This window comes from Theropithecus gelada, chromosome 2 (assembly GCF_003255815.1).
Source record: "Theropithecus gelada isolate Dixy chromosome 2, Tgel_1.0, whole genome shotgun sequence".
Taxonomy (NCBI): domain Eukaryota; kingdom Metazoa; phylum Chordata; class Mammalia; order Primates; family Cercopithecidae; genus Theropithecus; species Theropithecus gelada.
In genome coordinates this window covers 111,589,644-111,733,822 of record NC_037669.1, presented here as the reverse complement: position 1 = coordinate 111,733,822, position 144,179 = coordinate 111,589,644, and the positions used below count along the sequence as shown (strand labels likewise).

The window sequence follows — 144,179 nt, the reverse complement described above, 5'->3', positions numbered from 1 at the left end:
CTGTTTTTCTACATATTAGCAATGAATATATGGACACAAATTAGAAATATAAAATCATTTACAACTACCTAAAAAATGAAATACAAATACTCCTTGACTTATAGTGGGGTTACCTCCTGATAAACCTATGATAAGTCAAAAATATCATAAAGCAAAAATGCATTCAATGCTGGCAACACAGCAGACAGTCCCTTATTTACAATATTTCAACTTATGATTTTTCCACTTTACAATAGCGCAAAAGCAATAACGTATTCACTAGGAATAGTAATCCCATCATAAGCTGCAAGAAGCTCCTCAATTTATGATGGGGTTAAGTCTTGATAAACCCATCATAAAGCCCAAAAATCATAAGTAGAAGCATCGTAAGTCAGGAACCATCCATACTGATGTTTATATAAACCTAATAAGTTATGTACAGGACTTGTATGCAACAAACTACAAAATGCCAATAACAGAAACCAAATAACCTAAATAAACAGAAAGACATTTTATATATCTATGTTACCTGCTGACCACTAAAGCCATTTGAGTTTGCCACTCTTTAGATGTATATGTCTGTTAACTTCCGCTGTATAACAAACTGCCTCAAAACTTAATGGTTTAAAATAACAGCTGGGTGTGGTGGCTCATGCCTGTAATCCCAACACTTTAGGACGTCAAAGCAAGTGGATCACCTAAGGTCAGGAGTTTGAGACCAGCCTGGCCAACATGGCAAAACTATCTCTACTAAAAATACAAAAATTTACCAGGTGTGGTGGTGTGCACCTGTAATCACAGCTACTCGGGAGGCTGAGGCAGGAGAATTACTTGAACCCGGGAGGCGGAAATTGCAGTGAGCCAAGATTGTGCCACTGCACTCCAGCCTGGGCGACAAGAGCGAAACTCCATCTCAAAAAATAACAAATAAAAAATAAAATAAAATAAAATAATGAAGATTTATTATTGCTCATATTGTGGGTGGCTGGACACCTCTGGTATGGGCCATTCAAGATGACTTTCTTTACGTATCTGAGGCCTCAGCTGGGAAGGCTGGGATAGCTAGAACAGTGGGAGCCTTTCTCCACGTGGTCTCTCATCTTCCAAGAAACTAGCCCAGGGGTTTTCACGTGGTAATTAATGAAAGGGTTTTCAGCAGCAAGAGAGGCCAAATCTCAATGCACAGAAATTTTTGAGCCTCCGCTTACTTACATTATGTTTGATAAAGTACCATTGGATAATAACAAGTCACATGACCGTCCCCAGAGTCAAAAAGTGAAGACATAGGCTTTACCTCTTTCTGTGAGGAACTGCAAAGTCACTTGGCAAATGGCATGCATACAGGAATACAATAAATTTATTTCTTTTTATGCAGGTTTCTGCAATGTACTATGGTTTATTTTACCATTTTCCTGTCATGTTCTAATGTACATCCTTGTATGTAAATCTTTGTACATCTCTGATTACTTTTCTTTATGAAAAGCTCCTGGTTTCATAAGTGAGGCAAAGGATTAATATATCTTGATTAAAATTCCAAATTTTATTCCAGAAAGGCTGTGCTAATTTACTTAAGATATACAGCAGTGCACATTTATCCAATATTTTCATCAGTATTAGACATTATTAATTTTTGTTTGAGACAGGTTCTCACTCTGTCACCCAGGCTGGAGTGCAGTGGTGTGATCACAGCTCACTGCAGCCTCAACCTCCCAGGCTTAGGCGAGCCTCATCTCAGCCTCCCCTAGTAGCTGAGATCACAGGCACACCTCCCAACTTCTGGCTAATACTTTTTATTATTTTTGTAGAGATGTGGTCTTCCTATGTTGCCCAGGTTTTCTTAAAAAATTTATTGCCAATATGAAAGATTTTTAAATGTTAACTTGTTGTTTTGGTTTATTTTTTCATTTTTTTATTACTGTTGAAGGCAAATATTTTTATAGGATTATTAGTATTTGTATTTCCTTTTTATGAATTATCTGTTTATATTCTTTCCTCACTTTTCCACTGTAATATTTGTTTTCTAATTTACTTATTAAAATCCCGCATATGTAAAAGAGGTTAATTTTGGTTTGTCATGTATCCTATGGCTACTATTATTAATAGTATGTTTTAAAACCTGTTTGAAGCAATCTGGGGAGGGTTTCAAGATGGGCAGGCCTATGTAAACCTACCCCAAAGTCCAAGGAGGCTGAAAGGCCAAAGAAAAGAGACTGATGTATCTAGTTCCTTAGAAAGAAACATTTAATAAGGACTTGCTAATAGAAGCTATGTCTGTGTCTCAGGTGGTAGTGAGACAAGATGGAGGATCCTTACACCATTATCCATCAGACCCAGGGCTTCTACACCATAGAGAAAGGGTGGTTCAGAAGGAATGTGTAAGACAGCTGAAGTACGATAACACCAAGGTTGCTTGACCTAAAGGCAGGATTTACAGTAAGTAAGTGCTGTTACACAAGGAACAATAGATAAACTGGAAATCTGAGAGGCCTTCCCAGAACAGGGGTTAGTCAGAAGCGAACATGGTGGATTCCCAAGAACTCCCAAGATGGGATTGCTTTGTCCTCTACTGGGAGTACAGAAACTTTTCATTTTCATGTAGTTCACCCAATTTTTCTTTTTTCTCTGAAGTAAGATATTGAGCATATTTTATTCAAGTTTTTATTGCTTAATATTTTTACATTTATCTCTCCAATATACTAAGAATTTATTTGATTTATAGCAAGAACTAAAATCTAATTTTCCCCTTGTTTAACAAGTTGCTCAAGCACAACTTACAAAACAATGCAGCCTTTCTCTAGTGATTTGGATGCTACTTCTATCATACGTGAAATTCTTTTACTGTTTTGTCTGCTTCCAGGCTTTCTATTCTATTCTACTGGTCTGACACTTACTAATTATTTTAGTTTTAAAATATGTATTAATACATAGCTGTAAGACACCTTCCATCCCCTCCACTCATCATTACTGTTCTTTATCAACATTTTCATGACTATTCTTATTTATCCACTTTTCATGTGAAATTCAGAATAATTTTGTCAAAACTCCCTCTAACATTTCCATCAAAACGTCATTAAATCTATAAATTAATTTTCCTGTCACTAGACATGGTATGTCTCTTTCATTTATTTGTTTCTTACTATCTCAAAATTTTGCAATTCCTTCAGATCATATTTTTATTATTTATTGGTTTGGGGACAGGTTTGTGCTCTATCACCCAAACCGGAGTATAGTGGTGCAATCAGGGCTCACTGCCGTCTCAACCTCCTGGGCTCAAGCAATCCTTTCACCTCAACCTCCTGAGTAGCTGGGATTAGAGGCTCATGCCTCCACACCCAGCTATTTTTTTTTTTTTTCTTTTGTAGCTATGGCTCTCAGTGTGTTGCCTAGACTGGCCTTAAACTCCTTGGCTCAAGCAATCCTGCTGCCTCGGCCTCCCAAAGTGCTGGTGTTACAGGCATGAACCATCATGCCCAGCAATTTTCTTGTTGGTGAGTCTGACAAGTGGTTTATTGATTTTGTTTATCTTTTCTAAACACCAATTTGTCATTCTGTTGCTTCCTTTTATTTTTTTAGTCTCTATTTCATTTTGTTCTGCTCTGATTTTTATTATTCCTTTCCTTCTACTAATTTGAGGTTTGGTTTGTTCTTGCTTTTCTAGTTCCTTGAGGTGCATTATTAGATTATTTATCTGAAATCTTTCTACCTCTTTGATGCAGATGTTTATTGCTATAAAATTTCTTCTTAGCATTGATTTTGCTGTATCCCATAGGTTTTGGTAAGTTGTGTTCCAAATTTCATTTAAGATTTTATTAATCTCCTCCTTGTTATTTTCCTTGACCCAGTGTCACTCAGGAATATATTGTTAATTTCCATGTATTTGTATAGTTTCCAACATTCCTCTTGTTGTTGCTTTCTAGTTTTATTCCATTGTAGTCTGAGAAGATATTTGATATGATTTTGATTTTTATAAATTGTTGAGTTTGCTTTGTGTCCTAACATCTTTCCTATCCTGGAGGATGTTCCATGTGGTGATGAGGAGAATTCTGCAGCTGTTGGATGCAATGTTCTGTAAATGTGTGTTACATCCATTTGATCTAAAGTGCAATGTAAGTCCAATATTTCTTTGTTAATTTTCTGTCTAGATGATTTGTATAATAATCACAGTGTGGGGCTGAAGTCCCCAACAATTATTGTATTGAAGTCTATCTCTTCCTTTAAATCTAATAATATTTGCTTTATGTATCTAGGTTCTCCAGTGTTGAGTGCATATATTTTTTTTCATAGCAACCTTTTAAACAATGCATGCATGTCTACAATTTTATTCTCTTGCTGAATTGATCCCTTTGTCATCATGTAATTACCTTCTTTCTCTTTTGCTGTCTTTTACACAACGTCTATTTTTATCTAATATATATATATCTAGCTACTCCTGTTTGCTTTGGGTATTTATTTGCATGGAATACTTTTTTCAATCCCTTTATTTTCAGTCTGTATGTGTCTTTACAGGTGAAATGAGTTTCTTATAAGCAGCATATAGTGGGGTCATGTTTTTATATTCATGTATCCAGTCTATATCTTTTAAATGGAAAGTTTAATCTGTTTATGTTCAAGGTTATTATGTGAAAGTTTATTTCTATCATTTTATTAAATGACAGATAATGCAAAACAATATCTCTGATTGTTTTGCATATCCTTTTTTCCTGTTTTTCTCTCTTATTGTTTATCATTATGGTTTGGTGGTTTTCCCATAGTGTTAACATTTGTGTTGTTTCCCTTCCTTATTTGTGTATTTTCTCTACCCATGATTTTTATAATGTCAGATGTTTTCATGATGGTAAATAATGTTCCTTTACTTCCAGGTATAGAACTCTCTTCAGCATTTCTTGTAGGGCCAGACTAGTGGTGATGAATTCTCTTGGCTTTTGTTTGTCTGGGAAAGACTTTCTTTCTCCTTCATTTATGAAAGGTAATTTTGTTGGATATAATATCGTTGGCTGGCAATCTCTTTTCTTTCAGCACTTTGGATATATCAGATGGTGTGTGCATGTTGGTGCCAGCTGTCATGGTAGTGGCAGGGTATATAGGCCCAACCTCAGGCCCCCAGGAGGAGAACTCGGTTCCAACAGTGGTGAAATAAGGCAGGCAATCCCCAGGTCCCTAGACTGCATGCTGTGGCATGGGGGAAGGGGCAGGCAAAGCTGGGATGGGTGGGTTTGTCTTCCTTGCTTTCAAAATTTCCCATCACTTTTCTGCCGAATTCCAGTGTTCTCTTTTGAATTACCCATCTGAAATGTAATTATCTACTCACTAGTTTGGTTCTCCTTATTGCTCAATGCATATTTCTTTCTTTTCTTTTTATTTCTCAATGCATATTTCTGAATGAGTTGAGGAATCTGAGTGGTCACCACCAGCCTGAGGACTCCGGGAAATCTAAACTTTATTACTTATAATAATACTTCAGTTGATAAGCATATGAAATGTTTAAAGAATATCACAAACCAATGTATCAGCAAATGAATACGTATGAATTAGATGAAAATGAACAGAAATAAAGAATGCTAAGGATACAGGTAAAAATATTACAAAAACTTAGCCATCACCACATGCTAAAACTCTCTCAGAGTTAACTAAATTAACATACTGGAAACAAGCAAATTAAGATGCAATAAAGTTTAAATGTATGCCAGCATATAATTAGAAATTAGGGGAGAGAAAAAGCTACTCTATAATATGTTTGATTGCCAGGCTCAGGGAAAATATAGTAAGCACTTATTAAGTATCAGGCAGTATTGGGGAATTTCCTATCAGTTATTGCAGTGGCTAACCATATAACACTCTGAGGTAGTTATGACACAGGTTCTGCTGATGAGGAACCAAAAGTTCTGAGAGTTTAACTTACTCAGGATAACACAGTCTGTAACTGGAGGGCCTGAGGTTTAACTTGGGTCTAATGCCAACATCTACACACTTTCCACTACACCATTGACCTTTCAGATCCTTTAAGGAATAAGAAAAGGTATTTGGAGAAAAATAATAATCATAAAAGTGAAATTCAACCTTCGAAGAATTTAACAGATAAAAATATAGCTTAGCAATTTCCCTTAGAGTTAACATTCTATAAACTTGAAACTCCATACCCTTCCCTCACAGTGGCTTCTCTCTCAGGTTCAAGATTTACCACCTCAAAAATGAATAAATCTCATTTAAAGTACCAAAACTTTGGAGGTTTCTCATTTTAATAATTCCAGCAATAAGTTCATTTAAGCACTAAAAGAACACATTATTTTAATTTTCTTTACTTTCAAAACAAAATATTCTCTCTAACCAGTGTGGGTCCCCCTACATCAAGGTTACTTGTTGTTTGTTCAAAATGCAGATCTCTGAACTCCAGCCCAGGTTTACTTAAACCAAATCACTTAGGGTGAGGCTAAAAATTTCCTGTTGTGAGCAGGCACCCAAGGATCCTAATGCACACTGAATTTTGAGAACTACAACCTCAATCTCAAGAATTCATGAAGCCCAAAGAGCACTCTCAGTGTCTTCAGAACTTATCTTTTATTCTACATTCTTATTTTATCTTTTGTAACATCAAATGAGTTAAATCAAATGACAAATGCCTAAATACATAGTCCAGTGTCTGACTCCTAGAAGATATTGAAAGAACAAAAAAGTAGCCATATCTAAATCTCCTTGCTATTGAAAGGCTTCTAGAGATAATTGCCACAACTGAAGAGCTTTTAGTTTTGTTCCATAATAAAAGGATTATCTAGTAATACTATGGCAAACAATTTTTTGGCAAAACCAAATACAAAAAACAGCCACAACTGGGAAGTTAAAAAACGCAATTTTCCCTTCCAACATTTTCTTTTCTTTTTCAGTTTTACATTTTCTTTTTATTATTATACTTTAAGTTCTGGGATATATGTGCAGAACGTGCAGGTTTGTTACATAGGTATACACGTGCCATGGTGGTTTGCTGCACCCATCAACGCATCATCTACATTAGGTATTTCTCCTAATGCTACCTCTCCCTTAGCCCCCCACCCCCTGACAGGCCCTGGTGTGTGATGTTGCCCTCCCTGTGTCCATGTGTTCTCATTGTTCAACTCCCACTTAGGAGTGAGAACATGCAGTATTTGGTTTTCTGTTGCTGTGTTAGTTTGCTGACAATGATGGTTTCCAGCTTCATCCATGTCCCTGCAAAGGACATGAACTCATCCTTTTTATGGCTGCATAGTATTCCATGGTGTAAATGTGCCACATTTTCTTTATCCAGTCTATCATTGAGGACATTTGGGTTGGTTCCAAGTCTTTGCTATTGTGAACAGTGCTGCAATAAACATAGGTGTGCATGTGTCCTTATAGTAGGAATGACTTATAATCCTTTGGGTACATACCTAGCAATAGGATTGCTGGGTCAAATGGTATTTCTGGTTCTGGATCCTTGAGGAATCACCCCTCTGTCTTCCACAATGGTTGAACTAATTTACATCCCCACCAACAGTGTAAAAACATTCCCATTTCACCACATCTTCGCCAGCATCTGTTGCTTCCTGACTTTTTAATAATCACCATTCTAACTGGTCTGAGACGCTATCTCATTGTGGTTTTGATTTGCATTTCTCTGATGACCAGTGATGATGAGCTTTTTTTCATATGTTTGTTGGCTACATAAATGTCTTCTTTTGAGAAGTGTCTGTTCATATCCTTTGCCCACTTTTTGGTGGGGTTGTTTTTTCTTGTAAATTTGTTTAAGTTCTTTGTAGATTCTGGATATTAGCCCTTTGTCAGATGGATAGATTGCAAAAATTTTCTCCCATTCTGTAGGTTGCCTGTTCACTCTGATGACAGTTTCTTTTGCAGTGAAGAAGCTCTTTAGCTTAATCGGATCCCATTTGTCACTTTTGGCTTTTGTTGCCATTGCTTTTGGTGTTTTAGTCATGAAGTCTTTGCCCATGCCTATGTCCTGAATGGTATTGCCTAGGTTTTCTTCTAGGGTTTTAATGGTTTTAGGCCTTATATTTAAGTCTGTAATCCATCTTGAGTTAATTTTTGTATAAGGTATAAGGAAGGAGTCCAGTTTCAGTTTTCTGCCTATGGCTAGCCAGTTTTCCCAACACCACTTATTAAATAGGGAATCCTTTCCCCATTGCTTGTTTTTGTCAGATTTGTCAAAGATCGGATGGTTGTAGATGTGTGGTGTTATTTCTGAGGCCTCTGTTCTGTTCCATTGGTCTATTATCTCTGTTATGGTACCAGTACCATGCTGTTTTGGTTACTGTAGGCTTGTAATATAGTTTGAAGTCAGGTAGCATGATGCCTCCAGATTTGTTCTTTTTGCTTAGGATTGTCTTGGCTATATGGGCTCTTTTTTGGTTCTATATGAAATGTAAAGTAGTTTTTTCTAATTCTGTGAAGAAAGTCAATGGTAGCTTGATGGGGATAGCATTGAATCTATAAATTACTTTGGGCAGTATGGCCATTTTCATGATATTTATTCTTCCTATCCATAACCATGGAATGTTTTTCCATTTCTTTGTGAACTCTCTCATTTTCTTGAGCATTGGTTTGTAGTTCTCCTTGAAGAGGTCCTTCACAGCCCTTGTAAGTTTTGTTCCTAGGTATTTTATTCTCTTTATAGCAATTGTGAATGGGAGTTCACTCACGATTTGGCTCTCTGTCTATTATTGGTGTAAAGGAATGCTTGTGATTTTTGCACCTTGATTTTGTATCCTGAAACTTTGCTGAAGTTGCTTATCAGCTTAAGGAGATGATGAGGTTTTCTAAATACACAATCATGTCATCTGCAAACAGAGACAATTTGACTTCCTCTCTTCCTATTTGAATAAACTTTATTTCTTTCTCTTGCCTGACTGCCCTGGCCAGAACTTCCAGTACTATGATGAATAGGAGTGGTGAGAGAGGGCATCCTTGTCTTGTGCCATTTTTCAAAGGGAATGCTTCCAGCTTTTGCACATTCAGTATGATATTTGCTATGGGTTTGTCATAAATAGCTCATCATTTTGAGATATGTTCCCTCAATACTAGTTTATTGAGAGTTTTTAGCATAAAGGGGTGCTGAATGCATCTATTGAGATAGTCATGTGGTTTTTGTCATTGGTTCTGTTTATATGATGGATTACGCTTATTGACTTGTGTATATTGAACCAGCCTTGCATCCCAGGGATGAAGCCAACTTGATCGTGGTGGTTAGGCTTTTTGATGTGCTGCTGGATTTGGTTTGCCAGTATTTTATTGAGGATTTTTGCATCAGTGTTCATCAGGGATATTGACATGAAATTTTCTTTCTTGTTGTTGTTGTTGTGTTTCTGCCAGGTCTTGGAATCAGGATGATCCTGGCCTCATAAAATGAGTTAGGGAGGAGTCTCTCTTTTTCTATTGTTTAGAATAGTTTCAGAAGGAATGGTATCAGCTCCTCTTTGTACCTCTGGTAGAATTCAGCTGTGAATCCAAAAATCTAGAAGAAATGGATAAATTCCTGAACACATACACCCTCCCAAGACTAAACCAGGAAGAAGTCAAATCTCTGAATAGACCAATAACAGGTTCTGAAATTGAATCAGCAATTAATAGCCTACCAACCAAAAAAGCCCAGGACCAGACAGAATCCAACATTTTCTTTTCCATTACTCACACACATATGCATACACACTTTTAGTTTGTCTGTTTGTTTACTTCAATTTTGTTTCCTGATTATAGTTTTTAAATATAATAAGTTTGCATATTATATCCTTGAATTAGACACACCATCCTTCCATCCCTCCATAGATCTATATTGTTGCCTATGTTGAGGTAAATCTGTTGTGAGTCTGTCATGGTGGGATGGTTATGAGATTATAAAAGCTGCAGATATCTGGATTAAATTACTTTTGTCAGACCCAGACAAAACAGGGCCAAGAAGGCCAAGAAGGGAGGCTCATACTTACATGTCTAAGATAAGAACTGTTCCCAAAGACTTTCTAAAAAACTTTCATGTCCTTCATGCCTCTTTTCTTTTGGTATAGTTTATCACTAGATATTCTTTAGAACTGCAATAATTCATATAAGATGTTCTTGAAAGAGCTTTTGCCTAGTAATGGCATCTCCACAAATGAACTGACAGCAACTCTAGCTTTGAACCTCTAGATCCAATGAACTCAGTTTCTAAGCAGCTTATGTAAATCTATTTGTCTGCATATAAATCTCCCTTTTTCCTTCCCTCACTGAATGCACTAGTGGCTTGCCATTTCACACATTCCAAAGCATAATCCTCATTTCTATGCCAGAGTAAAGCCAACATATTTAGAGATAATTTTCTCTAGTGTCTTTTTTTAGGTTGACAAGATGATAAAAAGATTTCCACATACATCAATGATATGAAGTTTCTTCAATGGTAGAGAATATAAAAATTTCAAAGATAGTTACACAAAGCAGGTGTAGGGGAGCCAAAAACGACTTCCCTCTACCCTTCTAGGTTCTTTGGCTGGGTTACAAATTAAATTAATGTGAGGCAGATTAATAGGAGAAAACATGTATTACATACATATGCATGGGAATTCCACAAAGTATGAGACTCCAAGAAAGCTTACACAGTGCCTGAAATAAAGAAAAGAGGCCAGGCGCAGTGGCTCAAGCCTGTAATCCCAGCACTTTGGGAGGCTGAGACGGGCGGATCACGAGGTCAGGAGATCGAGACCATCCTGGCTAACACGGTGAAACCCCGTCTCTACTAAACAAAATACAAAAAACTAGCCGGGCGAGGTGGTGGGCGCCTGTAGTCCCAGCTACTCGGGAGGCTGAGGCAGGAGAATGGCGTAAACCCGGGAGGCGGAGCTTACAGTGAGCTGAGATCCGGCCACAGCCCTCCAGCCTGGGTGACAGAGCGAGACTCCATCTCAAAAAAAAAAAAAGAAAAGAAAAGAATAGGCACTGGGGCTTCTGAAGTGGTGGTGATACATACTATGTGACAATGAGGGGAGGAATTGTATGGTGAATAAGGTTGTTTTGTTATGCAGATAAAAAGTCTCTCAGGTAATAAAAGGTGTCTCTGAGTAAAACTGCCTTTGCAAAAATTACAACAGTGAGAGACATCTGACAAAGCTAACTCCACCTTGCTTCTGACTTCACAAGCTATCTTTGCTTATTCCTGGGCATAGGCCAAGCTAACTACAGTAAGGGTTTAGTTTATAGTTTAACTTTAAAACAAAAGCCACCAAGGCTTGGGGTTTGTACCCTCTGAACCAATGGCCAGAGCTGTACTTTGGTCCTTTTTAGCTATGGCTGGAGCTGGAGCAGCTGGGACACAGGACACCAAGTCCCAAGGCTGTGCAGAGCAGCAGGACCCTGGGCCTCACTTACAAAACCAGTTTTCCCTCCTAGGCCTCCAGGCCTGTGGTAGGAGGGGCTGCCACAAAGATCTCTGAAATGCCCTGGAGACATTTCCCCATTGTCTTGGCAATTAACATTTAGTTTCTCATTACTTATGCAAACTTCTGCAGCCAGCTTGAATTCCACCCCAGAAAACGGTTTTTCTCTTCTACCATGGTCAGGATGCAAATTTTCCAAGCTTTTACATTCTGTCATCTCTTGAACGCCTTGCTGCTTAGAAATTTCTTCTTCCAGATACCCTAAATCATCTCTTTCAAGTTCAAAGTTCCACAGATCTCTAGGACAGGGGCAAAATGCCACCAGTCTCTTTACTAAAGCCTTTTGCCTTAGGAAAGTTCCAAACTTTTCCACATCTTCCTGTCTTCTTCTAAGTCCTCCAAACTGTTCCAATCTCTGTCTGTTACCCAGTTCCAAAGCCACTTCCATATTTTTAAGTATCTTTATAGCCGTGCCCAAACTCCTGGTACCAATATACAGTGTTAGTCTGTTCTCACACTGCTATAAAGAACTGCGTGAGACTGAGTAATTTATAAAGAAAAGAGGTTTAATTGACTCACAATTCTGCATGACTGGGGAGGCCTCAGAAAACTTACAGTCATGGCAGAAGGTAAAGGAGAAGCAAGTACCTTCTTTACAAGGCAGCAGAAAGAGAGAGAGAGCAGGGGAAACCTCCACTTATAAAACCATCAGATCTTATGAGAACTCACTCACTGTCACAAGAATAGCATGGAGGAAACCACCCCCATGATTTAATCACCTTCCACCAGGTCCCTCCCTCGACACATGGGGATTATAGCTCAAGATGAGATTTGGGTAGGGACACAGAGCCAAACCATATGAAAGAGCTGTGGAAAAACAAGACCAAGACCAATTTACCCTTTGTACTTCATATTCTCACTGGGAAAATTTAAATTGGGTCATTGCTTCCTATAACCATATCGGCTGGCTTTGTCTCCTGCTTCATTAAGAAAATTTAGACCAACAGACAGAAATCATCTCAGTTTTATTTTCCCTACTTATGTATTTTCTACATTAGCTTCCTTTAACAAACCTGCACATTCTGTACATGTATCAGAACTTAAAGTATAATAATTATTAAAAAAAGAAGTGGTAAGTCATAGTGATCAGAAGCATAGACTCCAAACAAAATCACACATCTACCTGACTACCCACCAGCTGTGTGATCTTGGGCAAATTACTCAACCTCTCTGTACCTCACTTTTCTAATACGTGAAATGAGGGTAACAATAATAATACATACCTCATAGGATCCTTGTGAGAAAGAAAGGTTAACATTTACTAAATATTTTGAAAGCACCCAGGATAATGCCTGGCACATAATAGGTATAGGTCAGTGTTTGATATCATTATTCTAATCTCAGAAAATGAAGAATTCCTTTCTGTAGGTAAGCTCCTACACTTGCACCCCGATGCCATTACCATCATCTCCAACAAGAGCTGGCTCTATCAGTGTCTTTTGCTCTAACTGCAACCTCTCACTCTCTTCTAGTTCCCCCTCTTTACCTTTAAAGGTGTGCAGGTGTGGAAGAATTAGGGAAGGGCTCACAGAGGAAGGTCAACTAAAACTATTCCCAGACGAAACTGAGGGTCAGGCTGCTTTTTCTCATGGCCCAATAACGAGATGCAGATGAACTGGGAAAGGAGGGAGTTTATTTCTGTAACTGAGCACAGGAAGAAGGCCTGGAAAATATCACCAGACCAACTCAAACTTACAAAGTTTTCCAGAGCTTATGTGCCTTCTAAGCTATATGTCTACTTGTAAGTGTGCGTTCATCTAAAGACATAAGTGATTAACTTCTTCTAATCTGTAACTAAGATCTGAGTCCTGAAGACCTTCCTCTGGAGCCTTAGTAAATTTACTTAATCTAAATGGGTCCAGGTACTGGGGTGATTACCCTTATCTTGTATCCTGCTAAATCATGGAGGTTTGGGAAGTTCCTTCAGACCCCAATACACTTGGCTGTGGAGGCCTGGGGAGTTTCTTCAGACCCCCAGTAAAACTTGTTTAATTCTACATGGGTCCTGTTAAGAACTCATTTGTTATCTTGTCAGGCCTCAAGGCCCAGGAAAAGCCTGGCCAAAACTCTTGGTGGGCTTTTGTTCCATTCCAGCCTTCGTATAGGGTGCTGGCTCTTTCAGCTTTTAATATTTAACTTCAGCATTCGGTCAGTGCTGAAACAGTTGTTATGGAGGCCTGTCTGTTCAGTCTTTAGGGAGGCCCGGCCTGCCACAAAACCAGCCTTGAAGACTGAATAGGATTTTGCTTGATAGAAAAAGAGGTAGCCTGGAATCAGTGGGTAGCTGAGGGGACGGGATTTCAGGCAAGAGAAATAGCTTTGATATTGCGTGGAGTATTTGAGGAGTTGCTAGCAAATAGCTTTGATATTGCATGGAGTATTTGAGGAGTTGCTCAGGGTAATAGTTGCACAGAAGACCCGGGACTAGTTCCTAAAGGTGAGTCTCTAAGGTAGGTCACAACCTCAAATGCCTATAGGGTCGTGAAGGTAAACTGACTGAGTCAAGTAAGCAGGTTAAGAAAACAGGGAAGGGATGGGTTCCCACCTAAAAACAAAGGCTTTCAACAGGGGCTTACCTGCAGAAAGCTTATTTTAGGAAGTGTTCCCAAGAAATGAGAGTGAGGGACTGAAAAGAGCAAAAAGGAGAAGGGGAGAAAGCCAGTCCAAGGGTGAATGTGGATCAGGTTACTGCTGTGGAAAACTGAAGCTCTATTCCAAGGGGTACTCTGAGAAACTATGTAGGATATACCTTGCAAACATCCATCTGAGACACAAGAGTGGGGAGTATTTATTTATCAACTGTTATCAACTGACTCTTCATCCTTATTGCCCAGGGGTAACCCTATAGGGTATTAGTTTCTCACACTTCCCAGGTTGCATGTGCATCAGAAAGGCTGGTGAATTCCTACATGCAACCTACCCTGAAGTAGCAGGGGAAGCTCTAGGGGAAAAAGCAATATTTACAAAGGGAAACAGCAGCTCAATTAAGAAAGTAGTCCTAGGGGAGTCCAATACAGGGAGGACTGTTGCAAAGTGGAAGAGAGCTCATGCCCCTTCCAAAGAGTGTAGCCACAACTTCTTTCACCTGACCTATACAGAATGTTGGCCAAGATGACCAGAAACCCAAATTTATTTATTAAATACCTTGACCTTAATCTCTTGGTAATAAATTCTAATTTTACTAAAACACTTTAGGGTTAGGCAAAACATATCTGCCAGCCAAATTCAGACCTAGGCTCCTGGTTTGTGACCTCTGCCAATAGAATTTAAAGTTTAGGCAATGAGAAACCCATAGAAGTTTTTAAGCAAAACAACGTCATGACCGGATTTTACTTGGAAATACTCCCCCTTTTCGAGTTTGTCCACTTTCAAATGCTTTGCTCTTATTCTTTAGCCCATCGGTCCATGAAATCCAAAGGTGGCAATCACATGCACTAGGACAGTTATGAGGCAGCAGACAAATCTCTCTTCAAATCCAGCATAGCCAGTTTTCCTAACTGGTAGTGACTTTGCAAAGTCCTTGAGCCCAAAGATGAATTTCCTGTTTTCCTCCTCAATTACCAAGTGATAAAATGATGATCACACGCAAAGAAACATTAAGCTCTCATTCTCTTTCCGTGGTCCACTAAGAAAGACTTGGTAGGAGGGCATATTGAAGAAATGCATAATGGCATTAGACAACAGTCATTCCGAGAGTGTCCATCTGCCGAACAGAATGGATATTTCCTGCGGCTCTTTCTAATAGCTTGAACCCAGTGGCTGGATGCTGTCCTGCCAGCTCTCTGAGAGAATTCTCTGAACCAAATTCATCAGTCCTCCTGCAGTGGTAGAGGAAGGAAAGGGAGAAGGAACAGCATCTCACTCAGCAAATAAAAATCCCTCAGGCTACTGACTAAAGAAGCCACTAGCACTAGAAGAAAAGGAATCCAAGTGCAAAAATAAGGCGCATTCCTCACCCCCAGGAAAGGCCTCATCCTTACAATGTTATCCATCTAAAGCAGGAGATACATAGATGTTACTGCCTGCCTTTTAGAAATATAATTCTGATATAGCAGTCAACTCTTCAACTTTGGTAATTTGTTTCAGTCCTCTGCAGTGTGTTTTTAAGCTGTATCCTGAGTAAATAAATTCATAGCTAGGATAACAAATGGAAGAGTTTAGCAAATCTGGGAGAGAGGTGAGAAAATACAGTTACATAAGAAGCACTATAATTAATATTAAAAGCGTAGAGTTTAAAATTCTTCTCCAACAAAACAAAAAAATTACATATGTAGAAATACATAGAAAAAGATTTGAAAGGATACACATTATGTCAATAATGCTATTTACCTCTGGGAAGGGGAAAGCAGGATTAGGGAAATAGGGAGTTAAAAGAGGCTTTTCCCTTTCAAAAGTGTTTGATGGTGAAGATGTATGTATGTTTACTTATGTGATTTACATATGAATTTGAGTAACAAAAAAATGAACTTTCAGTTTTGAAGTTTCCGTTTTGATATTTGAAATCCAGTTGTGATTTAACTGCTCTGTTCTACAATTTATGTGCAAAGATGTGGAGTGACTGGAGAGATTAATAATTGCTCAGAGACTCCACTGAAAGATCAGGAATTTTCCCAGGGTTAATCACAATGACATTGCAGTGTTGGGCAGAAAAGCTCCAACCACTGAATCAACAAAATCCTGAGTTCTCTCTTCCTTTGTGTACTGAAAGTCCGTGCCACATCCAGGTGAGTGGGTGGCAGCTTTTCCTATGGCAGGGTCCAGACTGCATGCTGAAAGCATACTGCTGCACATTCTCACTCAACATCAAGCAAGGGAACCTTACCTTCCTTCAGTGTATTATTTCTTATGACTAATGTATTCTGACTTTCTGATAAACTGTACCATTTCATTCAAAATCTCAACATCTTCTTAAGTGGAAAGGAAGTTTTCCCACAAAAATTAAGTTAGATGATGTTAGTAATGTGTTTATTAGATTACCTGATATAGAGTTAGGGGCTTGTTAGTGTTTGTTCAACTAAGAACTAATTATACTTAAAACAGGACAAAGCATTTTGATAAGTTACTGGAAGTTCCATCTACCTATCTGCTCTAGCCCCTTATGGGTAAAAGTGTTCTTTCTAGAGTGGCATCCCAATAAAAGCCATGCGCCACACACACTGCAGCCATAGAAATTTCAGTCCAGTGGTCATGGCTACATATTAGAAACATCTAAGGAGCTTTTAAAAATCCCTGGAGGCCGGGCACAGTGGCTCATGCCTATAATCTCAGCACTTTGGGAGGCCAAGGCAGGTGGATCACGAAGTCAGGAGATCAAGACCAGCCTGCTAATATGGTGAAACCCCGTCTCTACTAAAAATACAAAAAATTAGCCAGGCATGGTGGCACACACCTGTAGTCCCAGCTACTCAGGAGGCTGAGGAAGGAGAATCACTTGAACCCGGGAGGCGGAGTTTGCAGTGAGCCGAGATCGTGTCACTGCACTCCAGCCTGGGTGACAGAGACTCCATCTCAAATAATAATAATAAATAAATAAACAATCCCTGGAGACCCAGGCACATCCTAGAGTAATTGAGTCAGGATCTCTTCCCTGGCTTAAGTTGTTTTGTCTTATTTTGGTTTTGAACTTCTCAGGTAATTCCAATTTGCTACTAAATTTGAGAACAACTGCTCAAACTTTAATAAGCCTATGGTTCACCTGGGGATCTTGAATAAATATAAGCTCTATTTCTGTAAGGTCTTGAGTGGGTCCTAGGATGCTGCATTTCTAACAAGCTCCAAGGTGATGTAACAAAGATTTACTCTCATGCAAATGTCTACGGAGATTATGTATCAAAACATTCACTGCAGTGTGGTTTGCAATAAGAAAATATTGAAAACCACCTAAACGTCTATGGACAGAAGGATGAATTAATTGTGGCATATTCACACAATGGAACTCTACATGGCATTTTAAATAAATTATGGCTTCCTGTATCATCATAAATAAATCTCATAAACAATGTACTGAGCAAGGTTTCAGAGCCCCAGGAACAGAAAGTGGTTGACTTGTGGGTTGGTAAGAAGAATTTATCAATAAGAATATATGTTTGAAAAGGAAAGTTTTATTAGATAGAAAGTACATTGCAGAAGAGCACAGCAGGGCACCTCAACAAGAAAGGACTGAGCGCACCACTGTGGATTTTTCCTTAGTAGTATTTATGGACCTTAAAGCAGGAAATTAAGGGTAATTCGGATCATATTACCCATGTAGCTCATGACAAATGATTACAATTTGGGGCATTTTGGTGCCTTAATGTCAGCAAGGGTTGCACAATGACTTTCTTTACACATGCATTCTGGAGACATATAGAAATTCTAGTTACTTGTAAATTTTTGGAAAAGAAACCTGGAACCAGATGCCTGCTCTAGATAATAGAGAAGTCTAATTACTTCTGAGTTCCTGAGATCAGGGGTTTTGCCTCTGGCTGATCTGCTTCATGGCCACCAGGTGATCTTTGCTCTCTTCACAATGTTGAGTATAGAGATCCCATTTATATTAATTTTGAAAGCATAAGTAACAATACTGTGTATTGTTTATAGATACCTATGGTATTAATACTGATATGAACAGGAGACAGGAAATACCAGGGAGAAGATGGCAGTTCCCCGGCAAAGACCCCATCTTCAAGCCTGGATACTCATGGCCCTAAATGGGAATAGGCATTCCTGTTTTCACACCCAAAAAGTTGCCTTTTGGCCTCCCATGACCCTTATCCTGTACCCATAATAAACCCTGAACCCAAGGTTCCAGAAGGAGATCAACAGATGAGCAGACAAACAGCAGAACAGAGAAGGAGAGAAGAGAAGGATCATCTGAACACCAAAAGGAGTTTGGCTGGGGATGATCAGAGAGGGATCGGCCACTGGATGGCCAACCTCCAGGGGAAAATCATCTTCCCACTTCACCCCTCTTCCAGCGCCCTATCCATCCCACTGACAGCCACCTCCACCACTCAATACAACTCCTACATTCTCTCTTCAAGTCCGTGTGTGACCCGATTCTTCCAGGATGCTGGACAAGAGCTCAGAATATGGAAAGCTATCACACTTTGACCTGGTTAACACTTAAGCCATCTACAGACAGCAAGGCTAACAGGGCACATTGTAACACATGCCCACTTGGGCTTTGGGAGTCGCCGACACCCACCCCTAGACGCTGCCATGAGGTTGGAGCCCAAAAGCATTCACCCCAGTTCCTGCACCTACCGTCTGTATGCTCCCCCTCCCTTAAGTGGTTTGAGCTCATGGTGGCAGAACAGAGAGCCATGCTTCTGTTGCACATCCTGTGAGGGGGCCCTCGGAACTCTCCCATTTCAATATAACAATATACATGGAAAAAATAAACAGAAACTCAAGATTAGGGGCTTATCTGGGAAGGTAGACAGGAGATTGATATTGGAGAGGGGTGTAAAATAGGCCTCAGCTAAATCTGTAATGTTTTGTTTATTTTAAAAATAGAATATGGTAAATGTAGAATAAAATATGACAGAATCTTAGATTTGATAGTGCTGGGGAGCTCAGTAGTGATATATGTATGTTGATTTGCTTATCCCCAATACTTTTAAAGAAAATCAAGAATATTTCACACCAAAATATACTTCTTTGACATATTTTGAGATGAGTCTTCAGAGGCCCTACAAACACAAGAATCAGCCTGCAAAGCTGTCTTTTGTGGAAGATATTTGCATCTGTAGAAGAAATAAAGTGAAGTAAACAATAGATTCAAACAGGATTTCTCTGAAGTCCCCATTGCCCAGATCTGGGAAAAATTAACTGAAAGCCAGATACCTCTAAAGGTTTTATAGAAACATCTACCACAGGCTCCCACCTCTTCTTCCTGAAGGCTGCTACCTGTGAGATCACCTGCATAACAAGACCACCTTTGCAGCACTCCTTGCCTCATCTCTCCTTCCCATAACCTCTCATGCCACCATAGCCTGTCTTGACAAGCTTCAAGCCCCTATTCTTTCTGTACTCTCGAGATAGTATTAAAACCAACCATCTGGCCATTTGAGTTTCTCACACTTTGTATAACTTCCATCTGATATGCACATTAATAAATTTGTATGCCCTTTTCTCCTGTTAATCTGTCCATTATCAGTTTGTTTTATAGACTCAAATTAGTAAAATTTCACGGGAAAATTTTCAACTTCCCTACAGTCTTGGTGTTGTCAGCAGGATAACAAATCACTCTGTTCTGGAGCCTATGGATGAGATTTGGGAACAACTGATCACAGCCAGCAAAGAAAGGTAAGAAATTTTTTCCCAAGTCACTTTATCAGATCTTTGCCTATAGCACTCAGATCAAATGAGGGAAGTAAGAATCTCTCTTGTTCCCTTTCCAAGTTGGATTAACAGGGGTAAAAAATGTATGGAAACTAGTTCACTTTTGGAATAAATAAATTGGCTATACTTAAAATAAACATTTTTAAAAACTTTTATCTTAAACAGCTATCTTATCAGTACCTATGAAAAGATACAAAAGGAATATAGCTTTAGAAACTCCCTTGGCAAGATAAAAAAAAAAAAAAAAAAAGGAAAGCAGAAATCAGATTTAAACTTAAAATCTTTTCCATACTCAAACTGCCTGCTTTGGATCCCCTGTAAGATTTGCAAAGAAGGGCACTCCACCTAGTAGTCTGCTAGTTAAGATTCTGCACTTTCACCACTTCAGCCTAGGTCTGATTCCCATCAGGGAACCAGTGTCTTGGTAATGTAAGTCCTTTAACTCAGGAGGAAAAAAAAAAGAGAGAGAAACATTTATTAGGAAATTTAATTGGGTCAGGCACAGTGGCTCACACCTATAATCCCTGCCCCTTGTGAGGCCAACGGGGGAAGATTGCTTGAGGAGTTCAAGACCAGACTGGGCAACACAGCAAGATCGCCCCTCTACAAAAAAAAAAAAAACAAAAAAATGCATGGTGGCTTGCACCTGTAGTCCTGTAGTCCTACAGCTACTCAGAAAGCTGAGGCAGGAGGATCCCCTGAGCCCACGAGTTCAAGGATACAGTGAGCTATGATTGTGCCACTGCACTAAACCTGGGCAATAGAGAAAGACTCTGTTTCTAAAAGTAAATAAATAAAAATTGGTGTAATATGTGTGTGATTCTTGACTTTTAGGGGTATCCATTTATTTTTTTATTTTTTTGAGATGGAATCTCACTCTGTTGCTCTCAGCATGGAGTGCAATGGCGCGATCTTGCCTCACTGCAACCTCTGCCTCCTGGGTTCAAGTGATTCTCCTGCCTCAGCCTCCTGAATAGCTGGGATTACAGGCACCTGCCACCACACCTGGCTAATTTTTGTATTTTTAGTAGAGACAGGGTTTCACCATGTTGGTCAGGCTGGACTCGATCTCCTGACCTCGTAATCTGCCCACCTTGACCTCCCAGATCCTTTTCCCTTCCATGGACAGCTTCTGACCTTTCTTATTGACATTTTGTCTCTTTTAATCCTCCATCTATGGGGTATACAATTGTATGTACAATGTGTATGCTGATGGTCAGTTGAGAAGCTGACATCCTAGAGAATATTGCTGGACAGAAATGCAGATTGTATCCCATTTGTAGCTACTAAAACTTTCCTTTCTTTGACCTTTCTTGGGGGTGGTTTTGAGATGGTTGTAAGGATGATTGCCTCTCAGAAGATGCCTCATGTGTCTTTAGTTAAGTCATAAAAGGCTTATTGGTTTTGGCTCTGAGTCACTTGGAAAATACCTTTGGTTTAAAATCTGATAGTAAAAGATTTGAAAATATTTTTAAGAGCTCTGTAGGCAAAAGTCAGCTTAATAAAAAGCTGATATTCTGGCTATATATATATATTTTTTTTTTTTTAAAGGTCCATCTGCTTTTTTTCTTTTGGATCTTGTTTCTGCCTAGAAGTTTTTCTGTTGAATGAAACCTTTTGTAAAAGAAGTTATATGTTCCATCCCTTTTTTCACTTTCTTTCTTGTTGGTATAATTTTTGCTGAGAAAACAATGTAAAACTTAATTGGTTTTTGGAAGGTTTAAAATCTTTCCAAATTGGTTGTTCTAAGACCTGTTTTCCCATTTACTTCTACTCCTTCCTTTATTGTGACATTCAATACCACATGAAGGGATCTAGAGGGGACTTCTCGTGGCCCTGAGACCACTTGAAGAACACAGAAAGTGGCAGCGCATACCTCTGTTAGTGAAACGAGAGTTTTCTGACCCCCTCGCAGACCATGTGACAGGGGTGTGGCTCATCCATTCAGTTGCCACTGCTGCCCAAACCCCTTATGGGATGGGGAGCATGTAGATGGACAGGCACAGAAGCTGAAGCACTGGGCTTCAGCCTCACAGCAGCATCCAGGAGTGGGAGTCTGTGACTCCCAGATCCCAAGTTGGCATGTGTTACAGTACACTCTTTTAGCCTTGCCATCCACAAACAGCTTAATTGTTAACCAGCTCAGTGGCACATCTGCCTTTTTGCAAGGGCAGAGGGCCAGTGTGACAGCTTTCTGTCTTCTGACAAAAGTTCAGCATCCCAGAAGAAGTGAGTCACACATGGGCTTGAAGGATGGTGAATGTGGGGTTTTATTGGGTGGTGGAGGTGGCTCTCAGCAGGATAGATGGGGAACTGGAAAGTGTATGGAGTGGGAAGGTGATCTTCCTCTAGAGTTATCCAGCCAATTCTCTGACCTTCCCCAGCTGAACTCCTCCTGACATTCCTTCTCTTCTCTCCTCTGCTGCTTTTCTGCTCTTGTTTGTCTGCTTATCTCCTGCTGGAGTCAGGGGTTTGGGGGTTATATGGGTACAGGGTAGGGGGTGTGGTGGGCCAAAAGGCAACTTTTGAGGCATGAAAACAGGAATGTCTGTTCCCATTTAGGACCACAGGTATCCAGGCTTGAGGGTGGGGTCTTTGCAGGGGAACTGCCCTCTTCTATCCAGTATTTTCTTGTCTCCTGTCCATATCATTAGGGTCTTCTGTATTCCTCATGGAACCCCAAGAGTCCTGGACAGGCTGCTGTCAGGTCTAGAGCTCTACTCCGTTTTGCATTGAGTTTCCCAGTCTCCTTGGCTTTTAGGAATACCAGGGGTTACTTTTTACTTGAAAGAACACTTAACCTTTGGGGTGTTCAATGGTGATAGGTCCCTGCAGTTTTAGAGGTGGCTGACACTTGTTCAGTGAATGGGTATTACTGAAGTGAGGCTAATTGTTTGAGTATTTAGATAAGAAAAGCACAGTTTGGACACTTGGAGGCTGTAGGAACACTTGCTACCAAGGTATAAAATTCCCATGGGGGACAAGGTATAAAATTCCCGTGGGGGACAAGGTATAAAATTCCCGTGGGGGACAGACAAGGTATAAAACCTAATTGGCATTAGGTTTCCCAACAGCCTCAAAGAAAATGTCCTTGCAGTGAGGTGTACTGTAGAAGTGCTGCCCAGCCTAACCCCATGACATTTCCCTCTTGACCTTTTGCCTCAGCTCGTGGGCACCTGGGATTCAGTGTAAAAATGGGATCCTTGGTTTCTGGGGATCTAGGTGCTCTGCCTTCCAGCTGCGCCTACTTTCCACATATAAAGTACTGGGCCCTGGAACCTACAAAAGCCTTGTCAGTCCTATTCACTGCCCTCAGCTCCATGGTCCGGTAAAAACACAGAAACTAAATTGGAAGTTACACATCCAACTAAAATTGGTCTTCTTATAAAGTATGTGATGAATTCCTATGATTTTGTGTTATCTTGATATCTATTTTTAAACTTCTTCTGTGTCTGTAACGCACACCCAAACTTTTTCTTGAAAAAGCTTAAATTCTCTCTGGTTTGACAGTAAATTTGCTACCCTGTTTCCTTTAAACTTAGTAGGGACTTAAACCATGTGGCACAGATAAATTTTAACTTGTTACATTTACAAAGGCACAGTTCAATCCAACAGTCCTTTTAAACTAGGGAGTTCTACCTGTCTCACGGCAAAATTTTAAAATCAAATCTATAAAATCTGTGTTTGTCTGCATTTTTATGTATACATTTGTACATTTCTCTGTTTATATATTGTCTACATGGTACAAAATTGACATAAATGATCCCTCATAAATTCAGTAAATAAGCCCAAATGATTTTCAAGTTCACATGACTAGCAATCTTAGATAAATATAGCTAGTTTTTAAATTGTTGGTATAATATAATAGAAATGTCTTCAGAATTTTAAGCATTTTTGCATGGGTCTACTGGTCAAACCAATTTATACTGTCTCTACTACATGTTTTAAAGTCATAAAACTTTTGCTTCTGTGATTTTTTTGACTTTATTTTTTGTATTTGTACAAATTTACAGGGTACATGAGAAATTTTGTTATATGTACATATTAGCAATCAAGTCAGGGTGTTTTGGGTATCTACGACCTGAGTATGATACCCTTTTGCTAATCGTCATCCTACTCTGCTATCAAACATTATAGAATAGATTATATATATATCTTACTGTATGTTTGTATCCTTTAGCCCACTTCTCTCTATCCTCTCCAGTTTCCCTCTCCCTACCATTCACCCTTCCCAGCCTCTGTTATATTTTTGTACTATACCTCCATGTATTCAAATTACTTAGCTCCCACATTTTGATACTTATTTGTCAGTGTGCTAAAGCTACGTGGGCTGGCTTCTGGGCTCCCCCAAACCCTTGCACACAACTTGCTGTGAGTTTATGTCCTTGATTTTGAGCCCTTAGATTCTAGAGTCTAGACAGGTGGCCATGGTGAGGCCTGGGGAAATATGAGTGTCCACAATGTCTGGGCTGCAGAACAGAGCTAAGCCCAATATGGCCCCATCTTCCCTGGCCCAGCTTGGTCTCCTGGGAAAGTTGGGAAATGTTGAATCCCTCAGGTGTTGTTATCACAGCTCCGTCTTCTGTCCTGGGCTCTCCATCTGGTACATAACAATTGAAATTTCTAACTTTCTTGGTTTTTCACTGGAAATGAGGGTTACTCACTAGTAGTAGTTAAAATTATAGTTAATATATATACTTTAAAATACTAGATATAATAAAAACAATTCTGTATGGAAAGTATACAAGATAGAATGTGTTTTTGGTAGGGAAGTTTATAAATAAGACATAAAGATGTGGATTTTGTTCATGGAAATGCAATTTTGTCTAGTTTAGAGGTTATTTAAAGGTTATTTCACATTGAAGGAATAAAAGAAGAATGACATAGATAAAACAGAATAAGGATTGGAGGCAGAGTAAGATGGCAAAATAGAAGGATTCACTGATCATCCCCCCAACAGGAACACCAATTTAACAACTATCTACACACCAAAAGGCATCTTCATAAGAACCAAAAATCAGGTGAGCACTCAAAGTACCTGGTTTTAACTTCATATCACTGAAAGAGGCACCAAAGAGGTAGAAAAAGCAGCCTTGAGTTGCTGACACAAAACCCCTCCATCCTCCAGCAGTGGCGGCATAGTGCAGAGAGCATTTCTGTGTCCTAGGGAAAGGGAGAGCACAGCAATTGTGAGGCATTGAACTCAGTGCTGCTTTTGTTACAGCAGAAAGGAAAACTGGACCAACCTCAGCCAACACCCACCCACAGAGGGAGCATTTAAAACAGCCCTAGCCAGAGAGGTATCGGTGATCCCAGTGGTTGGAACTTGAGTTCCCACAAGCCTCACCACCATGGGCTAAAGTGCTCAGGAGATCTAAGTAAACTTGAAAGGCAGTCTAAGCCACAAGGACTGCAACTCATAGGAGAGTCCTACTGCTGAGCAGGGCCCAGAGACAGTGGACAATGGGAGTATGTGACCTACTGAAATGCCAACTTGGGCAGCTAAGGCAGTGCTGGCATCACCTCTCTCCTAAACCCAGGTTGAACAACTCATGGCTCCAAAAGAGATCCCTTCCTTCCACTTGAGGAGAGGTGAGGGAAGAGTGGGGAGGACTTTGTCTTGCATCTTGAATACTAGCTCAGCCACAGCAGAATAGGGCACCAGTCAAGGTCGTGAGATCCCCACTCCAGCCCTAGCTCCCAGATGACATTTCTAGGCACACCCTGGGCCACAGGGGAATCTGCTGTATTGAAGGAAAGGACCCAGACCTAGCGGCATACATCGCCTGCTAACTGTAGAGCCCTTGGGCCCTAAACAACCAGCAGTATCACCCACTTATTATGTTGAGGGCCGTGGGTGAGACTCTGAGACTTACTGGCTTCAGGTGAGACTCAGAACATTCCCACATCTGATGGCTACAGGTCAAAACTCCATCTGCTTGAGAAAGCAGAGGGAAAAGTAAAAGGGACTTTGTCTTACACCTCAGGTACCAGCTCAGCCACAGCTGGGTAGAGCACCAAATAGGCTCTTGGGATCCCGATTCCAGGACTTGGCTCTTGGATGGCATTTCTGGACCTGCCCTGGGCCAGAAGGGAGGTCACCACCCTGAAGGGTGAGTCCCAGGCCAGGAAGCATTCGCCACAAGCCGACTAAAGAGCCACTGGGCCTTAAGGGAACATTGGCAGTAGTCTGGCAGAACCCCCCATGGGCCTGTGGTGGCAGTGGCCATACAGTGAGACTCCTCCACCTTTGAAAAGGGGAGGGAAGAGTGTTAAGGACTGTGTCTTGTAGTTTGAATGCCAGGTCAGCTGCAGTACAATAGAACAGCAGGTAGCCATCTAAGGTTTTTGACCTCTAATCCCTGGCACCTGGATGGCACCTCTGGACTCACCTGGGGACTGGGGAACTCACCACCATGAGAAGAAGACACAGGCCTGGCTGGCTTTGCCATTGGTTGATTGTAGAGCCCCAGGGCCTTGAGTGAACATAGGCAGTGGCCAGGGAGTGATTATAGCAGGCCTTGGGTGAGACCCAGTGCTGTGCTGGCTTCAGGTTTGACCCAGTGCGGTCATAGTGGTGGCAGCCATAATGGTGATTTTGTCACTCCACCACCAACTTTAGGTGGCTCAGAACAGACAGAAAGAGAGAGACTCCATTTGGGAGAAAGTAAGGGAAGAGTACAAGAGTCTCTGCTTGATAATACAGAGAATTCTCCCAGAGCTTGTCCAAGACCATCGAGGCAGTACCTCTATCAGTCTGTAAGAATCACAGTGCTGCTGGGCTTGGAGTGCCCTCTCAATCAGGTACAGCTTAGATAATAACATCCAAGTCATTTCAAATACCTGAATGCCTTCACAAGAAGGATGGGTACAAACAAGCCCAGACTGAAAAGGCTATAATTAATACCTAAGTCTTCAATGCCCAGACACAGACAAACCTCTGCAAGTATCAACACCATCCAGGAAAACATGACCTCACCAAATGAACTAAATAAGGCACCAAGGACCAACCCTGGAGAAACAGAGGTATGTGACCTTTCAGAAAGAGAATTCAGAATAGCTGTTTTGAGGAAACTCAACAAAATTCAAGATAACACAGAGAAGGAATTCAGAATTTTTTCAGATAAATTTAACAGAGATTGAAATAATTTTTAAAAATTAAGCAGAAACTTTAGAGTTGAAAAATGCAATTGGCATACCGAAGAATGCATCACAGTCTTTTAATAGCAGAATTAATCAATTAGAAGGAAGAACTGGTGAGCCTGAAGACAGGCCATTTGAATATAATCCTTCAGAAGAGACTAAAGAATAAAACACAATGAATAATGCCTACAGGATATAGAAAATAGCTTCAAAACAGCAAATCTAAGAGTTGTTGGCCTTAAAGAAGAGGTAGAGAAATAAATGGGGTAGAAAGTTTATTCAAAGGAATAAAAACATAGAACTTCCCAAACCTAGAGAAAGATATCAATGTCACAGTACAAGAAGGTTATCAAACACCAAGATTTAATCCAAAGAAGACTACTTCAAGGCATTTAATAATCAAACTTTCAAAGGTCAAGGATAAAAAAAAAGATCCTAAAAGCAGCAAAAGAAACAAATAACATGTGACGAAGCTCCAAAACATCTGGCAGCAGACTTTCCAGTGGAAAATTTACAGGCCATGAGAGTGTGGCATGACATATTTAAAGGGCTGAAGGACAAAAACACTTTATCCTGGAATAGTATATCCATGAAAATATTCTTCAAACATGAAGGAGAACTACTTTCACAGACAAACAAAAGCTGAGAGATTTCATCAACACCAGACCTGTTATGCAAGAAATGCTAAAGGGAGTACTTCAATCAAAAAGAAAAGGATGTTGATGAGGAATAAGTGATCAACTGAAGGCATAAAACTAAGTGGAAATAGTCAGTACACAGAAAAACAGAATATTCTAACACTGTATGGTAATGTAAACTACTCTTATCCTAAGAAGAAAGACTAAACAATGAACCAATCAAAAACAGTAACTACAACAACTTTTTAAGACATACACAGTACAATAAAATGTAAATATAAAAAACAAAGAGTTAAGAAGTGTAGAAACAAAGTTAAAGTGCAGAATTTTTATTAGTTTTCTTTTCGCTCATTGGTTTGTTTCTTTATGAAAAGAGTGTTAAATTTTTATCAGCTTAAAATAATGGGTTATAAGATGGTATTTGCAAGCCTCACTGTAACCTCAAACCAAAAAACATTAAAAATAGATACAGAAACTAAAAGCAAGAAACTAAGTAATATCACCAGAGAAAATCACCTTCAATAAAAGGAAGACAAGAAGGAAAGAAAGTTGGAAGAGAAGACCAGAAAACAAACAACAAACTGGCAGGTGTGAATCCTTACTTATCAATAATAACAGTAAATGTAAATGGACTAAACTCTCCAATCAAAACACACAGAGTGATTGAATGGATTTAAAAAAAAAAAAGAAAAATACCCATTGATCTGTCACCTACACACACACACACACACACACACACATTTACCTATAAAGATACACATAGACAGAAAAATAAAGGGATGAAAAAATCTATTCCATGCCATTAGAAACCAAAAATGAGCAGGAGTAGTCACACTTATTTCAGACAAAATAGATTTCAAGACAAAAACCATAAGAAGAGACAAAGTAGGTCATTATATAATAATGATAAAGGGGTCAATTCAGCAAGAGGACATAACAATAGTAAATATACATGCACCAAACACTGGAGCACCCAGATATATAAAGCAAATATTATTAGCGTTAAAGAGAGATAGACTCCAATACAGTAATAGCCAGAGACATCAATGCCCCATTTTTAGCACTGGACAGAAAATCAACAAGGAAATATATTACTCAATCTGCCCCATAAAACAAATGGATCTAATAGATATTTATGGAATATGTCATCCAATGGCTGCAGAATACACATTCTTTTTCTCAGCACATGGATCATTCTAAAATATAGATCATACGTTAGGTCATTAAAAAAAAGTCATAAAACATTCAAAAAAACTGAAATAATATCAAGGGTCTTCTCTAAAAACAATGGGATAAAACTACAAATCAGTGACAGGAGGAATTTTGGAAACTATACAAATGCATGGGAATTAAACAATATGATCCTGAATAACCAGTGGATCAATGAAGAAATTAAGAAGGGAATTGAAAAATTTCTTGAAACAAATGATAATGGAAACACAACATACTGAAAGTTTTGGGACACAGCAAAAGCGGTACAAAAAGGGAAATTTATAGCCAGAAACATCAAAAAAGTATAAAAATTCAAACAGACAACATAACAATGAATCTTAAAGAACTGGAAAAGCAAGAGCACACCAAACCCAAAATTAGTAGAAGAAATAATAAAGATCAGAGCAGAAATAAATGAAATTGAAATGAAGAAAACAAAAGATCTTTGAAGCAAAAAGTTGACTTTTTGAAAAGTTAAACAAAATTGACAAACCTTTAGCCAGACTAAGAAAAAAAGAGAGAAGATTCAAATAAATAAAATCAGAGATGAAAAAGGTGATATTAAAACTGATACCTCAGAAAGCAAAGGATAATTAGTGGCTAGTGTGAGTAACTATATGGCAATTAATTGGAAAATATAGAAGAAATTGCCAAAATGCTGGACACATACAACCTACCAAAATTAAACCATGATGAAATCCAAAACCCAAACAGACCAAAAAAACAAAAAACAAAAAAATCTCCCAATAAGGAAAGCTCAGGACCCAATGGCTTCACTGCTGAATTCTACCAAATGTTTAAAGGAGAACTGATACCAATTCTACTGAAACTATTATAGAGAACAGAATACTTCCAAATTCATTCTACAAAGCCAGTATTCCCTGATGTCAAAACCAGACAAAATTCATCAAAAAAAAAAAAGAAAACTACAGTCCAATATCTCTGATAAACGTTAATGCAAAAATATTCAACAAAATACTAGCAAACCGAATTCAATAATATATTAAAAAGATCATTCATCATAACCAAATGAGATTTATTCCAGAGATGCAAGAATGACTCAACATATAAAAAAATCAATCAATGTGATACATCATATCATCAGAATGAAAGACAAAACTATATGATTATTTCAACTGAGGCTGAGCAAGCATTTGATAAAGTTCAACATTCCTTCATGATAAAAACTCACAAAAAAAAACTGGGAATAGGAGAAATATACCTCAACATAATAAAAGCCACATGTAACAGACCCACAGCTAGTATCATATGAATGGAAAAAAAATGAAATGAAAGCCTTTCCTCTAAGATCAGGAACACAAGAATGCCCACTTTCAGTACTATTCAACATAGTACTGAAAGTCTTAGCCAGAATGATCAGACAAGAGAAAAAAATAAAGGTTATCAAATTGAAATGGAAGAAGTGAAATTATCCTTGTTTGCAGATGATATGATCTTATATTTGGAAAAACCTAAAGACTCTACCAAAATACTATGAGAACTGATAAATAAATTCAGTAAAGTTGCAGGATATAAAATTAACATACAAAAATCAGTAACATTTCTTTATGCCAACAGTGAACAATCTGAAAAAGAAATTTAAAAAGTAATCCCATTTACAATAGCCAAACATAAAATTAAATACTTAGGAATTAACCAAAGAAGTGAAAGATATGTATAATGAAAACTATAAAACATTGATGAAATGAATTGGACACCAAGAAATGGAAAGAAATCCCATGTTCATGGATTTGAAGAATCAATATTGTTCAAATGTTCACACTACCCAAAGCAATCTACAGATTTAATATAATCCCTATTCACATACCAATGACATTCTTCACAGAAATAGAAAAAACAATCCTAAAATTTTTATGAAACCACAAAAGACCCAGACGAGCCAAAGCTATCCTGAGCACAAGGAACAAAACTGTAGGAATCACACTAGCTAACTTCAAATTATACTACAGAGCTACGGTAACCACAACATGGTACTGGCATAAAAACAGACACATAGACCAATGGAACAGAATAGAAAACCCAGAAACAAATCCATACACCTACAGTGAATACATTTTCAACAAAGGTGCCAAAAGCATACATTACAGAAAAGACAGTCTCTTCAATAAATTGTGCTGGGAAAACTGGATAACCATATGCAGAAGAATGAATTGTATCTATATCTCTTGTGTTATATAAAAATCCAAGATTCAAGCTTAAATCTAAAACCTCAAACTATGAATGTACTACAGTAAAACACTGGGCAAATTCTCCAGGACGTTGTTCTGGGCAAAGATTTGAGTAATACCTCACAAGCACAGGCAATCAAAGCAAAAACGGATAAAGATGATCACATCAAGTTTAAAAGTTTCTGTATATAGAAAAGGAAACAAGCAATAAAGTGAAGAGACAACCCACAGAATGAGAGGAAATATTTACAAACTACCCATCTGACAAGAGATTAATAACCAGAATATATAAGGAGCTCAAACAACTCTACAGGAAAAAATTCTAATAATCTGATTAAAAATAGGCAAGAGATTTGAACAAACATTTCTCAAAAGAAGACACACAAATGGCAAACAGGCATATGAAAAGGTGTTCAATATCATTGATCATCAGAGAAATGCAAATCAAAACTTAACTAGGGTAAGATATCATCTTACCCCAGTTGGTGGGAATGTAAATTAGTGAAATCACTTTGGAAAACAGTTCTGAGATTCCTCAAAAACCTGAAAATTGAGCTACCGTGCAATCCCATTGCTAGGTACATATGCAAAAGAAAGGAAATCAGTCTATCAAGGAGATACCTGTATTCCCATATTTGTTGTAGCACTGTTCACCATAGCCAAAATGTGGAAGCAATCTAAGTGTCCATCAGTAGATGAATGCATAAAGAAAATGTGATACCTATACATAATGGAGCACTCTCCAGCCATAAAAAAAGAATGAGATTCTATTATTTGCAACAACATGGATGGAATTGGAGGTCAATATGTTAAGTGAAATAAGCCAGGCACAGAAAGATAAACATCACTTGTTCTCACTATTTGTGAGATCTAAAAATCAAAACAATTGAACTCATGGAGATAGAGAGTAGACTGATGGTTACCAGAGGCTGGGAAGGGTAGTGAGGGGAGGGGAGGAAGTGGGGATGGTTAATGGGTACAAAAAAGTAGTTAGAATGAGTGAATAAGACCTAGTATTTGATAGCATACAAGGTTGACTATAGTCAATAATAATTTAACTGTACATTTTAAAATAACTGAAAGAGTATAATTGGATTGTTTGTAACACAAAGGATGAATGCTTGAGGGGATGGATAGCCAATTTTCTATGATGTGATTTTTACGCATTGCATGGCTGTACCAAATATCTCATGTACCCCATGTATACACCTATGTACTCATAAAAACTAAAAACAAACAAACAAACAAACAAACAAACAAAACTACAACACAGGAAAATCTGCCAGATTGCCACTGCCTGTCTGTTTCAACTGAAGATGTTTCTAACCCAAATCTGGGCATCTTCTCAACTGACTGCCCTCCAGACTCTAAAGAAACTAATTTTTAGGCTGTTCCAAATGTTAACGTTATTTTTCCTCTGTTTTCATAGAAATGTCTCTTATCAAAGATGTTTGGCCTAACTTTGAGAGCCCAACTGCAATGCCACCTGTTGCAATGGGAAACAAGTTTAACTGATGTAGTATCACAACTAAGAGATGGATTCAAGAAGATATGCCATGACATACTTATATTTGTTCTTTTCTGCTTATCACAATTTGTTTTTCTCCCTCTTATCTCAAAACTTCTAACCCAAATCTCTCCATAGCTACTAATCCTACTTTAATAAGTGAAACTTTTTTTTTTCCTGAGACAGGGTCTCTCTCTCTCTCTGTCACTCAGGATAGAGTGGCACAACCTCAGCTCACTGCAACCTCCCCTTCAAGGCTTAAGTGATCTTCCCACCTCAACCTCCTGAATAGCTGGGACTACAGGCACATGCCACCGTGCCTAGCTAATTATTATTATTTTTTCTGTAGAGATGGGCTTTTCCATATTTCCCAGGCTGATCTCAAACTCCTGGGCTCAAGTGATCCACCCGCCTCAGCCTCCTAAAGTGTTGGAATTACAGGCGTGAGCCACTGCACCCAAACATTAATAAGTGAAACTTTCTAAAGTTTCAAGTCGGGGACTAAAGGAAACCAAAAAATGTTTCACTCCAAAATATACTTCTTTGACATATTTTGAGATGACTACTCAGAGAGCCTGCAACACAAGAATCAGCCTGCAAAGCTGAGTCTTTTACGGGGATTTGCATATGTAGAGGAAATAAAGTGAAGTAAACAACAGATGCAAACAGGCTTTTTCTGAAGCCCTACCTTGCCCAGAATAAGGAAAGATTGAGAGCCTGACACTTTCAAAGGTTTTATAGAAACATCTACCACAGGCTCCCATCTCTTTTTTTTTTTTTTTGAGATGGAGTCTTGCTAGTCGCCCAGGCTTCAGTGCAGTGGCATGATCTCAGCTCACTGCAACCTCCGCCTCCCGGGTTCAAGCTATTCTGCTGCCTCAACCTCCAAAGTAGCTGGGACTATAGGCACCTGCTACCACACCCAGCTAATTTTGTATTTTTAGTAGAGACGGGGTTTCACCATGTTGTCCAGGCTGGTCTCGAACTCCTGACCTCAGGTGATCCACTTGCCTTGGTCCCCCAAAGTGCTGGGATTACAGGTGTGAGCCGGCCTCCCATCTCTCCTTTCTGAGGGTTGCTACCTGTGAGATCATCTGCATAACAAGACCACCTTTGCCGCACACCTTGCCTCTTCTCTCCCTCCCATAACCTCTCATGCCACCATAACCTGTCTTGACAAGCTTCAAGTCCCTATTCTTTCTGTAACATCAAGATAGTATGAAAAGAGTTGTGAATGGAAAATAAAATTTCGGGACCCCATATTCTCCATACCTAAGGGAAAAAGTCAAGCTTGAGAACTGAGTCACACAAAACTGCCTCCCATTTTGTTCCTCAACAGCTACAAAGATGAAAGACTACCTACATACCTCCCTCCCAATTTGCTCACAAGGAAATTTTTTGTGGGCCCCCAAGATCCTTACCCTAAAACAGTTCTGTTGAATTTCACCCTGACAATAACTAATAATTTATCTTCAGAGGAACGGGACAAAGGATAGAACCAGAAGTCATACCTCTGATCACCTAAGACAGATGCGTATTTGGCTGCTTCCTCTATTCTATTTACTTATCTTATGTAAAAATGTAGATTCACTGAGCATGAGACAAATGCCTCTACCCTCTCCTTTCACATGTAAAGTTTGGATCCACTGAACGCTGATTAAACCTCGAGAAGATTGCAATTCCTTGCCTCTTTCATCTACCGTTCTTTTCTCTCCTGCCCATGTTTTCCCCTTTAAATACGGAAGCACTCAAAATCCTCTTTGGAAAAAAAGTGTGAGCCACAGATTCTATTGTGGCTAGTGTCTTTTTTGCCTGGGTGTATCATCAACCTTGGCAAAATAACTCTAAATTGATTAAGACCTGTCTCAGATACTTTTTGGTTTACAGCATCAGCTGTCTGGACATTTCTTTGAGTTTTTCATATTTTGTATGACTCCCATACCCATATGCACAATATTAAATCTGTATGCCTTTTTTCCTGTTAATCTATGGTCAGTTTGTTTTACAGACTCAAATTATCAAAGCTTCAGTGAAAAATAATTAAACTTTTATACACTTTGCATATATAAAATAATTTATGATTTTCCAAGTCTTCAGCTATGTACACCTATGGTCACAGTAGTATTATTCACAATAGCTAAAGACAGAAGCAACGTAAGTGTCCATCAGCAGATGAACAAACAAAATGTCATCGATACGTGCAATGGGATATTATTCAGCCTTAACAAGGAAGGAAAGGTGATAAATGCTTGAGGCAATAAGATACCCAAATTACCCTGATTTGATCATTACACATTGAATGCTTGTATCAAAATATCACATGTACCCCATAAATATGTACAATATTATGTATCCATAATTAAAAATAATTTTTAAAAATGAAGGAAATTCTGATACATACTACAACATAGATGAACCTTGAGGACATTATGCCAAGTGAAATAAGCCAGGCACAAAAGGACAATTGTCTATGATTCCACTTATATGAGGTACTGCAAATAGTCAAAATCATAGAAACAGAAAGTAGAATGGTGGTTGCCAGGGACTGGCAAGGAGAGAATGTGGAGTTATTGTTTAATGGGTCAAATTTCAGTTTGGGAAGATAAAAAATTTCTGGAGATGGAGAGTGATTATGATTGTACAACAAAGTGAATATACTTAATGCCACCAAACTGTACACTAAAAAATTGGTTAAAATGGTAAATTTTATATATTTTACAATTTTTAAGGGTTTAATTTTTTAAATTATTATTACATAAATGTCCATCAATAGCGGATCAATAACAGAAATTTTAGAACTCATACAAGGAAACACCACAGAATGAAAAATAATGAAATAGAAATCCACATGTGCTGGTATGGAATGCTTGCCAAGGTCACACACACACACACACACACACACACCCCACCCCCCGCAAGGTGATGAACAGAAGGGATGGAATGCCTCCATTCACGTTACATAGACTACATCTGGAAAAGACTCAAGAAACTGCTAACCGCGATCAATTGCCACTGGGCACGGGGACATGGAAGCATGGAGTTCAGCGGTGAGTTCGGGACTTATGTATTACAAAAAAAAAAAAAATCAATTCTTTTTGAAAACATCAAGCTTCTAAATTATCCATAGTACTGAGAGACAGGAATAAAGAAGAAATAACCAAATCCACCCCTAATGCCCCAATTATGGGGATCTGAATTTCAAGAGATCAAGTGACAAGCCAAGGAACACACTGGTGACAGAACTGAGACCAGTTACCCAGTATGTACTCTTTCTGAATGTTTGAAATATTTAATACTTTTTTTAAAAAAAAGTCTCTTTCTTCATTGCTAGCTTATTAAAGCAGAAAATATTGTTTCCCCCCAAAATAAACTATGTTTGGGAAAACTTTAATATTTTATAGTTTAATTTTTATGTCAGCAAGATTTCCATGTTTGGTAACATCTGCTGCTGTATATAATTGTGTTTTAAACTTTTCAAGTCTTCTTTGATGAAAGATTTTTCTAGTCCTTCACTTCCTGGTTGGGGCTTTCATTGACCATTATTTTAATTTCCATGTTTGCTGTTGTTCACATAACCAAATATGTAGAGAATAGATTTTTTTAAACAAAATAGACATTTTTAAATAATCACAAAAAATGAGACATTCACACATGCCTGTGCAAATGTATCTATACATACATATATATGGATCCTGATTTCCAATTCAACACTTTCCCACTCTGTCATCCTTTAGCAGCTTAAGCTGTAAAAACAGTCCTCAGTATCTCTTAAAGACATGACTTCTTTGTTTTATTTACAGATAAAAACTCCACAAATCCTCCACAAGGTGGTTTTCAACCAAACATCCTGCTTTAAAGTTAGTTCACCAACCACAAACTGTTAACTGTAAAATCTAGAGAGTCCACAAGGTGGCACTAGATACCGTTGGTCAAAGTCCGTAACCTAGTAAGGTGTAAGGATTTCTAGAAAACAGGGTTAGAGAGGTGCCTCTGGCATCAGCAAAGATGAAAAATTGAAGCTAATATGAAAGACATCTTGTTCCTGTCTAGAGAGACAACTTCTAGCCAAAACACATTTGAAGTTCTAATTACATACTTTAAAGATTTATCCAAAATGCCAAGCCTGAGCTATAGACTGCCTGTGGTGGAGTGTATTTCTTCCAGTGGCAAATTTACATCTGTTCCTTTGGACACACTTCATTACTAGCATTTGATCATCTTAAAACGTATTTCCATTAACTCCCTCCTAGTGTACATGCCCCCTAAATATACATACACACACACACACACACAGACTTGAAGATAAAAACAATGAAATGTATTTTTAGGGGATTTTTTTGGTAAGAACTCATAATCAGATCCCTTTAAAATAATATTAACATTATACAATAGCTATCTGTCTTCATCTTTTTGTAATTCTTAATTTTCAAGTTATGAAGATCCCACAATTAAGAATAAAACTTGGTGGTTTAAGCCTCAACTCAGATGATAAAAATCTTAAAACTCATCACAAAAAAGATCTATTTCTGATCTTTATAATCTTCTATAAATTTATCATAGACTGGGAAACTTTATCACTAGCCTTTTAAGAAATTATAAAGGATAACACCCAGCATTTCATCTTGAATAGATTTTCAGCCAATGAATGAGCCTCAGAAATGCCTTTAAAAAGGCTGAAAATCTGAAATCATTTAAGACTTTTTTGGTGCATATTATCGTGGCTTTTTTTAAGCTAAGAATCTCCTGGAGATGATTTAATAAAATGAGCTGATGCCCTGAGTACTTTACAACACACGAATTCAATGTGATCTATTCACTTCATTCAGAAACATTTTTTGTGTGTGCAGACCCAAGAATTTTTCCCACAACAGTAAGGGTATGTGTCTTGCATCCTGATGAATCAAAGCATAACAGCATCTTACAGCCTATAATCTACTTTTTTGAATGAGCATTTAAATTCAAAAGTACACTGTATACAGAAAACCAGGCTGTGTAAAGGACCACATCTCAATTACGTTGCGTATATAAATTGATTATATTTGTAAGAGTATTTTATATGTGAAACACCCAAAACACTAATGGGTATATGCTTTTTAATAACGTGTTTATTTCCAGCAGTGTTTATGGTACTAAGGCCAACTTTCTTAAAATTTGAAGGGAAAATAAATATTAAAATCTATCAACAAAATTGAGAACTCACTCCAGTTCCAGGCTAACTCCAGTGATGGCAAGAACAGGCAGTGTGAGCAGCTAGGTTGATTCTACTGCCAACCTAAAAGCTTACTGTACTTTGCATGATTTTCAGAAGAACATGGCAGATCGTGAGGAGACTGATGAATGGGGAACCCGTAGTCATGCAGAATCGGCATCAAAATAGTGTCTCAGTGTCGACAATTTACCTTCTTCCCTTGATCTTCAACTCATAACCAAACAATTTTCAGACAAGACTCAGAAACCATTTTATTAAATTGGAACACAAAATGCCTGTTATAATAATGTCAAGCCTTTATCAGAAATCAGTACATAAGTCAGGATACACAGCCAAAATGAGCCATCAACAAAAGCAGTATAAATTTTAAATAAGTTTCAGATTTCTATACTCAATGTGCTAAAGAAAATAAAACCGAAAGAGCAATTTCAATTTCACAATTCACAGTTGATTGGTTTTAATCCCATGACACAGGTGTCATTCTGCAGCCCCAGAACATAGATTTCCAAAGCAGTTACTGGCATTCTGACCCAGCAGCACACACAGATCTTAAGCCCCTGGATGACATTTAGAGAAAATTTTAATCAACCACCCTAATTACACACAGTTTGGGCTGACATTTTTTAGCTATATCCTTTACCAAAGATAGTTCTAGTGAAATAGCAAAAGCAGTTTTAAAAGTTTGCCATGCCATTAAATGAAGGGTTCTAAAGTCTCCCTTGGTTTTACATTTTATTCTCTAATTTAAAACAATAAGTGCATTAAAATGCAACCTTAATGGAGAAAGCAAAATCAGTTTTGCTTCTGAATCTAGAGCACATATCCAAGGAGAGGCAACTTATTGTCCCAGCAGATAAATGGAATGCTTTAAAGCAGGATCTGACATACTCCAGTAAGGCATTTCAAAGCAGACACATCATACCCAAACTAAATCATTATGGTCAGTCAAGGATACCACAGGTGAACACCAAGTAACGCAGAGTTAACGTGAAATTCTTACAAATGACACACGATTTACAAAACCCCAGAAAGGTACTCAGGTACCAAAAGAGGGCAAAACAATGACCAGCCACTCCAAAAGAGTTTTGTTACTGTACATGCCATATTTGCAGAGAAGAAATAAACTGCTCTATATGCGCTCTGCCCTAGGATATCACTCATTCTGACATGTGGAATTACTTTTCCTTAAAAAAATATATCATGTAGAGAATACACCAATAATAAATGATATAGAACATTTATTATTTTCACTAGTGAGGGGGTCGCTTAAGCACTTACAAAGACTTATAAATGAATCATGAAGGTCATCAAAATGCAAAAACATCTGATAAATGCTGCATTATTAGTATTCAACAGTGCAGCAAGATTTTTAGCAACTGCATCGGGCTTAATTTGGAACTATAGCCATGAGAATATCTTTAAGTTCAAACAACTGCCAAATGTCCAAAAATAAAAGTGTAATTAGTAAAAATATGTATTTTCCCTCCAAGTGCCCAAAGGAAGTATTCAATTACTTTGGAAGCCATGAATTTTATCAAACACACACAAGAATATGAATCTGGAACACTTCAATTCTGATTCAATTCTACCCACTGAATCTTCATGACCTGAAGAAAGTCACTTAAATTCTTTAGATTTATTCACAAAAAGTGGGCATAAAAATAAAGGCATACGTAAAAAAAAATTTTCTAAACATGACTACAGTAAAGCTAAAGATGGTTACTAAGGCTTACAATTTCAACAACTCATTGTACAGTACAATCATTTTTAATTCTGCTAATTATAGTTGGAGGAAACATGGATAATTACAATTCTCAGAGAATTCAAATCGAATTCTTTAGAAAAATTAATAGCTTCAACTTACTAAGCTACTAAATCTGTTCTCCTAGAGTTGTTTAAAACAGCTAATTATATAGGGGTTTGACCCTTACTCCCCTCTACCTTCTGGTAGAGCAGCTCAAAGTAGTGAAAGGAGAAGTGACAAGAGGGAGAAAAGCAGCAACAGATTGAAATGAGGTATTCGCTGATTTCATAAACCCCAATCAGTAATTTACAGTTTTTTGAAGAAGCTGCATAGTTTGGCAAAAATACATCATCAGAAGTAGGGAAAAGAAAAATTATATTGAAATTTTAAAATTTATGACAAGCATTTAAAAATGACCAATTCTAAAATAAACTTGTATTTGAGAATTGTCCTCCTTCACCGTAAGCACACACAAGAAGAGAAACTGGAAGACAAAAGTCCACAGGAGGAAAAAAAAAAAAGTGTATTAATTGGCTCAGGTTATCAACTTCATACATCGCTTTCAAAAAAAGATATTTAAATGAATGTTAAACCTTAATTAATGACACCCATGCTAAGAATTTAGGGCAGTGTACTGCCTAAAATTTACTTTGGAATGTTCTTTCAAAAAAAAAAAAAAAAAAAACCTGATGGATCAATGGATGAAAAGAGGGATGGAGATATGAACAGACAGGTGGCAATACAAGTATAGTCAAATGTTGATGGCAGAAACTAGCAGTGGTTATACTGAGAAGTTTTTCCAACTTTGATATACGTCTGAAAATTTTCTTGAGAAAATGTTGAGGAACATGTTAACATTTCTATAATAAAATTAGTCTAGCAATGTGTTTCAAAGATTCTAAGTACTCAGGCAATTTAGAATTTTAAATTAATTAAACTAGGGAAAATTTTGCTTTTAATGGCCTCAAACCTGATTTGTGAAGATACTTCATTTAATATAGAAATGAACTAACACAACTAATAATTATTGTGCCAGTCTCTTCATATGCTTTAGTCGCAAATACATAATTTTCCCCTCTCTACAGAAAAGACAAGTTTGAAAATGACCACTAGAATAAAGAATTTTTCCAAACATCAGTGTCAAGTTCTTCCAATCGACCACACTGCCATTCACCGAGTACAAATGCAACACAGATCAAGGTGAAAAATGATCTATGTCTGCTGCCAGCTTGGGACAACTGGATTCATTTTCAGAATGTATGGTTTCTGATAATAATGACAATAGTTTTACTTGATATCAAATTGAGATTGCATTAAGAAAGGGAAAAAAAAGATATAGAACAGAATTCACACAGACCTTTGTTATTCCAAGCTCCTATTTATGAATGGTGATTAATAGCAATAATACTGTCATCTCTTCTCTCGGTGAAATGCTAATACTTGCTAAAGGCACTCAGATTCTGGGCTTAACGGAGACAAGGTCACATGGGACCATTAGCCAGTACGTTTTTTGGTAGCTACCCAGAAAAGGAAGTTTACAAATGTTCCTCCCATTCATAATGGGAAGAAAAAGTCAAACAGCTATCAGTAGAAATGGTTTATGAGAAGCTATTTACACAGCTATTTGTCCATTCAGCTAGAGTGACAGTAACAGCTCACAATGGTAGGGGTTCTCCCCTGCCAAGAAAGCAAAAACAACAACAAAACACTTTTTTATCATATATGAAACTCCTGTACAATGGTTTGGCTAGAAAAAGAAATAGTTGGTAAGGTCAGATTTTTTTGAAACATCTGTTCAAAAACCTGCATTAAACTTTTATCTGTCCTGACAAAACATGTCTCAATTTCTTTCTAAAGCAGCTCTATTGGCCTAGAATATTCCTCACCAAGTTCTTTAGAGAGGATTTCCAACCTAAGTTCTGACAATGAGGACATAAAGTAGGTTAGGTTCCAAAACCACCCTTCCTAGTCCTCTCTGTAGAAAATACCATGTCACACAGTTACATGTGTCCCCTGACACAAACGAGACTCATTTTACGTAGGTCACTGAACCTCAAACTGTTGTTGCTTGCTGTCCCAGCCAATTTAGGAGTGAAGGAAGATGTAACCAGACATACATATCTCCCTTTCTCCCTGTCCTAACTGTCGACAGGTAGCTATAAGCAAGCATATAGTTCTGTAGAAAAGCTTTCTAAAAGGAGGCGGAAGATCTCATGCTTCTTGTTAGCTTTTTAAGTCAAGGGGACGTAAGGATAATGTCAAGTAGCCACGATTCTTCTTTTAAACTCAGAGCTTCAAAAATCCTAACTGGTTTTCTAAGTTTACCAACTAATTAAAAGGTGAATAGTGAGGAAGAGTTGGAGGAGGAACTTTTTCCAACTAAATGGTATAAAGAATTATTCACCTTGCAGAATTTAGTACAATAAGAGACAGGCAGACAAACATAAACAACATGCACATATTTACAAGTTGCAGGACATGATGTACAAAGTCAAGACCAACAAAGTATTTTCAAAGTATCTTCAGTGTACTCAAAAGGATTACAGGGCACACTCAGTTTGGTAACTGAACTTTTTTTACAAAAGCACTTCAAAGGTATATGCAATCCAATCTTTTAATTGAAACACTAATTCTCTTTCTTTACAACTTCTTACCCTCAATACCTAAGAAGAATTCTAATTGTCATCTTCTAACATTGATTTTTTATGACAACTTACACAAGATATTATTCACAGAGAAAAGAGACTGATGGTATGCGTTCCTATGGATGATTACTGAAATCTAAGTTTTCTGGTTTTTTTTTTCCTAATTTTTTGTTGTTGTTGTTTAGGCCTCTGTCCATCCTTGAAGACAGCATAGATAAAGACACTAACATAATTCCTGGGGAGCACAAGGTGCAAATCCTAAAATATGTTACAGAGCCAGACTGAGCTTCACAAAATGAAACTAACAAAGATCACATATCACTGACTCAGAAGAAACAACAGTCTGCTTAGACAGAGAAAAAACACTGTCTATGGAATACATGAATATGAGAAATTGTACCATGCAGAGATGTATCTATTTAGGCATTTCCTGTCTGATAACCTCTGTCACCCTTTGTTTTCACCTATGTAACAGAGAAGAATACTGCAAGGTAACAAGCTCAAAACACACGCTACTGTCATAGAGATTTGTGATTTTTTTTCAGATGTGCATGTAACTTTTACAAGTGATCATGGAAGTTATTTATCAACTTCCCAGAGTTTGGAAATTAAGAAGCAAATTGAGTTATTGTAGGCAATACGGTACTAAAGTGTCATATAAAACAAATACATAGTTTTTTTTTAGTGCAAAGAAATACAGCAAGTAAGAAATAACACTATAAATCTAACTTCTTTCTTTAAAAGAAAATGCGCTTATGCATTCATAATATCCATTAAGGGCACTGGGAAACTGGAAACCTGAATACACAAGGCCTGAAAAAACATCAAGCCCCTAAGTCCGCTGCTTTTTCTATGTATATAATGAAATTGTTAAGTGGAGAGAGCAAGGGGAACCCTTCTTTTAAAACTATTTCCAATGGAAAACAAAGTGGATGAATACTATTTTTACAAAATATAAATTCATGTTCGTATCTTCTACTGTTATTTGAAATAAGGATTGAAATACCTCTCTATGGCAACATACATGTGCATGTGTGGGGGGGGCGGGGGGTGTGCATATACAATCTACCTACAGAGAAAAAAAACTAGATTTTTAGGTAATCATAGAACCAAGTGGCCAGCACTATAATGTTAAAATTAACCAAAAAATTACACTTAGCAGCAAAATGAATAACCCTACTGGCCAATAGGAAAAGCCCTAAATTGCTCAAAACTAAGCAACTCTACTTCATACATTACTGCAAAAAAATAAAAAAAAATAAAAGGGTTATTATACTAAAAGTCACAGGTCTAGATAGAATCCTAACAGAATAGTAGTTGATTCTTCTGTTTCTGGGAGAAAAAAATGTTACAAAATAATTCTACTTCTCAAAGAACCACCACTTCAATAGAAGACAGTAACTGGATACTATACAAGGGTTAATCATACAAAACTCATTTTTAAACATGGGTCTGATTTGTTTAAAAATTGTCCCAAAGTATTACAGAAAAAGAATGATTGTAATTTGCCTTCCCCATCTATTTGCCTACAGAATTCTCGAGAAAAAATAGAAGTTGTATCTCTAATTAGTAAAACAAGCAATCGTATGTGAACTGACCATTGTGCAAATATATTGCTTAAAATATAAACTTCCTGATCAAGAGGCCTTTCAAAAGAAATATGGATGACCACTAGTCTTACCCATATAAAATATAGTAAATAGATAAAATGTAGTTAATGAATATTCACAGAGCACTCCATTAGTTAATCTAGATACACATTACAGCTTTTTTTTTTTTTTTTTTTTTTTTCCCTGATACGGAGTCTTGCTCTGTCGCCCAGGCTGGAGTGCAGTGGCACGATCTTGGCTCACTGCAACCTCCACCTCCTGGGTTCATACAGCTTCTTATTTTAAACGCAAAAAAATGATAATACTGATATAATTATCAGATGTCAAAGTGATCTATCATATACTTGTTAGTATCTCCAAGAAAGCTGAATTACAAAGAGTAAAACCATAGTTCGTATATATTTCTACTGGAAACGAAGACAGTGAAACTTTATTTGCTTTTTAAAAAATTCCTCTCTGTATATGAAACAGCAGGTGGTGATATTTTTCAGGACGGCCAACAGACTGGCAAGACAAAGGAAAATGTAAGTAAAGCGTAAGAATCAGATTATCAAAAAAGAAAGTGGCAAAACAAAATGTCAAGCAATCTGAACTTATGGTTTAGATCATGATATAAGTGCATGTTACTATCAATGAAGAAGTAACTCTAAAATCGAAAAATCAAACATACCTTTGTTTCCTAAAATCCACTGGAAAATGTATTTTTTTTAAATCATATCCATCTTAAACTCATTGAATATTCAAATATGAGGTTTGGAAAACACACAGCACAGCTGGGGCATGAAAATGAGCTTGTTAGACAAGCTGATTCAATGAGGGGGGAAAAAGAGGAGGGAAGAAGGCAGCAATTACATGTATGAAATCCACAACTGGAAATCAAGTTTAGCTGTTTGGAAGTATACAAGCTCAGTGGGAGTATTTGAATTCAACAAAACTTGCATTTCAATGATGGGGAGACATGATACAGAAAAAAAAATGTCCTGGGAAAGACCCTAACAGTTTATAATAATGTATCCTACTGACAATGTATTGAGGTGGCAGTTCTGGTTAAGCCCTGGGAAACTGAAATCTCTGCTGACCTATTTTTACTTTGATCTAAAAAGAATTCAATACAATTCTTTAACAGTACATAAAACTACAACTGCAAAAGAAAATGGCAGAAAAAAAAATGTCCCAGGAAAGACCTTAACAGTTTCTAATAATGTATTCTACTGACAATGCATTGAGGTGGTCGTTCTGGTTAAGCCCTGGGAAACTGAAATCTCTGCCAACCTATTTTTACTGTGATCTAAAAAGAATTCAATACTATTCTTTAACGGTACACAAAACTAAAATTGCAAAAGAAAATGAAACTTTTAAATAGTCAAATTCTAAGCAGTCAGGCTACCAGTTGATCAGAACTCGGGCAAGTTATTTCTGATGGGGTAGGTAGGTCACATGCTATGAGCAGCTCAACACAATTGACCCTGCAAAAGCGTTATGACCTAAGAGAAGCACGTTCTCCACACCCGCCTCCCCCCACCCCGCCCCCGGACCCCCAGGTTTTGACATCTTATGGTACCACCATGGGTTACATGTATTAACATTAAGCAGAGGAATGTACTCATATCAAAAGGACCACAAAGCAGGGCAAGTTGACAAAAGGCAAACAACAGGCAGAACGAGCTGCTCTATCTTAATGTGATAATCACTATACATATCCCAGATTTTCCATCTCATTCCTGTACCGCTGTTCCGACACCTTGCTCTTATGTTGCTTGCTCTCTAAATGCTGCCGGAATTCCATCTCTTCGCCAGCCCCAACATTACACATTGAACAGTAAAACTGGCCACTTGGAGTAACACACATGGCCAGATCACGTGGAATTCTCTGCCGAGAGCGGGGATTGAAGTAAGGACCTGCTAAAGCAAGAGATAAAAATAATATATTCAAAATATTCATTAAGTGAATGACAACCTGACCAATTATCACTGTAATTTGTAATTCTAAGTTCAAATTACAAAATTCACAGATTCTTAGCCTTAAGTGAATGTGAAGTTAATGGATTTTTTAAATTACAATCTTACACAGGTTTGATCTAAAAAGATAAAATGATTCCTCCAACTATTGTCAGAAAAATTGCTATAGAGTCAAACCCAAATTCCAAATGGCTGTGTCTCTAAAAAAGTGAATACACTTTTAAAAAATACTTTAATTTCCAAGCATTATATCAGAAGTCTTACGCTTATGTTACCCCATTAATCCAAAAATTCTACTTGTAAGAATTATCCTAAGAAAATATTAAGAATTTTCACACTGAGATTTAATAGCAATATGTTTACCTCAGCAATGATTATAAAAACAAAAATTTAGGGGGAAGGAGAGATTCAAAAATAGGATTAAAGAAAATATGGTAATGAATGCAATGGAAAACTATGCAGTTGCTAAACATAATAATGCTATAGAAAACTCTTATGCTATTAAGTAAACTATGAATATCCCAAACTAGGATCCCATTTCTATTTTAAAGAAGTCATATATATGACGAGACTAGAATGAAATCTGCAAAAGCGTTGGTGACATTATTGATCATTTCATTTTCCTCTTTCTACATTACTGATCTCATACGCTGGACCCTTAGAGTTCATTAACTTTCTGCTTTTCACTTCCACTATAATAATATCTGTGTAATGCTTTTCTCAAAATACTGCTTTCACTGCATCCTACAAGTGTTAATATATGTTCATTACTGTTTCATTGTAAGAATTTTTAATTTCCAGTATAACTGTTTCTTTGAACCATGAGTTATTTAGAAGTGTTTTTAAATTCCCAAACAAATGGAAATTGTGTTTGCTTTTCTATTTTTGTTGTTGACATCTCATTTCATTGTATTCATTGCACTGTCAGAGAACATAATCTATCCTAAAATTTATTTTTCTGATATTAATACAGCTATCCCAGCTTCTTTCATTTCAGATAGATTTCTTTCATCCAATTTAACATTTTTTGGACTTTGGTAATTTTACTTTTATTATAATTACTAATACATGTTTAGACTTTTATTAATCATAATGAATTGTGCTTTTCCTTTTTTTTTTTTTATTTGAGACAGAATCTTGCTCTGTCACCCAGACTGAGTGCAGTGGTGCAATCTCAGCTCACTGTAGCCTCCACCTCCCAGGTACAAGCGATTCTCCTGCCTCAGCCTCCCAAATAACTGGGATTGCAGGCGCAGGCCACCATGCCCAGCTAATTTTGTACTTTCAGTAGACATAGGGTTTCACCATGTTGGTCAGGCTGATCTCGAACTCTTGACCTCAGGTGATCTACCTACCTCAGCCTCCCAAAGTGCTGGGATTACAGGCATGAGCCACCGGCGCCTGACCTGAATTGTGTTTGCTATATGTCCTTTTTATAGTAGGCCTCTCTGGTTTTTCAGTTAGCTCTGTTTTCTATTTCTTTCACTGTTCAAGTAAATGACCTCTGCGGGCATGTGCATGAATCAGACGCTGAAGTAGAGGGGAGGGTGAGGGACTACTCAGCCCACTCTCCCTACTGAAGACTATCAGAAAATGCAGAGTTTATTCCTATAAATCAGTGTTTGTGAACTAAATGTGTATATCAGAAGCATCAAGTAAGCATTTTCAAAACACGCATATGTCTGGGTCCCACTCCAAATTTACTCATTGAAAATCTCTAAGTCATGGTTCAGGCATTTTGTAAAGACTCCTCGGGTAATTCTGTTTCACTAGCCTGGTTAAAAACCACTGCTTTAGAATCTTTTTTTTTTTTTTAACATGGTACAACTTTAAACCAAGTAGCCCATTTTTATCATGCCTTTTATATTTCTCAGCGGCAAATATAAACAAACATAAAGGGACAATGGTAAGAGATCCTAAAACATAGACTATGGTATAAAACCAAAATAAATAATATATTTAGTATTTATAAGAATAAATAAAGTAAATGAGACCTGAAATACACACCAGCCTGGACTAATTCAGTAAAACACAGACTTAACTCCAAATTCTCAGGGCTATCTATTATCATTAAAAGAAACAAAAACAAAGGAAACTATGTACAGAATGTCGCCAAGGCATGTGGAAACAGACAAGATACCTGAATTATTCTGTACTGTATACATATTTCTCCTGTTAGGCATCATCTTAAACTCATTCCCTTCTTTCCTGGCCCGCCGTTGACCCAGTTCTGAGGATTCCCTGGAGAAAAGAAGTTTAAAAAAGAGTGAGTCTTCTAAACAAGAATCCCTTTCTACTCTTTTTCTTTAAAGACAATCAATCTCACATAACACTTTGGCCTCAGAGAAAATGGCAATACCTACGAGAATGAGTTACTCTGAGCTTCCGCCAGCCGCAGCCTCTTGGCATGATTCTTCCCTTGATAGTGAGCCTGAGCCACAGCCGGGGAACTGAAGGAGGCGTCACAGAGCTTACAGTAATCATTCTCTGTGGCCAGGATCACTCGGCCTCCTGGCTTAAAGGAGCCCATCTGACATCAAAGACACAAAAAGAAACAAGGTTAAAAAAATATGGAGCTTCCTCCTTCTCCTCAAAGGTCTTTCTAAGAGCTGAAAAACAACCAAAGGATATGGCATGACCACAAGCATTAAGCTTCATCAGGAAAACAATTCATTCCAGGAAAACAAAAAGGCTGGGAGATACTTAATCATGGTTTTGCATTATAATCACACAGGTACCCAATTAGTGAATGGCTCATTGCTGTCGCCACTGAAGACATTTTTTAAAAGAGTTTTAAAACCTTAGATTTAGGACAGTAAGTCATGGGTAAATAGGTAAGGCCTAAAACCACATTTCGGGAAAGAGTAAAGTCTATGCAGAATCCATCAATAAGCATTTACTGACTTTTAACTATTTATTAGGATTGCTGTCTAGTCCAGAAGGGATATGTAGTCATATATATTTTTTTAAAAGAGCCCCTGTCCTCAAAGAGTCTACAAACAAGCTACAGATATAATCAGGAAAAAACTAAAAATGAGTAGCAAAATCCAGACAACTGTATTCAGGTTGAGGAATAACATGTTAAAGAGAGCCTAACAGAGGGCCCAGAAGGTAGTAGGCACTCAGTAAATATTAGGTTAACCAAAAAAACTGACACACTAGGTTTTGGCCAAAAGAGAATAATATAGTACACGATAAAGATCTGGAAACCATATATATCAGGAACAGTTGCAGAAAATAGCATCATTTCACTTGGAAGGGAAGATTTTTCTGGGGTGTGCTATAAAGAAAGGCTTAGGCTGCCTGCCCAGGAGGGTGGAGCCCACTGAAAACAGCCCCCACTGCGGGGGGCAGCTATTCAATTCCAGAGCAGCCTTCAGAAACCAGTGACAGGAAAACTATGCAGCTTGAAGATCTCTCTGGGTATCTTCTTGTTCTCTGATTTGGTTTTTTATATATCTCGTTTTCCCCACAAATCCCGAACAGCCAGAATTGCTACCCACACTTTTAAGTACTAAAAACTAACACTCAGAAAAGTAAAATGATACAAGCTGGTTAGGAGTAAAGGTCTAAGATCAAAAGAAATTCTTGGGCCAGGTGCGGTAGCTCATGCCTGTAGTCCCAGCACTTTGGGAGGCCGAGGTAGGTGGATCACCTGAAGTCAGGAGTTCAAGACTAGCCTGGCCAACATGACGAAACCCTGCCTCTACTAAAAATAACAAAAATTAGCTGGGTGTGGTGGTGGGCACCTGGAATCCCAGCTACTCGGGAGGTTGAGGCAGGAGAATCCCTTGAATCCAGGAGACGGAGGTTGCAGTGAGCCAAGATCGCGCCATTGCACTCCAGTCTGGGCAACAAGAGCAAAACTTCATCTCAAAAAAACAAAGAAAAAAAGAAAGAAATTCTTGTTCCACTACTTTAGAAAACATGTAACACCATGGAAAGTTACTTAGCTCATCTAAGCTTCTAATAAACTTCCAGTGAGGCTGATACTACCGGACCATGGACACCAATTTGAGTAATATGGCCAATACCTCTAAGTTGTTGAAAGCATTAAATGAGGTCAGGACCTGGGACTAAAATGAAGCAAGTGAGACACTTGTCTTGGGTTCAGAATTTAACAGAGCATCAAAAAAAACTCAGTAATTAAGACAAATAATACTTTAATGGAGTATTTTTTAAATTAAATTTTCTTTTTATTTTTTTGAGACAGTCTCGTTCTGTCGCCCAGACTGGAATGAAGTGGCACAATCTTGGCTCACTGCAACCTCCACCCCCCGGGTTCAAGTGATTCTTGTGCCTCAGCCTCCCAAGTAGCTGAGACTACAGGCATGCGCCACCACACCTGGCTTAAAAAATTAAATTTAATGCAAAAAAATTAATGATTAATAAAATACCAAAATTTTACATTCAGAATCAGTAACAGAGCCATGCCAAGTCATATTGCAGCCTGGGACAAAAGGAAAATCAGTAATACTTAAGTTTTTAATGTTTTGTTCACTACTATTTTACATCAGTTTTATATTTCTAAAATGTTACATTAAATATCTATCTTGATTACTGAGTTTTTTGGCTCCTTCTTAAATTTTATGCCCAAGTTTAGTGCATCCATCACCTCACCGAAGTCTCAGCCCTGAATGAAACAACGTATGAAACATTCTCAGCACAGTGTCTGGCACGATATGTACTCAATTATAACTATTATTATTTATGACCACTGTATTGTTTTACAGATATATAACACTTCAAAGACAGATTAAGAAGTAGACTCTATGTTTCAGAGATAATTAAGGTACAGGAATATCTTGCCTAAATCACCTGTTCTATCTTCCAAAGAGCAAAAGAACTTGGTTTTCAAGTCTGTTTCATAATAGCAAGGTCCAAAACATGTTTATACAGGCTCTCTGCATAGAGGTAAGTAATAAGCAATCTCAAAAAACTAATTTTGCAACTGGAAGACAAAATCTGAAATAAATGAGATGAACTGCAATAAAGGAACACATGTTTGAAAATCTCTTCATTTTGGGGTTAGCCTAGACATTCAGAATCATTTAGCCCAGAATTTTTTTTTTTTTTTTTTTGAGATGGAGTCTTGCACTGTTGCCCAGGCTGGAGTGCAGTGGCGCGATCTTGGCTCACTGCAAGCTCCGCCTCCCGGGTTCACGCCATTCTCCTGCCTCAGCCTCCTGAGTAGCTGGGACTACAGGTGCCCGCCACCACGCCCGGCTAATTGTCTGTATTTTTAATAGAGACAGGGTTTCATCACGTTAGCCAGGATGGTCTTGATCTCTTGACCTCGTGATTCGCCCGTCTCGGCCTCCCAAAGTGCTGGGATTACAGAAATGAGCCACCGGGCTCGGCCCATTTAGCCCAGAATTTTAAGAAATGTATAAAGAATCATGTAACAATGGCCTGCATTAAATCCAGCACTGTAGTTCAAGGAGTTAAAAGTACCAAGCAGCATCTTTCAGGATTATTTTCCCAACTGTACCCTGATGGACACATGGACGACAAATGTCATCCATAATCATTTGTGCATACTACAGCTTCCACCCTAATGCTGCTTCACCCTGACATATGTGTCTCACCTGCGGAGGGACTGGAACAACTGGAGTAGCTGCAGGCTCGACCATATTGCTCATTCTAGCAGGAGGAGGACAGCTATTTGCTGCATAGTAATTTCGGAGTTTCTTACCATGATTTTTACCCTAGAAATAAAAATAAAATGAGTACACCAGTCCCCCCTTATCTGCAGTTTCAGCAATTTCAGTTAGCTATGGTCAACTGCGGTCCAAAAATATTAAGATATTTTGAGAGAGAGACCACATTCACATAATTTCCATGACAGTATATTTTTATAATTGTTCTTTTTTCTAATTAGTTATTGTTGTTACTCTCTTACTGGCCCAATTTATAAATTAAACTTTATCATAGGTTATGTATGTACAGGAAAAAAAAATGCATATGGAAGGGTTCAGAAATATCACAGTTTTAGGCATCTACTAGGGGTCTTGATATCTCCTACGGAAAAAAAGAAAACTGTAATCACCATGAGAAAGAGTGTCAAACTGAGTTAATAAATGTATTTACTTAATCACTTTAAAAAAAAAGAAAAAAACACAAGTAATACTAACTACACTTTATTCCTTCATACATACACAATCCTGGGGGTAAAAAGACTACTAGCTAGATTTGATTGCTAGATCTCGAAGTAAAAGAGCCTACTCTTTGGCTCTAACAGAATGATTAAACTTATCTGGGAAAGATAAGAGAACAAAGGCAAAGGAAATTAATTTCCTATATGTTTCTTAAAAAGTATCACATTGGCTGGGTGCGGCGGCTCATGCCTGTAATCCCAGCACTCTGGGAGGCCGAGGAGGGTGGGTCACCTGAGGTCAGGAGTTCAAGACCAGCCTGACCAACATGGTGAAATCCCGTCTCTACTAAAAATACAAAAATTAGCTGAGCGTGGTGGCACACGCCTGTAATCCCAGCTACTCCGGAGGCTGAGGCAGGAGAACCATTTGAACCCGGGAGGTGGAGGTTGCAGTGAGCTAAAATCACACCACTGCACTCCAGCCTAGGCGACAAAGTTAGACTCTGTCTCAAAAACAAACAAACAAAAAAAGTATCACATTTTCCAGTGACCTGCGTCCTCACCCAAGTTCTTGCAATTTATATGCCACAGTTAAATATGAATTTCATGACACTCTGATCTAATATACTTATAAGTTAGTAATGAAATGGATTATTATTCTTTAAAAATTGCACTTACAGAGTATCTTTTTACTTACAAAGGATGTTAATTGCATTTATTCATTTGCTGCTCACAAAAATCTTATAAGAGGAATTTGTTAATATTGTACATTTATGACAGCCAAGGAACTGCGATCCAGAGACTGTAAGGAACTTGCCCCCAGCTCCCTTCTCAGGGGCTAAATGGCACAGTCAAAGCCTGAGACAGGCCTTCCAAATCAAAGAATGGCCCTTTTCCACTACAGCATGATGGCTTCAAGATGCACTAAGAATCTCTACTAACATGAATTTGCCTTTCTCATCACATTTTAAGTTATTAGTCACATGATTATATTCCTTGAACTGACACAAACTAGTGGCAAGGGCCAACACTACGAAAGCATTCTACATAAGGGTAAAACAATAAATTATTCTTTAAACTGCATTGTAAAACTAAAACCTGCAGGCAAACATTTATTCACCATCTATTTATATGCTAAGCCTTAGAAATAAACTAAGGACTAGCACATAAAGGAGGAGACAGATATGTAAGCAGCTAAATAGAGTAATGAACTAAGATCCATCTTCTCCTCACTTGAATACCCTAAAGGTGCTTTTACCATGGTCACAGTGAACTCCAGAGTCAAATCCAGTGGTCACACATGTGCCTTCATCTTACTGGAACTCAAAGTAACATGATACAGTTCATTTCCTTCTTGAAATATTCCTCCTACTATCATCTATAGTCTTTCTTCCCTCCCCACCTCTCCTCCTCCATCAGACCTCTAAACTCTACAATGTCCAAGAACCCACCCTTGGCCCTCTTCTACTCTCTGACTCTAGGTTATTTTACCCAGACATATAGCTTTCAAATACCATGAGTAAGTTGGTGACTCCCCATATCAATCTCCATCCTTGACCTTTAGAACCATATATCCAACTTTCTCCTGGTCATCCACACTTTCATGTCTTAAGAGGCATATCCAACTTAAAATAACTTTTGATTCCTCCTCCATAGAACTTTCTCATCACCACCATTACCACCACCACTAGTCATCCACAGTAGGTAAATGGCACCACCATCCACAAAGTTACTCAAGAAAAGTCAAGGGGTCCTTTTCCTGATTCCATCCTTCCCTAAGCCCAACACATTCAACCCATCAGCAAGTCTTGTCATTCAAAATACATCCCACATCACTCCACTTCTCTCCATGGATACTACAAATACCACAGTAATCCAAGGTACCAACATTTTTCGTTTGCAGTAGGTAACAGTGGTAATCCAAGGTGCCAACAATTTTCATTTGCAGTAGATAACAACTCCTAATTGGTCTCTGCTGTTAATCTTGTCCTCCTAGAATTCTGCTCATTATAAACCAGGGTAATAATTCTTGACATGAATCAGTTCCATGTCACTCCCTCACATAAAACTCTTCCAATGGCTTCCTGCTATACTTAAAATTGACACATCTTACCTATAAGGCCCTACATGACCTGGCCCCGTCTACCTCTTGGGTCTTATGTCAGACAGAACTCCTTCCTTTCCCCTGCGCATTATGCTCCTGGCTCACTAGGCTGCATCTGCTCCTTAAATATGCCAAGCTCACTCTAGCTCCAAGGTCTTTGTACTTAACTGTTCCTTTTGCCTAGAATGTACCTCTTGCAGATCTCTGTATGGCTGGCTCCTTCTAGAATCTTTCAAGTCTCAACTCAAACTGGACCTCACTTACTCTCAAGTGTCACAACCATTCCCCCCTCCCCACACCACACACACACCATCATATTACCACACTGTCTGGTTTTATTTTATCTTAGTACCACTAATCACTGTCTAAAATAATAGTTGGTTTACTTGGTTTTTTTTTTTTCCACTTTCCTCCGCTCTGTAATGTAGACTCCTTGAAAATGAGGACCTTATCTGTCTTGTTTACCATTCTAATCCCAATGCCTAGAATGGTTTCCAGAATATAGCAAGCAAGCAATAAATAACTGTAGGATAAATGAACCAAGTATTATAATGAAGCTAATAAACTGCTAGGAGAACACAGAGAAGGAATTGCTTACTCCAGCCTGAATGTATCAAGGAAGACTTCCCTGAAAAGGGGGCCACTGACTCATCTTTTTAAATGAGCAAATGTTTACAGGGGAGGTAAGAAGTAAGGGAAAAGAAAACTGTGCACCGAGAAAATAGCATGAGCAACAGTCCAGCCTTCTGTGTTGAGGGACCACAAGGAGAGATAACGGTCTTCTAGATCCTTTGGAGGAGAGGCACAAATGGAAACACACAGGGGGCTCATTCTTAATGCCTTTGCCCATGATAAAGAATTCGGACTTCAGAGGCAGCAGGGAGCCTCTGAGGAACTTTAAGCAAAGCAGTGCACGACTTGATTGTATTTGATAAAGATGAGCATCAGGGTAGCAGACCAAGCTGGAAGCTGGGAAGATACACAGAGGAGAGTCAAAGACAAAATCCTAGGACACTACAATATAGAGTCTAGTAGAGAATGAAGATCCAGAAAATAAGATTGAGAATGTGTAGTCAAAATGTAAGACAAAAATCAGATAGTGTGTTATCATAGAAGCCCACAACCAAACTGGAGTTCAAGAGTGTGGTCAGGATGAAGACAGACTCTCAGGAACGATCAGAATGTGGATGGTATTTAAAGCTATGGAGCCAAAAACCATTACCTAGACAGAGTGGAGACAGATAAGAGCTTGCAAAATAGGCCTGAAGCAAGATCATGGCTGGATAATGGAGAAAGACACAGGAACTATGAAGAAGGTAAGAACAAGTAATAACATATTGAATAAGAAGGCAGAAGGGAGGTGAACCGCAGGGTAGATGGAAATATTTATGAAAAATTTTTAAAGGTGTGGGGAAGAAAAAAGGCTTTGGGGAAGAAGATAGAGTCAACATACTGAGATTGAGACAACAGAAAGACATCTCGATGAATCCAACAGACAGTGCAATGTGTGGATTAGTGACAGCAACTGGAGACGGACAAATTCCTAGGCAGACAGGGATGGGTCCCTGTGAAACCCAACCTTCACACCAAAGACAGTTTAAAGCCTGAAAACTGAGCTGCCAGTTCCAGGTAGAGTCCACAACCAGAGTGAGAACTTCCTCGATGCCTTTTACGCAATTAAATGGTGCTTTTTCCAAGCCCACTCGTGAACCAATCAGCACACACTCCCCCATTCTGAGCCCATAAAAATCCCAAACTCAGCCCCCACAGATGGCAAACCTCTTTTGGGTCCCCTCTTAAACAGAGGGCTAATCACTCTTGGGCCCCCTCTCCGTTGAGAGCTTTCCTTCTGTCGCTCAACAGAATTCTTCTCCACCTTACTCTCTCTCCAGTGTCCATGTACCTTATTCCTCTTATTCCTCTTGGTCGTGGGACAAGAACCCAGGATACACCGACCTGTAATGCACACCCGTTCACTGAACTGCAGGTGGTGGGACTAAATGAGCTGTAACATGCCCCTGTTCACCAAGCTGCAGTGGCGGGAACAACAGAAAGCTGCAACATTTCTTGGGAGGTCAGATCTTGGGACTCCCTGGGTGACAGTTGTAACACCCCTTGGGACTCCGTCATTGCTGACATCTCTGAGTTTTTGGGCACCACCCACATTCCCCTCATCTAAATGACGACACCCAGTGCAGAAGCTGCTGGCAACACACCCAGTGGAGCCACAGGCTGAGCATAGATCCCTCAGCGGGCACAAGATCCAGATCAAGGCACAAGCCAAGCACAGCCTGCCAGGCTGAGTGGGCGGAGTGAGCTCAGTGGAACGAGGCCCCAGGCAAAGGGCACAACAGCCACAGAGATCTCCAGCTGGTGAAACAGCACCAAAAGAATCCTTACACTGCAACCCTCCCTCCCGCTCACCGAGCAACCAGGGAGAAAAGGCCAGTGTGCCATTTCCTCCCACTTGCCGAACTACAAAAGCTGCAACATTAGCACTAAGGAAGTCAAGGCTAAGAAGGTTTAGGAATCTTCTAAAAACAGGTGAGAATTTGAATCTACAAATCTGGCGGAAGATAACGGGGTTAAATAGTTACTGACTACCCTCTATGTTCTGGCCACCATTCTAAGAAAAGGAGATAAAACAGTGAACAAAGGCAAAGTCTCTGCCCTCGAGAAACTTTTCTAGGGAACATAAACAGAATACATACATACATATATACATATATGTGTGTGTGTGTGTATGTACGCACACACAACCAAAGAAAAAAGAGTGACTAACAACTGCTCTGCAAAAAATAAAACAGGATGATATAACAGATAATGGACAGGGAGAGGGTGAGGTGGGCAGATAAGGCTTCTCTGGGGAGATACACGTCAGCTAAAACCTGAAGCATGAGATGGCTCCATGCAATGTAGAGAAAGGGGGGAAGCGCTGGGCATCAAGAGACCCACTTGGCTGTGTTAAGTCTGAGATCCTTTTCAGATGTCCAAAGAGAGACCAACCTGGAGTTTACGAACGAGGTCAGGTTACAGATAGAATCTGAGGAGTTATTAGTATGTAGGTGGAATTTAAAACCATGGAACTAGGGCCAGGGACAGTGGCTCATGCCTATAATCCCAGCACTTTGGGAGGCTGAGGGAGAAGGAACACTTGAGTCCAAGACTTTGAGACCAAACTGGGCAAAATGACAAGACCCTGTCTCTAAAAAAAAAAAAAAAATGAGCCAGGCATGGTGGTGCAAACCTATGGTCCCAGCTACCAGGAGCACTGAGGTGGAAGGATTGGTTAAACCCAGAACGTTGAGGCTGCAGTGAGCCATGACTGCAACACTACACTCCAGCTGGGTGACAGAGTGAGACCCTGTCTCAAAAACTAAAATAAGATACAAGATGGCTGAATAGGAACAGCTCTGGTTTGCAGCTCCCAGCGTGATTGATGCAGAAGATGGGTAATATCCACATTTCCAACTGAGGTACCTGGTTCATCTCACTGGGACTGGTTGGACAGTGGGTGCAGCCCACAGAGAGCGAGCTGAAGGTGTCGCCTCACCCGGGAAGCCAAGGAGTCGGGGGATCTCCCTTTCCTAGCCAAGAGAAGCCGTGACAGACTGTACCTGGAAAAATGGGACACTCCCACCCGAATACTGTGCTTTTCCGAAGGTCTCAGCAACCGGCAAACAAGGAGATACTCTCCCGTGCCTGGCTTGGTGGGCCCCATGCCCACAGAGCCTTGCTCATTGCTAGTGCAGCAGTCTGAGATCAAACTTCAAGGCAGCAGCCTGGTTGGGGAAGGGGCGTTCACCATTACTGAGGCTTGAGTAGGTAAACAAAGCAGCTGGGAAGCTCAAACTGGGCAAAGCCCACCGCAGCTCAGCAAGGCCTACTGCCTCTAGACTCTGCCTCAGTGGCCAGGGCTTAGCTGAGAAAAAGGCAGCAGACAACTTCGGGAGAGTTAAACGTCCCTGTCTGACAGCTCTGAAGAGAGCAGTGGTTCTCCCAACATGGCATTTGAGCTCTGAGAATGGACAGACTGCCTCCTCAAGTAGGTCTCTGACCCCCGTGTAGCCTAACAGGGAGACACCTCACAGTAAGGGCCGACAGACACCTCATATAGGTGGATGCCCCTCTGGGACGAAGCTTCCAGAGGAAGGATCAGGCAGCAATATTTGCTGTTCTGCAGTATTTGCTGTTCTGCAGCCTCCGCTGGTGATACCCAGGCAAACAGGGTCTGGAGTGGACCTCCAGCAAACTCCAACAAACCTGCCGCTGAGGGACCTATTAGAAGGAAAACCAACAAACAGAAAGGAATAGCATCAACATCAACAAAAAGGACATCTACACCAAAACCCCATCTGTAGGTCACCAACATCAAAGACCAAAGGTAGATAAAACCAAAAAGATGGGGAGAAACCAAAGCAGAAAAGCTGAAAATTCTAAAAATCAGAGTGCCTCTTCTCCAAAGGGTCACAGCTCCTTGCCAGCAATGGAACAAAGCTGGAAGTAGAATGACTTTGACGAGCTGACAGAAGTAGACTTCATAAAGTCGGTAATAACAAACTTCTCTGAGCTAAAGGAGCATGTTCAAACCCATAGCAAGGAAGCTAAAAACCTTGAATAAAGGTTAGATGAATGGCTAACTAGAATAAACAGTGTAGAGAAGACCTTAAATGACCTGATGGAGCTAAAAACCATGGCATGAGTACTTCGTGACACATGCAGAGGCTTCAATAGCTGATTCGATCAAGTGGAAGAAAGGGCATCAGTGATTGAAGATCAAATTAATTAATGAAATAAAGCAAGAAGACATGGTTAGAGAAAAAAGAGTAAAAAGAAACGAACAAAGCCTCCAAGAAATATGGGACTACTGAAAACACCAAACCTACGTTTGATTGGTGTACTTGAAAGTGATGGGGAGAATGGAACCAAGTTGCAAAACACTCTGCAGGATATTGTCCAGGAGAACTTCCCCCACCTAGCAAGGCAGGCCAACATTCAAATTCAGGAAACACAGAGAACTCCACAAAGATACACCTTGAGAAGAGCAACCCCAAGACATGTAATTGTCAGATTCCCCAAAGTTGAACTGAAGGAAAAAATGTTAAGGGCAGCCAGAGAGAAAGGTTGAGTTACCCACAAAGGGAAGCCCATCAGACTAACAGCGGACCTCTTGGCAGAAACCCTACAAGCCAGAAAAGAGTAGAGGCCAATATTCAACATTCTTAAAGGAAAGAATTTTCAACCCAGAATTTCATATCCAGCCAAACTATGCTTCATAAGTGAAAGAGAAATGAAATCCTTTACAGACAAGCAAATGCTGAGAGAGTTTTGCCACCATCAGGCCTGCCTTACAAGAGCTCCTTGGAGGAAGCACTAAACATGGAAAGAAACAACCTATATCAGCCACTGCAAAAACATGCCAAATTGTAAAGACCATCGATGCTATGAAGAAACTGCATCAATTAACGGGCAAAACAACCAGCAAACATCATAATGACAGGATCAAATTCACACATGACAATATTAACCTTAAATGTAAATTGGCTAAATGTCCCAATTAAAAGACACAGACTGGCAAAGTGGGTAAAGATCCGTCAGTGTGCTGTATTCAGGAGACCCATCTCATGTGCAAAGACAGACATAGGCTCAAAATAAAGGGATGGAGGAAGATCTACCAAGCAAATGGAAAGCAAAAAAAAAGCAGGGATTGCAATCCTAGTCTCTAATAAAACAGACTTTAAACCAACAAAGATCAAAAAAGACAAAGAAGGCCATTACATAATGGTAAAGGGATCAATTCAATGAGAAAAGCTAACTATCCTAAATATATATGCACCTAATACACAAGCACCCAGATTTATAAAGCAAGCCCTTAGAGACCAACAAAGAGACTTAGACTCACACACAATAATAATGGGAGACTTTAACATCCCACTGTCGATATTACAGATTAACGAGACAGAAGGTTAACAAGGATATCCAGGAATTGAACTCAGCTCCGCACCAAGTGGACCTAATAGACATCTGCAGAACTCTCCACCCCAAGTCAACAGAACATACATTCTTCTCAGCACCACATCGCACTTATTCTAAAATTGACCACATAACTGGAAGTAAAGCATTCCTCAGCAAATGTAAAATAACAGAAATCAAAACAAACTGTCTCTCAGACCACAGTGCAATTAAATTAGAACTCAGGATTAAGAAACTCACTCAAAACTGCACAACTATGTAGAAACTGAACAACTTGCTCCTGAATGACTACTGGGTAAATAACGAAATGAAGGCAGAAATAAAGATGTTCTCTGAAACAAATGAGAACAAAGACACAACATACCAGAGTCTCTGGGGCACATTTAAAGCAGTGCATAGAGGGAAATTTATAGCACTAAATGCCCACAAGACAAAGCAGGAAAGATCTAAAATCAACACCCTAACATCATAATTAAAAGAACTAGAGAAGCAAGAGCAAACAAATTCAAAGGCTAGCAGAAGGCAAGAAATAACTAAGATTAGAGCAGAACTGAAAGAGATAGAGACACAAAAATCCCTTCACAAAAAAAAAAAATCAATGAATCCAGGAGCTGCTTTTTTTTAAAAAAGATCAACAAAATTGAGAGATGGCTAGCAAGACTAATAAAGAAGAAAAGAGAGAAGAATCAAACAGATGCAATAAAAAATGATAAAGGGGATGTCACCACCAATCCCACAGAAATACAAACTACCATCAGAAAATACTATAAACATTTCTAAGCAAATAAACTAGAAAACCTAGAAGAAATCGATAAATTCCTGAACACATATACCCTCCCAAGACTAAACCAGGAAGAAGTTGAATCTCTGAATAGACCAATAACAGGCTCTGAAATTGAGGCAATAATTAATAGCCTACCAATCAAAAAAAGTCCAGGGCCAGACAGATTCACAGCCGAAATCTACCAGAGGTACAAAGAGGAGCTTGTACCATTCCTTCTGAAACTATTCCAATCAATAAAAAGAGGGAATCCTCCCTAACTCATTTTATGAGGCCAACATCATCCTGACACCAAAGCCTGGCAGAGACACACACACACAAAAAAGAGAACTTTAGACCAATATCCCTGATAAACATCGATGCAAAAATTCTCAATAAAATACTGGCAAACCAAATACAGCAGCATATCAAAAAGCTTATCACCACAATCAGGTCAGCTTCATCCCTGGGATACAAAGCTGGTTCAACATACTCAAATCAATAAACATAATCCATCACATAAACAGAACCAACGACAAAAATCACGATTATATCAACAGATGCAGAAAAGGCCTTTGACAAAATTCAACAGCCCTTCATGCTAAAAACTCTCAATAAATTAGGTATTGACGGAACGTATCTCAAAATAATAAGAGCTATTTATGACAAACCCACAGCCAATATCACACTGAATGGGCAAAAACTGGAAGCATTCCCTTTGAAAACCAGCACACGACAAGGATGCCCTCTCTCACCACTGCTATTCAACATAGAGATGGAAGATCTGGCCAGGGCAATTAGGCAAGAGAAAGAAATAAAGGGTACACAATTAGGAAAAGAGCAAGTCAAATTGTCCCTGTTTGCAGATGACATGATTGGATATTTCGAAAATCCCATCGTCTCAGCCCAAAATCTCCTTAAGCTGATAAGCAACTTCAGCAAAGTCTCAGGATACAAAATCAATGTGCAAAATTCACAAGCACTCCTATACACCAATAACAGAAAAACAGAGAGCCAAATTATGAGTGAACTCCCATTCACAATTGCTTCAAAGAGAATAAAATACCTAGGAATCCAACTTACAAGGAATGTGAAGGACCTCTGCAAGGAAAGCTACAAACCACTGCTCAAGGAAATAAAAGAGGACACAAACAAATGGAAGAACATACCATGCTCATGGATAGGAAGAATCAATATCATGAAAATAGCCATACTGCCCAAGGTAATTTACAGATTCAATGCCATCCCCATCAAGCTACCAATGATTTTCTTCACAGAATTGGAAAAAACTACTTTAAATTTCATATGGAACCAAAAAAGAGCCTGAATTACCAAGACAATCCTAAGCAAAAAGAACAAAGCTGGAGGCATCACACTACCTGACTTCAAACTATACCACAACGCTACAGTAACCAAAACAGCATGGTACCAGCACCAAAACAGAGATATAGACCAATGGAACAGAACAGAGCCCTCAGAAATAACACCACACATCTACAACCATCTGATCTTTGACAAACATGACAAAAACAAGAAATGGGGAAAGGATTCCCTATTTAATAAATGGTGCTGGGAAAACTGGCTAGCCATATGTAGAAAGCTGAAACTGGATCCCTTCCTTACACCTTATACAAAAATTAATTCAAGATGGATTAAAGACTTAAATGTTAGACCTAAAACCATAAAAATCCTAGAAGAAAACCTAGGCAAAGACTTCATGACTAAAATACCAAAAGCAATGGCAACAAAAGCCAAAAGTGACAAATGGGATCTAATCAAACTAAAGAGCTTCTGCGAGGCAAAAGAAACTATCATCAGAGCGAATGGGCAACCTACCGAATGGGAGAAAAATTCTGCAATCTATCCATCTGACAAAGGGATAATATCCAGAATCCACAAAGAACTCAAACACATTTACAAGGAAAAAACAAACAACCCCATCAAAAAGCGGGCAAAGGATATGAACAGACACTTCACAAAGGAAGACATCTATGTAGCCAACAGACACATGGAAAAGTGCTCATCATCACTGGTCATCAGAGAAATGCAAATCAAAACCACAATGAAGATACCATCTCACGTCAGTTAGAATGGCAATCATTAAAAAGTCAGGAAACAACAGATGCTGGAGAGGATGTGGAGAAATAGGAACACTTAACACTGCTGGTAGGAGTGTAAATTAGTTCAACCATTGTGGAAGACAGTGTGGAATCCCTTAAGAATCTAGAACTAGAAATACCATTTGACCCAGCAATCCCATTACTAGGTATATACCCAAAGGATTATAAATCATGCTACTATAAAGACACATGCACATGTATGTTTACTGTGGCAATATTCACAAAAGCAAACACTTGGAACCAACCCAAATGTCCATCAATGATAGACCAGATTAAGAAAATGTGGCACATATACACCATGGAATACTATGCAGCCATAAAAAAGGATGAGTTCATGTCCTTTGCAGGGACATGGATGAAGCTGGAAACCATCATTCTCAGGAAACTATCACAAGGACAGAAAACCAAACACCGCATATTCTCACTCATAGGTGGGAACTGAACAAGGATATCACTTGGACACAGGGTGGGGAACATCACACACTGGGGCCTGTCAGGGGGTGGGGGACTAGGGGAGGGATAGCATTAGGAGATATACCTAATGTAAATGACAAGTTGATGGGTGCAGGAAACCAATATGGCACATGTATACCTATGTATCAAGACTGCACGTTGTGCACATGTACCCCAGAACTTAAAGTATAATAAAAAATAATAATAAATAAAATTAAATAAAACCATGAAACGAGGTAAGTTATCGAGACAACTCAGTGATAGAGAGCAAAGGACAAACCTCTGAGACACTACAATATCGAGTGTGGTGAAGAATCCAAAAATAAGATTGAGAATGCCTGACCCACGAAATAAGATAAAAACCAGACAAGTGCAGTGTCATAGAAGTCCGGAACAAAGTGGCTCAAAAGAAGAGTCTAGTTAAATACATTATGACCCAGGAACTCTACTTTTAAGTATTACCAAACAGAAACACACATAGGAGATATCCATAAGGATGCTCCTAGAAGTACTGTTTGTAACAGCAAAAAAGGTGGAAACAATTTAAGTGACCACCTACAGGATAATAAATTGTAGATTATTCATACAGAGGAACATTACACAGCAGTGAAAGTAAACACTCTAGGACCATGCATGGAAACATGAATGGGTCTCATAACAAAATACTGAATAAAAACAGTAAATTGCAAAAGAAGATATATAAGAATAATTTTTAATATAGGGTCTCAAAATATAAAAAACAACACTACAGGCCGGGCGCGGTGGCTCAAGCCTGTAATCCCAGCACTTTGGGAGGCCGAGACGGGCGGATCACGAGGTCAGGAGATCGAGACCATCCTGGCTAACACGGTGAAACCCCGTCTCTACTAAAAAATACAAAAAACTAGCCGGGCGAGGCGGCGGGCGCCTGTAGTCCCAGCTACTCGGGAGGCTGAGGCAGGAGAATGGCGTAAACCCGGGGGGCGGAGCTTGCAGTGAGCTGAGATCCGGCCACTGCACTCCAGCCCGGGCGACAGAGCCAGACTCCGTCTCAAAAAAAAAAAAAAAAAAAACAAAAAAAACAACACTACATACTTATATAGGGGGAACACCTATGTAGCAAATATAAAAAACAATGTGTGATAACAATAAATATCAATCCAGTATAGTGGCTACATCTAGGGGCATAGGATAGGGATACAATTGGGAAGGGATATATGGGACTTCAGTTGAATTAATAATTTTTACTCTTTAAACTAAATGGCAAATACAAATGTTTATTATATTTTTGGTACCTTATATCTGAAGGATTTCATAATCATTCAACACAACAATAACCAAAAAAGGGAGTGGTTCACCAGGTCAAAAGCTACTGTGGATAAAGTCAGGATAGAGAAGTGATACTTGGATTTGCAAAGACAGAGGTCACAACTGGCCTAAGTAAGAAACACTTCAGTAGAACAGTGAGAGAGAAAAGGTCATGTGAAGTGGTTTAACTAGGAAAACACCCAGTACAGGGAACTATGCGGAAGAGTTCTATGACAGCGAGCAGAGAAATCAGGCATACAGCTAGAAGGAGAAATGGGATCAATGGAAAACTCTTTGAAAGATGGGTTTTACAGGCTTGTTTGTATGACAACAGGAAGAAGTCACTAAAAGCAGAAGAACAGCTGATATAGGAGCTGAAGAGCTGAAGAGCATGACTACAGAAACACAGTCCATGAAAAGGCAGAAGACGTACCCAGTACTAGCGGAGGGGTCAAGGTTAGATAGTATCAGGTGTTTTATTTCCAAAGCAGCATCCCCAGTAGTATTCAAGCAGATATTGCATCCACAACATAGTAACAATAATGGCAACTAAGAAAAGGATGCAAATTTGCAGGGAAAATAGCAGACAGGAGGCAGGACTAACTAGTAGCTCAGTAACTGCCCACTCAGATGGACAGAGCAGTGTGTGGAGACCCACATCATGAACTTTGGCTCCAAAAACTACAGCAGGAACATACCAGGAAAGCCAAGGGTATCTGCGGACCCTTTGAAGGAGGCAGATTGCCACTGCAGGCTCTGTGGGACAGCTGAGGAACTGAGTCTGCTTGCTTTCTCAACTGGGAGGCTTGTGGTCTGGGGCAAGTTCTCAGCCCTGCCCACTAGCTGCCTGGAAATGAACTCAGTGCCGCAGAGGGGGGCACAGTGGGAGGCAGACCAGCCTTTCAGGCTGTGGGATGCATGCAAGCTGGGTGAGGCCTGTAACAGCCAGCTGTCCCCCAATTCCCTGGTGACCTGTGTGACACAGCAGAGGCAGCCATAATCCCCCTGGGAACATAACTCCATTGGCCCGTTCACACCCCTAACCCGCACAGCAGCTGCAGCAAGCCCCACCCAAGGAGAGTCTGAGCTCAGACATGCCTAACCCTGCCCCCACCTGACGGTCTTCTCTATCCACCCTGGTAGCAGAAGACAAAGGACATAAGCTCTTGGGAGTTCTGGGGTCCCACACACCGCGTGATTATCTCTATACTACCATAGCTGATGCACTCTTGAAAGTGCCACCTCCTGGCTGGAGAACAACCAATATAAAACCAGCACACTTAACAAAAATACAACCAGGGACCCTCACACTGAGTCCACTTCACTCCCCAGCTACCTCCACCAGAGTAGGTGCTGGTATCCACAGCTGACAGGCATGAAGATGAATCATATCACAGGACTCCCTGCACACACTCCCCAGTACCAACCCAGAGCCAGACAGATCCACTAGGTGGTTAGATCCAGAAGGAAAATAACAATTACTGCAATTCAGCTCTCAGTAAGCCCCATCCCTAGGGGAAAGGGGAGAGTGCCACATCAGGGGAGCACCCTGTGGGACAAAAGAATCTGAAGAGCAGTCTTTGAGTCCCAGATCTTCCCTCTGACATAGTCTACCCAAATGAGGAAGAACCAGAAAAACAATTCTTGTGATATGACAAAAAAAGGTTAACACCCCCAAAAGATCACCCTAGCTCACCAGCAATGGATCCAAACCAAGGCGAAATCTCTGAATTGCCAGAAAAATAATTCAGAAGGTCAACTACTAATCCAATCAAGGAGGCACCAGGCCGAGCGCAGTGGCTCACGCCTGTAATCCCAGCATTTTCGGAGGCCGAGGCAGGCAGATCACCTGAGGTCAGGAGTTCAAGACCAGCCTGGCCAACATGGTGAAACCCAATCTCTACTAAAATTACAAAAAAAAAAAAAGCTGGATGTGATGGTGCTTGCCTATAGTCTCAGCTACTCGGGAGGCTAAGGCAGGAGAATCGCTTCAGTCCAGCAGGCAGAGGTTGCAGTGAGCTGAGATCATGTGACTGCCCTCCAGCCTGGGCCAGAGCGACATTCAGTCTCAAAACAGAAAGGGCGGCAGGGCACAGTGGCTCAAGCTGGTAATCCTAGCACTTTGGGAGGCCGAGGTGGGCAGATCACAAGGTCAGGAGATCGAGACCATCCTGGTTAACACGGTGAAACCCCATCTCTATTAAAAACACAAAAAAATTAGCCGCGTGTGGTGGCGGGCACCTGTAGTCCCAGCTACTCGGGAGGCTGAGGCAGAAGAAAGGCATGAACCTGGGAGGCAGAGCTTGCAGTAAGCCAAGATCATGCCCCACTGTACTCCAGCCTGGGCGACAAAGCAAGACTCCATCTCCAAAAAAAAAAAAAACAGGGCTACCCTCTTTGGGTCCCCTCCCTTTGTATGGGAGCTCTGTCTTCACTCTATTAAATCTTGCAACTGCACTCTCTTTTGGTCCATGTTTGTTACGGCTCACGCTGAGCTTTCACTCCCCGTCCACCACTGCTATTTGCCACCGTTGCACACCCACCACTAACTTCCATCCCTCCAGATCCGGCAGGGTGTCTGCTGCACTCCTGATCCAGCGAGGCACCCACTGCCACTCCCGATCGGGCTAAAGGCTTGCCATCGTTCCTGCGTCTAAGTGCCCGGGTTTGTCCTAATCGAGCTGAACACTAGTCACTGGGTTCCACGGTTCTCTTCCATGACCCACGGCTTCCAACAGAGCTATAACACTTACTGCATGGCCCAAGATTCCATTCCTTGGAATCCGTGAGGCCAAAACCCCAGGTCAGAGAACACGAGGCTTGCCACCATCTTGGAAGCAGCCCACTGCCATTTTGGAAGCGGTCTGCCACTATCTTGGGAGCTCTGGGAGCAAGGGCCCCCCGGTAACATTTTGGTGACCACAAAGGGACCTCCAAAGCGGTAATATTGGACCACTTTGGCTTGCTATTCTGTCCTATCCTTCCTTAGAATTGGAGGAAAATACCGGGCACCTGTAAGTCAGTTACAACTGATTATCGTGGCCGCCGGACTTAAGACTCAGGTGTGAGGCTATCTGGGGAAGGGCTAACAAACCCCAGCCCTTCTAGGTTGGGGACGTTGGTCTGCTGGAGCCAGCTTCCACTTTCAATTTTCTTGGGGAAGCTGGGGGCCGACTGGAGGCAGAAAGCTGTCGTCCCAAACTCCCAGCATTAGCCGGCTGAGATCATGGCGCAGCCAGAAGCCTCTACTCAACAGTCGCCCATGCATGTGCCCCTACCTTTCCTTCTGACCCATACCTCCTGAGTCCCGACTGCAACTTTCTTGAAAGTGTAGCCTCAAAATTCTCCTTACCTCTGAATTTACTTCCTCTGATCCCCGCCTCCCAGGTACTGATGGTTCAGACTTTCATTTCCTCTAGCAAGTTGTATCTCCAAAGGGATCTAAGGAAGCTCTAGGCTGTGTCCTTAGGTATCCAGATGATAAACCCAGGGAGTCTTATCCCTGGTTGAAACTAGGCCTCACAAAACCTAAAAAGTTAGCACCAGGTGGCCCTAGATAGGGTCCCACCCTGCCTCAATAGGGTCCCACCCTGCCTCGATAGGGTCCCACCCTGATAGGGTCCCACCCTGCCAATTCCGGGAAACAACCTCATGAGGTCCCACCCTGCCAATTCCAGGGGTCTCACCCTGCCTCGAAGTTCCCGGAATCAACAACTCCAGGAAAAAACCTCATAAGGTCCTGCTCTAACCAATTAAACCAAGACCCCTTGCTCAGGCTATAGCTAGACCCAATCATTTTACGCCTTAAGCTTTGTTTGAATTTCGCGCCATAAGCTGTGTTTGAACTTGTGTTTGCCTATATAAACAGCCTGTAACAAGCAGTCGGGGTCCCAGGGCCAACTTAGAGCTTGGGACCCTAGCGCGCTAGTAATAAATAACTCTCTGCTGTGAACCTCGTGTCGGTGATCCTTCGCGGCGACCCTTGCCCAGGAGGGAATCGAGAGTTCGGTTCCAACAGGTGTCCCTCCCAATTTAGGTATACAGCTCTCAACATGGGCAGTTATGTGCGACCCATTCCCCACCACCCTTGCCAGGGCCCCAAGTTTGCAATGGCTAAGAGGAGAGAAAGAGACAGAGGAGAGAGACAGAGACAGACAGAGGAGAGAGAGACAGAGGAGAGAGAGAGACGGAGGAGAGAGAGACGGAGGACAGAGAGAGAGAGAGACGGAGGACAGAGAGAGAGAGAGACGGAGGAGAGAGAGAGACAAAGATGGAGTCAAAGAGAAGAAAGAGAAAGAAATAGTGGGGGGAAAAAACCACTGTGCCCTATTCCTTTAAAAGCCAGGGTAAATTTAAAACCTATAATTGATAATTGAAAGTCTTCTCTGTGACCCGATAATACTCTAATACTACCCTGTTGTCAGTATAAACAAGGGTATAGCCTGAAAACACTGAGACCACTGACAGTAGCTTTCCTTTCAAAAGTCCTTAACCCATAACCCACGGATGCATTCAATCTGTAGCAGCAACTGCTTTGCTAACAGAAGAAAGCAGAAAATTAACTTTTAGAGGAAACCTCATTGTGAGCACACCTCACCAGTTCAGAATTATTCTAAGTCAAAAAAGCAAAAAGGTAGCTTACTAACTCAAAAATCTTAAAGTGTGGGGCTATTCTGTTAGAAAAATGTAATTTAACACCAACCACTGATAATTCCCTTAACCCAGCAGACTTCCTAAAAGGGGATTTAAATCTTAATTACCATACAAAGGTCCGACCAGACCTAGGAGGAACTCCCTTTAGGACAGGACAATAGATGGTTCCTCCCAGGTGACAGGAAAAAAACACAATGGGTATTCAGTAATTGATAGGGAGACTCCTGTGGAAGCAGAGTTAGAAAAATTGCCTAATAATTGGTCTCAAACATGCCAGCTGTTTGCACTCCGCCAAGTCTTAAAGTACTTACAGAATCAAAAAAAGACTATCTTAATACTGACTCAAAAGGTTACCTACACCCTCCCTGAAATGAATTTGCATAAGAACTGTTTATGGGAATGCATCTTGATGGGGCAGCTGGGTTGTTATGAAATACTCAGGAACCCAGCCCAGCTCTAGGACTCACCCCTGAGCACAAAGGCAATGTTGGGCACGCTGGTAAAGGACCACTAGAATCCAGAAGCCAGGACCCCTTTCTTCGTGGTCAAGAAAGGCAGGAAAAGGGGTGCAGGACTGCTATATTGGGGAGCATAACTAATCCGATAAGCAGAGGTCCATGGGTGGTTACACACCCCAGAAAGGAATAAGCATTAGGACCACAGAGGACGCTCTAGGACTAATACTCATCGGAAAATGACTAGGGGTGCTGGCATCCCAACTTTGTTTTTTCAGATGGGAAACGTTCCCCCAAGGCAAAAACGCCCCTAAGATGTATTCTGGAGAACCGGGACCAATTTGACCCTCAGACGCTAAGAAAGAAACTACTTACATTCTTCTGCAATACCGCCTGGCCATGATATCCTCTTCAAGGGGAAGAAACCTGGCCTCCTGAGGGAAGTATAAATTATAACACCATCTTACAGCTAGACCTCTTTTGTAGAAAAAAGGAAAAGGAGTGAAGTGCCATACGTACAAACTTTCTTTTCATTAAGAGACAACTCGCAATTATGTAAAAAGTGTGATTTATGCCCTATAGGAAGCCTTCAGAGTTTACCTCCCTACCCCAGCGTCCCCCCAACCCCGACTCCTTCCCCAGCTAATAAGGACGCCCCTTCAACCCAAACGGTCCAAAAGGAGATAGACAAAGGGGTAAACAGTGAACCAAAGGCGCCAATATTCCCCAAGTATGCCCCCTCCAAGCAGTGGAAGGAGGAGAATTCGGCCCAGCCAGAGTGCATGTACCTTTTTCTCTCTCAGACTTAAAGCAAATTAAAACAGACCTAGGAAAATTCTCAGATAACCTGATGGCTATATTGATGTTTTACAAGGGTTAGGACAATCCTTTGATCTGACATGGAGAGATACAATGTTACTGCTAAATCAGACGCTAACCCCAAATGAGAGAAGTGCTGTCATAACTGCAGCCTGAGAGTTTGGCGATCTCTGGTATCTCAGTCAGGTCAATGATAGGATGACAACAGAGGAAAGAGGACAATTCCCCACAGGCCAGCAGGCAGCTCCCAGTGTAGACCCTCACTGGGACACAGAAATCAGAACATGGAGATCAGTGCCGCAATCACTTGCGTGTTACAAGGACTAAGGAAAACTAGGAAGAAGCCTATGAATTATTCAGTGATGTTCACTACAACACAGGGAAAGGAAGAAAATCCTACTGCCTTTCTGGAGAGACTAAGGGAGGCATTGAGGAAGCATACCTCCCTGTCACCTGACTCTATTGAAGGCCAACTAATCTAAAAGGATAAGTTTATCACTCAGTCAGCTGCAGACATTTAAAAAAAAAAAAAAAAAAAAACTTCAGTACGTCTGCCTTAGGCCCAGAGCAAAACTTAGAAACCCTACTGAACTTGGCAACCTTGGTGTTTTATAATAGAGATCAGGAGGAGCAGGTGGTACGGGACAAACGGGATTAAAAAAAAAAAAAAAAAAAGGCCACTGCTTTAGTCATGGCCCTCAGGCAAGCAGACTTCAGAGGCTCTGGAAAAGGGAAAAGCTGGGCAAATGGAATGCCTAAGAGGGCTTGCTTCCAGTGCGGTCTACAAGGACACTTTAAAAAAGATTGTCCAAGTAAAAGTAAGCTGCCCCCTCGTCCATGCCCCTTATGTCAAGGGAATCACTGGAAGGCCCACTGCCCCAGGGGATGAAGGTCCTCTGAGTCAGAAGGCACTAACCAGATGATCCAGCAGCAGGACTGAGGGTGCCCGGGGCAAGCGCCAGCCCATGCCATCACCCTCACAGAACCCCGGGTATGCTTGACCATTGTGGGCCAGGAGGGTAACTGTCTCCTGGACGCTGACACGGCCTTCTCAGTCTTACTCTCCTGTCCGGGATAACTGTCGTCCAGATCTGCCACTATCCGAGGGGTCCTAGGGCAGCCAGTCACTAGATACTTCTCCCAGCCACTAAGCTGTGACTGGGGAACTTTACTCTTTTCACATGCTTTTATAATTATGCCTGAAAGCCCCACTCCCTTGTTAGGGAGAGACATTCTGGCAAAAGCAGGGGCCATTATACACCTGAACATAGGAGAAGGAGCACCCGTTTGTTGTCCCCTGCTTAAGGAAGGAATTAATCCTAAAGTCTGGGCAATAGAAGGACAATATGGACGAGCAAAGAATGCCCATCCTGTTCAACTTAAACTAAAGGATTCCGCCTCCTTTTCCTACCAAAGGCAGTACCCGCTTAGACCCGAGGCCCAACAAGGACTCCAAAAGATTATTAAGGACCTAAAAGCCCAAAGCCTAGTAAAACCAAGCAATAGCCCCTGCAATACTCCAATTTTAGGAGTACAGAAACCCAATGGACAGTGGAAGTTAGTGTGAGATCTGAAGATTATCAGTGGGGCCGTTGTCCCTCTATACCCAGCTGTACCCAACCCTTATACTCTGCTTTCCCAAATACCAGAGGAAGCAGAGTGGTTTCCAGTCCTAGACCTTAAGGATGCCTTTTTCTGGATCCCTCTACATCCTGACTCTCAATTCTTGTTTGCCTTTGAAGATTCTTCAAACCCAACATCTCAACTCACCTGGACTGTTTTACCCCAAGGGTTCAGGGATAGCCCCCATCTATTTGGCCAGGCATTAGCCCAAGACTTGAGCCAATTCTCATACCTCATACCTGGACACTCTTGTCCTTCAGTACGTGGATGATTTACTTTTAGCCGCCCATTCAGAAACCTTGTGCCAGCAAGCCACCCAAGCGTTCTTAAATTTCTTCGCTACCTGTGGCTAGAAGGTTTCCAAACCAAAGGCTCAGCTCTGCTCACAGCAGGTTAAATACTTAGGGCTAAAATCATCCAAAGGCACCAGGGCCTCCTCAGTGAGGAATGTATCCAGCCTATAGTGGCTTATCCTCATCCCAAAACCGTAAAGCAACTAAGAGGGTTCCTTGGCATAACAGGTTTCTGCCGAATATGGATTCCCAGGTACAGCAAAATAGCCAGACCATTATATACACTAATTAAGGAAACTCAAAGCCAATACCCATTTAGTAATATGGACACCTGAAGCAGAAGCGGCTTTCCAGGCCCTAAAGAAGTCCCTAACCCAAGCCCCAGTGTTAAGCTTGCCAATGGGGCAAGACTTTTCTTTATATGTCACAGAAAAAAATAGGAATAGCTCTAGGAGTCCTTACACAGGTCTGAGGGATGAGCTTGCAACCCATGGCTTCCCTGAGTAAGGAAACTGATGTAGTGGCAAAGGGTTGGCCTCACTGTTTACAGGTAGTGGCAGCAGTAGCAGTCTTAGTATCTGAAGTAGTTAAAATGATACAGGGAAGAGATCTTACTGTGTGGACATCTCATGATGTGAACAGCATACTCACTGCTAAAGGAGACTTGTGGCTGTCAGACAACCATTTGCTTAAATATCAGGCTCTATTACTTGAAGGGCCAGTGCTGCGACTGTGCACTTGTGCAACTCTTAACCCAGCCACATTTCTTCCAGACAGTGAAGAAAAGATAGAACATAACTGTCAACAAGTAATTGCTCAAACCTACGCCGCTCAAGGGGACCTTTTAGAGGTTCCCTTGGCTGATCCCGACCTCAACTTGCATACTGATGGAAGTTCCTTTGTAGAAAAAGGACTTTGAAAAGCGGGGTGTGCAGTGGTCAGTGATAATGGAATACTTGAAAGAATCCCCTCACTCCAGGAACTACTGCTCAGCTGGCAGAACTAATAGCCCTCACTCGGGCACTAGAATTAGGATAAGGAAAAAGGGTAAATATATATACAGACTCTAGGTATGCTTACCTAGTCCTCCATGCCCATGCAGCAATATGGAGAGAAAGGGAATTCCTAACTTCTGAGGGAATACCCATCAAACATCAGGAAGCCATTAGGAGATTATTATTGTCTGTACAGAAACCTGAAGAGGTGGCAGTCTTACACTGCCAGGGTCATCAGAAAGGAAAGGAAAGGGAAATAGGAGGGAACCGCCAAGCGGATATTGAAGCCGAAAGAACCTCAAGGCAGGACCCTCCATTAGAAATGCTTATAGAAAGACCCCTAGTATGGGGTAATCCGCTCTGGGAAACCAAGTCGCAGTACTCAGAAGAAGAAATAGAATGGGGAACCTCATGAGGACATAGTTTCCTCCCCTCAGGATGTCTAGCCACCAAAGAAGGCTTTTTCCTGCAGCTAACCAATGGAAATTACTTAAAACCCTTCACCAAACCTTTCACTTAGGCATTGATAACACCCATTGGATGGCCAAATCATTATTTACCGGACCAGGTCTTTTCAAAACCATCAAGCAGATAGTCAGGGCCTGTAAACTGTGCCAAAGAAATAATCCCCTGCACTGCAAGCCATACATTTTAATCCCTGTATCTTTAACCTCCTTGTTAAGTTTGTCTCTTCCAGAATCAAAGCTGTAAAACTACACATAGTTCTTCAAATGGAACCCCAGATGCAGTCCATGACTAAGATCTACCATGGACCCCTGGACCGGCCTGCTAGCCCACGCTCCGATGTTAATGACATTGAAGGCACCCCTCCTGAGGAAATCTCAACTGCACAACCCCTACTATGCCCCAATTCAGCAGGCAGCAGTTAGAGCAGTCGTCAGCCAACCTCCCCAATAGCTCTTGGATTTTCCTGTTGAGAGAGGGGACTGACCTGTTGAGAGACAGGACTAGCTGGATTCCCTAGGCAGACAAAGAATCCCTAAGCCTAGCTGGGAAGGTGACCGCTTCCACCTTTAAACACGGGGCTTGCAACTTAGCTCAACATCTGACCAATCAGATAGTAAAGACAGCTCACTAAAATGCTAATTAGGCAAAAACAGGAGGTAAAGAAATAGCCAATCATCTATTGCCTGAGAGCACAGCAGGAGGGACAATGATCGGGATATAAGCCCAGGCATTTGAGCTGGCAACGGCTATCCTCTTTGGGTCCCCTCTCTTTGTATGGAAGCTCTGTTTTCACTTTATTAAAACTTGCAACTGAGAAAAAAAAAAAAAAAGCAGGCACCACAGAAAGGTGAAGTCCAATTTAAAGAATCAAAAAATAATACAGGTATGAATGGAAAATTTCCAGTGAAATACCATAAATAAAAAACAATCACAACTTCTGGAAATGAAGGACATGCTTAGAGAAATGCAAAACACACTGAAAAGTCTCAGCAATAGACTCGAACAAGTAGAAGGAAGAACTTCAGAGCTCAAAGATAAAGCTTTTGAATTAACCCAAACCGATAAAGACAAAGAAAAAAGAATTTTTAAAAAATGAACAAAGCCTCCAAGAAGTTTAAGATTATGATAAACAACCAAACCTAAGAATAACTGCTGTTCCTGAGGAAGAAGAGAAATCTGTAAGTTTGAAAAACATATTTGAGGGAATAATTGAGGAAAACTTCCCCAGCCTTGCTAGAGATCTAGACATCCGAATACAAGAAGCTCAAAGAACACCTAGGAAATTCACTGCAAAAAGATCATCACCTAGGCATACAGTCATCAGGTTACCCAAAGTCAAGATGAAAGAAAGAATCTTAAGAGCTGTGAGGCAAAAGCATAAGGTAACCTATAAAGGAAAACCTATCAGATTAACAGCAGATTTCTCAGCTGAAACCCTACAAGCTAGAAGGGACTGGTGTCCTGTCTTTAGCCTCCTTAACCAATTATTAGCCAAGAACTTTGTATCCAGTGAAACTAAGCTGCATAAATGAAGGAAAGATACAGTCTTTGTCGGACAAAAAAAATTCTGAGATAATTTGCCACTTTATCAGCCAGCACTACAAGAACTACTAAAAGGAGTTCTAAATATTGAAACAAATCCTCAAAAGACACCAAAATAGGATAGCCTTAAAGCATAAATCTCACAGGACCTATAAAACAACACAATGGGGGAAAAAAAAAAAACCAGGTATTCAGGCAAAAAAAACAAAAAACAAAAAAAACACAGCACAAGGAACAAAATAGTACTTCACGTCTCAATATTAAAATTGAATGCAAATGGCCTAAATTCTCCACTTAAAAGATTCCAAATGGCAGAACGGATAAGAATTCACCAACCAAGTATCTGCTATCTTTAAGAGACTCATGTAAACTTAAGGTAAAGAGGTGAAAAAACATATTCCATGCAAATGGACAACAAAAGTGAGCAGGAGTAGCTATTCTTATTTGAGACAAAACAAACTTTAAAGCAACAGCAGTTTAAAAAGACAAAGAGGGTCATTATACAATAATAAAAGGACTAGTACAAAAGGAAAATATCACAATCCTAAATATATATACACCTATCACTGGAGTTTCCAAACTTATAAAACAATTACTACTAGACCTAACAAACGAGATAGACAGCAATACAATAATTGTGGGGGACTTCGATACTCCACTGACAGCACTAGACAGGTCTTAAAGACAGAAAGTCAAAAAAGAATGGATTTAAACTATACATTAGAAGAAATGCACTTCACAGATATTTACAGACCATCCTACCCAACAACTGCAGAATATACATTCTATTCATCGGCACATGAGACATTCTTCAAGATAGACCATATGATAGCCACAAAACAAGTCTCAACAAATTTAAGAAAATCAAACTTATAGCAAGTACTTTCTCAGACCACAGTGGAATAAAATTGGAAATCAACTCCAAAAGAAACCCTCAAAACCATGCAAATACATGGAAATTAAATAACCTGCTCCTGAATGATTGTTGGGTCAACAATAAAATCAAGATGGAAATTAAAAGATTTTTGAACTGAATGACAATAGTGACATAACCTATGAAAACCTCTGGGATACAGCAAAGGCAGTGCTAAGAGGAAAGTTCATAGTATTAACTGCCTACATCAAAAAGTCTCAAAGAACACAAATACACAATGTAAGGTGACACCTCACAGAACTGGAGAAACAAGAACAGTCCAGACCCAAACCCAGCGGAAAATCAGTCAAGATCCGAACAGAACTCAATGAAACAAAAAAATACAAAAGATAAGTGAAACAAAAAGTAGGTTTTTTGACAAGATAAACAAAATTGATAGACCATTATTGAGGTTAGCCAAGAAAATAAGAGAGAAAATCCAAATAAGCTCAATTAGACATGAAATGTGAGATATTACAACCCATACCACAGAAATACAAAAAAATCATTCAAGGCTACTATGAACACCTTTATGTGGATAAACTAGAAAACCTAAAGGAGATGGATAGAAATATACAACCCTCCTAGATTAAACCAAGAATACATAGAAAGTGAACAGACCAATAACAAGCAGTGAGATTGCAATGGTAATTAAAAACTTACCAACAAAAAAGTCCAAGACCAGCAATATGCACAGCTGAATTCTATCAGACATTCAAAGAAGAACTGGTACCAATCCTACTGACACTATTCCAAAAGACAAAGAAAGAGGGAATCCTTCCTAAATCATTCTATGAAGTCAATATCACCCTAATACCAAAACCAGGAAAGGACATTACAAAAAAAAGAAAACTACAGACCAATATCCCTGATGAACATAGACGCAAAATCCTCAACAAAAATACTAGCTAACCAAATCCAACAGCATATCAAAAAGATAATCCACCATGATCAAGTGGGTTTCACACCAGGGATTCAAGGATGGTTTTACCTCTAGGGATAGTTTAACATCCTTGAGTCAATAAATGTGATACACCACATAAACAGAATTAAAAACAAAAATCATATGATCACCTCAATAGACAAAGAAAAAGCATTTGACAAAATCCAGCATCCCTTTATGGTTAAAACTCTCAGCAAAATCAGCATAGAAGGAACACACCTTAAGGTAATAAAAGCCATCTATGACAAACCCACAGACAACACTATATTGAATGCAGAAAAGCTGAAAGCATTCCCCCTGAGAACTGGAACAAGACAAGGATGCCCACTTTCACCACTTCTATTCAACCTAGTACTGGAAGTCCTAGCCACAGCAATCAGACAAGAGAAAGAAATAAATGGCATCCAAATCAGTAAAGAGAAAGTCAAACTGTCACTATTTGCTAATGAAATGATTGTGTATCTAGCAAATCCTAAAGACTTATCCAAAAAGCAACTGGTACTGGTAAATGAATTCAGCAAAGTTTTGGGATACAAAATTAATATACAACAAATCAGTAGCTCTGCTATACACCAACAGCAACCAACGACCAAGCAGAGAATCAGATCAAGAACTCAACCCCTTTTACAATAGCTGCAAAAAAAAAAAAGGGAATATACTTAACCAAAGAGCTGAAAGACCTCTACAAAGAAAAGCACAAAACACTGCTGAAGGAAATCATAGATGACACAAACAAACAGAAGCACATCCCATGCTCATGATGGGTAGAATCAATGTTGTGAAAATGACCACACTGCCAAAAGCAATCTACAAACTCAATGCAATTCCCATCAAAATACCATCATCAAATTCAATGCAATTCCCATCAAAATACCATCATCATTCTTCACACAACTAGAAAAAAAAAATGCTAAAATTCATATGGAACCAAAAAAAGAGCCCTCATAGCCAAAACAAGACTAAGCAAAAAGAACAAATCTAGAGGCCTTACATTACCTGACTTCAAACTATAGTATATGGCTACAGTCACCAAAACAGCATGGTACTGGCATAAAAACAGGCATTTAGACCAATAAAACAGAAAAGAGAATGCAGAAATAAAGCCAAATACTTACGGTCAACTGAGCTTCAACAAAAGAAACAAAAACGTAAAGTGAGGAAAGGACACCCTATTGAACAAAAGGTGCTGGGATAATTGGCAAGCCACATGTAGAATAATGAAACTGGATCCTCATCTCTCACCTTATACAAACATCAACTAGAGATGGATCAAAGACTTAAATCTAAAACCTGAAACCATAAAAATTCTAGAACATTGGAAAAAGTTCTTCTAGACATTGACTTAAGCAAAGACTTCATGACCAAGAACCCAAAAGCAAATGCAACAAAAACAAAGATAAATAGATGGGACTTAATTAAACTAAAAAGCTTCTGTATAGCAAAAGAAATAATCAGCAGAGTAAACAGACAACCCACAGAGTAGGAGAAAATCCTTGCAATCTATACATCCAACAAAGGACTAATATCTGGTCTACAAAGGATTCAAACAAATCAGCAACAAAAAACAAACAATAGCATCAAAAAGTGGCCTAACGACATGAATAGACAATTCTCAAAAGAAGACATACAAATAGCCAACAAAGATATGAAAAAAATGCTCAACATCACTAATTATCAGAGAAATGAAAATAAAAACCACCACGTGATACCACCTTACTCCTGCAAGAACAGCTGTAATCAAAAAATCAAAAAATAATAGATGTTGGTATGGATGTGGTGAAAAAGGGAACACTTTTACACTATTGTTAGGAACATAAAATAGTACAACCACTATGGAAAACAGTGTGGCAATTCCCTCCTTAAAGAACTAAAAGTAGATCTACCATTTGATCCAGCAATCCCTCTCCTGGTTATCTACCCATAGGAAAAGAAGTCATTATATGAAAATGATACTTGTACACACGTTTATACGAGCACAATTCGCAGCTGAAAAAATATGCCCATCAATCCACGAGTGGATAAAGAAAATGTGGCACATATTAATATATACTATGGAATACTACTCAGCCATAAAAAGGAACGAAATAATGGCATTTGCAGCAACCTGGGCTGGGCAGGGTGGCTCACACCTGCAATCCCAGCACTTTGAAAGGCTGAGGCGGGTAGATTACGTGAGGTCAGGAATTCAAGACCAGCCTGGCCAACATGGTGGAACACTATCTCTACTAAACATACAAAAATTAGCCAGGCACAGTGGCGGGCGCCTGTAATCCCAGCTACTCCGGAGGCTAAGGCAGGAGAAGCGCTTGAGCCCAGGAGGCAGAGGTTGTAGTGAGCAGAGATTGCACCACTGCACTCCAGCCTGGGTGACAGAGGGAGACTCTGTCTCAAAAGTAAAATAAAATAAATCAAAATAAATAAAATTAGAATATAGGTATAGATATAGAATATATCTATAGATATAGAAGATATATAAAACAAAATTAGAATCCATAAATCCAAAGTAATATAAATAACTGAATAAATAAATGCAAAAATGGGAAAGATCTTTCTTAAAGTAAAATTCCAAGTAACAAGTTTAGAAGGAATGATTAAAACAGAAAAAATCACCAATTGGCAAATGCCACTCTAATAATTATTGGAGACAAGAATCATCACTGACCAAAACTATGATGAGAAATAAGGTATTCACAGTCTTAAAGCACCTCCCCATATAACATTTGTTGAACACAAAAAGAAAAAAATAACTTTGCAAAGGAGAACCATGGCAGGCACCAGCTTAAACGAGTGATCAGAGTTAACAGCACCAGCAATAAAAGATATTCACAACACATCTTTGTTGATATGACACACTAGGAAGAACACAGTATCATTTCTGTGGTATTCTTGCTAAAAAACACATAACCTGAATTTAATCAAACATCAAACAAGCCCAAATTTGGGACATTCTACAAAACAACTCTTCAAAAATTGCAAGATGATAAAAAGCAAAGAAAAACCAAGGACCTAGCCAAATTAAAGGAGACATGAAAACTACCTGCAAAATTTCATCCTGGATTAAATAATTGGAACCAGGGAAAGGCCATTAGTACACAATTAATGTAATATAAACAGTATATAAACAATATTATTTGAATCTGTGTTAAATTCCTGATTTTGACAACTATACTGTAGTTATATCAAATGTTCATGTTTGGGAAGCCTGAATAAGGCGCATACAGGAATTATTTGTACTATTTTTGGAACTGTTTTGTAAGTCTAGAATAATTCAAACTAAAAAGTTGATAAAATAAAAATAAAACTTGTCAAATGCCACAATTGTCCAATGCAGAGCTGGGACAATCTGGTTCCACTGCACCTTGGGAACACTCAACACTGTCAAGGACTATCTCAGGTACCAGGAACTCTTCTAAATGCCCTACACATACTAACATGCAGGTATTATTAGTATCATCCTTCTCCTCATCATCTCCTTCTTCATGAAGCAGAGAAGGGTTAGGAAATGTTTCTGATATCATACATCTAGCGAGTGGTAAGACCACAAGATCAAATACTAGTCTCACCCCAAAGTCTGTGATTTCAGGTTCTTAATTAATATCCTATAAAACAGATGCTATGAAATGAGAATAAGAAATCCAGAAGTCTTATTTATTTAAATCAGTGTTAATTTCCTGATTTTGACAATTGTACTGTCATTATGTAAAATGTTAATGTTTGAATGTAACATTTAAATTTAAAAATTAAAAATACGACTGTCAAATTTAAAAATTCAATATGAGATTAGAAGTTAAGAACATGTCTCAAATCAAAAAAAAAAAAAGAAGAATGATAAAAGATAGCAGAGACAAACAATATAATCAATCCATCAATTATACTTCAATAAAGCTAGAAAAATAAAAGAGAATCAATCCAGCAGAACCATGATAATGGCTAACAGGATTCCTAGAAGGAAAGACAAAAAATCTAGAGAATAGTAACTAAGAAAGAATATTTTTTTCTTTGGGAGGCCGAGGCAGGTGGGCCATCTGAGGTCAGGAGTTTGATACCAGCCTGGCCAACATAGTGAAACCCCATCTCTACTAAAAATACAAAAAACTCAGCTGGACATGGTGGCAGGCACCTGTAATCCCAGGTACTCAGGTGGGTGAGGCAGGAGAATCACTTAAACACAGAAGGCAGAAGTTACAGTGAGCTGAGACCGCGTCACTGCCCTCTAACCTGAGGAACAGAGTGAGACGCTGTCTCAAAAAAAAAAAAAAAAGAATATTTTTTAAATTTTCCAGAGCAAGAGAAACAGAAGTACACAAACTGAAACGATCTACTAGTGCTGACCAGGACAAATGAAAAAGTATCCAGGGGAAAACAAGACACAACCATCATTGTCAGATCTCAGACTACAAGGATAAAAAGGAGAGCCTAAAAGCTTCCCGGGGAAAAAAAAGAAAAACACAAAATTAAAACAGGTCACCAACAAAAGAATAAGAATTAGAAGATTTCTCTTCAGCAACATTAGACAAAAACAGAAAATAGAGGGCAGCTGTTAACATTCCAAAGAAAAATAATCTTCAACCTGGAACTGAATTGTCAAATATGACGGCACAACGCAAATATTTTTTAGAAACACAGGGCTCAAAAAAATTTATTCCCCATTACTCCCTCATTTTATTTCAAGGAAAAAAATGTGTTATACATTTATATTCATTATTTCTTCCTTAAAATAATGTGACAATATACTCCAACAAAACAAGATTTAAAAAAGAAAACACATATATTTAGAAAATAGTGGTCCAACCTAAAGAGCAGTAAGTCCAAAGTTGACAAAGCTGTGCAGCAAACCAAAAAGACGCCAGCTGAAAATGGAGCAAGGAGATAGAGGAATCTAGGATAAAAGGAAAATTCCATACAATAAAAAGCGGGGTTGAGACTTAGGAGTGGAGAGGAGAATGGTGATATGAAAAATATAATGCTAGAAAAAGAGGGGAGAAGAAAAGCAACTAAAAACTCCAGGAAATAAAAAAACCTACAGTCTGGGAAATACAAAAACCTACACAATGAAGTAGTGATTCAAATATAGAACAACTAATCCAAACTAGAAAAACTAGTCAAAATCAGAATCAGAAAACAGTAGGTTTCACGAAGATAAATGAAATGGGTTGTAAGCAATATAAAGAAAGATTGAGATGCTAACAGCTTTTTTGTAAGGCTTAAGATTCTTCTCTCTAGTTTTTTTTTTAGAAAGTACCAGAAACTCAAGGAAAAACAAAGTTATTTCAAAGTTATAATCCACATATGAAGCAGACTAAAATAGACACAATTTTGAGCAACTGGTAGCATTCAGGAAAGAGTTACCTATTTGAATATATCTTGTGAGTAGCATGAGATCATGACACTGGAAATATAGGGAAGGAAACAGCTCTGCAGTGAACAGTATTTCCCCACTCATAATAATGCAAAATTCCCTATTCACAATAATGCAAATGCTGAATGTTAATTTTCAACAATTGGCATCAACCTGCAAATAGAGCATGGAAAACTTAATTTGATGACGGAATGGATAAAAACATGATCAATCTTGACAGTGTCAAAGTAAAACTATAGCCAGCTCAAGTTGGGAGTCAGAAAGGAGAAGAGAATGGAGAGGGAAAAAAGGAAGGGAATGGGTGGAGAACAGGTAATTACTACTTTCCATTATAAACCCTTTGGTTCCTCAGGCATTATTTTAAATAAAAATATTTTTAAATTTTTTTAGGAGAAAGTTGTTACCATTGGCTAATGCTACAAAGGGGTCAAGTGAGAAGGAGTTAGATTTGGCCTGTAAGATCATGGTGACACTGGAAAGGACCATTTCAGTGGCCTATAGGAATGGAAATCAGCATACAGTGGGCTGGGGAATGAATGGGAAATGAAGACCTGAAGAGAACAATTATACCCAGCAGAATACTAAGGACAGGAGAGAAGAGGAGAAAGGTTGCTGACAGCAGGGATTAAAAGTAATGGGAAGGTTGCTGCTGCTATTTTTATTTATATAGAAGAGACTTGAGCACAGTTTTTGATTGAGGTGAAAAGGCGATGAAATCCAGAAAACAGGATGAGGAATCAAACTTGGACAAAAGAAAGGGTATCTATCATTTTGAAATAAGAAGAAATGAGGTAGGGGTAGACTAGAGGAGGAGGCAGAAAACTGGCAGGATCATAGAGAGCTTCTGCCCTTTCAAGAGATCAAAGCAACAGCTAGAAAAGCCTACAGAGGTGGTGATTTCAGAGAGCAGAACAAGAAAACCAACAAGAATTGATTCTTGGGTAAATGGACTAAGCTGACAGACGAGTAGTATGGTTGAAATTTGAAAATCATTTTATTTGAACTTACATTTGAAAATCATTTTATTTTGCCTCATTTGTTGGTTGAATTATTCTTCATGAGACTCTTTTAAGCTAACCTGGTATCTGGATCTAAGAGAGTATCTCTGGAGAACGATCAAGAAAAACAAAGTTTTGCTTATTTACACAAGGTCCTACAGCAAGTTACTATCAAGGTAGTAACAACAGTAAGACAGCTGTGTACCATCTCATTCTGCTCATTTGAGACCCAAACACTTCTAAACAATAGCAACCTATTTCAACCAACCAGGATTTATTAAGATAACACATGCAATTCTCACAATACTGCACAGGAAGTACAATGACCCCTACTTTACAGATATTGAATAAAGAGAGATTCAGTGTCTTGCCTAAAGTAACTGAGCCAAGATTCCAGCCCAAAGCTGTTAGATTCCAAAGCATACATGCCACGTGTAAAGCACATGCATTAAAACCAAATCTGAAGTGTGTTTTAGCCATTCTCAGTCCACTGTAAGTCCATTTGGAAAAAAGTCAAATCGGAGAATTTTGAATACATGAAAATTAGCTGAGATTTAATTCACTGATCCAAACCTGGGTGATCAATATTAAGATGTAAGTGCCAAAATCAGTACTTTAAATTTTGGGAAAAATCTAACAGCATTCTCTTCATTATGAATTATGAATTAAGACCACTACACTCAGCATCCTAATTCTAAAGCTACTCTTTCACCTGTATTCTCTTTCTCTAATCAATCTAATTAACATAGTAGGTTATTATTTGACTACTAAACATTACAAATAGAAAGCCATGTTTATGACAAATTTTATAAATGTAATGTAAGTACATCTTGTCAAATATATACACGCAAATTAGCAAATAAACTGGTGACTTTAAACTGTGGATGCCTTAGCAAAATTCATCCATGTTTTTTGCTTTTTTTATTTCTGTTAATAACCTTCCATGCTAAAGCAATTCCTCCTCTGGGTATTTATGCCGATGAAACAGTGGTATGTTACCCCATGCCAGCCTTGCCCTAAGTAACCTGAAGCCTGCAGATAGACTTTAATAAAATGAAAGTATGTTTCTCCTCCAAAGATTGGATTTTAAATTAAGTTATACCCAAAGCCCTAATTTTAAGAATATAAAATTCGATGCCTTCATTAAAAATGAAACAACAGCTGACGATGTTTTGAAGCCAACTGATCAGTCTTAAAAAGTACTTGGAATAAAACTAAATCTGTAATGACTACAGATACACATGGGTCACTGCTAAGGTAGCCCCAGCTTGGGAACACTGGGACGTCAGGAAAAAACGCTAGTGAGCTTAAAGGGAAGTATTTATTGGGTAGTTTCCACTGCATGTCCTGGATTACTGGAACATGATACAGTCCGGCTCCAGTGTAACCACCGTTGTTTACAATACCTGAGGCAATCTGAAACTCCATGATTTCAACAATGGCATCAACTGACTAAAAAGTTTTGAGTAATGTAATCACAGTGATTTATCACTTCTCACAAATGCATTTCTAGCTCATAAACAGGCTACCCATGACCCATTTTATCTCACACATAACTGAAATAAAGAAGATAAAGTTTGGTAATGTTCTGTATTAAAAATTAGAAAGTAAGTTTTTAGTCTTGAAATAAAATTGTACAGCCATCATCTCATTTAACCCTAAACCACTTTGTTCTATTAATCTACAATCATTGGCATTCTACTTATTCCTGTGCTTGGTAAGCCTTACTCATTGGTCTTACCCTTCTCTTTTTTGTGTTTTGTTGTTGTTGTTGTTGTTGTTGTTGTCTTTCTTTGCTGGAGTACAGTGGCATGATCATAGCTCACTGCTGCCTCAATCTCCCAGGCTCAAGTGAGCCTCCTGTCTCAGCCTCACGAATAGCTGGGACTACAAGTGTCTGCCACTATGCCCACCTAATTTCCTTGTATTTTTGTAGAGATGGGGTCTTGTTATGCTGTCCAGGCTGGTCTTGAACTCCTGAATGCAAGCAATCTTCCCACCTCAGCCTCCCAAAGTGCTGGGATTACAAGTGTGAGGCACCACACCTGGCCTGGTCTCAGCCTTGTCTTCAGTAATCTTTCTTTTATTACTGCTTATTCATGTACACCCTCTGATGCATCTTTTTGGCTAACATTTCTATGCTTTCCTTCTTTGGTAGCTCACCCACTTCTAGAGTTATGTTCACACTCTGATTGTTTATTATCCTGATCTACATTTTGGACTATACACTTTTATCTTGACCATTTCTATCTTATTAAAATCCAGATTTCACTTCTAAGATGACCTTTTTTCTATGTTCCCCTAATGTAATTGCTCTGTATTTTTACACATGAACTGCTTTGCCTTAGTTTAGTTCTCTGTTAAAAACTTCTCTCTTTAAGAGTTACCAATAACATCAGTCTCATTCGAATCTTTGCTTCTAAAGTCTTAGCAATATACTTTATTATACCCAAACTTTTCATTTTCTGTAAGCTTCTACTTTCTGATTACTAGCTTGCCTCTTTTCTTTCCCATCTTTACGCTGGTTTTTAGCTGCTTAAGTTGTCCCGTTACATCCTGTTCTCCTTTAACCTTTCCACTTAAAAATTCTGATTTTTGAGAAATTTACCTAAATTGTATTTCCCTTTTCTTATATTTTCTAATTTATTTTTTCACTGTACCATTGAGGAAACTGAAATTAAGTATAATTACTAATCTTGTCAACTAAAAAGTTTAGAACATATGCAAAAATGTAAAATAAAAGAAAAAAATAAATGTTGATTCCGTTTATCTAGTTTTAGCCTTATAATCCAATGACCTTGCATCAAACTGAATCTTCTCTATGTATCATCAGTAGCACCTTTCAAAGTCCATGAAGTCAAAAAGTTTTATTAGGAGAAAAAAGAAATAACGTATATGTATAATCAATGGACATGTTAAAATTACACACTGCCCAAGAGTTTTCCCTCATAAAAGTAAACAACTCTTCCTTAAAAGAGAATTACAGGCTGGGTGTGGTAGGTCACTCACGCCTATAATCCCAGCACTTTGGGAGGCTGAATCTAGCCAACATGGCTAACCTCCATCTCTACTAAAAATACAAAAATTAGCTGGGTGTGCTGGTGTGCGCCTGTAGTCCCAGCTACTCGAGAGGCTGAGGCATGAGAATCGCTTGAACCCAGGAGACAGGGGCTGCAGTGAGCCAAGATCGTACCACTGCACTCCAGCCTGGGCCACAGAGCAAGACTCTGTCTCAAAATAAATAAATAAATAAACGTAATTATATATGTGTATAGCATACAAGTGGGTTTGCTCCCAAGTTAATGATTTGTTAGGGGCTTTATACGGCTAATAATTAAACCTTGAGAACTCTGGCTTCTTTTTTCAAAGTGAGTCTTAGGCTATAAAACTGAACATTCCGTAGGAATAAATGAAGAAAGCTAATACAGTCTTGGAGTTGAGATGAATCATCCTAACAGACTCTGCTTGAATGGTAAAGACAGGCAAAGGAAGACCCTGTATCAAACAATTGTACTGCACAGCAAGGTGATGAGAGTAGATACTGGGGAAAGGGGGAAAACGTAAAAATAAAACCAGAAGAGGCCTTTAGGAACCAATGATGACACAGGTCAAGATCTGTGAGATACAATTAACTCAACTCTCTGCACCTGAGGGCAAAACAAAACCACATAATGGGAACTTAAAGAAGGCAACATATTATGTCTTCCCCTAAATACCAGAGAAAACAACTGACCATCAAAATACTTCCGACATACAATCAAAAAGCAACACAATAATCAGTCTTTGGGATCAAAGCAAAACATAAGACTTAACACCCACAGTAAACAAAAACTTTAAGTTGGAGAAACTTATGGTGCACAAGAGAAGAAACACCTGTGTAACAGTCTTCTACCATACTCTCTTATTACTAGAGATTTTCATGCAGATAATAAATAATCAAATCAATGATGTCCCAGGAAGACATCATTCAGTGGGTTTTGTCCTTGATTATTTCCCAGGTCTCTTTTCTCCGAAAAAGGAAATTATTTAACTTTATACAGACGTCTAGAATAAAAAGAAATATTGTACCCTCTCTTTAGAACCAAAGTTTAATTTTCCATTTGTTCTTAGGTAATATTACCCTTTAAAATGGTCCTCTCCACTAGCTATTCAACATGGAGGTGAAAGCTTTAAATCTTAAAAACCAGTATTAGTTTACACTAACGGGCTAAAATAAATTAGAGTATGCTTATTATGAATGAAGGATAGGGCTTAATATTCCAATGTCATTTTATTCTCACTATAAAAAGATACCTGTGTTTTCCTTACCAGTGATAGGATATATAAGAGTTATAAGTCAAAAATGGAAAGCATGAGAGTCATGCACAGAGATCACCTTGAAATGATGCAAATTATATTAGCTTCTAAACAATTTTACACTGAATTGAGTTTGGTACATCATGGGTTTTTTTGTTTGTTTGAGATAAGTCTTGCTCTGTCGTCCAGGCTGGTACATCATGTTTTAAATACTTGTTCTTCTTAAGACTACAGGTTCAAATGCCAGCAGAGATAATTTACATTTGCCTACAAAGACTGGTAAGCTATCGAACGCCACACAGCTTAGTGTAAGAGGTTGAGATCCATTCTACAAAAAATGATACTTATTTTTAAAGTAAAAACATAAGGCTTTTAATCAAACAAATTTATACTTAGTTGTTCTCTTTTTTTTTTTTGAGACTGAGTCTCGCTCTGTCGCCCAGGCTGGAGTGCTGTGGCCGGATCTCAGCTCACTGCAAGCTCCGCCTCCCGGGTTCCCGCCATTCTCCTGCCTCAGCCTCCCGAGTAGCTGGGACTACAGGCGCCCGCCACCTCGCCCGGCTAGTTTTTTGTATTTTTTTAGTAGAGACGGAGTTTCACCGTGTTAGCCAGGATGGTCTCGATCTCCTGACCTCGTGATCCGCCCGTCTCGGCCTCCCAAAGTGCTGGGATTACAGGCTTGAGCCACTATACTTAGTTGTTCTCTAAGCCATCTTGATATTCCACGCACAGTCATATCTAGAGAGACAACTGCTAAACAGGAAGAGCCCTGAAATGTGCACCCCACTAAATGCCTGGTTTTCTTTTCTCCCTTTACCTGATAATGAGCCTGGGCTTGCTGTGCAGAGTTCAAGGTGACATTGCAGAGTTTGCAGTACAGGGGCTTACATAGCTCCTCCAGGGCACAGTCTTGCTCCCCCCCTTCCTTTGATAACTCTTCTTCCCCTGCAAGAGGCAAGGAAGCCTCCTGCCCAAAAAGCTTCTGTGGTGGAAGCTGCAAGGTTCCTGTAGACCTGGTGGCCAATGACATAGGAGGCGAGAGTGAGGGCTGCTTAGGTGGAGGAAGCACGGTGTGTTGCAAGAGGATCATTGGGTAGGAAAGCCTTGGGCATAATCCAGTGGGTGATGAGAAGCAAGGTCTTCAAATCTGAATCAACAGCAAAAAAACAAAAAAACAAAAAAAAAAACAGAAACAAAAAATTCACTTAAAAATGAGACTTCACAAGATAACATGTAAATGACAACATAATCTGACCCTTTCTTCTACTTCTCCAAACCCATCCTTGGGACTTCTTTCCTTTGGCCTCATTTAGCAGACTTCCCCTGCCTGTTAATTCATGTTAACGTGGTGCTCTTCCACTGAGAATGGCTTTACAGATTTGGCTTTATTTTGCTTGGCACTGTTCCAACTGCTATCCCTCTGGCCCATGAACATTAATAGCATTGCATCCAAGGCTAATTAAATCCAAAAGTCACATGGCTGAAATGGACATCAAAGGTCACCTAGTCCAGACCCCTTCCCTCAGGCACACTAACACTTAAACACTCTTAATGATAATCACGCACAGACAAAAACACCATGAGCTGTCCAGCATGGTGGCTCACGCCTGTAATCCCAGCATTTTGGGAGGCCAAGGTGGGTGGATCACCTGAGGTCAGGAGTTCGAGACCAGCCTGTTCGAGACAATGTGGTGAAACCCTGTCTCTACTAAAAACACAAACATTAGCTGGGTGTGGTGGCAGGTGCCTGTAATCCCAGCTACTCCGGAGACTGAGGCAGGAGAATCACTTGAATAGGGGAGGCAGAGGTGGTAGTAAACTGAGATCATGCCACTGCACTCCAACCTGGGTGACAGAGCAAGACTGTGTCTCAAAAAAAAAAAACCACCAGCTAAAAATCTTAGCAAATATCTCTTCCAGCCAACCAATATCAAGAAGAGAGAATAAAAAAAAAAATCACCTTGCAGAAATTTCAAGGAACTCTAGGAATAGCCTAGAGTTAAAGTATGACAGAAATAAATAAAATATGCTCCTTCTGATCAACTAGCAATATTTAAGTAGTTGAGCCAATGTATAGCAGAGGTGGCAAGCAGCCCGTGGGCCACATACAGCCACAGATGTGCTGTTTGGAATATACAGTTTTGTTTTCATTTTTTAAGTTGAATGAGTTGTTAACATTCAAAAATCAAGAGATTCGTGGCTTCTCTTGAAAAAGGATGATCTGGCATCACTTGGCCCACATTCCTATATGGGACGCAATTAACTAGTTAGTGCTCAGAGGCACAGTGCCCTCTAGCCAGGCCCACCATTTCTGGGATACCTCAGTCCCCACTCAGTTGCTGCCTGTTCTTGATACTTGCCTGTTCACTGCGGGCTCTTGAGTTTACCTCATACAGCCTTAGATTATATTCATCAGTCCCCTGTAAAATCCAAATTTTTCCTCCTTCTCTAGGTAAATTACCTACACAAAATAAGGTATCAAGGAAATGTCCAATGGAATAATGGATCACACCACCAAAAGCCACAGTATAATTCCAGTTCCTCAGTCTTGAGGCTATTTTCCTCCCCCTTCTTAATAAATAACTGATAGTCTCTATTATAATTCCCTCAGAAAAGACCCAAAATGTTCCTCTCCCTCTTCAATCTTTATCCATAATTTCTCCTGCCTCCCCCTACAGATGGCATCTTCTAACCTGAGTGTCCCAAAATGAAACACAGTACACCCTTTGGGTTCCCAAGATTCTAATTAACCCAAATTAGAATCCTTATTTCAAAATCCACAATTCCCTACACTCTCTCAATACAGTATTAAAACCTCTTCTCTTGGTCAATAGAATATGACTATTTTAAGCTGCTGAAAATTTCCATCTGCAATGGAAATGTGTACATTATGGCAATAATAGAATTACTAAAATGTATCAAGTAAATTTTGAAAAGTTAAAGTCTGTATTACCACATTTGATAACTACACAGCACCTGAAAATCAAGTAACAACTTTCATATGAAATTTGGGGTGGGGAGGCAACAAAGGAAATCAGCGTGATGGGAAAATAATGTAGTTAAGGGTAAAATGCGTAAGTATTAGAGAATTTAACAATACTTCTCATTAATCACAAAATTTAGAAAAATGATATTATTTCATTTTTAAGCAGAAGTGTACTGCCCATATCTTTGGGAACATAAAGAAAAGCAATATAGAGTTTGAACATTTAAAAAGTCAGGTTCTCTGTGATGGTATTATTTCTCTTAATCGAATCAAGTAAAGATATCCATAAAGCAAAAACAGATATGGTCATTTTAGAAAAGGGAACTAAGTAGACAAAGAACAGCCTTTTAAAAAGTTTAACTACCTAATTATAATAATTCATAATGTTAAGCTACTGACGTCAACTTGCCACAAACATGCTGCTAGTTCATTAGTGAAAAGGTGAATGGGGGTGTGAAAACATCTGGATAAAGGAAACCAATATAAACAGAAAATCAAATGCTACCAATTGCCTAGGCATGTCTGGACTTGTTTTATGAAAGCTCACTTTCACTTGAGGAAATTCTAGCATGTGTCTCCCCCAGTGTTATCTACAAGTTTCCCTCAAAATAAAGGTCCTTCTCAAAGCACAGAGGTACAAAAGGCCTCCTACCAGAGGGGATAAAGTTACCTGATTTAAAGAAAAAATTCTTGCCAAACACAGATTTACCCATTATCGCTTTGATCTTATAATTTTTAAAGAGTAGCTTGATATCCCAAATTTATTTCTTGTTATATTTAACAATCAACACAATGTCGACTCCTCAAAAAAATCTATGTATGACAACTGCATCAAATATTAGTACATTTGCAAACAAAAATTAGCATAAAATATAAATCTTAAAATGAATAAAACCAAGTCTTCAGTGAATGCATGAATGATGGAATCCATAGACCCAAAACATGCAACTCAGATCTGTTCAACTGTTGCATTGGTTTAAAAGGGACTAATTTGAAGACTGGCATAAATATTCTTCAGATCTTAAAAACCACTCACTCTGATGCTTGCAATGGCATAAATGAAGGATTCATGCTGGTTAATGTCCTGGTTTGGAAAGGACCTAAGACGACATTAAAGAAAATCAAAGCTTCGCAATGTACCCTGTTTAAAGAAAATTAATTATCATAGCATACTTAGTTTTCATCACTGGACTGGGGCCTACTCTTCACATACTGTGTTAAAAACAATCTCTTTCTCATTTGGAGAAATCTACAGAGGAAAGAGAATAGAATAAAGGAACAGGTTAGCAGCACCTCCGCAAACTAGGTAAGTCTGTAATTGGGAATTCTGGAAATGCGGGAAAGGCGGCGAGCATTACTCAGAGGTCATCAGAACGCAGCAAGAAGGAATGAGAGGGAGAAAAGTTTAAAAAAAAAAAATCACTTGAGGCAAGGTATATCCTATAAGGAAGGCTCGAAAGAACGCAGAAAACTGTGGAAGAGGCCTTGGCGAACTGGCGAATGTTTTTCAGTCTCCGCTGTGACGGTTCCTAATCCTAGGGAACTGTTTACAGATTTGAATCAAAGCTACAGACACTTCAGCGTCGCCCACATCCACCTTACATTCCTAAGATGTGCATGCATACACACGAACCCACACACGCACCTCAACCCGGTAAGGATGCCATCACGAAGGATGGAATCCCCAGACTCCCACCGGGCGGGGGCAACTGAGAGGGCCAAGGCAGCGGCACCCACAGATGATCCACCTGGTCCACGTGAAATGCCTGAAACGAGCTAACTAAACTGATAAATAGAAGCAGCGCAAGCCCTGTCACGTGGAAGGCAGATGGAAAGAGCATCGGAAAGGAACCGCTAGTCCCCGGCGCTCCGGGGCTTGTCCTGAAAGCCCCGCGGCTCCCAATCGCCTGCACTTACCGGAACCCCCGGGACGCGCCGGCAGTCTCGGCGCCGCGTCCGCCCGGGACGCCCGCGACGCCCGCCCTGCGCGCCCGGCTCGGCCCAGCTCCACCCAGCCTCTCCTCGAAGCAACTTTCTCCGCCGGCCGCCGCGGAGCCCCCTCCGCAGCCGAAGGCTGACTGTCAAAAGTCAGTCCAACCCGACCCACAGGGAAACAGCTGCAGGAAGTGACTGCGGAACCGGGAGGCGGTGGAGGAGGAGACTGAGGGCGCCGGCTCGGTGTCGCCACTGCGCATGTGCCTGGCGGAGCAGGCCAGGCAGCGGTAGCAGCGGCAGCCTCGGCGGCTCCAGCATCCCCGGCGGGCGGCGCGTGGGTCAGGTGCTGTGGCCGCCAGCGCAGGGGCGCGGGGTTGGGCCGGCGTGGGGAACAAAGGCACGAGTGAGAGGCGGGAGGCTCCCACCGCCAATCTCAGCAGACAGCCCCGAAGAGTTGTTCAGCAGATGCCCTGGAAAGTTAATCCTTGGTAGAAGCCTGGGCAGAGCTTTTGCAACTTTCATCTCCCGTCATTGGGATCCAAACATTGTTCATTCTATTCCTCCCTTCGTCTCCTGGTTGGCGGTTGAGGCGGCTGAGTGGATCCTTTAAACTGCTGCTCTCCCCACTTCCGCCCCAGGATGGAGGAAGAAGAGCGTGGCTGCCTGCCCAGTAGTGGCCGCCTCCCTCACACAAAATGCCGTTTCCCGCCCCTCCTCCCCCGCACACACCTTCTCTCTTCCTACACGAAAGTGAGCAGGAGATAGAGGAGACTTTCTCCTGACCCCCAGAGGCTCACCTACAAGACAGGAAGGACCAGGAAAAGAGTGGCCAACGCTAGGATGTCGCATCCTTCATAACCAACCTGGACATCTTCAGGTTTAACATTGAGTGATGAGCTGAGGAAATCCCAGCTCTAAACTTGCAGCGTAAATTAACCCTTATGAAGATCTGCTGGGGTATTATTTTTGTGTGTGGCAAACCATAACAAATTTACTACTTTAAGAGTACAGGGCTGACGCAGTGGCTCACGCCTGTAATCCCGACACTTTGGGAGGCTGAGGCGGGCAGATCACGAGGTCAGGAGATCAAGACCACCCTGGCTAACACGGTGAAACCCCGTCTCTACTAAAAATACAAAAAATTAGCCGGGGTGGTGGCGGGCGCCTATAGTCCCAGCTACTCGGGAGGCTGAGGCGGGAGAATGGCGTGAACCCGGGAGTTGGAGATGGCAGTGAGCAGAGATCACACCACTGCACTCCAGCCTGGGTGACAGAGCGAGACTCCACTCCGTCTCAAAAAATAAAAATAAAAAAAGTACAGTTCAGTGGCATTAAGTACATTCACATTATTGTGTGGTTATTTTTTAAAACACGAATTAAAATGCCAGGGAGATCTAAGTATAGTAAGATGTGCCCTAGTAGTAGGGAAACAACTGCAGGAAATTAAGGCTGTTTCTTTGGCTGAAACATGCACCAATCCAATACCAACAACAACAAACCATGAAAGACTTCATAAGTACAATGATTGTTTAACAAACGTATACACAGTGTATACCAGCCATTTGGGGAGAGTAATCCATCATCTGAATTGGTTTTCCAACTGTATATGTACATTTACTTTATGTGTCACTATTTTAAAGGGCTATATTATTTCTAAAATAATAAATACTGCTAAAATCCACTCTCCAGCCCCTTTTCTATATGGTCTTTAGCCAGTCTGAGAACTTCACAGTCCACACTCCTTAGCTAGGACCACAACTAGGCCTTAGGGAGCCTTTCCCATCTGACCTTCCACCAGTCTCCTCTCCTCATTTCACTCACACCGCCATCCATGCCCCTTAATTTCCTGCCTCTGTAATTTAGCTCTATCTGCATCTTGAGTGCAAAATGCTTTCTCTCCCCTCCCCTTGCATTGTCAGATCCTACCTATCCTTCCAGGTCTCTTCTTTCATGAGCTCCCACAGCACTTTCTCTGCACACCTTGATGGCACATTATTTGTTGTCCCACATTATAATTACTTAAGAGATATTTCCTCTGCCCTATAAATACCTTGAGTCCAGGAAGGATAAATCTCTTGGAGTTTTCAAGTTTTATGTTTGGTAGTTTGATGCATTCTTGTCCATCAGGATAAAAATCTGAACAATTCCATGTTCTCTGCTCACATACTCTTCTCAGACAGCTAGGGCATTTCCTTCCCTGCCTCGGGGAGAACGAAAAGTCAAATCTGATGCTTGTGTAATAGACATTTGAAGCTCATGGCTGTGACAGTAGTCTCATAAGTCAGAGTTTGTAGTTTAGAATTAGCTGGACTTCATGAGTTTCAGCACATGAGGTGAAAGGAAAAAAAAAAAAAGCCACAAACAATATATTCATCACTTTTGCTGTTGAAAAAAAAAATCACAATGGCTGACAGCCACAAAGGTTTATTTCTTCTTTGTATTACATGGTGGGTCAGCTGAGGTTCTGCTCCATGGGTCTCCTCAATCCAGTGCCCAAGCTGAAGAAGCTGTCCCTATGTGGGACTTGGCAATTCTCAAGGGAGATGGGAAGAGCCGGAGAGCTGTTAGAAACTTGCGGTGCCTCTTAAAGCTGCTTCTCCAATGTCTCATGACATGTCTACTCAAATCCCATTGGCCAAAGCCTTTCATATGGCCAAACCCCAAGTAAGTGGAGAAGTCTACTTCTTTCATAGGCAAATCACATGGCAATGGGCATGGATTGTAATTTTTTTGGAGTGGGAGTTGTGTGGTTAATTGTAAACAATAATGCAATCTGCCACAAAGATGGGGGAACCAATTTTCTCTCCCCAGAGATATTGGTGTATGTCCCAAAGAAAGGCCTATAAATCCCCACCCACCCACCAGCCACACACACCCAGTCCTTGGGATTCGTTTGAAAGAAATTGTGGAGCTAGAAATAATACAGTTCCCGCACGTGTTTGAGGATCTAGAGATTGGGGGCATCTGAGCTCTAGTCCCAATGGGGATCAGAAAAGCAATCAAGATCTAGGGTTTCCCCTCAATAAGTCAAAAGAGAGTAGGATGTTAGCCTGAACTGTTTGAGCCAGAGGAATGCCCCAAAACTTTTTTTTTTTTTTTTTTTTTTTTAGTATTTATGGTATTAGAAACTATTCAGAGGAACTGATAGAGTGCTGTAGGGAGCTGATGAGCCTACAGGTCGGAAAGAAGAAGGACAGAACTGAATGAACAGATCACTGATCTGATAGCAGAGAAAAAATAGACATCAACTATTGAGGCCAAAGCCAAGGGGTGTTTGCACTGGTATCTACTTCCTCTTGCCACCTGCCTCCCCACTCCACCCTACCCCATCCCAAATTTTAAGGTTATTCTCAGAAAAATAAGGGGAAGCAGATCATTTTGAAGTGATTACATATTAACCAGAAATGACTTGGAGACAAGAGAGATTTGTGGGTAATAGAAGTACATGTAGAATTGACTAAGTTTTTCTCTCTTTAAAAAGAACAAGATCTCAACATTGAGATGAATTTTAATGATTTTTTTAAAAGAAATGTTTCTATACGCTGAGTTTCATGACCTGATATAGTATAACCAGTACATTTGGATGACCATGGTTGATTGCATAAATGTGTGAATGAATGAGGAATTTATTTTCTCCATTCTGTAACAGGCATTATAGTGCCTGACAATGTACTTCACTGCAATGATTCCTTTTTTAATGTAACTATTATGTGGGAAACTCTCTGAATTTATCAGAAAGGAACTCTCATATTAAAATAAGGATAATTATTTTTCATTTTGCTAGATCCTATATTGAGAAAATCTACATTTGTATTTATTTACCAAGGAGATGGTCCTAACACACTTACTTTTGGTAGCATGGCTTGAGTTTTTGGGAATCTACCCAGAAAGCTACATGATGATGTACTCACAAGCAGAAGGAGAGAAACACTCATCCCTCTCCATCGACTGATACAATTTGTCAGGTCAGATTCTCTCTTGTATGGGAATTTGTGTCATCCTTTGAGATTCCACATATCTTTTCTCTCATAACATATCATGTCTTCCAGACCAACTTCTTTCTTTAAATCATCAGAGTATGCTTCCAACATTGTCTCTCATAATAACCTCTGCCTTTCAGCACAATCCTTCCTTACAATCAGAGTAAAGCAATATATCAAAAATCTCAAATCCAGCAAAATAGCCTCTTGTGCATTTTAATAATATTCTAACATTGTTTAACCTAAAAATAAAATATGAAGAAATAGTGGAAACACAGCAACAGCAGTCACAATTTTTTTCCCTGGATTCCTCTAGTTTTAAAAATGGACCTTGAAAAGAATGTGTATTCTGAAAAAAAAGGTGGGGGGAGGGGCGCCAAATAGATAGCAAAACCAAAGGCCTATAGCCAACTATAACAAAATATAGTAGGGAGTGGGGACAAACCACCAATAGCTACAAGACCTGTGTGGCATCCACAGGAGAAAGTAGAGAGAAACAACAGGGCAACTGATGGACCTGAGAAAACCGAGGTGCTCTCAGCCCTCCATATCCACTGGGTTCTGCACCCACAACTGTGGATCAAAAATATTTTTCAAAAAAAATTTAAAAATAATATAACAATGATTTACAGAGCATTTACATTGTATTAGGTATTATAGCAATCTAGAGATGATTTAAAGTTTACTGGAGGATAAACATATGTTATCTAAAATACTATGACATTTTATATCAAGGCAGCTGCAGATTTGGGTATGCTGGGTCTGGAGGGTCCTGAAACCAATCCCCCACATACTGAGGGACAGCTGTAGCTAATGGGACTCACTGGAAAGCTCAGAGAGCCAATTTGAGAACAGTAACTGAAAGTGAGAGGAGCTTTGCACTTCTAAGAGTGGAGTTTTGACAGGACTTGTGGACCAAATGGTTATATAACAGGCACTATAGCTTAAATAAATTTAAAGTTAGTTTCTGGGCCAAGTTTGAGGACTAATAACCCTGGAAACACAGACCTCAGAGCTAACTGAGAAGGTGTTCCTGAGTAGACTACACAAGACACCGTATTTATAGGTTTTGCTACATAGAAAATGGGAGAAGGGGAGTGGTGAAGCAAAGGTGATGTTCTACAGTTTTGATTGGCGCTCAGTGACGTTATACGTAAAATAAAGCAAATATGTGGTTAACAAACATGTAGGCCTCAGGGTCTAGAGAGGAATGGTTGATTTTATCCTGCCTTTGTGTTTTATCTGATAGACAAGGCTGTAATCACTACAAGTCAGTGAAATATTTGACAGACTCCAGCCTAGCAGGTGTGAGCACAGCTTAGTTCATAAACCTCGTTTTTATTACGCATATCTCCAACCTGTAGCTATCTTGGGCCACTTTTAAAATTTATATTCTGATTTTCAGTTTTTCCACAGACTGAAGCAGTTTGGGGCCCATAAACTCTCGGAAGTAACTATCCCAAACTCCTTTTCCAAACAGAAGAGAAAATGCTGGGATTTGAATCCGAAGAGTATAGGTTAAAGAAATAGAAAAAAAAAAAAAAAAAAAAATCCAGAAGAGAGGAAGGAACCAGATCTCAGAAAGTAAGTCACCACCTTTGGAAAATGACAGGAGGACAAGAGCAGAGGGAGCTCTAGAGTCTGAATTTAGAAATGTGTCCTAAACCACCCATTCGTCAGCTTCTGATCACATCTGTGATTCAACTGCCAGCTTGCAAGAAATACAGATGGCAAAGAAATACCTTAAACTATACTATGGGCCTGAGCTCAGCAAAATCCAGACTATAGGACAATGACCTGATTTATACAACAAGTACATTACACAGAAAAAGCGGAGCAGGGAATGAAAGGGGAATGTTGAGATTTTTTTAAAGATACAGGCAAAACCAAATTACAATGTTTAAGAATGAATGCTTGGGTGATAAGCCATAATAAAAACCAAAGAATTGATTACAATAAAAATTGAAATAGTGGTTCTTTTTCCCAGGGGGTAGGCAGATGGGGTGTGACTGGGAGAAGAAACATGGAAGGTTTCTGGAGAAGCTGGCGAATAGTGAGGCACCTTCACCGTTTACCAGCTATTCCAGCGTCCGCACTGTTTGCTAGCTTACTACTTACTAAATTACTAACTTACTAAATAATAACCACTATCCTTACTACTTACTAAACCTTACTACTATTGGAACAGTAGGCCTCACGAGTCACACAGGTGGTGGTCAAGAAATAGAACTTCTAATAATGCATTAAACTGTACTTTTTAATGCATTTTTCAATATCTATGTCATATTTTACAATACAGATACTTTTAAAAACAGAAGAAAACTAATAATATCTCATCATTATATAAAATGCAGAAGGATATAAAGCAGAAATAGACTTCTCATAGTCACACCATGCTTTTTTTTTTTTAAGTTTGCACCATTTCCTTTCGGGTGTTTTTCTACCCATGTAAAGACATATTTTTAGTGAAATTGGAGTACACTATATATGTACCTTTTTTTTTTTTTTACTTATAAGTGCTTTCAATAAATAATCCTGGAACATGGCACTTTTAATGGCTCCATAATATTCCATCCAATAGACATAGTAAAATTTAAACATTCAGCCAGGCACGGTGGCTCACACCTGTAATCCCAGCACTTTGGGAGGCCGAGGCGGGCGGATCACGAGGTCAAGAGATCGAGACCATCCTGGCCAACACGTGAAACCCCGTCTCTACTAAAAATACAAAAATTAGCTGGGCATGGTGGCGGGCGCCTGTAGTCCCAGCTACTCAGGAGGCTGAAGCAGGAGAATCGCTTGAACCTGGGAGGCAGAGGTTGTAGAGAGAGAATATCACGCCACTGCACTTCAGCCTGGTGACAGTGCAAAACTCCATCTCAAAAAAAAAAAAATCTAGACGTTACCTTATTGTTGGGCATTAAGTTTCTTTCCACTTTCTCACTAAAATAAACAGCACCTCATCGTTGTTCATATATCCTGATTTGAATTTATAATAACTTTTATTAGATTAAATTATTATAATATGAAGTTACTAGATCAAAGGGAATGAATACCTTTAAGGCTTATAATACATTTTGCCAAATTGGCTTTCCAAAACAGTGGCCCACTCAACATTCCCACTAGGCCCTTTCTGAGTGTGATCCTCTCACTGTTCACACACAATATTGCTTATTACAACTTTTTTCTTCTTTACAATTTGCTAAGCAACAAAATGGTATATTGTCACTTTCATGTCTTATTTAACTTTTGCAGTTATTTTTTGAGAATTGTCTGATTTTGTCCTTTATTTTTCTTTTGGAGACTAATCTCATTAATTATGTAGTATACACTTTTGAGAATATCAACCCATTGTCTCTTTATGTTAAAAGTAGTTCTCCCAGTTTTTTGTTTACTTGCTCTCTCTCTCTCTCTCTATATATATATATATGTGTATGTGTGTATATATATATACACACATACATGTATATATGTATATGTGTGTGTGTGTATATATATATATATATATTTTTTTTTTTTTTGAGACAGAGTCTTGCTCTGTCACCTAGACTGGAGTGCAGTGGCACTATCTCGGCTCACTGCAACCTCCGCCCCCCCAGGTTCAAATGATTCTCCTGCCTCAACCTCCTGAGTAGCTGAGATTACAGGCACCCGCCACCACACTCAGCTAATTTTTGTATTTTTAGTAGAGATGAGGTTTCACCATGTTGGCCAGGCTGGTCTCAAACTCCTGACCTCAGATGATCCACCTGTCCCGGCCTCCCAAAGTGCTGGGATTACAGGCATAAGCCACCGCACCTGGCCAATATTTTTTTACTTACAGAGATTTTAGGCCAGGCATGGTGGCTTATGCCTGTAGTCCCAGCACTTTGGAGGCTGAGGCAGGAGAAGGCCTTGAGCCCAGGAGTTTGAAACCAGCCTGGGCAATATTGTGACACCTCATCTCTACAAAAAATGAACAAAATTAGGCAGGCACGGTGGGATGCACCTGTAGACCCAGATACTCAGGAGGCTATGGAGAGAGGATTGCTTGCACCCAGGAGGTTGAGGCTGCAGTGAACTGAGATTGGGTCACTGCACTCCAGCCTGGGTGACAAAGCAAGACAAGACAAGAAAGAGAGAGACAGGTAAGGAAAGGAAGTTTTACTCATCCTATCCTCAGCTTCTATGACACCTCTTCTGTGAAGTCTATCCTAACCCTAAGTTGCAGTTACCAGTCCCTCCTGGGTGCATGTATGCCAAGTATCCCATATTTCCCTTCATGGATCTGAGAAATAAGCCAACATAATACCCTGCTCCTGTGCTAAACAATGTTAAAAGCAAACATAGTTTCCTGTCTTATGTTAAATGATTCTGAGACCAGTCATACTTTCCTGTACCTATGTTAAACAAAACTATAATAAGCAGAACAAAATTTAGTTACTTGTTTCTGGAAATTTTTGCTCCTAAAAGATCAGAATGTGAACCTATTAAAAGAACTGCTTATGAAGACGAACTGCTTGCTCTTTTTGAGAACCTTGCTCACTGAAATTGCCCTCTGGAGGGGCCCACATGGCATGTGACCTTAGAAGTAGATCGTCCAAGTTCCAGTCAAACTTTTAGATGGCCGCCTCCTGACTTGACTGCAACCTCATGAGAGAGCCTGAATCAGAACCATCCAATTAAACCAGTCCCAGAGACCTAACCACAGAGACCATGTGAGGTAATGAATGTTGTTATAAACTGCTAAGCTTGGGGTAATTTGGGGGGATTTTTTTTTTTGGTGGGGGGGTTGTTTCTTTTTTGAGATGGTGTCTCACTTTGTCGCCCAGGCTGGAGTACAGTGGAGCGATCTCAGCTCACTGCAACCTCCACCTCCCCGGTTCAAGCAATTCCTCTGCCTCAGCCTCCTGAGTAGCTGGGATTACAGGCACCCGCCACCATACCCAGCTAATTTTTTTGTATTTTTATTAGAGACGGGGTTTTACCATGTTGGCCAGACTGGTCTTGAACTCCTGACCTCAGGCAATCCACCCACCTTGGCCTCCCAAAGTGCTGGGATTACAGGCATGAGCCACCGTGCCCAGCCAGCTTGGGGTAATTTTTTATGCAGTCCCCCAACCTTTTTGTGACTCTTTAAACTATGTATATAGATTACTTTGTTAAAAATGTATTTCTCTCATTCCTAGTTTTTTGTGTTTTATTTTTACTTTCCTTGCTTAGTATTTGTTGTTTATACTTCTTGATTAACTTTAGAATCACATTGTCAAATTCCTCAACTTCCATTGGGATTTCAATTGAATTTCATCAAATCTATACATATATATTTGTAGATAAGTTAAAATTTTACGCTATTCTGTTTCCTACCACTGTACAATGATTCAAGACTTTCATGGTCTTCACTAACATTTTGTGATTTTCTTCATTGTATGTGCAATATTTAATTAAAATGGGGAAAGTATGCTTTTTTCTTTAGTGAATGGAATCTATTTTCTTTTATGTAATATTTCTGGCATAGAGAAAAATTACCAAAGTCTTGAATTATATTCAAGTGTTTAAAATACTTTATTGTCTACTTGTACTATTGCTAAAATTCTACACTCTTCCTTGTGGACAGATCTATCAATATACAAGAGAGAAAAGGGATATTTTTAATACAATAGCAAACACATTTCTTTTCTGTATCCTGTGAGTTATATGATTATCCAATTTAGGTCTTATGATCTGAAAGAAGTAGAAATAATTAGCAACTTTCCTAAAAACTCTGTATTCCTTTTCTGATCCAATATTCTTTTCCCTCTCTCAACCTACACAACTTCTCTGCTACTTCTAAAATTACTGGAGTTAACTTTTGTTTTAATACTGTGTCTTATTCAAATTGGTTAGCTTTCGTTGTTGCTTTGTCATTGACATCGCTAGTGTGAACTTAATTTTGCATGCCAATTACGACAAAGAAAATGAAACCATATTTCCCTTTGACCTTTTACCCTTGCAGTCACATACTATTTTGAGGGAATGCCTGTTCATTATGCGTTCATACATTCTTATCTACATCATTTTGTGTATGTGTTTATCAATGCTGTCCAACAACGGGAAGAATGACACATTTATTTAATGTTGGAATGGAAGGGTACTACAGTAAGAGCCTACTATGCCAGGCACTGTACCCTAGCTAGGGCTTTTATACCCTAGCTCATATCATCCTCATGTTGACCTAAAGAAAAAATGAGGCAAATTTAATATAAGTAGAGAGCTTAATTGGGGCAAGTTTGAGGATTGCAAACTGGGAACAGAGATTCATGTTGCCCTGAATATATGTTCCAATTAGCAGCAGTTACAAGTAGGTTTATAAAGGAGAAGAAGAGGCAGTTCCTAAGTTGTTTATCAAGAATTTATGTTACAAAACATGAGAGCCAGTGAAGTGGCTCACATCTATAATCTCAGCTACTCGGGAGGCTGAAGTGGCAGAATCCCTTGAGGCCAGGAGCTTGAAGCCAGCCTGGGCAACATAGCAAGACACCATTTAAGCTGTTGATTGACTATACATTGTTCTTTGTAACACAAATTCCAGAACATTGAGATAGTGAGTGAGGCAGCTAGTCAGGAACAAATACCTTTAAATAACTGCCCCAGGCACGAGGGGGTTAGCGCATGAATAACTGAAGTCCCATATTCATGTTGTTCTCGGCCTAATAAATTTTGTACACCTTGCATAGCTCAGACTGCTCTGAGATATTTTTCTTTTCTCATTCACAATAATCCCAGTGAGGCAGATATTATTTTACTCATTTTAGAGATGATGCTGAAATGTTAGGTTATAGTTCAAAGTCATTCAGCTTACATCTCCCTGTACCTTGGTTTCTACTAGATCAGAGCTTCTCAGACTTGAACATGCATGCGAATCACCTGGCAATCTTTTTAAAGTGCAGATAATGTCTCAGTAGTCTGAGGTTGGGATTGTGATTCTGCATTTCTAACAAGCTTCCAGGTGATGTCAGACTTTGAGTAGCAAAGCATAGATCACAATGAATTTAAGACAATGTGACTCATTGGAAGGATTACAGACTTTGGAATTTGAGCATCTGAATTCAAATTCCGATGCAGGTACTTAATGCCTTCTGACTTAGCATGTATTCTTTCTGAACTTCACTTCCCTAATCTAAAATGCAGAAAATAAGACCAGCTTCATAGGATTGTTAGGTTGAAAAAACAATGTATTTCCAGTACCTGACATGTAGTAGAAGCTCAGTATTGATTTGTCTTTCCTTGGGAGATTAGAATGTTGCTATAAATCTTCTGGGTATTCAATATGTATATTTTTTGTGACAACGACAGAAACACACTCAAATTGATTTGGTCCAAAGGAATGGAAAGACCCTGGAGATTCTCTAGTAGCCCTATAGGGAAGGCAGCTGGCAACCTGGAAGTGAGGACTCAGATGCTGCCTGGAGTCTCTTTTGCTCTTTAGGAGTTGTTTCTTTCTTAGGGCAAATGGAGTTCACTCTGCTTCACTGCAGCCTTGGTTCTCCCACAAGGAAGGAAACATGGGTGCCCAGAGTTCCCAAGACTTTCAGCTCATGACTTCCACCATCAGGGAAGACTGAATCTCAGTGTCTATCATTCTATTCCAAACTTAACAACCTTGAAACAGAATTTGCTTGAATAAGAGTAGGTCAGATGTCCATGCCTGGATCCATCATCTCTGGTCAGAGGGATAGGCTCAGAGAAGGAGGTCTTGCTGTGAAGTACCAGCTACTTCAATTGGTCAGTTGGTGACTACTATACTGAATGACATTTAAGTGCTGGAAGGAAAAACTGAACTAGGTGTCAGGAACCTAGGTAGATGTGCTGATTATGCCACTCATTTCCTAAATGATTTTGGATAAATCAATAGCTGTGGGCCTCATCTTCTTTATTTCCATAATAAATTCCTTGGATTAGATTATATCTGAGTCATAGCCAAATGTAAAATTTTATGAACCTATATATATATATATATATGATAGAAATGTAGGATTTCTTCAAGTTTAAATGTAAGCTGCTTTAAAAAATCTACAAAATGGCATCATTTCCCTTTAATATTTTCCAAGCTATTGAAGAATGACAGTCATACCTGACAAAGTCCTAGAGGTCCATACCAGTGCTGATGTTCTTCAAGGTGACTTACAAGTTGCATTTGAAAAAAGAGTGCACTTGAAGTTGGTAGAACTATTTATGATTTTTTATTACTCTGGCCTTTACTGTCAAATTAGTTTTTCTTTTCAAGCAAGGCAATCCCACCCTCCCTCTGCTTAACAAAACAAGGGCTTGGAACAACAACCACAGTTAATAGAGGCATGTCCACAGTTGAAGTTTCATCTAGAAACATATGAATAGAGAAAGGTTCATTGGTGTACAAAAAAGTTGCCATTACTTTAGGGGAATCTATCGCCTCATTCATATATGCATTCATTTAATAAATTCAGTCAAAGCCTGCTATGTGTCAGGTACTATTCTAGATGCTGGGGATACAGTAAAGAACAAGACAAAGAAATCCCTAAGCTCTTTGTTCTTGCATGCTAATTAAGAAGATAAACAGGAAGTCCTAGCCAGAGCAGACAGGCAAAAGAAAGAAAGAAAAAGCATCCAAATAAAAAAAGAAGTGATCAAATTAGCTCTCTTCTTTGATGATATGATTCTATGCCTAGACAACCCTAAAGACTTCACTAAAAGGCTCCTGGAACTGATAAACAACTTCAGTAAAGTTTCAGGATACAAAATTAATAGCATTTATATACAACAGTAATGTTCAAGCTGAGAGTCAAATCAAGAAGAATACTATTTCACTTATAATAGCAACCAAAAAAGGAATAGGAATACATCTAACCAAGGAAGTAAAAGATCTCTACAAGGAGAACTATGAAACACTGCTGAAATAAATCATAGATGACACAAACTAATTGAAAAACATTCCATATTCATGGATTGAAAGAATCAATATTGTTAAAATGGCCATACTGTCCAAAGCAATGTATAGATTCAACACTGTTCCTATCAAACTACAAACATCATTTTCTACAGAATTAGAAAAAAACTATTCTAAAATTCAGAGCCCAAATAATCAGAGCAATCCTAAGCAAAAAGAAAACAGCTGGAGGAATCACATTACCCAACCTCAAACTATATCGTAAGGCCACAGTAACCAAAACAGCATGTTACTGGTACAAAAACAAACACATAGACCAATGGAATAGAGTACCTGGAAATAACAGTCAGCTGATCTTTGGCAAACTTGACAAAAATAAGCAATGGGAAAAGGACTCCCCATTCAATACATGGTGCTGGCATAGCTGGCTAGCCATATGCAGAGGAATGAAACTGGACCCCTACCTATCACCATACACAAAAGTTAACTCAAGATGGATTCAGGATTAAATGTAAGACCTCCAACTATAAAAATCCTAGAAGAAGATGCTGGGGAGGTTGCGGAGAAAAAGGAACGCTTTTATACTGTTGGTGGGAGTATAAATTAGTACAACCATTGTGCAAGACAATGTAGTAATTCCTCAAAGACCTAGCAGCAGAAATTTGACCCAGCAATCCCCTAGTCAAAGGCTATGCTGGCATGCTGGGTATTAGTAATTCAGGTAGTCAAAATATAGTGTTAATAAGGTTCCCTGACAGAAAAGACAACCCCAATTCCAAAGATTGGAGGTGCGTAGGAAGACCATCTCACCCTTTTGCAATTTCTTTTCTTTTCTTTTTTTTTTTTTTTGAGACGGAGTCTTGCTCTGTCGCCCAGGCTGGAGTGCAGTGGCACGATCTCGGCTCACTGCAAGCTCCGCCTCCCGGGTTCACACCATCCTCCTGCCTCAGCCTCCTGAGTAGCTGGGACTACAGGTGCCTGCCACCAAGTCTGGCTAATTTTTTTTTTTTTTTTTTTTTGTATTTTTAGTAGAGACAGGGTTTCACCATATTAGCCAAGATGGTCTCAATCTCCTGACCTCGTGATCCACCCGCCGCCTTGGCCTCCCAAAGTTCTGGGATTACTGGCGTGAGCCACCGCGCGCGGCCCTGTTTTGCAATTTCTCAGCATCTTGTGGAAAGCAAACAACTGGATTTACCAATGCATCCAGGTTGGTCAGACACTGGAGAAACAATAAAACTTTACTTTAGAAATGGAGAAGGAAGTTTGTATCTCAAGGAAAATCAAATTTCACCCTACGCCTGATATTTGTCATCAAATGGGAAGAACTGCCTTCATAATAAGGCCTTTCAAATGATAAATGGAAAATCTTACAGTAAACTTTAATAAACATTCAATGTAGTCATGAAAGATTAAAGATTTTAGAAAAACACTTAGATATCCTAATTTGTATATCTTGGTCAGCTTCTCTTCAAGTTTATTTGATTGTTTCTATTGTTTAATTTCACTTTTCTTTCGGTTTCCATTTAGTAGGAGAAGATCCACCAGCAATTTAAGATCTTTCTGAAATGAGTTGAAGATCAGTGAAATAAATGACTATTATGTGTTCTGGAGAATAACTGGGCAAATGAGCACATCCTATTCTAAACAGTATAAATGTACTGAGGCAAACAGGCAACTTTGTTTTATTGGGCCAGGGCAATAACTCAAAATATTATTATATTGCAATTTATTTTCAAAGAAATCATCAGAGACGATAAGATAAACAAAAACCAAAAGAACGAAATGAATATATCACAGTGAAAAGTGTTTGTCTAGAAAGGCAATTTATTAGGAGTCTGGATGTGATTTAAAAAAAAAAAAGTCTGTTTCTTGTATTCCTTTGCATTTTTATTACAATCATACATTGCACACTATGTCAACCATCAATCTTCCCAAACATACTATAGGTCTGAAAGCCTCAGCTTTTAGAATCATCCCCAAAGATTTACCTGATCAAGGCAATTTATATATTTAATAAGGTCTTTCTGTGCAAAGGGTATGTAATGTTGTAAAGATAAAGTCATAAATATAAATGTCATTCTACAAATAAAGACAACACAAAGAGAATAAAAAGCCATAAGCTGAAAAAAATCTTTGGCATATGTATAATCAATAAAGGATTAGAAATCAGGCTGGGCATGGTGGCACATGCCTATAATCCCAGTATATTGAGAGGCCTAGGCTGGTGGATCACTTGAGCTCAGGAGTTACAGACTAGCCTGGGCAACATGGCAAAACCTCATCTCAACAAAAAATACAAAAATTAACCAGGCGTGGTGGTGTGCAGCTGTAGTCTCAGCTACTCGAGCTGAGGTGAGAGGATTGCTAGAGCCCAGGAGGTTGAGGCTGCAGTGAGCTGTGATCATGCCACTGCACTGCAGTCCCAATGACAGAGTGAGACCCTGCCTAAAAAAAAAAAAGAAAAAGAAAGGATTAGAAAACAACAAAATATTAAAATTATACATGTGTATACATACATACAATTCTTTATAAATATAGATATATCTATATTTATAAATATATATATTCTTGAGAATTAATTATATAAGGATAAAACCCAATGGAAAAATAGGCAAAAGTAATAAAAAAATTTCAAGGAAAATAAATCTCAAATGGCTAATAAACTTATATAAAGATGTTTAACATAATTATCAGGGGAATAAAGTTTTTAATTAAAATTACAACCCCAATGAGATATCATTTTACATCACCATATCAGAGAAAAAAACCCAAACGTTCAAATTCCCAGTTTTGATAATGATATGAAGCAATTCTCATTCTTTGGTGAAGTTAAATTGGCACAGACCCTTCGGAAAACAGTTTTTAATTACATAGTATAGTTGAACATGTGTATACTCTGCAGCTTAACAATTTCAGTCCTAGATATAAAATCCAGGAAAAACTTTTACCAATGTTCATTAGGAAACATGAACAAAAATGTTTACAGCAGTACTGTTTATAATGGCAAAAAAAAAAAAAAAAAAAGAATAAAAGAAAGAAATAACCCAAATGCTCCTCAAGGTAGCATTTATTAATAAGTTATGGTACATTCATAAAATAGAATACTACAAAGCAATGAAAATTAAACTACAGCTACTTAAATCCACATGGATAAATCACAAAAACAATGCTAAACTGAAAAAACAAGCCAAGGAAGAGCACATCAAGAGTAATTACCTTTATATAAAGATTAAAAACAGGCAAAACTAAGCTATGTATTATTTAGGGACATGTTCCTAGGTGGTAAAAACAATAAAGAGAACTGAGAGAGTTATTAACACAAATTATGAACAGTAACTCCTTCTGGAGAGGAATGATTGGCATGCAATCCAGCAAGAATATATCCAGGGATTCTGGGGTATTTAAAGTACAAACACTTGGTCCATTAGTGGATATATGAATATGAATTATTTTTCCTTAAATTATACATATAGGTTTTCATATACTTTTTTGTATGTATGCTATTATTTTTAAAATAAAAATAAAATCAAGACCTACAGAGTGTAATCATAGGATCAGGGAAGGGAGAGGGGGCCTCTGACAGAGACATTAGGTCAGTGGTAATGAAAATCACATCAGTGTATTTTTACCACATGAGACATTCAGAGAAAGAAAAGGATTTTCATCATATTGTTTGGAAATAATTAAGTCAAACAATAAGTTTCACACACTATTAATAAACTATGTGGCCTTGAACAATTTACTTAATTTGGGTGAGCCAGATTCCTCATCTGCAAGATAATAGCACTGTGGCAAAGCATTTATTGCTATCAGTAGGCTTTCCCCATGCTTTCCAATGTCTTTGCAGTTAGAGTGATCATATGCCTACTTATGGCCAATGAGCTTTGAGCAGAAGTGACATGGAACTTCCTGGACAAAAGGTTTAAGACTATATTTATCCTCCCTGTCGAGGTACTGTGGAAGCCACATGAGAAATAGAAACAGAGAATTGCTGCTTAGGGAGTTGCCCTCCCAGACCCATAGTAGACTTTGTGTGAGTGAGAAATAGAGTTCTATCTGTTAAGCTACTAAGATTTCTAGGTTCCTTTTTATCATAGCATAACCTAGCCTATACTAGCTGATATCAAAACCTTGTCTGGAAACCAGAAAACATGCTGTCCAAGTGGTCACTCACTACTCTCAAACTAGTATTTTTGCAATTCTCCCGGCATCCTTCAATGAAATTAGCTGCATTATGTCTGACAATTTTTAACTTTGTTTTAATTTTAAATTTTGAAATAATTTTAGACTTACAAGAGTTATAAAATTAGTACAAATAATTCCAATATAACCATCACACAGGTTTCCCAAATATTAATGGATAGCCTATAGTATAATAATCAAAACCAGGAAATTCACATAGATAGAATATTTTTAAACTAGTCTATAGACCTTATTCAGATTTTACAAATTCTACCAATCATGTCCTTTTTGGCAGACCAGGATCCCATTCAAAATTATATGTTGCCAGCACAGCAGTGTTTTGTAATTGTCCTTATAGAGATCTTTCATCTTTTTGTTGAGATGTATCCCTGGGTGTGTGTGTGTGTGTGTGTGTGTGTGTGTGTATGTGTCTATTCTAAAAGGAATTGCATTCTTGATTTGATTCTCAGCTTGAACACTATTGGTATATAGAAATAAATGCTACCAATTTTTGTACAGTGATTTTGTGTCCTGAAACTTCACGGAAGTTGTTTATCAGTTCTAAGAGACTTTTGGCAGTCTCTAGGGTTTTCTAGGTCTAGAATCATATCATTAGCAAAGAGAGAGAGTTTGACTTCTTTTCCTATTTGGATACCTTTTATCTCTTTCTCTTGCCCGACTGCTCTGGCTAGGATTTCCAGTACTATGTTGAATAGGAGTGGTGAGAGTGGGTACCATTGTCTTGTTCCAGTTTTTAAGGGGAATGGTTCCAGCTTTTGCCCATTCAGTATGATGTTGGCTGTGGGTTTGTCATAGATGGCTCTTATTTTCAGGTATGTTCCTTTGATGCCTAGTTTGTTGAGTGTTTATCATGAAGGGATGTCTGATTTTATAAAAGTTTTTTCTGCATCTATTTAGATGATCATAGGACTTTGTTTTTAATTCAGTTTATGTGGTGAATCACATTTATTGATTTGCATATGTTGAACCAACTTTGCATCCCAGGAATAAAGCCTACAGAGGTGATACAAATGAATGAAAAAATATTCCATGATCATAAATTAGAAGACTCAATATTGTTAAAATGTCCATACTGTCCAAAGCAATGCACAGATTCAACAGTATTCCTATAAAACTACCAACATCATTTTTCACAGAATTTTTTAAAAAATGATTCTAAAATTTATATGGAATCAAAAAGGAGCCCAAATAGTCAAAGCAATCTTAAGCAAAAAGAGACATCGCATTATCCAACTTCAAACTATACTATAATGCAAGCTTGTCCAACCTGTGACCCAGAATGGCTTTGAATGTGGTGAACACAAACTCATAAACTTCCTTAAAACACTATGAGATTTTTTTTGGCAATGTTTTTAGTTCATCAGCTATCATTAATGTTATCATATTTTATGTATAGCCCACAACAATTCTTCTTCCAATGTGGCCTAGGGAAACCAAATATTGGACACTGCTTCTAAGGCTACAGTAACCAAAACAGCATCATATTGATACTAAAACAGACACATAAACCAATGGAACAGACTAAAGAACCCAGAAAATAAAGCCACACACCTACAACCATCTGAACTTTGACAAACGCAACAAAAACAGGCAATGGGAAAAGAACTCCTCATTCAATAAATGGCGCTGGGATACCTGTCTAGCCATATGCAGAAGAATGAAACTGGACCCCTACCTATCACCATATACAAAAATTAACTCAAGATGAAGACTTAAATGTAAGACTTCCGACTATAAAAATCCTAGAAGAAAATCTAGGAAATACCTTTCTCAATACCAGCCGTGGCAAAAAAAAAAAAAAAAGAAAAGAAAATGTATGGCTAAGTCCTCAAAAGGAATTGCAACACAAACCAAAATTGATTTGGAACCTAATTAAACTAAAGAGCTTCTGCATTGCAAGAGAACCTATCGAGGGAATAAACAGACAATCTATGGAATGGGAGAAAATATTCACAAACTACGCATCTGACCAAAGTCTAATATCCAGAATCTATACATAAATTAAATAATTCGACAAGCAAAAAACAAATAACCCCATTAAAAAGTAGGCAAAGGACATGAACAAACACTTCTCAAAAAAAGACATACACGTTGCCAACAAACATGCAAAACTGCTTCATATCACTAATCGTAAGAGAAATGCAAACCCAAACCACAGTGAGATACTATCTCATATCAGTCAGAATGGCATTTTTTAAAAAGCCAAAGAATAACAGATGTTGACAAGGCTGTGGAGAAAAGCAACCTTGTTGGTGGAAATGTAAAATTAGTCCAGCCACTGTGAAGAACAGTTTGGAGATTTCTCAAAGAACTAAGAGTTGAACTACCATTCAACTCAGCAATCTTATTACTGGGTATATACCCAAAGGAAAATAAATTATTATACCAAAAAGACCCACGTAGCTGTATGTTCATTGCAGAGCTATTCAAAACAGCAAAAACATGGAATCAACCCAGTTGCCCATCAATGGGAGATTGGATAAAGAAAATGTGACACATATATACCATGAAATACTATGCAGCTATGAATGAAATAATATCCTTTGCAGCAACATGAATACAGCTGGAGGTCATTATCCTAACTGAATCAATGCAGGAACAAAAAACCAAATACCACATATTCTCACTTATAAGTGAGAGCTAAATATTGGGTACACATGGACATAAAGAAGGGAACAATAGACACTGGGGACTACTGGGGAGAGAGAGGGAGAAGGGCAAGCACTGAAAACTACCTGTTGGTACTATGCTTACTACCTGGGTGATGGGTTCAATCACACCCCAAACCTCAGCATCACACATAGACTTTTGTAACAGATCTGCATATGTACCCCGATTCTAAAATAAAAGTTGGAAAGGAGGAAAAAAAAAAAATGTGGCATTTGATTTCATAGCACTTTTAGTGTGTAATAATTCCTTAGTCTTTGCTTTTCTTGACCTTGATATTTTTGAAGAGTACTGGTCAATTGTTTTGTAGAACATCGCTCAATTTGAGTTTGTCTAGTGTTTCCTCATGATTAAATTTAGGTTTTGTATTTTTGACAAGAATATCACAGAAGTGAGGCTATGTTCTTTTTTCTTTCTTTTTTTCTTTTTTTTTTTTGGAGACAGGGTCTCAGGGTCTCACTCTGTCACCCAGGCTGGATTGTAGTGGTGCAATGTTGGCTCACTGCAACCTCCGCCTCCTGGGTTCAAGCAATTCTCCTACCTCAGCCTCCCAAGTAGCTGGGATTACAGGCGCATGCCACCATACCTGGCTAATTTTTGTATTTCTAGTAGAGACAAGGTTTCACCATGTTGGTCAGGCTGGTCTCAAACTCCCGACCTCAGATGATGCACACACCTCGGCCTCCCAAAGTGCTGGGATTACAGGTGTGAGCCACCGTGCCCAGCTGAGACTATGTTCTTTAGAGTGCATTATAACAGAAGGCATATGATGTGAATATGTCTAATTACTGATGGTGTTACCTTTGATAATTTAAGGAGGTATGTCCCAGGTTCTTCCATCATAAAGTTACTCTTTTTATCTTTATAATTAATAAGTGAATATTCTGTTTACAGGATCATCATACTTTCACTGATTTTAGCATTCATGGATGATTCTTGCCTGAAACAATTGTTACTATGCTAAATGGTAATAATCCATTTTCCATTATTATTCTACACGTATTAGTTAGAATTCAACTGTAAGAAAGAGCTTTCCGTTCTTCCCCATTTATTTATATATTCAATTATTTATTTATATTGATATGGACTCATGTGTATTTATTTTATTCTATGGGCTATAACCCATTATTGTCATCATTTAATTCGTTGCACAAACTATCCTAGATTTGGCCAGTGGAAGGTCCTTAAAGTTGTCTCTTGTGTCCTTTGATTTATTCCCATTTTATTTAAGCACTTTCTTATTTTCTATTTTCTGGCACCACAAGATGTTCTAGGCTTCTCCTCCTACTTTCCCTGTCATAGTCCTGGAATCAACCATGTGTGCATAGAGCCCTAGGTCTTTTCACTGAAGAATGGTATTTAGAAACCAAGATGTAGGCACTAACTCTGCCTGACAACTTTCTATGCCTTGGCATTTGGGAATTTCCCAAATCTCTGCCTGCACTGATTATTGTGATTTTCCTACATTATTAATTTACATCTTATTTTCTGTTTACTGTTGCAGCTCCTCTGTTTATATTAAAGCCCAATCAAGAAGTCCTAGCTGGTATTAAATTCAGTACACGGGCTTATTTTGTTTAGTCATTAACATTTTTTAAATTGGTCGATTTCACCTGAAACAAATCCTAGCTTCTCTTGAAAATCAAGAATTTATCTGAGCACCATGCTTAAGAGCATGGACTCTGTATTTGAACCTGGGTTTGAATTCTAGCTATGCCTCTCACTAGCCACGTCACCTCAGACAAGTTACTTAATCTCTCTCATGCCTCAGTTTCTCATCTGCTAAGTGGGGCTAATAATAGCATGCGATCATAGGGTTGTTCTGGGATTAAATTAATTAATTCATATAAAGTATTTAAAGCAGGGTCTGGAACATGAAAATTATATAAGTGTTAGGTTTTGTCATTATCTAGTAACACTAGGCCTGCAGTCCACATTGCCATAATCAGCTATAACTAAATAACAGCTGCTGAGTGTGTCAGAATGGCCAAGTGGTCTAAGGCACCAGACTCAAGCTTTCTCTTCCTGCACTTGGGACTTTTGGTCCCCACAGGGAGGCGTGGGTAAATAACAGCTGCTGCCTTCATATACGTCATGCATTACCCACCACCCACAGTCTCCACTACTCCTTAGTGTATGACCTGTACTGAGGGAGAGTGTCATTTGGCATTTATCATCTTATGATCCACCTATTATCTTATCTACTTGGCCCTGGAAGTTATTTGAATATGTACCCTTGCTCTAATAGGAAAGGTCTATTATAAAGCACATCATACAATTCAATGAACTTGGCTCGGGTTTTTAAAACTATGACATTTTGAAGGTTTCCTTCCATTTCACCAACTACCTCCAAGTGCTGTTTGAGGTTAGCAGCAACTCAGAAAAGAGTTATGCATGTTTCTCTTTTGATTATTCTAAATCAAGAGCTAAAAAAAAACTTACCCGAATGTATTTAATGCCCTACAGATCTTAACTCCCTTTTTCTTGATGAAACTAGACCCCTTCCAAAGCTGTCCTACTTCCAGGGTGTGAAACATCATGCCAAAGCAGATTAACTTAATCTAGTATGTTTCTTTTTCCTTTTTCTTTTTCTTTTTCTTTTCAGATAGAGTCTCGCTCTGTCGCCCAGACTGAGTGCAGTGGCACAATCTCGGCTCACTGCAACCTCCACCTCCTGGATTCAAGCAATTCCCCTGCCTTAGCCTCCTGAGTAGCTGGAACTACAAGGGCATGCCACCATGCCCGGCTAATTTTTTGTATTTTTAGTAGAGATGGGGTTTCACTGTGTTAGCCAGGATGGTCTTGATCTCCTGACCTCGCGATCCGCCTGCCTCAGCCTCCCAAAGTGCTGGGATTACAGGCGTGAGCCACCACACCCAGCCATCATCTAGTACCTGTTTCTAAAAAAGCACATATCTTCCCATTCCTCTCCATTTCTTTTTTTCTAAGATGGAGTCTTGCTCTGTTGCCCAGGCTGAACTGCAGTGGAGGGATCTTGGATCGCTGCAACTTCTGTCTCCTGGGTTCAAGCAATTTTCCCACCTCAGCCTCCTGAGTAGCTGGGATTACAGGTATGTGTCACAGTGCCCAGCTAATTTTTGTATTTTTAGTAGAGATGGGGTTTCACCATGTTGGCCAGGCTGATCTCAAGCTTCTGACCTCAAGTGATCTGCCTGCCTCAGCCTCCCAACGTGCTGGGATTACAGGTGTGAGCCACTGCTCTGGGCCACTCTCCATTTTCATACCTCCCAAACAGCATACTCAATTTGTCTCTCTCTCTTTTCTTCTCTTCTCTTTCTCAGTACACAAAACACACATACATGCACACATGTGTGTGCACGCTTTTATAGAGACAGATGACATCCTGTTCACTTAAGAAAAAATAGAGTTTGAATTGTTGAAAGCTAGTGGATATGCAGAACTCAGATAAATATAACCTCTTCAGAAGCAGAGAGTGGGATGTTAGAATAAAACTAAACTAATTCCTATTTTTTCCTACTACCAAGTATTTCTACCTGCATTTCTTGATACTGCTGGTAACGTGACCCAATAGTAGAGATTATCAGCCTCTGCAATCATTTTGGAACAGTACTCTGATTTTCCCTTAGAGAACTATTTCTACCCTGGTACACAGAGTATAAAATGACTGTCAGTCAGGGTGTCACCCTCTCCTAGCCAGGGAGTGAGGACATGATCCAAGCTAAGTCCAATCAGTGACCTCTCCTAGGAATCAGAATTTTGAATCAAGTGAAAAGGGATGGAAACAGTTTCAGACAATTCATTTTGGTAATGGCACCTTGAAGAGAATTCCATGACATCTGGACCATGGATTCATTAATATTAGTAATTTAACCTCTCTAAGCTTTAAGGTGCTTATCTGCAAAATAAGCATAATAATAAAAATTGACAGAAAGGATATTGAGATTAAATTAGATAAAACATGTAAGCAAAATATCCATCACTGTGTCTCAACAGGGAGCTATAGCTCAATAAAGCAGAGGAATAATAATTAACTGTTACTGTTTAGAATGAGCACTATGATTCCAGGCTAGATTTCATATTGAATATAATAAAAATAGCTGACTATATTTTCCTTCAGAATTGCCAGAAAGGAGAAATGACAACTTTTCCTGGCACAAAGCCCCGGAAATCACAAGTCTTTCTTTCTTTCTTTCTTTCTTTCTTTCTTTCTTTCTTTCTTTCTTTCTTTCTTTCTTTCTTTCTTTCTTTCTTTCTTTTTCTTTCTTTCTTTCTTTCTTTCTCTCTTTCTCTCTTTCTTTCTTTTTTTTCTTTTCTTTTTCTTTTCTTTCTTTTCTTTCTTTCTTTCTTTTTTCTTTCTTTCTCTTTCTTTCTTCTTTCTTTCTTTCTTTCTTTCCTTCCTTCCTTCCTTCCTTCTTTCCTTTCTTTCTTTTCTCTCTCTCTCTTTCTTTCCTCTCTCTCTCTTTCTCTCTCTCTTTCTTTCTTCTTCTTCTTTTTTTTTTTTTTTGAGATGGAGTCTGTCTCTGTCGCCCAGGCTGGAGTGCAGTGGTGCAATCTCAGATCACTGCAAGTTCTGCCTCCTGGGTTCACGCCATTCTCCTGCCTCAGCCTCCCAAGTAGCTGGGACTAAAGGTGCCCGCCACCACGCCTGGCTAATTTTTTTGTATTTTTAGTAGAGACAGGGTTTCACCGTGTTAGCCAGGATGGTCTCGATCTCCTGACCTCATGATCCACCTGCCTCGGCCTCCCAAAGTGCTGGGATTACAGGCGTGAACCACCACGTCCAGCCCACAGCTTTTCTTTCTATAAGCAGGATCTTACATCCCTGTTGCAATGACAAGATAGGAATATAGGCATTTCAATTTCATTCAGCCTGGGCCGTCACTTTTTCCAAGCTTCTAAGAGCCTCTCCAGCAATGAGTCTGCACCATCCTCTGGGGTCCTTGTCAGGAAATCTCACATCCCAAGAGAATGGCTCCAAGTCAACACACTCTTCTTTATCCAGTTGTTAATTTCAGACTTTGGCCAAGAACTTTCCCTATCTCTTTTCAGTGCAGGTAGGCTAATTCTTGCAGCTTCTTTGGGATATGGTCTTTTTCTTTCCATGTCAAGTCTAGCTTATTCCTGCATGGGCTACACTGTGACTTAGTCTTAGTTATCAGCCTGGCAGCCAGGAAAGGTAATGCAGATCCTGAGGGAGGCTGTGTTGCTTTACACAGCAGAGGCCTCTGTAGAGTCTTCCCATACTGGAAATAGGAGATGAGAGTGCTAACTCATATTACAGAGAGATGGGTGCCTCTGAAGCTTCTGAGGGTACAGATCTCCAACTCAATGGATAGCTCCAGAATAGAAATTGCCTATTAGAACTCTCACAATCTACTTTTATGTCTGAATATAGAAACAATATTTTAAACTAGTTACTGCCAGGAAAAAAATGAATCAAAAAGCATGTGGTAAATGAATAAGATGCTTTTGCAATGAATGTATCAATATTGCAAAATCAGATTGAAGCAAGCTACTACCAAGTATCAGTTTCAGTTTCTTGTCAATTTTCTCTTCTGTCTTGGAGTAACAATATTTTGAAAATCCCGGAGTCTCAAAAAATATGTGAACAGAGATGACAAGAAGTTTGTATGTATGTATGCTTGTTTGTTTTTACTACCTTGTAAGCTATGAAGAGAAATAATGAAGGAAAGACTTAGAATGCAGCTACAAAGATAGAAAGCAAGCAGAAATTTCAAGTTACTATTGGACATTCTGTAAGAACAAGTCACTAATGACATAAGGAAGACTGATAGGTTCCCTAGTCTGGGGTCAATCTTGGGATTACCTGTCCAAAAACATTTTCAGTGAAGAAAGTGACATTTTACCATTGAAGCTGTAATTTTTTTTATCACATTTAAATAGTTTGCAGTCTTCAAGATCAACTTTCTGCACACAATGCTCAAACTTCACTTTTGATTGAAGCAATGCTATTGTTTTCAGTGAAAACATTCACAATTTATCACGTACCATCCTTTTAAACACACCAAGTAAAGAGAAATGGTTTTGAGATGAGATGTTCTAAAAATGAAGCAGGCTGATCTGAAGGTAGTGAGTTATATCAATTGTTTGTTCGTAGTCAGTTAAAAATCGAACTCCTGTTTCTACTTCCCAACTTCTCGCCATTGCATTTGACTAGTCTAAATACATAATAGAAGCAGTGTTCACTAATAAATTCAAGAGATAAGCACTCCCAAAGTTTTACATGTGATTACTTTGGCCCCATTTATTAATTTTTTTAAGTTGCTACTCTGTTCACTAACAACTCGTGTATCTTATTGAAATATTTTTGTTTGCACTTTGCAAATAAACATAATTTCACAAGTATTCTCATTGCAAACAGTAGTAAACAAAAGTCAGTGAAAAACTAGATCAATATTTGTCTTCAATGTAACATGTTTGGATACACTTTGAGCATATGAAAATATGTCCTTCAATAATAGAGTTCAAAAAGGTCCATTGTTTCAGTTCGAATACCAATTTTTGAGGCAAAACATGTTTTGGCCAAATCTGCAGTTCCAAATCTTCATCAAATCTCCTCCTGGTCAGTAGCTTCGTTACCCACAAGGATTCTGAAACAGATTTTATAGGTGGCTTTAATTATATCATTTTTTGTTTAAATTATTGTATGGGTTTTTTTCTTTTTCAGTTTGAAAATTTTTAGTGACTTTCTTCATTTGTGTGGTTGGTTTTTAAACACCACTGAAAGAGAGGTTGTTTTATATAGTTACTCAGAGTTTGTCCCCATAAATCATACTAAGGTTTAAGCTATTTTGTACATCCCCAATAAGATTCGTGCTTAGAGAAATATCCACAGAAGAGGCATCTCCTGCCCACCAAATATCTATATGCTTCTCCACATTTTCTTACACACTTGCAGCCAGACAAACACAATGTTAGTATTCTGGGCTGGGAAAGAAAATATGTAAGCAATTTCCAAGTCAAAGCATTTAACAGCCAGTACATGATCTTCCAAATATGGAAGCTGTGTTTTGCAATGCGTCACAATATGAAAGCAGACTACATACCTGAGTATCTGTTTGGAAGGGAGCTGCCCTGGAGAGTCTATCGGATCTATAATCAACTAGGCAAGTGAGAAATAAGCCATTGCATTAAGCCACTAAGATTTTAATGTTAATATGCTACCACTCATAACCTAGAATCTGAGTACATTCTCCCTTTTTTCATTTACTGCTGCCTCCTACTGCTCATTCTACTGTAGTTGGAGTAATGCTAACTTTTTTTCTGGGAAGTTTAATGAGGAAATCTTCAGGGACTCTTCCACTTGTTCACAATCTTTGATCATTTTGGTTATTTTATTTTAGTATGAACATTTTATATATTCATGGGTTTTAAGCTTATGCATCGAAATTTTTATTTTCCACCATCAATGGGTTGTCATAATCGAAGACGTAATTTAAAATGTGTAATATTTTAAGATAACAAAAAGAATCATTACAATAGCTCTTGAAATGGAATTTCAGGTATATTTGTATTACAAGAAAACTCACTAGCATAGGAAGTAAAACTAAGCAGAGCTTCATATATGTAAATGAAAGATTTGTTTATGGGAAATTATGTTAGTTACACTGATTTGTGAGAACGAAATGTTTTCTACAATCAAAACTATAAGTAAACACATAAATACATACAGGAATTTGAAAAGATGCAACCTTATTCTTCAAAATAATGAATATGTAAGCCTCTACAGGGTAACTGAGAAATCACATGGTCTGGGTGCATGCACTACTTTGGAGGGAGTGGACAATGAGAAGGAAATTGCATTTACATAACCTAGACTCATAGTAATAATGTACCCAACTGTGTACGGGTGGGGAGGGGAGCAAATAACCAATGATATAAAAGTCAAAATTTCTTAGCAATTCTTGGTTTGTAACAATATAAAAACATGTAAAAATTGAACAAATATAAAATGTGAAATTTGTATAAATGCAAACGATAACTGCTGCTTTTGCTTATGGATTTATATGACAAATGGTTTAAGAAAAAAAAAAAAAAACCAGCCGGGCGCAGTGACTAATGCCTGAAATCCCAGCACTTTGGGATGCCAAAGAAGGCAGATCACTTCAGCTCAGGAGTTCAAGACCAACCTGGGCAACATGGTGAAACCCCATCTTTACAAAAAAATACAAAAATTGGCCAGGAGTGGTGGCACGCACCTGTGGTCCCAGCTACTCGGGAGGCTGAGGTGGGAGGATCACCTCAGCCAGAGAGTCCAGGGAGGTTAAGACTGCGGTGGGCAGAGATCGCGCCACTGCATTCCAGCCTGAGCAATGAAGTGAGACTGTCTCCTCCACAAAAAAAAAAATCCACGACTTTCCTCCAAAATCTTAACATAGATTTCAGAAAGATGAGACTTGTGAATTCTTTGGTTTTAATTACCCCCAGCACACTAATATGTATAATCCCAGGGGTAAAATTACCACAATTTGCAAAGCATCACTTCTATTTCCCTGAAGATTATGCTTGGATCATACTAGGACACCTGAACACTTTGAATTTTGATTGTGTAGATTTTTCATCAGTGCTTTCACTGAGTGACATTTCATTTTTATGCCATCAATTTACATTAAAGGAGTAACAAAAAAAACATATGTAACTCACTACTAGAGCTATTTTTGGTATATTGTTGAGAGCATTGTACACAATTTCATATAATGTCCCCTTTATGCAGTTCAAAGAAATAAATGTCTTTCCCACTTCAGTCTAGAAATAAAAAAAAAATCAACTTTCCTTTTCCTAAGAGTTTTTTTTTTTTAAGCTAATAACACTGTATCTTATAGTTTGATCCCTGTGGTGGATATACTGCCAAGATGGCCCCCAGTGATCCCAGCCTTCTGATATTCACATTCTTGTTTAATTGATTTCCACAATGTACCGGAGATGGTCTCTGTGACCAAAAGAATACTACAGAAATGTTAGTCTGCCATTTCCCAGACTAGATCATAAAAGGCAATATAGTTTCCTCTCTATCTTTCTTAAATCACTCACTTTGGGTAAATCCAGCTGCCATGTTATACAGACAGCCAGGCAGCCTTGTTCAGAAGCATGGTAAGGAACTGGTGTCTCCTAGCAATAGCCAGCCCAGCAAGGAGCAAAGGTCAGTAGCCTTGGCCAACAGCCATGTGATGACTTATCTTGGAAGTGGATCCTTCAACCCCAGTCAAGCCTACAGATAACTGCAGCCCTGTTGACATTTTAACTGCAACCTCATGAAAAATTCTGAGCCAGAACCACCCAGCTAAGCCACTCCTAGGTTCCTGATCCTAAGAGATGATGTTTGTTGTTTTAAGCAGCTAAGTTTTGAGGTAATTTGTTATATGGTAATAGATAATTTATCAATCATCTTTGCTCTTTTTTTTTGGCTGTTATGGATCCTAGATTCAAATATGAAACTCACCTCTAAAATCTACACAGGACTCCCATCATTTATTTTTTTACCCTAGCATTGTTTTTTTGCTTTATTTCCTTTTTTTAATTTTAATTCCATTTTCTGTTTATTTAACTGTACTACAATAGGCCATAAGCCACCTCGAATAGTTTTGGGGAATGAGGCAAAGTAATTTTTATGACAAAATATAACCAGAGGAAGATAACAGAATAGAAGCAAAGAAATAAACATTGCATGTTGCGCCTAAGTTTGAAGCTTTCTTCAACATGGAGGAAACCACAGTTTTATTTGAAACTTTTAAAAAAGATTTAAACATAAGTTCTAGATAGAAAAAAAATAAAAATATTCAACAAAATTATAAGTGATTAGAAATGGAGATTATATTTTTATCTTCTAAGTAGTGATTCCCAATCACCAGTCCATAAATATATTTACACCAGTTCTGCCAGAAAACAAGAAAAAGAACAATGCATTCAATTTTTTATTACATTAAATTTATTCAACTTAAATTTGACTGTTTATGTTGAGATTTACCTTCTTTCTAATTTTTATGTGTCTTTTTTTATAGTATGACTATAACGGTCAGTGGTGGTTGTTTGATGTTCTTAATCATACAATTTCCCCATTCCTTCTCCCCAGCATTTATGTGTTTTTGTTTGGTTTTGTCTTATTAAGTGTTCACTGTGCATGAAACTACTAAGTGCAGGAATCCCTGCTCCTAGAGAAGTACTGAAGGATGGTGGGGACATGGCAGGATAATGTTTGAAGGGGAAGAAACACATCTTCAATATACCCTCTGTTTTCATAACACTAACTATAGGAGCAAAAGCTCAACACCTTGTATCTCAGGTCTTCCTCTCCCTGATCTGGTTGAGTGTCATTATTCTAGAGCAGTCAGGTACCCATCTTTGGACCTTGGGTCATGCGGAGATATATGAGATCATCCAATCCTTTGGCACACAAAAATTATCTGTAGTCTGAAAGCGTATCACCAGATAATATATACACTATGTTTGAAACATGTAGAGATGCTGGGCACAGTTAATCGAAAGTGGTCTAACTTCAGGGAGATTTTTATATATTGTGTCTTCTCCCAATTACTAAACACAAAAATATAATTACTAAAAGTAGGCATTTTCTTAAAATTTTTCATGCTTTTAAAAAGAGGCCTTTGAGATAGTGGGGAACAATTGGTGCTATATACAAGCTTTTAAATTGATTATAGGAGCCTTAAAGAAGAAAATTGAAAACAAAGCATAACTAAATGGTTGAATATTTTTCCCCACAATACAAGCGCCTGGAAAGGTTTTCAGCAGTGATGAATTCACAATCTGACACACAACTCTTTAATTTTCTTTATCAGGTTAAGTGGTTCCTTGCTGCCATCTCCAAATGAAATTAAGTTGCCTCACTTTTAAAGGGGAAATTCTTTCTTTTTCAGATTCTCCAAATAATTTGTTCATTATTTCTAATATCCTATTTATGAGACAATAAAACCAATTTCCATAAACCACTCTAGAGAATTAGTAATTAGTTTATATACCAGAGCTCCAGTTTCCACAAGTAATGTAAGAAGATGGTCACAGTCTAGAACTTCTCAGTGAGGAGCCAGTATATTCTTTATCTGCTGTGGTGTTTTGAATATTTAAACACGCCTGCAGTACTGTACTTTCCATTTCATTTTATCTCATCTGTGCTTTGCATTTCCCTGTGATAAACTATCTATTGTAAACTTACATCTTTCCCAATACTGGGTATTGGATCCTTTGAGTAACAGAAACACATGTTCAGAATGAATCTAACCAGTTTTTAATTAGGGGAGGATGAGAGATACACCTGAAACTATTCTGCTACCTTTTAGCAGAGCAGATAGACCTAAAAAAAAGAAGGCAAGGATTTAACCTTTCTTGCTTCTCCAACAACTTTTCCCCACATTTTCTTTGCTTTTCAGGGATTGTTTTCTAATCTAGGTTTGCTTTCCCTTGAAATCTGGAGTATAAATAAAGCTCTGCAAAGTAAATGGCATGGGGAAAAAAAGCTACATCTTAGAGATGGAAAGGAAAACAAAAACAAAAACACACCTAAACCCAATGCTTGAATGTATAAAACAGGAAAATGAGGCCTGAGTGGCCTATGTGTCTGGACTAAGGTCATACCACCACTTACAACAAACAGCCTGGATTAGAATTCAGGCTCCCCAGTGCCAGCCTAGAATTCAGTGGTATAATAAGAGCTCACTGTAGCCTCAAACTCCTGGGCTCAAGCAATCCTCCTGTCTCAGCCTCCCTAGTAGCTAGGACTATAGGCATGCACCACCAGACCTGGTTAATTTAAAAATACATATATTTTTTTTAGCGATAGGGTCTCACTATGTTACCCGGGCTGGTCTCAAACTCTGGCCTCAAGAGATCTTCTCACCTTGGCCTCCCAAAGCACGGAGATTACAGGCCTGAGTCACCGTGCCCAACCAAGGTAAAATATTCTAATAAGGCATTCCATTTCTAATTTGATGACTCTCAGAGGAAATTCTAAGAGGCCCTATGTCTAGAACGGAAGGAAGTCCTTCATCTGGAGTCTCTTCCATCACAGCAAATGCTGGTTTCAAAAACAATTTAATTTTATATTTGCTTTGAAAAGTCTAGTAATGTTGTCATGGCAGGCCTACCCAGCCAACATTTTATTTAAGGCCACAAGTTTTCTAAAAGTGAAATAAAAATAAAAAATAAAAACATTTCCCATTTCACAGAATGCAAAAAGAAAGGGGAATGGGGAGGGAGAGAGAGAAAATGACACTATAATAGGTATATGACAATTGTCTTGGTCCATCCAGGCTGCTATAACAAAATACCTTAGACTTAGTAATTTATCAACAAAAACAATTTATTGATCACAGTTCTGGAGGTTGGGAAGTCTAAGATCAAGGTGCCAGCAGATTTGGTGTCTGGTGATGGCTTTTTCCTCATAAATGGTGCCTTTTATGTGTCCTCATGTGGTTGCAGGAGGAAACAAGCTCCCTGGGGCCTCTTTTATAATGGCACCAATCACATTCATCATGGTGAGGATTTTGCCCTCCTGACCTAATCACCTCCTAAAGGCCCCAACCTTAACACTCTTGCATTGGGGATTACGTTTCAACATACGAATCTGAGGGGAACACAGATATTCAGACCATAGGAACAGTGAAAGCCAGTGAACAAATTAAATATTTTCTGACCTTAATTTACTTCCAGTTGTTTTAATTATCAAGAAATAATATTATCTACCTCATTTTTACATTTTAAAAATCATTGCCAGCTGGCCACGGTGGCTCACGCCTATAATCCCAGCACTTTGGGAGGCCGAGGTGGGTGGATCACGAGGTCAGGAGATCGAGACCATCCTGGCTAAAACGGTGAAACCCCGTCTCTACTAAAAATACAAAAAATTAGCCGCGCATGGTGGCGGGCACCCGTAGTCCCAGTTACTCAGGAGGCTGAGGCAGGAGAATGGCGTGAACCCGGGAGGTGGAGCTTGCAATGAGCTGAGATTGCGCCTCTGCACTCCAGCATGAGCCACAGAGCGAGATATCGTCTCAAAAAAAAAAAAAAAATCGTTGTCAGCAAAAGATGAATGAGCAGATGAAGTACAGGAATTCAGGACACAGTGATATTGAACAGAAGGTGTTTCAAATTGCACCCCATCCTATTTCATTACCTCAGAGTGTATTTAGTTTTTAAAATTATATTAATTACCATTACTGGACCTACTGTCTCTCAAATTTTATACAGGTTCTTTTACTTAGCTGAAACGCATAGAATCTAATCTCCAAAATTATCATTACACACTATTGAATAATACCATCATAATGATGGTACTCTCCCACCTTTTACTGAAATTTTGATTATGGCTTAAGTTTTTAAATGAATTATGAAGGGCAGTACTCTTCAAAAACCAACAGAATATCATTTTAGTTAACAAAACATGACAACATCAATTTCATTACACTAGATGGCAGCAAACAATGAGAAGGGCCAAATACATAAAAGGAAACACATGAGTATCACATAAATATTGAAACACTGGAGGAAATAGTAGTATCTGGGAAAGAGAAATAAAGCTTCATCTTGACTGACTCCTGAACATTTTTCAAGATTTGTCATTAATTATTTCTTTATCCAATAAACACTGATAGATTATTAAACAAATGCATTGACAGATGAAGTAACAAATACATTGATAAATAAATGAAACATTGATAGATTATCAAATAAAGACTATAACGAAGTGCTATGAGAGTATTTCCCCTGCTGATTTTATAATTCTCCGATAGTAAGTACAGACTTAATTTGTCACTTTTGTACAGGCAAAAACTATATTTTTGTCTTTGAAGACTCTGTGTTTACCACACAGCTTTGATACATAGCAGGTCCTCAGATTTTACACTCCGCTACTTACTAGTCTCCAATCATAATAATGCACTCTCATACCTCTGTAGTTTGCATACGTTATTTCTTACATGTGGTATGATGCCTAACCCTACACACATACACACACACACACACACACAACCACAAACACACACATCATCTCTTTCAAGTTCTTTCTTTTTTGCCAAGCCTTCAGCAACCATCATAAGTATATCAGGGCTCCCATAACATTCTGAAAATGCCTATATTAATGATAGTTCCATGTTATATCAAATTTGACTGCCTCCTCCAATAGACTTTCAGCAGTATGTCATATTTTGGTATAGCCACCACCCAGCAATTTTTCTTACAGAGTAGGCTTTCTGGAAAATTTTGTTCAGTGATTTAGGTGTGTTATAGAAAGTCAAGCTTCTGTGTTTGAGGTCTGATTATGACTCATAAATGTAGGTACCAATATCTTTGGGTGTGGTAGCATCAATAAGACTTATGAAACTGGCCAATAAAGGCTGGGTACAGTGGCTCATGCCTGTTATCCCAGCACTTTAGAAGACCAAGGTAGGATGATCACTTGAACCCAGCAGGTCAAGGCTGCAGTAGCTGTAATCACACCAGTGCACTCCAGCCTGGGTGACAGAGCAAGAACCTGTCAAGAAAGAAAAGAAAGAAAGAAAAGAAAAGAAAACTTGTCAATAAGTCAGAAGCCCTTCCAAGACAATTTGGCTAACAATTTTCCATGCACTATGCTAAGGACTTTATCTTATTAAATTGTTATAATGACCTTATGGTAGATACTATAAAAAACCCCATTTTACAAAAGAGGCTCTTAAAGTTTCAGAAACTTACTCAAGGACACAGTCAGTAGGTGATGGGGTTTACAAAGATTCTACTGACCTTTATCTTTGTCTGAAAACTGCTCTTCAACTAATTCCACATTCAGTCCACTTGTTAGATACATAATGTGTAGGTTTTCTAAATACAGTCTTGTAACTTCTTGGTTTATCCATCACACAGCTTTAGGACAGGAGAATTCAAGTAAAACAGTATATAATCACTACCGAGTACTTCTAACTTGCCTTATATTAGAAGTATTTGTCAAAGATGATGTGAATTAAGAAATTTGAGGCTGGGCGCGGTGGCTCACGCCTGTAATCCCAGCACTTTGGGAGGCTGAGGCAGGTAGATCACTTGAGACCAGGAGTTTGAGACCTGCCTGGCCAACATGGTGAGACTCTGTCTCTACTAAAAATACAAAAAATTAGCTAGGCATGGTGGCACATGCCTGTAATCCCAGCTACTGCGGGGGCTGAGGTGGGAGAATCACTTGAGTCTGGGAAGTGGAGGTTGCAGTGAGCTGAGATCATGCCACTGCACTCCAGCCTGGGCGACAGAGCGAGACTCCGTCTCAAGAAAAAAAAAAAAAAAGAAAGAAAGAAATGTGAGTGCCAATGATAGTTGATGAAATCAGATTGACAGACTATGTTTAATGCTTCCCATGATTTATAAGTGAGCAAAGTAAACCTCTAGAACAGCAGTTTCCAACCTTTTTGGCACCAGGGACAGGTTTTGTGGAAGACAATTTTTCCACAGACTAGGGTAGGGGATGATTTTGGAGTGATTCAAGTGTATTACATTTATTGTGCACTTTATTTCTATTATTATTTCATTGTAATATATAATGAAATAATTATACAACTCACCATAATGTAGAATCAGTGGGAACCCTGAGCTTACCTTCCTGCAACTAGACAGTCCCATCTAGGGGTGATGGGAGACAGTGACAGATCATCAGGCATTAGATTCTCATAAGGGCAGTGCAGCCTAGATCCCTTGCATGCAGAATTCACAGTAGGGTTTGTACTCATATGATAATCTAACACTACCACTGAGCTGACAGAAGGCAGAGGTCAGGTGTTAATATGAGCAATAGGGAGTAGCTGTAAATACACATGAAGCTTTACTTGCTTACTCACCACTTGCCTCCTGCTGTGTGGCCTGGTTCTTAACAGGCCACGGACTGGTACCAGGGGTTGAGGGCCCCTGCTCTGGAATATATACATAATTCTCTCTTTTATAGGATATTTATCATTTACTCCACTTTATTTTTCTTGATTTTTGTAGCTGACTTTGACATTTGTTTGCCTCCTCTCCCCACACCTCACTCCCAGAATCTGTATCCCTTTCCATCTTTTTGGCTTTTTGTCAACTATACAAAAAAAAGTTAAATCCAAAAGAATTAGACAATGCAGTGAGCAAATGAAAACTTAAAATACGCAAATAATGACTATTCATGTCCTATGAAATAACAGACAATAGGATATCTATGAAACAAAAGCAGGATGCTATAAGAACATTCAGAGGCAAAGCATGCTAGTTACCTATTGCTGCATGACAAATTACTTCAAAATCTAGCAGCTTACAACAAATATTATCTCATGTAGTTTCTGCGAATCAAGAATCTGGGAGCAACTTAGCTCCATAGTTTGGAATCAGAGTCCCTCATAAAATTGCAGTCAAGCTGTCATCTGGGGCTGCAGTTTTCTAAAGATTTGGAGGACCCTCTTTAAGATAGTTCATTATATGGCTGCTGGTAAGATACCTCAGTTTATCTACACAGACCTCTCCGTAAGATTCTGCTGGGTTCTCATGACATAGTTACTGGCTTCTTCCAGAGGAAGTAATCAAGAGAAAAAGCAATCAGAAAGCCACAAGGTCCTTTATAACCTAGTATCCAAAGTCACACACCATCACTTGCTCTTTTTTAAAAATTCATTAGAAGCAAGTTACTAATCTAGCCCATATGCAAGAAGAGGGTTATCAGGCTACAGTTTTTTGATAGGAGCATCAAAAAATTTGTGGACATACTAAACCACCACACAAGACAAAAAAAAAAAAAAAAGCTCTAGGAAATGATTATATATGTGATCAAAGCACAACAATCAAGATAAAAATTCAGTAGAAGTACTAACAGGTAAAGTTGAAAAAAGTTGTCCAAAAGTCAGAGATGATTAATATGAGAAAAATGGCTTAAAAAAAATAGAGCTTTAATCCAGAAGTTCAACACCCAAATTATTGGAATTTCAAGAAGAAAGAACAAAGAATATAAAAGTGGGACATAATTGATTAGTTTGTTCTTGCATTGCTATAAAGAAATACCCAAGGTTGGATAATTTATAAAATAAAGAGGTTTAATTGGCTTACCGTTCTTCAGGAAGTACAGGAAGCATGGAGCTGGCATCTGCTCAGCTTCAGGGGAGGCCTCAGGAAGCTTACAATCATAATCATGGCAGAAGGCAAAGGAGGAGCAGATGTGTCACATGGCAAGAGCAGGAGCAAGAGAGACAGTGGGTTGGGGGAGAGGCCACACACGTTTAAACAACCAGATCTCATGAGGACTCACTATTGCAAGGACAGCACCAAGCCATGAGAAATCCATGTCCCAAACACCTCCCATCAGGCTCCACCTCCAACGCTTGAGATTTTCATTTCAATGTGACATTCAGGTGAGACAAATACCCAAATTATATCAATAATTAAAAGATTTTCCCAGAATTGAAGGACATAAATCTCCAACTTCATTAAAGGATTCCCTATTGCTGAGCACAGTGTATTAAAAAATGAGCCAGACCAAAACACAAAAACATCAGGAATAAAAAGGAGATACTAAAAGCTTCCAGAATAGAAAGAGAAATATATACAAAAAACCAGGACAAGAATGATATGAAACTTCTCAACAACATTGCATCTAGAAAACAATGAGGCAATGTCTTGAAAATTCTGGGTGAATACAACCTCTATTTTTAATTTTAATTTTTATTTTTTGAGATGGAGTTTCACTCTTGTTGCCCAGGCTGGAATGCAATGGCATGATCTCGGCTCAATGCAACCTCCATCTCCTGGGTTCAAGTGATTCTTCTGCCTCAGCCTCCCAAGTAGCTGAGATTACAGGTACGTGCCACCATGCCTGGCTAATTTTCTATTTTTATAGAGATGGGGTTTCTCCATGTTGGTCAGGCTGGTCTCGAACTCCCAACCTCAGGTCATCTGCCTGCCTCAGCCTCGCAAAGTACTGGGATTACAGGCGTGAGGTACCACACCCAGCCCACTTCTATCTTAATTCTATAATCAACTAAATGATTTGCTATAGACTGAATTATGACCCCCCAAAATGTATATATTGAAGCCCCAACCCCCAGTGTGATGGTATAGATGGATGGTGTATTTGGGAGATAATTACATTTAGAGGCCATGTGGGGGCCAATGGCAGTGGCTTACACCTGTAATCCCAAAGTTTTGGAAGGCCAAGATGGGAGGAACACTTGAGGCCAGGAGTTAGAGACCAGTCTGGACAACACAGCAAGACCCCATCTCTAAAAAAAAAAAAATAAGAGTTGGGCATGGTGGCATGTGCCTATAGTCCTAGCTACTTGAGAGGCTGAGAGGCAGGGATTGCTTGAACCCAGGAGTTTGAGGTTACCTTGAGCTATCATCATGCCACTGTATTTCAGCTTGGGTGACAGAACAAGACTCTAATAACAATAACAAAAAAAGAGGTCATGAGAGTGTAAATCCCCATTATGGGATTTGTGTCCCTAGAAGAGACGTCATAAAATTTACTGTTACTCTCCTCACCACATGAGGACACAGTAAGAAGGCAGCACTCTGTAAGCTAGAAAGAGGGCCATCACCAGAAACCTCCCATATTGGCACTCGGACTTTCAGCCTCCAGAACTGTGAGAAATACATTTATATTGTTTAAGTTACCCAGTTATGGTATTTTGTTATCATAGCCCAAACAAAGACAGTATTAATTACTTGTGAGGGGTAAACAAAGAATGTTCAGATGTGTAAGGTCTCAGAAACATATGCCTCACGCTCTCTTAGGATGTTGTAGCTAATATGCGTATTAAAATGAGGTAATAAAGAAAGAAGGAAAATGACATGACATAAAATAAGCAGATTTGACACAGAAAATCCATAAAATCTCAATATAGGAACCATGCACTTGTGTTGTTTTAGACTGAAAATAGTCAAAATTGGAGGAGAATATAAGGCTTTGGGGAAAAAATGCATATGACATAAATTATCTAACAGGTTTCATCCTATATAGTCGACCGAGTGTGGAAAGAATTAGCAATATATACATAAAAAATGAAACAAATGAAAATACAGGATTATTTTCACTCCAAGAAATATTAAAAGGTATATGAAACTGGGGGCAGTGGCTCATGCCTATAATCCCAGCACTTTGGGAGGCCAAGGTGGGAGGATTCCTTGAGCCCAGGAGTTCAAAGCCAGCCTGGACAACATAGCAAGACCCCATCTCTTAAAAAATGAATAAAAGAAAAGGTATATGAAAAATAAAATAACAATAATACACTCTATGGCTCAAAGTAAATAATATTTACATAATTTAAATCAAGTTCTGACTATAAGAAACTTTAACACAGTAAACCTGGCCATTCACCTGGAAAATTATTATGAGTTTTTGTTTTTATTACAATTTTCTAAACAACATTTATCTAGGATCCAAATTCAACATATCTGGGGTGAGGACTAAAAATATTTATATTTTACTACATTCCTCAGGTATTTAAAAAATGTAGCCAAGTTTGGAAACCATTTTTCCAAAGAATTCTGAGGAGAGGGAGATAAACATCTTCATGTTTAAGTATCACTTTTCCTTCATATTTAAATACCACCCTTCTCTAAAATTGTTAGACATGGTTTTCTAATACTTTTCAATGAATAAATCTTCTTTTCCCCCTAGGTCCCAGAATTACCCTCATTTTACAGAATCACAGTTGAGGAAAGAGGAAAGAATTTCTAGAGCAAATCTTTAAATTTTGAGTTCCATGTAATGCTCTTCTCATATTCATACACAGTGACTAGTAACCTGCTCTCTAGGAGTACTAAAGAAAATGAAAGGAAATGCTTAGGCTACAGCAAAATAGCCTGAAAGTAAAGAAGTTTCCTGACATTGAAATTTGTTAAACACTAATGTGGGTATCCAGAGATGTTATGAAATATTCACTTTGGAGAGTTTTTGGAAAATGGCCCGTCTGTAGGGGTTTAGCGAATTAAGCCTGAGGAAAATGACTGGGAAGATTGAAAACATTTACTCATTCATTTAGTAAGCACTTGTTGAGCTACTATTAAGTACCTGGCACTGTGTTAGGTGTTGAGTATTTTGAGATAGGATTTTTCAAATTTATTTGATGATGGAATACTCAAATGAAAGTGTGTAATAAATCTCCATCAGAGGAATTTCTAATATATCATGTATATTTGGATAAAAAGAAATAGAAAAAAGTCTCACAAATTAATTGCCACAAGAAAATAAAATATATTAACAAAATATATCAAGCTTAGAAAAACAGCTTTAATCTCATGCTTTTGTTATAAAAATATGATATACATTTGCAAATTATGTTTATACACATTTTATATGTATATAAAATCAACTAAATTTTTTCAGAACTTGTGGGATTTCACCAAGGTGATCAGATATAAGATAAATATACAAATCAGTTTTATTTTCTATAATTAGCTATAAAATGTAATGGAAATGTTGGAATAGGGATCTGTTCCCTACAGCAACCAAGACAACGAAATATCTATAGATAAGATTATAAGAAACATATAAGCTCTCTTTAAAGGACCTGGTAGTAATTTACTGAAATACATATCAAAGCACACTTAAAAAATGGAGAATTCCTAGAATGGAAAACTCAGTGTTGTTAAAATGTCAGTTCCCTGCAAATTAACCTATAGATTTAATGCAATTCTAAATAAATTCCCATATGTAGATGGGTAGATAAGCTGATATAACATGGAAAACAGATTATAAAGTTCATTAGGAAAATAAAATACATTAAAATAACCAGAAATAGATGCTACATTGACTACAGAAGTTTAATTCCTCTCCCTTTAGTCCCATCTAAAAATGGCATTAAATGTATTTTTGAAAAGGATAAATTCACAAGGAAAATAAGGAAAATCGGGAACACCAGCTTACAAAAGATACCAACAGATTTTTGGAAGATGAAAAACAGATGGAGAAATGACAACAGAGAAGAGGAGGATGCCATAAGTTAACTACCAAAAAGAAGCATATTGAATCACCTCACTTAACCCCTGGGAGGCTTAAAATATGGTTGAACCAGGTGTCCTAGTTCCGCAGATCCTAACAGCTGATCGCCCTTCAATGAAGCCTACTAGTCAGAGTACTACCCAGCTTTTTTGGCGCCTCATTATAAAGTAAAAATTGATAGCCTGGGTCACGGGGCATTTGAGGAAAGCCCCTAACAAAACAATACTCAAATAAACAACACAGGAGGGAAAATGGAAATCCAACCTAGATGAGAGAAAATGAACAAAACATCCAGACATTTTGTTATGCATATATGTAAAGAACACATTGCATAAATGATATACAAGATGTGATTTTTAAAAAAGTAACATTAAGAGAAAACATAGCTCTATAAAATTAAAAGCATGGTCATAAAAATTAAAAATTCAATAGAGGTATTGGACTAATAAGTTCTAGATAGTATGGTAAAGAGAAGATTAAAGAGACAGGCTGTAACACAGATAATATTAACAAAAATAAAAACGAATGACACAGGAGGTATAATATCTGACCAATGAGAATTCCAGAAAAAAGAAAATGGGGAAAAAATAATAAAAATAAAACTTTCCAAAGGAGAAGAATCTCCATTTAAAAAAATCAACTGAGCACTCAATAGTATGAATAAAAACAGAATACACTGGTATCATTAAATTCCAGCATCAGAATCATGAAATTATGGTACACCTAGAATAGAGTCTAGATGCTTCCAGAGGAAAACAGATCATTCTAAAATGCTGACAATTGATTAAGCAAGAATCATCAAAGGATCCTAAAACTAGTAGGTGAAAGTAATCTAGGAACAGAATAATCACATAGTCAAGTATTTCCCCCATATATAATTTATTAATCACAAAAGGAAAAATAGTAACCTATAGTGGAGAAATTTGCCAAAAGCACCTAAACCAAGCGATCAAAGTTAATATCACAAATACTAGGGCAAATTGACGTCATGTGCCTCTCAGTGTGATGTATTAAGAACAGATCAGCATTTATGTAGTATTCCTGCCAAAAGTATGCAACCTGAATCCAAGCATGAGGAAATATCCGACAACTCCAAACTGAGGGATATTCTATACAATAAATGGTCTGTGGTTTTCAAAAATGTCAATGTCATGAAAGACAGAAAGTCTGAAGGACTGTTCTAGATTAAAGAAACAAACATTTGGAAACTAAATGCAATATATGACCTTAGATTGGGTCCCGGATCATGATTTTTTTTTTTTTGATGTTTTAAATGACATTATTAGAATAACTGGTAGAATTTTAATAAAGTTTGTAGAAAAAAGTACTATATCAATGTTAAATTTCCAGATTTTCATAATTGCACTGTTATGTAAATGAATATCTTTGTTGTTAGAAAATACATACTTTAATGGCTCAAAAAAAAGGACATTAAAATGGCATCTAATTTCATAATAGCAGGCTGGGCATGGTGGCTCACACCTGTAATCCTAACACTGTGAGGCCAAGGCTGGTGCATCACTTGAGGTCAGGAGTTCGAGACCAGCCTGGCCAACATGACAAAACCCCATCTCTACTAAAAATACAAAAATTAGCCAGGTTTGGTGACATGAGCCTGTAGTCCCAGCTACTTAGGAGGCTGAGGCATGAGAATCTCTTGAACCTGGAAGACAGAGGTTGCAGCGAGCCAAGATTATGCCACTGCACTCCAGCCTGGGCAACAGAGCAAGACTCTGTCTCAAAAAACAAAAAACAACAACAAAAAATACCAGATTAAGCAATAGCTTCATGTTATTATAGTTCAGGTCATGCTGTGCCACTAAATGAGTGCAGGTCATATAAGGTTTTGCCAATACATGATTTATGAAAAGAAAAAAACCGTAGTTTTTGGAGCACTTGAGGTTTCTAAATTGTTGGTAAGAGACTGTTGACCTGTAATATACATGAGGAGGATTACCTGGCACAAATGCAGGATAGGCCAGGCGCAATGGTTCATGCCTGTAATCCCAGCAGTTTGGGAGGCTGAGGTAGGCAGACTGCTTGAGGCCAGGAGTTTAAGACCAGCCTGGACAACATAGTGAAACCTCATTTCTACCAAAAAATTAAAACAATTAGCCAGGTATGGTGGTGTTCGCCTATAATCCCAGTGCTTTGGGAGGTCGTGGCAGGAAGATCACTTGAGCCCCGGATGTTGAGGCTGCAATGAGCTATGATCACGGCACTGTACTCTAGCTGGGGTGACAGACTGAGAGCCCACCTCAAAAAAAAAAAAAGTACTACTTTTTAAGTTTCGGGGTCATCCTGCCCTATTGGTACTAACTAGACTACACAAGCAGTCTTAAGAGGTAACATTTATCGAGCATTTATTATGTGTACATACACAACTCTTTAGATTAATTCTTTAGTTGGCCAAACAACCTCAGAAGGTAGGTAGTGGTATCATTCTCATTCTATAGATGAGGAAACTTTACACATGGAGTTTATGGACCTTAGCCAAGTTCATGCAACCTAATGGAGCCAGAGGTGACTACTTACAGTGTGACCCCAGAAATTCTTTAACTACTCTAAGCCTCAATTCCTTCATCTGTACAGTGGGGATATTTATCCCTATAGGATTGTTCTGGGAAAGAAATAATATACATTTTTAAATGCCCTTGGAAATTTAAGTCAAAGCTAATTTGGCCCAGCAAGGGAAATATGTAAAGATGCTACAACCATGAACACTACTCAGGCTAACACTTACAGTGATTGATTGATCAATAGATATAATACTATAGTGCCCTAAGTAAAAAGGAAAAAAATTTATTACCAGAAAGAAGTCCTTTCTTGGCCTTTGCACCTCAGTTATGCTGCAATTTGGCCCATCCCCACTCTAAGGCCTTGACTCTTTTTTTTTTTTTGAGACTGAGTCTCACTCTGTCCCCCAGCCTGGATTGCACTAGTGCGATCTCGGCTCACTGCAACCTCTGCCTCCCGGGTTCAAGCAATTTTCTGCCTCAGCCTCCTGAGTAGCTGGGATTACAGGCATCTGCCACTATGCCTGGCTAATTTTTTTTTTTTTTTTTTTTGTATTTTTAGTAGAGATGGGGTTTCACCATCTTGGTCAGGCTGGTCTTGAACTCCTGACCTCACGATCCACTCACCTCGGCCTCCCAAAGTGCTGGGATTACAAGCGTGAGCCCCCATGCCCAGCCACACCTTGACCCTTAAATTGACACGCTGCTATTAACGTTCTATCCTTCAAGTGTATAAGGGCAGAACCATGGTTGATAGCCACTAATTGAACCAAACAGTTTTCAATCAGTGGTTCTCAGAGTGTGGGGACCAGCAGCATCAGCATCAGGTAGAAAGTTGTTAGAAATGCAAATTTATAAATCCCTTCCCAGGACTACAGACTTGGAAACCCTGAGGGTAGAGCCCAGCAATCTGTGTTTTAGTAAGTCTTCACGGTGAGTCTGAAGCTCTCTAGAGTTTGAGATCCACTGGTATAAGCTCTTATTTACATGAACAGTCTAAGATTGTGTGATTGGAGGAAAGTTCAAGACTGTGTGTTCGTGCATTCATCACTTCCTAAAAACCACTAAACTGGTTTTTATATAATCTTCATATAATCTTCCTGATCAGATTTTTATATAAGATTTTTTATATAAGATTTATATAATCTTCCTAATCAGATAAAACATCTAAATACTTAAACATAAAGACATCTGTGAAAGGAAAATAAATCTTGGAGCCCCAGACTCACTAAGCCTAAAGGAAAAGTCAAGCTGGGTCATGCAAACCTGCCTCCCATTTTGGTTCCTAAATAAGATGGCTACAAAGATGAAAAGCTACATACCTCCCTCACACTTTGCCCACAAGGAAATCCTTATGGGCCCCAAGATCTCTACCCTAAAGCAGTTCCACTGAAGCTCACCATGGCAATGTCCATTGATAGCTTATCTTCACAGGTGTGGGACACAGGACAGGACTCAAAATCATCCCTTCGCTCACCTCAGACAAATGTATCTCTGATTGCTTCCTCTGCCCTATTTGTCTATGTTGTCTTATGTAAAAATACAGATTCACTGATCCAGACAAAGGCATGAGTGACTGTTTTCCCCTACCCAATTTTCACATGAAAATTGTGTATTTCCCAATATCCTGCCCTTTCCCCTTTAAATACTGAAGCCCTCAAAATCATCTTCAGAGAAAGGCATAGACCTGTATCCCAGGCACGCATCCTTAACTTTGGCAAATAAACCTAAAATGACTGAGACTTGCTTCGGTCATTTTCTTTGATTTACACAATAAAGGGAATACAGACTTAACAAAAAAAATTCATTTTAAAATAAAGCAAAATAATTCCCCATATCTGAATTGTGACAAGAATTTGAATTTTTTTCTGAAGAATGGCTTCAGAAAGGGAAAAGAAGTTCCCATATAAATTTCAAGTTTCTCAACATTCCCAACTTAAAATATTTGTACACAGAAATCATTAACAATAATTCCTTGACATATTTCAGGGGTTATCTTCTCTCCCCTCAAGGGAAACAATGTACCAAACAGAACAGTGATTTTTCAGGAGGCAGCTGTACCTCCCCTGGTCTTGCTTTACTCTTAAAGAAATATAAGAATGAAGTAAATACCAAGGTCAGGAAGGACAGGCTTAGTTAGGAACCAAGCTGTCTTCTTTTATCTTGAAATACTCATGCCACCTAAAAAAAGAGACACTTGACTCATTTTTTAAAAACAAGACTTAAATGAATTAATCTTTGTTAAAGTAGCAAAGTATATGAGAAAATACTCACCAAGAAAATAGTGTTTCATGTGGTTTTGGAATTAAAAAGGGACTTAGATTCCGAAATGCCAAGTGACTTTTATATGTTTTATATTTTTTTAAAGAACTTGCCATCAGGTCTTCTGAACAAGGCACAATGTGATCAGTCCACACAGGCATAAGTTGACCAACAACAAAACCAAGTTTTTTCTCCATGTATCATAAATGGATCCATTTGGGGTGAACACGCTGGTTAATTAGGGGTTATATGTCATCAATGCAGAAATCTAAACAGGGATGGTAAATTCCATTACCCAGTAAAATTTCATGCATAAAAACAAAAATGAATATAAATTCATGGAATGAAAAAATGATGCACAGTACATGTTTTAAGTCTATACTTAAAACATGCTGATGTGTTTCCATTCCTTCAGTGTATTTTTTAAAATTTGAATATATATATATATGTAAAGAGAGGGGGGATGGAGAGAGAGAGAGAGAGAGGTACAATAGAAGCTTTTAATGAATGTTTAAGCTCTTTCCCAGTCAACATTTTGGGAAAGTTTTCAAAATCAAAAGGATTTTCTTCTGCATTGTTGTTTTATTTTTACCTATACTCCTAAAATACATAAGAAATGAGTATTATTCTGACCTATACCCCACTTTCAGCATTGAACAGACAGAAAATCAACAAAGAAACATTGGACTTAATCAGTACCGTAGACCAAATGGACCTAATAGTTGTTTACAGAATATTTCATCTAACAGCTACAGAATACATATTCTCTCAGTACATGGATCAAGGATAGACCATATGTTAGGTCATAAAACAAGTCTTAAAATATATTAAAAACATTTTAAATAATTCCAACTATCTAACCACAATGGAATAAAATTAGAAATCAATGACACAAGAAACGTTGGAAACTATATAAACACGTGGAAATTAAACAATATGGTCTTGAATGACCAGCGGGTCAATGAAGAGATTCAGAAGGAAATTAGAAAAATTTCTTGACACAAACAACAATGGAAATACAACATACCACAACGCATGGGATATAGTCAAAGCAATAAGAAGAGGGAAATTTATAGCTATAAGTGCCTTCATGAAAAAAGAAAAACTTCAAAAAAAACAAACTAATGACGTATCTTAAAGAACTAGAAATGCAAGAGTAAGGCAAGCCCAAAATTACTAGAAGAAAAGAAATAATAAAGATCACGACAGAAATAAATGAAATTGAAATGAAGAAAACAATACAAAAGATCAATGAATCAAAAGTTGTTTTTTGTGTGAAAAACCTGACAAACCTTTAGTCATACTAACTAAAAAACAAAGAGAGAGGACCCAAATACATAAAAAATCTGAAATGAAAAAGGAGACATTGCAACTGATAACTGCAGAAAATCAAGGGATCATTCGGGGCTACTATGAGCAACTATATGCCATTAAATTGAAAAACCTCAAATAAATGGATAAATTCTTAGACACATACAACCTATCAAGATTGAACCATGAAGGAATCTAAAACCTGAGCAGACTAATATCAAGTAACAAGATCAAAGTCATAATAAAAAGTCTCCCACCAAAGAAAACTCTGGGACCCAAGGGTTTCACTAATGAGTTTTACAAAACATTTAAAGAAGAACCAATGCCAGTGCCACTCAAACTATTCCAAAAACTAGAGGAGGATGGAACACTTCCAAATTCATTTTATGAGGCCAGTATTACCCTGATAACAAACCAGACAAAGACACATCAACAAAAGAAAACCACAGGCCAATATCTCTGATATATATTGACACAAAAATCCTCAATAAAAGGCTAGCAGACTGAATTCAACAACATATTAAAATGATCAGTCATCATAACCAAGTGGGATTTGTCCCAGGGATGCAAGTATGGTTCAACACATGGAAATCAATCAATGTGCTACATCGTATCAACAGAGTGAAGAACAAAAACCATATGATCATTTCAGTTAATGCTGAAAATGCATTAGATAAAATTCAACATTCCTGAAACCAACCTGGACAACATAGAGAGACACTGTCTCTATAAAAACTTTAAAAATTAGCTTGGCATGATGGCATGTACCTCTAGTCCCAGCTACTGAGGAGGCAGAGGTAGGAGGATTTCTGGAGCCCAGGACGTTGAGGCTGCAATGGGCTGTGATCATGCCACTGCACTCTAGCTGGGGCAACAGGATGACACCCTGTCTCAAAAAATATACATAGATTATATATAATATACATTATATAATATAGATTGTTATATAATATGTAATATATATTTTTATTTATATATTATATTTTATATATATATTTTTAAAAATCCATTCATGATAAAAAGCCTCAGAAAACTGGGTACAGAAGGAACATACTCCAACATCATAAAAGCCATATATGACAGAGCCATAGCTAGTATCATACTGAATGGAGAGAAATGGAAAGCTTTTCCTCTAAGACCTGAAACAAAACAAGGATGCCCATTTTTACCACTATCATTCTACATAGTAGTAGACGTCCTAGCTAGAGCAATCAGAAAAGAGAAACAAAGAGCATCCAAATTGGAAAGGAAGATGTCAAATTACCCTTGTTTACAGATATGATCTTATATTGGAAAAACCTAAAGATCTACAAAAAACTATTAGAGCTGGTAAATTCAGTAAAGTAACAGAATATAAAATCAATAAAAATTAGTATCCTTCCTTCCTTTCTTTTATATACTTTTTTTTTTTTTTTTTTTTTTTTGAGATGGAATCTCACTCTGTCACCTAAGCTGCAGTGCAGTGCTGCAATATCGGTTCACTGAAACCTCCACCTCCCAGGGTCAAACAATCCTCCCACCTCAGCCTCCCGAGTAGGTGGGACCACAGACATGTGTCACCACACCTGGCTAATTTTTTGTAGAGAAAAGGTTTCACCATATTGCCCAGGCTGATCTCAATCTCCTGAGCTCAAGTGATCTGCCCACCTCAGCCTCCCAAAGTGCTGGGATTACAAGTGTGAGCCACCACGCCTGGCCAAAAAATCAGTAGCATTTCTTTATGCCAACAGTGAACAATCTGAAAATGAAGTCAATAAAGTAATCCCATTTACAATAGCTATGAATAAAATTAAATACCTAGAAGTTACTTTAACCAAAGACATGAAAGACCTCTACAGTGAAAATTACAAAGCATAGGTAAAAGAAATTGAAGGGCACACCAAAAAAATGGAAAGATATTCCATGTTCATGGATTGGAAGAATCACTATTGTTAAAATGTCCATACTACTCAAAGCAATCTACAGATGCAATGCAATGCCTATCAAAATACCAATGACACTCCTCAAAGACATAGAAAAAACAATCCTAAAACATATATGGAACCAGAAAAGACCCAGAATAGCCAAAGCTATACTGAGCAAAACGAACAAAACTGGGGGAATCACATTACCCCAGTTTTTTATACTCACACACACATGCAGACATATAAATTTGCACGTCTTTAATTTTTACAGTTTATATATACATACCTCAACATGTTATATATATATATATATATATAAAAACTGTAAAAATTAAACTAAGTGATTTTAAAAATTCAATAGTATTTTATCATTATAAAGTGAAGGTGGATTTTCTATTGTTGTTGTTGTTGTTTGAGACAGGGTCTTACTCCATAGCCCAGGCTGGAGTGTACAGTGGCAAAATCTCGGCTCACTGCAACCTCTGCCTCCCTGGCTCAAGTGAACCTCCCACCTCAGCCTCCCAAATAGCTGGGACCACAGGCATGCAGCACCATGCCTGACTAATTTTTTGTATTTCTGGTAGAGTCAGGGTTTCACCATGTTGCCCAGGCCGGTCTTGAACACCTGAGCTCACGAGATCTGCCCACCTCGGCCTCCCAGAGTGCTGGGATTACAGGCGTGAGCCACTACGCCCAGCCAGGATTTTCCTTGTATGACACCAAGCCTGAAAACTAGAAAGAGAAAAGACTGGTAGACTTAACTATAAAAACATTTAAATATTCTGCACTATGCAAGATACCATGAACAAAATTAACAGATAAATGACAAACTGGGAAACAATATTTGCAACACATAGAGAGAGGTTTTAAGATGGCTGCCTATAGGCATCCAGCACTCACCTCCTCCATAAAGAAAAACCAAAATAGCAAGTAGAAATCACACTTCAAATAGAGCATCTAAGACAGAACACTGAGATTCAACAGAGTAATGACAGCAAACACCTGAGGCATGAAAGGAGCGGGAAAGCAACGTAGCCAGTTAGGCCAGGATCAGCTGGGAACCCAGAAACGTTTCTCAGTGCAGGCAAACGGCAAGTGAGAGATCCCCAGCAGCCCACATTCCCACCACAAACTCTCATAACTCTAGCCATGGGAGACCCCCTCAGCCTTCCTGGGCCCTGAGACTAGCATAAGGGAGCTGCCTGGGGACCTCACAACAGCATTGTTCCAGAAAGGGAGCTCACACTGAGTACCAAACACCACCCCTCTGAGACATTAACAGCTGTAGCACAGTGACATTTTGGGAGCTCAGCCCTGACAAGACTGAATTCTGATCTGGGGACCAACAGCCCCAGATCATCCTCCCACATCCAGCCAGAGGACTGCAGCAGAATGACGCCAGTTGGACCTAGTGGAGCAGAAGGGTTCCCGGTACTCTAACATACCCCTGAAATGGGTGGTGTAGCACGAGGGAGGATGTACCCAGGACAAAGGGAGTCAAAGCATGTGTTCCCCAGAACCAGAAACCCACCTGCCTGGGGCCATTGCCACTGACAGCAACTCAGGCAGCAGCAAGACCGCAGTACACCTGCATGCACCCTGAGGACAGGGTCTCCATGCTTGCCATCACTGGTGCAGCCTCCATTGCCACCACCAAGAGCCAAAGCATTCTCCACTGACAGCAAACCTGCCCCACTCCAGCAGCAGGGCACTTGAAAGTACCCTGAGGACTGGCTGTCCTGCTGCCAACACTGCCACCACTACCACCACCATGGGTGCCAAAGCATGTACTCTCCAGAGCCTGAGTCTGCCTGCTTGCAGCTGTTCCCACTGACGGCATAACCCTGCCTTCCCAAGCAGCAGGGCCACAGCACATTTCCATGCCCTGAGGACAGGCTGTCACCACCTACCACTGCTGCTGCTACTACACAAACACTGCTTTGGGAGGCCTGAAGATTATAACACATTGCCCACTATGTGTACCACCAGAGGGCCTGAGGACAGAGCCACTTGGCCTGCCACTTCCCCTCCCCCAACTCCCAGTGCCTGAACAAGCCACCTGGGGACTTGAGGATCATTCCTCCATCCACCCCTTTAGGGGGCTGAGAATGAGCCCATCCTACCTGCCATTACTACCACCACAGCTGGCATCCACCCACACATGCCATCTGGGGGCCTGTAGGCTGGCCCATGCACCCACTGTAGCCACTGCTAACACCAGCATGGGCCACTTAGGAGCCTGAGGATTGTATTGCCACCTCTACGGCCATTGTCCACACCATACATGCTGCCCAGAAGACCAAGGATGCATTCACCTACCCAGCTCACCACTGCCACTGCTGGCACCTGACCAAACTATCTGGAGGCCCAAGAACCAGTCCACTAACATCAGTGGCTGCATATATCACCTGGTGACTCAAGAACAGGTATGCTGAACATGCCATTACCATACTGGGGACAAGGACTGCCCCAGCTGGCATCTGTGTCCCCAGTAAAACTTAACCACAGCCTCCACTAACAACCACAGCCTAAGCCACTGAGGAAGTCACAAAAAACACCGACATTATTTATAGCCAAAGAAATCATACAGAGACTACACTACTGCATGCATCTAGACTCAAAGCCAAAATGTCCAACCCAACCAATAGCTCAGATACATCTTCAAGAAAAAATCTTGCCCTAGGAAATCTAATCCAAAAATTGGAAGAAATAACTGTTATACCAGATGTGCAGGTATCAACATAAAGACACAGAAACATGAAAAAGCAAGGAAATATGATGTCTCAAAAGGAACACAATAATTGTCCAGCAACAGATTCCAATAAAAAAGAGATGTATGAAATGCTGAGAAAAATGTTCAAA

At 39.1% G+C, this 144,179-nt stretch overlaps 1 protein-coding gene across 2 annotated transcripts; it reads right to left on the bottom strand.

Moving 5' to 3' along the window:
- Positions 1 to 37,853: 37,853 nt before the first annotated feature.
- On the bottom strand, positions 37,854 to 93,297 carry ZMAT3 (zinc finger matrin-type 3). 2 transcript variants are annotated; one of them, XM_025376529.1, is made up of 7 exons: positions 92,641 to 93,297; positions 92,369 to 92,489; positions 88,555 to 88,884; positions 51,175 to 51,294; positions 47,950 to 48,116; positions 47,727 to 47,827; positions 37,854 to 45,529 (listed from the first exon to the last, which is right to left on the bottom strand). In XM_025376529.1, the coding sequence occupies exons 3-7, from the start codon at positions 88,825 to 88,827 to the stop codon at positions 45,318 to 45,320; spliced, it is 873 nt and encodes a 290-aa protein (XP_025232314.1). In that variant the 5' UTR covers positions 88,828 to 88,884; positions 92,369 to 92,489; positions 92,641 to 93,297; the 3' UTR covers positions 37,854 to 45,317. The 2 variants fall into 2 exon arrangements, with proteins under 2 accessions (XP_025232314.1, XP_025232313.1); XM_025376528.1 differs by lacking the exon at positions 92,369 to 92,489.
- Between the last annotated feature and the right edge of the window lie 50,882 nt (positions 93,298 to 144,179).

Excerpts from the sequence above, each read along its gene's own strand:
- ZMAT3 (XM_025376529.1), bottom strand. The coding sequence starts at position 88,827 with ATGATCCTCTTGCAACACACCGTGCTTCCTCCACCTAAGCAGCCCTCA. Across the intron at positions 51,295-88,554 it reads AAGCCCAGGCTCATTATCAG|GGTAAAAATCATGGTAAGAA; the intron begins GTAAAGGGAGAA and ends TTTTATTTCTAG. Across the intron at positions 47,828-47,949 it reads GCTCAGAGTAACTCATTCTC|GGAATCCTCAGAACTGGGTC; the intron begins GTAGGTATTGCC and ends TCTTTTCTCCAG.